At 38.9% G+C, this 119,492-nt stretch overlaps 1 long non-coding RNA gene and 6 gene segments (V, D, J or C); 6 read left to right on the top strand and 1 right to left on the bottom strand.

Moving 5' to 3' along the window:
• Nucleotides 1-263: 263 nt before the first annotated feature.
• LOC122993838 lies at nucleotides 264-10,450 on the top strand (the record flags this gene model as incomplete). The annotated part of the segment is given in 2 exon segments: nucleotides 264-389; nucleotides 10,122-10,450. Coding segments are annotated over 2 exon segments (384 nt in total), but the record flags the coding sequence as incomplete, so codon positions are not given.
• Nucleotides 10,451-14,558: 4,108 nt separating this feature from the next.
• LOC122993862 lies at nucleotides 14,559-23,027 on the top strand (the record flags this gene model as incomplete). The annotated part of the segment is given in 2 exon segments: nucleotides 14,559-14,613; nucleotides 22,729-23,027. Coding segments are annotated over 2 exon segments (354 nt in total), but the record flags the coding sequence as incomplete, so codon positions are not given.
• Nucleotides 23,028-32,093: 9,066 nt separating this feature from the next.
• On the top strand, nucleotides 32,094-36,759 carry LOC122994090. The segment is given in 2 exon segments: nucleotides 32,094-32,112; nucleotides 36,267-36,759. Coding segments are annotated over 2 exon segments (351 nt in total).
• A 6,862-nt stretch (nucleotides 36,760-43,621) lies between these two features.
• On the top strand, nucleotides 43,622-44,282 carry LOC122993856 (the record flags this gene model as incomplete). The annotated part of the segment is given in 2 exon segments: nucleotides 43,622-43,664; nucleotides 43,954-44,282. Coding segments are annotated over 2 exon segments (372 nt in total), but the record flags the coding sequence as incomplete, so codon positions are not given.
• Nucleotides 44,283-51,956: 7,674 nt separating this feature from the next.
• On the bottom strand, nucleotides 51,957-52,178 carry LOC122993865. The gene is made up of 2 exons (XR_006406445.1): nucleotides 52,134-52,178; nucleotides 51,957-52,018 (listed from the first exon to the last, which is right to left on the bottom strand). It is a non-coding gene; the product is annotated as an uncharacterized LOC122993865 (long non-coding RNA).
• A 204-nt stretch (nucleotides 52,179-52,382) lies between these two features.
• On the top strand, nucleotides 52,383-54,110 carry LOC122994089. The segment is given in 3 exon segments: nucleotides 52,383-52,404; nucleotides 52,681-52,758; nucleotides 53,610-54,110. Coding segments are annotated over 3 exon segments (432 nt in total).
• A 2,192-nt stretch (nucleotides 54,111-56,302) lies between these two features.
• LOC122993861 lies at nucleotides 56,303-61,306 on the top strand (the record flags this gene model as incomplete). The annotated part of the segment is given in 2 exon segments: nucleotides 56,303-56,357; nucleotides 61,002-61,306. Coding segments are annotated over 2 exon segments (360 nt in total), but the record flags the coding sequence as incomplete, so codon positions are not given.
• Between the last annotated feature and the right edge of the window lie 58,186 nt (nucleotides 61,307-119,492).

The raw sequence follows: 119,492 nt of genomic DNA, 5'->3' as shown, positions 1-119,492 counted from the left end.
ATGAATTAAAGAAGTAAATATTTTAATGGAGCAGTATCTGCTGTAAAATAATGATCACATTAATGTCTGAAAACATGTAGATTGAAGCCAAAGTTTATTACGTTCACTGTTCTCACAAAGAAACATTTAAAAATTTAATGAACAAGCTACAAAGTCTGATAATTATCCTTTTATCACCTGATCGTAGTTATATAATATCCTGAAGAAGAAGACAGCAGCAGGAAGAAAAAACAGCTGAGAGCTGAGAGGAGAGAGGAGAAAACCTGAGACTGAAGAACAGAAAAGACACAAACTTTCACTGTGGACTTTAACACAAACACGGTTGGTTTTTAAGATGCTGTCAGTGCACTTTAGTCTGTTTCTGACTTTGTTTCTCGTCACACTGACAGGTAGGTGAGCAGATGAACTACTAAATAATATTTTCTACTATTGACTGTAAAGGAGTTTTACTGATAAACATGAAGTAAAACAGAGTTATCTCTTCCTTTAGGTGTCAGCTGTGAAGAACTCACTCCAGTCAACAATGAAGAGAACAGTTTAGAAGGCAGCACTGTTACTCTGTCCTGTACATATTCTAAAGGAGCTGCTGATTATTTCTTCTGGTATCGACAATATCCAGGAAAACCACCAGAGTTCCTCATCTCTCACACAGACACAGGGGCTTTACTATCAGATCCAGTATCTAGACTGTCTGTTAATGTGATTAAAGATAAAACCCAAATGGATCTGCAGATCTCCTCTGCTGCAGTGACAGACTCTGCTCTGTACTACTGTGCTGTGAGGCCCACAGTGACAGCAAACCCACAGTCTCTGTACAAAAACACAAGCTGACACACTGACAAGCTGCTGGAAGCCTTTTTTCCACACTGTTGTACTGAACTTTTTACCTCCACTAGAGGGCCACATTATCAAGTAGGCGGTGCACTACTTCTGCACTGTGTTCAACCATTCGGTCAATAATAACTGCTGCTGTGAAGAGAACAATTCTCAGACTGAATGTTGAACATCAGATAGTTTCTCCTGTTGATTTAAACCTTGTTGTAGAGATGGAACATTGGCTGTGGATTATTTTTGCTGCTCTTTTCTTTGGTAAGATAGAAAACACATCATGTTTTTATTTATCTTTTTATTTTGAATATTCAGAACATAAATCTCTGTTTTGATCAGTTTGTGTCCACAGAGTAACACTGTACAGTTGACATTTTCCACTGTCTTCTCCTCTCAGCCTCATGAACAATGTTAGTCTAATGGCTTCATTTTCTCTACTTTTTCCAGGACTAATAGCTGGAGACACAATCTCTCCTGAACAAGATGAAGTCAGTGGAAGAGAAGGAGAATCTGTCACACTCAGATGTACCTATCAGACAAGTTATACTGATGTTTGGCTTTTCTGGTACAGACATCATTCTGACGTTCAGGCACCTCAGTTTATACTCTGGAAAGGAGCAAAATCACAGAGTGATGAAGAATATATTCCTGATAAACGATATAAATCCCAAACATCAGCTACATCAACTGAGCTGACCATACATAATCTAACCCTGGCAGACACAGCTCTCTACTACTGTGCTCTAGACACACAGTGATAGAAAGTGTAGAAGAGGCTGTACAAAAACCTGAACACAGATATCTGACTACTCTTCAAAGAGGAGGGAAGTGGTATTCAAACCACAGCTTCATATCAGATGGATTCTGCTAATTCCTGTTTTATCAGAGTCACTGTGGTTACAGCTGCTAATGAAACACTGTGGGAGGATTCACATGAGCAGCAAATCCACATCAATGACAAACCAGCTGGATGATGCTTCAAACACAAGACACCATCAAACATAAAGTGACATAAAACTGTGTGTTGAACAAAAACCTGAAGTTACTGGTCGGGTTAAAAAGTGAATGTAATGAAAATATGAGAATGTTTGTTTCATACTGTCAGTTTTTATCATGAGCTGTTTCCATTAGACAGGCTGCGATACTTTTACTCACAGAATCAACTCTGTGAGGGAAATATTTAATGTGAGAATACAGATAAAATCTAAAAATAAAAACAATTTACCCTGGTTTAATGAAAGTTTGTGGAAACTAATGAAATCTAGAGATGCTGCACTAAGGACGGCAATTAAAACTAGAAGAGACACCGACATGCTGATTTATAAAGGTTTAAGGAACAAAGTTATCCAAGAGCTAAGAGAAGCTAAATCTTGTTTTTATCTCAATATTTTGAATGAGGCAAAAGGCAACAGTAAATTGATCTGGAAAAACATTGATGATCTCACAAGGAGGGACACAAAATTTTAAACTCAACGTACAGGGAAAGTTAATTGAAGATCATCTTCAAGGAAACTGGATATTGTTCCTATAGATGCTACACGTCAGGTTTTCGAGCTGGTAGAAACTAATGAGTTACAGGTAAACAAAATCATCAGCTCCTTATAAAGCTTTAAATATAGAGATGCTTTCCAATTTGACACCACGTTTGTCAAATCACACAAAGGTATTTTAACTCCCCCTATTGCTCATTTAATTAACTTGTCTTTTAAACACAGCTCCTTTCCTGATGACTGGAAACGTGCCGTTGTCACGCCTGTTTTTAAATCTGGAGACCGCCTTGAAGCCAGTAACTACAGACCAATAAGTATACTACCAGTACTCTCAAAGGTTGCTGAGAAAGTTGTCATTAAACAACTGACAACATTTCTTAATACAAACAATTTTGGTCTACATTGTATGCAATTTTACTTTAGAGCAAATCATTCCACTGAAACTGCTACCTTGCACTTAATAGAGCAAATTAATTCAAGACTTGACAAAGGAGGAGTAGTTGCTGCTGTATTTTTAGATCTGCGTAAAGCATTCGACACAGTCAATCATGATGTTTTAATATCAAAACTCTCTAAATTTAACTTCTCATCTAGAGCACTGGCATGGATGTCTTCATATTTATCTAATAGGAGACAATGTGTTAAAGTTGGTGACACACTGTCCAGTAACATGAAGTGCACAATGGGTGTTCCACAAGGGTCAGTGTTAGATCCCCTATTATTTAGTCTATATATTAATGATCTCCCTCAACAGTGTCATGATGCAGAGCTACAAATGTATGCAGATGACACCGTTGTGTACACACATGCAAAAACAGCTGAGTTAGCTGCTGCTAAGCTAACAACTGCATTGGAAAGGATCACACATTGGCTTGATCAATCATGTCTGAGTCTAAATGTAAACAAGACAAAGGGTATGTTTTTCTCTAAGACTATGGTACAACCTCATAATGCTGATATTCTCATCAAAGGTGAAAAAATTGACATAGTTACTGATTTTAAATATCTTGGTATGACACTGGATCCAAATTTGAACTTTAAGAAACATGTTAAAAAAATGGTTTAAACCATAAAGTACATCTCAGCAAATTTTAGACACATTAGAAACTGTCTCTCTTTGGACGCTGCAGATATTTATGCAGCTATGATTCTTTCCCAGATGTCTTATTACATCACATGTTGGGGGCAGGCTGGAGAAACAGCCATAAAACCTCTTGAGTCCTTATACAAACAAACTCTAAAAACTGCCAATGCATTTCCATCACTGTAGGGTCCTGGAGAAATACATTTTACTGAGCTTTGAGAAGTTTATATTATTCTCAAATTTGTGCCTAGTTTATAAATGTTAAATGGTTTGGCCTCCTCCACTATGTGACTTTGTGTTCACTCGCTCAGTAAGTTCTATTAGATCCTCCAGAATATCCTCTATACAAGATTGTACCATTTAATCACATTGCATTTGGACAATCAGCTTTCTCTGTGAAAGCCACAACTCAGTGGAACGTCCTACCTGATGATATGAAGAACTGTAGTTCAAACAATACATTCAAGGCCAAATTAAAAAATCTACTAAAGACCAATCAGCTGTGTGACCATTGAGTCTAAACTCCATCTATGGTCTTCTCATTAGCGCAGGTAGTCTTGCTTTTAATTTGACAAGTTTACATTATTAATTTCTAATTGACATTGTGGGTGTATGTGATGTGCTGTGTGTGGCTTTGTTTTTTCTATTTGGTATGGTGTATTCTGTGTGTTTTGTTTTGTTTTTTTTTTGCTTTGTACTGTTTGTTGATGTGCTGTTGTATGTTTTTTGTCGGGACGAGGGATGCAAATTAGCTTCAAGCTAACTCTGGTGCATCTTCAATGTTTAAAACTGCACACTGTCCCAGTCAATAAATAAATCAATCATTATATGTTGAGGATCAAAGTGAGTCTGCACCAGATGTAAAACAGGAAACATTCAAACTCCAGTGATGACTACATACAAGACAAGCTATGCTAGGAAAGGAGAGAGGCACAAACATGTGTTTAGTGTAAAGTTGTCAGTAGGAGGAATAACACAGGGCTGTGAATGAGCTCTGTCACTGTGATCAGACTCCTCCTTTAAATCCACCAACATGATTTTTTGATATAAAATCATGCTAACAGTCTGTTAACTGTGAGCAGGAATCTTTGGGAAACTCACAATTTGGGTTGGACATCCGCCACAGGTGTCCTCTCTCTCTCTCTCTCTCTCTCTCTCTCTCTCTCCCTCTCTCTCTCTCTCTCTCTCTCTCTCTCTGCTGTTTATCCTTCAAACTGAAACTGGTTCACACAACCTGAAGGTTTTGGCCCAGAGGACAAATAAGACACATAATGATCACTGATTACTTTTATAAAAACATGAGGCAATTCTCTGCATGTTGACGGTGTTCCTCAGTGACGGCGTATAAATTCAATCTGTGTTTCACTTGTTGAAGCAAATGTGTGATGTGGACGCTACAGACAATAAAACTTTATCTCCAACAGGCAGAGTGACATTCAAGAGTTAACAGAATGATGCCATGATGGCTTCTTATCCATATTTTACACTTATTCTCATCATGCACAAAATATTAAATGGCTATACTCAAAGAAAACTAATATCATTTTTCCTCTGAGTGATTTATAATTTAATCAGGTTTCCTCATAATTACTAAAGAATTACTACCTCATACACCTATTTCCTTTATTTATTTAATCTCTAATGAAAACCGTCATTTAGTACAAGTCTCCTGACTGAACTGTTACTGAGGATGAAGTGATGATGTGAAAAATATATTTCTGTTATAAACTGAAATTATTTTAATGTAAAATCACTTTTTGTATCCAACATGAGTGAAACATGATTTATATGATGGTGACTGCAGCATCAGAGTTTCCAGAGTTGAAGGTAGAGGAAGAGTAACTGAGAGAAGTGAAAATACAGATCGAAGAGGAGACGGAGAGATTCAGGGAGGAGCTAAGCTGTTACTGAACTATAGAAGAGAGACGAACTTCCATATTCAGCAGAGTTCAATACACAAACCACAAACATTACCTTCATTCAACATGCTGGCATTGGACTATTATGTATTTTCTTTACTGTTTCTAGTCATTCTGACAGGTATGAAAGATTCTGCATGAAAAAAATTCAATTCCACTTTTGTCTGAATGTGATTCCTTGATCGTGACTTTAACATGTTATAACAGAGTTATCTCTTCCTTTAGGTGTCAGCTGTGAAGAACTCACTCCAGTCAACAATGAAGAGAACAGTTTAGAAGGCAGCACTGTTACTCTGTCCTACAAATACTCAATCATCAGCACTAGTTATACAAAAGTATAACTAGTGCTGATGATTTCTTCTGGTATCAACAATATCCAGGAAAACCACCAGATTTTCTCCTGTACATCTCAGGATTTAACAGTACAAGATCAGCAGACTCTCTAAACAAAAGGTTCTCTACTAAACTGTCTGGAGAAAAACATGTTGATCTGCAGATCTCCTCTGCTGCAGTGACAGACTCTGCTCTGTACTACTGTGCTGTGAGGCCCACAGTGACAGCAAACCCACAGTCTCTGTACAAAAACACAAGCTGACACACTGACAAGCTGCTGGAAGCCTTTTTTCCACACTGTTGTACTGAACTTTTTACCTCCACTAGAGGGCCACATTATCAAGTAGGCGGTACACTACTTCTGCACTGTGTTCAACCATTCTGTCAATAATAACTGCTGCTGTGAAGAGAACAATTCTCAGACTGAATGTTGAACATCAGATAGTTTCTCCTGTTGATTTAAACCTTGTTGTAGAGATGGAACATTGGCTGTGGATTATTCTTGCTGCTCTTTTCTTTGGTAAGACAGAAAACAGAATGTGTTTCCTTTCTCAACAGTTTTTAAGATACAACTGATCTATAAGTGCTTTTAATGTCCTTCATAAAGGAAACATTTATAACTTTTTTTAGAAAAAAAGATGTAGTTCAGTCTGACAGACAGCAGTCAGTAAAAAAACAGACTATTCTAGATGTCTCAGTGTCTGCTAGGTAACTCTTTAAAGCTGCTGATTGTTCTCCTTTAATCAATCATCTTTATTGATTCATCTCTTCCTCTGCATGTTCTGTTCTTCCCCAGAGTGTAAAGGACAAGACAGTGTGACCCAGCCAAGAGGAGATGTCATTGCTGCTGAAGGAGACACAGTTACACTTGGCTGTCAATATAAGAGCAGTGTAACTCCCTATTTGTTCTGGTACAAACAAGAAATAAATGATTTCCCAAAGTATGTTTTGCGACGATTCTCTGGAGGAGGAGAAAATGCTGCAGAGTTCCAGAAAGACAGATTTGATGCTACATTGAACAAAACATCAGTTCCTCTGAAGATCCAGAAGCTGCAGCTGTCTGACTCTGCTGTGTACTACTGTGCTCTGCGGCCCACAGTGACAGGAAACACCAAAACTCTGTACAAAAACCTTTGGAGCAAAGACAACAGAATACTCCACAACATCCACTAGAGGGAGTCACACACTGTTAAACTTCAGTGGTTTCTTATCAAACAGTCTAGATTCTTTTCCCTCATGAGACACAGTTGTGATGAAGAGTTTTACAAATGAATGTCATTTGACATATGAGTCTCCTCCTACTGACTGCAGAGGTGGCTGCATGGCAGAGAGCTGTTTGATTCCAGCTGTGAACATCAGACCAAACACAACTCACAAAACCACTCAACACTTATTCAAACTCAACATTCACTTACAGCATTTCACTTGTGTAACCATGGAAACACTGGCTGTCATTTCACTGTTTTCAGCTCTTGTAGGTACGTATGTTTTTGTCATTGTGTGATATTTTCCAAATGATGGATATTTGACTCTGGAACAGAACTTTAATACAACATGTTTCCTTCACTAGGTAACACCTTGGAAGATGATTTCTATAGAAATCAGTCAAATGAACAGTTGATCAGTTTGTGTCCACAGAGTAACACTGTACAGTTGACATTTTCCACTGTCTTCTCCTCTCAGCCTCATGCACAATGTTAGTCTAATGGCTTCATTTTCTCTACTTTTTCCAGGACTAATAGCTGGAGACACAATCTCTCCTGTAAAAGAACAAGTCAGTGGAAGAGAAGGAGAATCTGTCACACTCACATGTACCTATGAGACAAGCTATACTCCTTACCTTTACTGGTACAAACATCATTCTGACCTTCAGGCACCTCAGTTTATACTCTGGAAACTAGAAGGATATACAGATGAATATATTCCTGATAAACGATATAAATCCACAACATCATATACATCAACTGAGCTGACCATACAGAATCTAACCCTGGCAGACACAGCTCTCTACTACTGTGCTCTAGTTACACAGTGATAGAAAGTGTAGAAGAGGCTGTACAAAAACCTGAACACAGATATCTGACTACTCTTCAAAGAGGAGGGAAGTGGTATTCAAACCACAGCTTCATATCAGATGGATTCTGCTAATTCCTGTTTTATCAGAGTCACTGTGGTTACAGCTGCTAATGAAACACTGTGGGAGGATTCACATGAGCAGCAAATCCACATCAATGACAAACCAGCTGGATGATGCTTCAAACACAAGACACCATCAAACATAAACTGACATAAAACTGTGTGTTGAACAAAAACCTGAAGTTAAAAAGTGAATGTAATGAAAATATGAAAATGTTTGTTTCATACTGTCAGTTTTTATCATGAGCTGTTTCCATTAGACATTCAACAAGGGTGTCTGCTGCCTCCACTGTTTGAACTACGAGTGTGCTTTTCCGTTAATAGAGCTTCGCTAGCTTCTTGTGCTACATATCACTATCTATTAACATGGTACTACATTATGAATTTCTTGAAGAATTTCAGTACAAGTTACAGTACATTTCTCAAACAGGTTGTAGCCACTGCAGGTCTTTGGTTATTGGCCATGATTAATGCTTCTTAACTGTTTAAAGTTAACTAGTGTGCAGCTTCTGCTTAACAAACTTATCTGGATCCAACTGTATGCAATCATTTCAGGTCTAGCTCAAAATGACCTTTTATTTCAAAAAATATTTTGAGTTGTTGGATCTTAGCTCAGCTTTCGATACAGTGGATCATGGAGTCCTCAGTGACAGGATACAACGGTGGGTTGGCCCATCTGTTTCTGATTTAAGCTGGTTTATATCATATTTATCAAATAAACAATAATTTGTGATGGTTGCTAATGATATGTCTGATGCTGCTGTCTTGAGTTATGGAGTGCCTCAAGGGTCTGTTATTGGTCCTATCTTATTTTCTATTCATATACTACTGTTTTAACATATCTTTTCACTTTTATGCAGACGACAAACAGCTGTACATTTCCCTCAGATGTGGCAATTTCAGCAAACTGTCTGATTCAAAGGATTGCCTGGACTCTATGAGAAGCTGGATGTTTAAAAACTTCTTTAACTTTCTTATTCAGTGATGATACAACAGAGGTTTTGAGGCACTATTTAACTACATAACTAAATCTTTACTTCAAGATTCAAGATTTAGTTTATTGACATTTTCTTGTGTATTTGCATACACAAAAAACAAAATGCTGTTCCTCCCAGCTCACAGCAGTGCAACAACAACATAAAGGATAAAGATATACTGTGTATGCAAAAATTACATATAAAAAAATGATAAAAACACATAAATCCCAAGAGAAAAAAACAAAAAACGAACGAGCAGTTAGCAGCACAGTTTATTAAAGTGCATTTAGAGAGAAAAGTACATGTCTCAATTGGATGTAGACAGCTCTTGCATGTCAACGACTGACCAGCACTGATGGGGGAGTTATATAATCCATTATGCTGTCCAGAGAACATTTGGCAACATGATTGTTGTTGCATGACCGGTATGTATAGGTTAGCAGTTAGCCTAGCTTGCACTCATCTGCGCTTGCTTTGGGTCCACTGGGTGCAGCAGACCAAACGCCATCAGCTGATTTAGCTCCCAGCCAGTATTTCTCGAAGCAAGAGTCTTTGTTACAAATGTCCAAAAAAACTGATATAGACATACTATAGACATATTTCCCCTACACTCCACAGGATGACACAGATGTAGACGTAGACATGGACAACGATACTGCAAGTCGGATCTACGAGAGGCCGCTGCAAACGTTGGTTGTGCCACCATCACACCAGTTCATGGAGAGAGAGAATACCACCAACAAGGACCCCTTAATTTCTCTTCTTGTCTCTTTCTCTTCTTCACAAAATAACTCTTCTGTTAGCTTCCTCAGTGCAGTTTCTCCTTTGGAATGTAGGTAACAGTAGCAGGTAGCAGTTGACAGCTAGCGAGCTGTTTTGATTTAAAAATATATCTAAAGATGATATTTCCTCTACTGTTAATTAATTTTGTTACCTCTTCTGTAGAGTATCTTCTGAAGATAATTTGAAGGTTATTTTGCAAAATGTCCCACTTTGTAGGTCCAAGTTTGAGATGTATTCAGGAGCCCATCTCTGGTGCAGCCACTCTCTGAGCTGTGAGAGCAGGGAGGAGGAGATTAAGGGAGGAGCAAAACTGTCACTGAAGTACAGAAAGACACAAACTTTCACTGTGGTGTTTCATACTAAACAACACAGACAGTTTCTTCTTATCTTCAAGATGGTGTCAATGCAATTAAGTCTGTTTTCAACTTTGTTTCTGATCACACTAACAGGTAGGTGACACACTTCATATTTACTTCTATTGATGTTTGATTCAAAACTGAGCATGAAGTTGTATGTATTCATGTTATGAGTCTTTGACAACATGTTATAACAGAGTTATCTCTTCCTTTAGGTGTCAGCTGTCAAGAACTCACTCCAGTCAACAATGAAGAGAACAGTTTAGAAGGCAGCACTGTTACTCTGTCCTACAACTACTCCAAACAAGCTGATTATAATGATCATTTCTTCTGGTATCGACAATATCCAGGAAAACCACCAGAGTTCCTCATGTACATCTCAGGGCTAAATCAAACGAGACCAGCAGATTCTCTGAAGTCAGAAACAAGATTCTTTACTGATCTGTTTGAAGAAAAGCGTGGAGTCAAACTGCAGATCTCCTCTGCTGCAGTGTCTGACTCTGCTGTGTACTACTGTGCTCTGCAGCCCACAGTGACAGGAAACACCAAAACTCTGTACAAAAACCTTTGGAGCAAAGACAACAGAATACTCCACAACATCCACTAGAGGGAGTCACACACTGTTAAACTTCAGTGGTTTCTTATCAAACAGTCTCGATTCTTTTCCCTCATGAGACACAGTTGTGATGAAGAGTTTTACAAATGAATGTCATTTGACATATGAGTCTCCTCCTACTGACTGCAGAGGTGGCTGCATGGCAGAGAGCTGTTTGATTCCAGCTGTGAACATCAGACCAAACACAACTCACAAAACCACTCAACACTTATTCAAACTCAACATTCACTTACAGCACATTTCACTTGTGTAACCATGGAAACACTGGCTGTCATTTCACTGTTTTCAGCTCTTGTAGGTACGTATGTTTTTGTCATTGTGTGATATTTTCCAAATGATGGATATTTGACTCTGGAACAGAACTTTAATACAACATGTTTCCTTCACTAGGTAACACCTTGGAAGATGATTTCTATAGAAATCAGTCAAATGAACAGTTGATCAGTTTGTGTCCACAGAGTAACACTGTACAGTTGACATTTTCCACTGTCTTCTCCTCTCAGCCTCATGAACAATGTTAGTCTAATGGCTTCATTTTCTCTACTTTTTCCAGGACTAATAGCTGGAGACACAATCTCTCCTGTAAAAGATGAAGTCAGTGGAAGAGAAGGAGAATCTGTCACACTCACATGTACATATGAGACAAGTGCAGACGGTGCTAGGCTTTTCTGGTACAGACATCATTCTGACCTTCAGGCACCTCAGTTTATACTCTGGAAAGAAGGAAAGGGATATATAGGTGAATATATTCCTGATAAACGATATAAATCCAAAACATCATATACATCAACTGAGCTGACCATACAGAGTCTAACCCTGGCAGACACAGCTCTCTACTACTGTGCTGTAGACACACAGTGATAGAAAGTGTAGAAGAGGCTGTACAAAAACCTGAACACAGATATCTGACTATTCTTCAAAGAGGAGGGAAGTGGTATTCAAACCACAGCTTCATATCAGATGGATTCTGCTAATTCCTGTTTTATCAGAGTCACTGTGGTTACAGCTGCTAATGAAACACTGTGGGAGGATTCACATGAGCAGCAAATCCACATCAATGACAAACCAGCTGGATGATGCTTCAAACACAAGACACCATCAAACATAAAGTGACATAAAACTGTGTGTTGAACAAAAACCTGAAGTTACTCGTCGGGTTAAAAAGTGAATGTAATGAAAATATGAGAATGTTTGTTTCATACTGTCAGTTTTTATCATGAGCTGTTTCCATTAGACATTCAACAAGGGTGTCTGCTGCCTCCACTGTTTGAACTACGAGTGTGAATGAGATATGGTCACTGACTTCATGTTGTCTTCAGGTATTTATAAATGGACACTGACTGACTGACTTCATCCTCTTTGTTCCCTGTTGGCCATCAGGTCACAATCAGCTCCTTCCATTGTTCACTATCCTTGACAACATGTTGAGCTTCACCCCAAATACACACTGAAGCATTAAAACTCTGAAATCACTGCTCGTTTATATCTTCACACATGAAAAACTCAACAGAATCACTTTAACAGCTGAAGCTTTAGAATCAGCTGATTCATTAAAACTGAAGCTTCCACAACAACTCCACCATCTTTACATCTGACCTCTGACAGCTGCAGAGCACCAAAAGACACAAAATTATCAATTTATATTCAAGAGGAAATAAATTCTAAAAAGAAAACAAAAAATCAGTTTTTCAAATATTCATTCTCAGTTTATAATAGAAATATTAAAGGAGCAGCAGCAGGTTCACGAAAATGAACCTTTTCTATGTTCAGGAAGAAAGTGAGTCTGCAGCAGATGTAAAACATTCATTTATTCAAAGACAAATAAAGAGGCAGCAGCAGGTTTAAAAGAGTCAGAGTATTTTACCAACTAGTATTTTTTAAAACAAAGTACAACGTTTCCCTATCCAAGTTGTTTTAGTGCCCTAACCTAATCAAACCTTAACCATCGTGTGGTCACATCATAAAAAGGTTTGATTTTTGAAACAACAATTTTGTCCCTATAGTGACTTTAAAAAAATACTAACGTGTCATTCTGGAGGGCATGGACCTACGATGTATTCTGGTGTTTAATCTGGAAGACTTTTTGGAAATCCAACATGGTTTATTTGATATCTGATCAGGTTATTAATATTACATGTGTGTATTTATAAGTTTTGGGCAGTAAGACTGAGCATTCAGCAGCCATACCAACATGTACCCTGTTTCTGCTGAATGACTGAAGCTAAGCAGGCGTGGGTTTGGTTAGTACTTCAATGGGAGACCTCCTGGAAAAGCTAAGTTGTTGCTGGAAGTGGTGTTGGTGGGCCAGTAGGGGCCAGTCTTCTCTCTGGTTCTAATAAATCCTGCTACCCCAGTGCAGTAACGAGACGCTGTCCTTCAGATGAGACGTTAAACTGAAGTTCTGACTCACTGTGGTTGTTAAAGCTCCCATGTGACCCCAGTTTCCTGGTAAAATTCCCAACCTGACTCTCTCCATCTGGCCACCTGATCATCCCCCAGTGTAACTGGCTCAATGATTCCCTTCCTCTCTACCTCAAGATGACGTGTGGTGAGCGTTCTGGTGAAAATGGCTGCTGTGCATCACCCAGGTGGGTGCTACATATTTGTGGTTGTTGAGGTGAGTTTCATGTTTCATGTTATAGGAATGTGATGACTGTTTTTCACTACCTTGAAGTGTAAGGGATTACAACTTTACTCTCAGTAATTACATTACACTCACTAAGCTCAGTAACACTCTGTTACTTTGACTCTTTGGGAGTTCAACTTGTTTGCGTCTCACCTGCAGTTAGATGTAGAATAGATATCAGTTTTGTCTGTGTGTTCAGTGGAAGGACTGGTTCACAGTGTGTTACCATGGTGCAGGATATGCACGTTAGTTAAAATACTCTACATACAGTTCAATAGTCAGAATATATGTTTATTATATAAATGTACTATTTTTATATTAAAATGTAGTTCATATGTATACCAAGATTTATGTAAACATGAATATTAATTAAAGTGTCCCACAATGTCTCATGTGAGATTCCTAGTTTGCTTCGTGCATGATGAGTTTTGAGTTTCTAATTATTCAGCAGTTTAATACATTTAGTCTGGAGAACGATGACATAGTAACGGGTTTATCTTTGTGGGCTTCAAACAAACAAATAAACAGATACATACATATACAGAGAGACAGATGTAGAGGTCTTGTCTTGGTGCTTATAACATTGGCATGAGAGGAGGAATAGGTGGAGGGAGGGGCGACTCACAGAAGAAGAGAACAGAAGAAGACTCCCGTTGTCAGAGGCAGTCGATACCTGAACCACTAAACACAGATACTGTCTGTAAGATGTTGTCACTGCATTGTTGTGATATTTTGTTGTTTTTTGTGACCGTACTAAAAGGGAGGTGAAACAATACAGGAATAATAAATGTCTTTAACAATGTGAGAAACTTGTGGAGCAGATAATCTGATTTTAACTTTGTGTTTAACATCAAGTTATCTCTTCCTTTAGGTGTCAGCTGTGAAGAACTCACTCCACTAGAGGGAGTCACACACTGTTAAACTTCAGTGGTTTGTTACCAAACAGTCGAGATTCTTTTCACTGGTGAGAAAAATGAAAGAACAATGAAGGCAGAAAGATAGAAGAATGATGTAGACTGTCCTGATAGCTATGAAGTATGGTTCACATCAATGAGAGAGTATCACACAGTAACTCTTCTGACAACAACACTAACAGCTGAGAGGCTCCCACCAAGGGTCCACTTTCTCCTCACTGCTGTTTTATCCTAAAGGACTCAATCAATATACAACACAGTCATTAACTCCATGTGGTAAAACTGTCAGCTGTCAATCAGTGTAATGCTATTAGCTATGAGCTAATCAGTATAATGTGATATAAAGCACATTGAACACATTATTAGTCAGAGCTGTGAGAGCAGGGAGGAGGAGATTAAGGGAGGAGCAAAACTGTCACTGAAGTACAGAAAGACACAAACTTTCACTGTGGTGTTTCATACTAAACAACACAGACAGTTTCTTCTTATCTTCAAGATGGTGTCAATGCAATTAAGTCTGTTTTCAACTTTGTTCCTCGTCACACTAACAGGTAGGTGACACACTTAATATTTACTTCTATTGATGTTTGATTGAAAACTGAACATGAAGTTGTATGTATTCATGTTATGAGTCTTTGACAACATCTTATAACAAAGTTATCTCTTCCTTTAGGTGTCAGCTGTCAAGAACTCACTCCAGTCAACAATGAAGAGAACAGTTTAGAAGGCAGCACTGTTACTCTGTCCTACAAATACTCCAAACAAGCTGCTGACAATGATCATTTCCTCTGGTATCGACAATATCCAGGAAAACCACCAGAGTTCCTAATTTTCCATTTCGGTTCAGGAGATGCAATATCAGATCCAGTACCTAGACTGTCTTTTAAAGTGAGTGCAGATAAAACCCAAATGGATCTGCAGATCTCCTCTGCTGCAGTGTCTGACTCTGCTGTGTACTACTGTGCTCTGCAGCCCACAGTGACAGGAAACACCAAAACTCTGTACAAAAACCTTTGGAGCAAAGACAACAGAATACTCCACAACATCCACTAGAGGGAATCACACACTGTTAAACTTCAGTGGTTTCTTATCAAGCAGTCTAGATTCTTTTCCCTCATGAGACACAGTTGTGATGAAGAGTTTTACAAATGAATGTCATTTGACATATGAGTCTCCTCCTACTGACTGCAGAGGTGGCTGCATGGCAGAGAGCTGTTTGATTCCAGCTGTGAACATCAGACCAGACAAAGAACTTCAGCATTAATTCTGAGACTGACAGGTAACAATATTTGTAAATATTTTAAAATTGGAGTAATGTGGTGTCTCTGCCTGGTTTTCATCAGAACACCTGCTGCTGCGTTCTGTATGAGCTGTAACTGACCAACAGCTTTCTTAGACACACCAGACAGAAGAGCGTTACAATAGTCCAGCCTGTATTGTACAACCTGTATGTATTAACTTTTCTGTGTCTGACTCTGACACTATTCCTTAAATGATAGAAGGACACTTGAGTCACGTTTCTTATGTGACATTAAACATTTAGGTCCGTCGATAATAACACCAAGATTATTGACCTGCTCCTTGGTGTTTAGTGTGAATAATTTTAGGTGGTCATCAGGATCTCAGTTTTGTCTTGATTCAGCTGTAACAAGTTCTGAGTCAGATGCATGCAATCTTGTCACTGATAGAACTGTAATCATTTGAACTTACAGAGATACGTATATAGCAGGGTATCATCTGCGTAATTATGGAGACTGATGTTGCGATATCTAATAATATTGCCAAGCGGTAACATATACAGACTGAGAAGAATTGGTCCTAAGATAGAGCCCTGAGGGACACCACGTCAGGTCTATTTTATTGGGGGAGTGGTCGTCCATGGCCACAATGAATTGTCGACCAGTTAAGTAAGACCTGAACCATCAAAGAACTGTACCAGAGAGACAGACCCAGTGTTCAAGTCTGTCCAGCAGAATAATGTGATCTACAGGATCAAATGCAGCACTGAGATCTAACAGGACAAGCACAGAGAGATTCTTCTCATCAGTGTTCATCCTGAGGTCATTCACAACTTTGACTAGAACTGTTTCCATACTGTGATGGGTCCTGAAACCAGACTGGAACTTTTAAAATACAGTGTTGTCACAGAAGACCTCCTTCAACATTTTTTTCCTAAAATCTTACTCAGAAAAGGCAGGTTGGATATTGGTCTGTAGTTTGAGATGACAGAACAATCTATATTGTCTTTTTAAGCAGTGGTTTAATTAAAGTGGTTTTGAAAGCTGCAGGAAAGGTGCCTGTGAACAGTGAGTGATTAATTATTGTTAAAACTTCCTCTGCTAAAAAGTTAAAAAAACAGTTTTTAAAAAGTGGTGGGAATGAGATCAAGAGCACAGGTAGAGGATTTTAACTCACAGACAACTTTCTTGATTGTTTCCAAGTCCACTGATGTAAACTGATGTAACTGATGCTTGGTGCATTATAATATTCATTCATTGTCTGTAAAATAGGCAGAAAATTCATTGCATTTAGTGACGTTCAGGTGATCAGAGTAATAGTTCGGGGCCGGGCTCATGAGACTGTCAGCAGTTGAAAAGAGAAGCCTTGGATTGTTAGAATTTGTATTTATGAGTTGAGAGAAATACGATCGCCTGGTGTTTCTGATGGCTGCATTGTGTTCTGCTCAGAGTTCTTTAAAGACATCATGGTGGACCTGAAGTTTTGTCTTTCTCCATCTCCTTTCAGCTTTGTGACAGTTTAATTTGAGTTGGTTGATATCCTGTTTTCTCCATGATGGTTTCTGTTTTTGAGGATTTTTTTGTCCCTGACTGGGGCGATATGGTCAATAGCTGATTGTAGTTTTGTATTTAAATTGTCCGCTAGATCATCAACAGATAAAGGGAGAGTTGGCAAAGAGTACACAGTGATGGTCAGAGAGGTAATTCAGTTACTGAAACATTATCGATGTTTAACCCAGTTGCTATCACTGAGACTAGAGTATTACCATGCTGGTGAGTCGGACCAGTTATATGCTGAGTTAGTGCAAAACTGTCTAGTATATTTATGAGCTCTATAGTTTTAGAATCATTTCTTTTATTAAAATGGATATTCAGGTCTCCGTTTAGGATCACCTTATCATATCCAGTAACACAGAGTGAGATCAGCTCAGACCATCAGTTATCAGATCATTAACTAGAATAATGTTGTACAGTGATGTCTCATGTTTAGGGATATTTCTGTAACTTCCTGTATGTAAGAATCAATAAATAACACTTCCCACATCCAGCTGATACAAAAAGCTGCAACCAGTCTGTTAACCAGGAGGAAGAGTAACTGAGAGAAGTGAAAATACAGATCTAAGAGGAGACAGAGAGATTCAGGGAGGAGCTAAGCTGTTACTGAACTATAGAAGAGAGACGAACTTCCATATTCAGCAGAGTTCAATACACAAACCACAAACAGTAGTGACAGCAAACCCACAGTCTCTGTACAAAAACACAAGCTGACACACTGACAAGCTGCTGGAAGCTTTTTTTCCACACTGTTGTACTGAACTTTTTACCTCCACTAGAGGGCCACATTATGAAGTAGGCGGTGCACTACTTCTGCACTGTGTTCAACCATTCTGTCAATAATAACCGCTGCTGTGAAGAGAACAATTCTCAGACTGAATGTTGAACATCAGATAGTTTCTCCTGTTGATTTAAACCTTGTTGTAGAGATGGAACATTGGCTGTGGATTATTCTCGCTGCTCTTTTCTTTGGTAAGACAGAAAGCACATCATGTTTTTATTTATCTTTTCATTTTAAATGTTCAGAACATAAATCTCTGTTTTGATCAGTTTGTGTCCACAGAGTAACACTGTACAGTTGACATTTTCCACTGTCTTCTCCTCTCAGCCTCATGAACAATGTTAGTCTAATGGCTTCATTTTCTCTACTTTTTCCAGGACTAATAGCTGGAGACACAATCTCTCCTGAACAAGATGAAGTCAGTAGAAGAGAAGGAGAATCTGTCACACTCACATGTACCTATGAGGCCAGTGGAACTTGGAGTTACCTTCACTGGTACAAACATCATTCTGACCCTCAGGCACCTCAGTTTATACTCTGGAAAGGAGCAAAATCAGCGAGTGATGAAGAATATATTCCTAATAAACGATATGCATCCAAAACATCAGATACATCAACTGAGCTGACCATACAGAGTCTAACCCTGGCAGACTCTGCTCTCTACTACTGTGCTCTAGACACACAGTGATAGAAAGTGTAGAAGAGGCTGTACAAAAACCTGAACACAGATATCTGACTACTCTTCAAAGAGGAAGGAAGTGGTATTCAAACCACAGCTTCATATCAGATGGATTCTGCTAATTCCTGTTTTATCAGAGTCACTGTGGTTACAGCTGCTAATGAAACACTGTGGGAGGATTCACATGAGCAGCAAATCCACATCAATGACAAACCAGCTGGATGATGCTTCAAACTCAAAACCATTTCATGGAACAAAAGATTAAATGAAAAAAACTAATCAACAGATTATTCAAATTGAAAAAGTTTTGATATTTGCAGCCTTGTTCATTTTTCCTTGTTTTGGTTTGTATCAAGATTTCAAGTGTTTGTTGTCACTATTCAGCCATGATGTGTCAGTAGATGAACACAACACAGAACGCATCGTTCCCATCAGAAAAAGTGCTTTCAGTCAGTCAGTATTCTGTCATTGCAGCTAAACAGTGGAACTCGCTCCTCAAGCTCATCAAGGAAATTCATACATATCACACTTTCACAGACCAGCTGACGATGTGGCTCATTGAAAACCAGGTTTGCCGACATTAGTCTGTCGACAGCCCTCTCTGCTGCCATCTTGTGTTTTTAATGTGATACATGTAATTCTGTTTTATCATATGTCTTCAGTTATTATCGTATTCTGTTCATGCTGTTGTGTATATATGTGTATATAACAAAAATATCGTGAAAAACGATAAAATGTCTGTCAGCAACAGTTGCCAAACACTTAACATCAAATAACAGTAAAAAACCTTTAATTATTCTACAGAGATTTCTTTTAAAAATATGGATATTTACTTTGAACATTGTCTGCATTTTTACAGTCCAACCATTGTAAAATAAAAAGAAAATATCATTATAAAACATCACTAGAATGTTAAACAAATGTATTAATCTGCACAAAAAAATTTAAATGATTGCAGAAATATCTTAAAATTACCTAATTTAAATGAAGACTGTTGTTTTCATACAGTAATCTTTGTTAAATTCATAGGATTATCCAATCCATCCACAAGAACTCCCCATCAAAGTAAAGATTTCTGGATGTAAAACACAGAAAATTATGTAAAATTACATTTAAATTACCCTCCTATAACACCCATTAACTGTATCTTGAGAGCTTTAGGCTTTTATTTTATGTGATTATCCAGTCTATTTACAGTAAATTCCTGGTAAAATTGATTTTATACTGTACAAAAAAATAAGATCATGTGATAATAGTTTATAAAAACATAATTATGATAATAGTTACTTTATATAAACATTATTTGACAGTAAGAACAAGCAACTCTCCAATATATTTACAGGCTTTTCCCATTAATGTATGAGGTTTACTTTATATAAACATTATTTGATAGTATTTAAAAGCAACTATAAAATATATCTACTAGGGGTGTGCCCGAATACAAAGACGTTATTCGGCAAAGCACAAAAAACATGTTAAATACCAGCGTGCAGGTCGGTTACATCACTATCTCAGTGTCTCTCCTCTGCTCCGCTGTTACGTCTATCAGCAGGTCTCAACGAGGGGAGTCACATCCACCTGCTACATGACTCACATTTCCTTATTCGGACATCACTCCCGGAATACACTGAGAGCGTGGTGCTGATAACGCCAAGGTCACAGGTTCGATCTCTATACTGGCCAGGATCAGTTGTTGTAAAGGGAGAAGTTCTTGTGCCGCCTGCAGATGGAAAGAAAGTTGATGTAAACTTCCCTGTTTCTAACCCATGGAATGACCAACAGTGCCACATCATCTCACACGTGTATCCTGTGAAAGCTTCACGTCCAAAGTCCTGCTCCTTCTTACTCTTTGTCAGGAGACTACTACTGTAGCAGCATTGAAACGTACACTTCCCTTTCCACATGACCACGTGGCCTAAAGGACAAGGCGTCTGACTTCGGATCAGAAGATTGAGGGTTTGAATCCCTTCGTGGTTGGCTATCCCTGCTTGCATTGCATATGTGTCTGTTGAGTGAAGAAAACCCCAACGAGAGGCTGTGAACATGTACATCAACCTATGTGACATTGCTGATCATGGGTAAAATCTGCTCGTAGTCACAGAAATGCAGCAGATTAAACAAAGTGTTTGGCTTTAGGAACTTACAGGAAGTATGTGTTTTCTGTGATTAACATCTGTATCAGAGGGGGTACCTGTAAATATTCTGCACCATCGCTCTGCTTATTATGGGCACATTCAGCAGGAGTAACGCTTTGGAGGAATCCTGGTTAACGTCAGTTCCTTCAAATCAAGGCATTGTGTGTTTCCTGCCATGAAGATTTGTATGCAGAGCGTTGGCTTTTCAATGTTTGGAACCACAAGATTGTTGATTGTGATAAAAAACTACTCATGAGTGGAGTAATGCTTTGGAGGAACTGTGCTATAAATGTGTTTGGTGTGTACACCAGCATTATGCAGAGAAAACCTACTTCTGTCATGGAATAACTTTGAGATGGACAGCAGCAAAGTCACCAGCAATGTGGGGGGAAATTCAACCTTCTGGGGGTTACACAGTCCCAACTGTCAATAGGCTGCCTATACTGTAAGGCAGGTTCAGGAAGTGCTACCATCGTCCTCCCCCCATCGCTTCAATTGGATGCGTCCATCCATGTAATGTCACAGGTCAAGCAGGAAATAAATCAAGATGGAAAGAGTGGAGTTTGAATCTAAAATAACGCTAGCTGATACAAATGGATGAAGGTCCCAAAAAACAAAAAGGTGGAGCAGAAAAGGTCAGAGAGAAAAAGAAAAAGATCTTGAGGCTGATGCTGCAAAATGTTTTAAGTTAACACATTTATTCAAAATATCGATGCCACTGCCAACCAAAATCCTTCTAGCATTAGCATGGCTAGCTGCAGTGATAACATTAACAGTCCATGGCCAAATGAAGAGGAGGAGGAAGAGTCTGGACAGATGAGCAGCAGGCTGATTCCAGTGGAGAGCAGGAGCAAGAAGAGGAGGACGCTGCCGAGGACGAGTGAAAGCTGCATGATAACCTCCAGCAGGTGATACTGCTAACATTAGCTCATGTAGTGACAGTGTTAACAGCAGAGCTCTGAACCTGACGCTCTCTGTTACACAAGTAGCATGCAAGAGCAGCTTCATCAAGAATAGATTACGGAGCACTACATTTAGAAGCGTTCATGTTTATGGCTACAGAATAAAACTTTCTTATAGCTTTAGACACTGATGGAATGATGTAATCGACAGGATGGCAGAGAAGAGACGTCTTCTCACCGCCTAAGGTAGGACATGCTATTCTATTCTATTCTATTCTATTCTATTCTATTCTATTCTATTCTATTCTATTTGTTGCTTATGCTGTTTTTTAAATGATGTCAGCTGATTGGTCACACTGGGTCCACTCCATTAGGCTGCAGGCCTGCTGCTTGTCACAGCCTGACAATACCAGTGAGTGAATGTTTAAATAGTGTCGGTAGCATGAAATCCTGACTGTTCAGCCTGATGTGTGAATTGCATCAGATCAGCTGCAAACACAATGTTGGATGATTGACGATTAATAGTTCTCACAATTCCAGATCATCAATGAATTAAATCCTAAATACGCCTCTTGGGCTGCTGATTTGTCCTCTAAGCTATTTCTTGGCTATTTATTTATTAATAATAGTATTTTATGAAACCCTGTAAGTACACCTGTTGTTTGGGTTCTAACTTGATAACTATTGCTTAGCTTATATGTTATAAATACCCTGTTATTGCTTTATGCAACTCATAAGTGTGTTTGTTGGGGATGAATGGGGCCGGTCCAGATGAGAATTGCCATGGCAGAATTTTGTTCCCAGTCTGACTCTGCAGCCCACAGTGACAGAAAACACCAAAACTCAAAGTCAAACACAACCTGACAGATTTTTGATGCTTCTGTAGTTTCACATGACAACAGATCAGTCATGTAAAAGCTGCTCCAGGCAAAGTTTTTATGTTGACAATGAAGACATAAGAGAAGAGAAAGAGTCCTGCGATGGTGATATAACTGGTAGGATGTCAGTATACACATCCTCCTTACTGGGATCAGTGATGTCACAGTGATGTCATTAAGGGAGGAGGGGCTTCCTCTACAGATGGGAGAAGCCCAACTGTCCCCATCAGAAAGTAAGCAGACTTCAGTAAGTTAACTTTGAGGATTACTGAGCTGTTTATCTTTGAACATGTTGCTTTTAGTGCCAGCTCTGCTCCTCTGTATATTCACTGGTAAGTCACATTTTATTCATTTTATTAATTAGTTGAATTCAGTGGCAAGAACATTCATACCTGATAATGTAATTAAAGCAGCTACATAGTTACTGAAGCACAGAACAAGAAGCCCAAGAAAATGTAAATTTGTTCACTAACTTCTGGATTTAAATATTTTCATGTAGGTGTCAGCTGTGAAGAACTCACTGCAGTCAAGAATGAAGAGAACAGTTTGGAGGGCAGCACTGTTACTCTGTCCTATGAATACCCAAAACTTTCATCTAGTGATTATTTCTTCTGGTATCGACAATATCCAGGAAAACCACCAGAGTTCCTCATCCAGCACTCGGCTTCTGGAACAGTAGCAAATCCAAAACCTGGACTGGAGATTACAGTGATGGAAAAACAAATCCATCTGCAGATCTCCTCTGCTGCAGTGTCTGACTCTGCTGTGTACTACTGTGCTCTGCAGCCCACAGTGACAGGAAACACCAAAACTCTGTACAAAAACCTTTGGAGCAAAGACAACAGAATACTCCACAACATCCACTAGAGGGAGTCACACACTGTTAAACTTCAGTGGTTTCTTATCAAACAGTCTAGATTCTTTTCCCTCATGAGACACAGTTGTGATGAAGAGTTTTACAAATGAATGTCATTTGACATATGAGTCTCCTCCTACTGACTGCAGAGGTGGCTGCATGGCAGAGAGCTGTTTGATTCCAGCTGTGAACATCAGACCAAACACAACTCACAAAACCACTCAACACTTATTCAAACTCAACATTCACTTACAGCACATTTCACTTGTGTAACCATGGAAACACTGGCTGTCATTTCACTGTTTTCAGCTCTTGTAGGTACGTATGTTTTTGTCATTGTGTGATATTTTCCAAATGATGGATATTTGACTCTGGAACAGAACTTTAATACAACATGTTTCCTTCACTAGGTAACACCTTGGAAGACGATTTCTATAAAAATCAGTCAAATGAACAGTTGATCAGTTTGTGTCCACAGAGTAACACTGTACAGTTGACATTTTCCACTGTCTTCTCCTCTCAGCCTCATGAACAATGTTAGTCTAATGGCTTCATTTTCTCTACTTTTTCCAGGACTAATAGCTGGAGACACAATCTCTCCTGAACAAGATGAAGTCAGTGGAAGAGAAGGAGAATCTGTCACACTCACATGTACCTATGATACAACTGAAACTCGTGTTTACCTTTACTGGTACAAACATCATTCTGACCTTCAGGCACCTCAATTTATACTCAAGAAAGGATCACTGGGCAAAAATCAATATATTCCTGATGGAAGATATGATTCCCAAACATCAGCTACATCAACTGAGCTGACCATACAGAATCTAACCCTGGCAGACACAGCTCTCTACTACTGTGCTCTAGACACACAGTGATAGAAAGTGTAGAAGAGGCTGTACAAAAACCTGAACACAGATATCTGACTACTCTTCAAAGAGGAGGGAAGTGGTATTCAAACCACAGCTTCATATCAGATGGATTCTGCTAATTCTTGTTTTATCAGAGTCACTGTGGTTACAGCTGCTAATGAAACACTGTGGGAGGATTCACATGAGCAGCAAATCCACATCAATGACAAACCAGCTGGATGATGCTTCAAACACAAGACACCATCAAACATAAAGTCACATAAAACTGTGTGTTGAACAAAAACCTGAAGTTACTCGTCGGGTTAAAAAGTGAATGTAATGAAAATATGAGAATGTTTGTTTCATACTGTCAGTTTTTATCATGAGCTGTTTCCATTAGACATTCAACAAGGGTGTCTGCTGCCTCCACTGTTTGAACTACCAGTGTGAATGAGATATGGTCACTGACTTCATGTTGTCTTCAGGTATTTATAAATGGACACTGACTGACTGACTTCATCCTCTTTGTTCCCTGTTGGCCATCAGGCCACAATCAGCTCCTTCCATAGTTCACTATCTTTGACAACATGTTGAGCTTCACCCCAAATACACACTGAAGCATTAAAACTCTGAAATTACTGCTCATTTATATTTTCACACATCAAAAACTCATAGAGACTCACTCATAGCAGCAGAACAGCAACAGCAACAACAACAGTAGACACATGACTAGCAGCAACAAACAGCAACAGCTGGAGAAGGACAGAAGAAGGACGCCAACATGTCAGCATGGTCCGTGGGGTTTCCTGCGGATGAGAAAGCACAAAGAACTCTGGGGAAGAAGTCAATTTAGTAACATGCATTAATGGTAAAAGAATACATACAGATGGAGAAGAGGAGAGAGGAGCTCAGTGCATCATGGGAAGTCCCCCGGCAGTCTAGGCCTATAGCAGCATAACTAAGGGCTGATCCAAGGCGAGTCTGGTCGGCCCTAACTATAAGCTTTATCAAAAAGGAAAGTTTTAAGCATACTCTTAAACATAGAGAGGGTGTCTGCCCCCTGGACTGAATCTGGAAGATGGTTCCACAAGAGAGGAGTCTGATAGCTGAAGGCTCTGCCTCCCATTCTACATTCGACTGTAGGAACCACCAGTACCACTGATAATAATGAGTTGCAATAATCCAGCCTAGAGGTAACAAATGCATGGACTATTTTTTCTGCATCTTGTTGACAGGATGTGCCTGATTTTTGCAGTATTATGTAAGTGAAAAAAGGCAGTCCTTGAAATTTGTTTTATGTGGGAGTTAAAGGACTTATCAACAACTCCACCATCTTTGCATTTGACTTCTTTCAAGGGAGGCAAGACAATCAAGCCTTACAGAACAGTGACTCTGAAAGAGCCATGGTACAAACTCATTCTCAGGTCACTTGAAACTGTTCAGATTAACAATATTAAAGGAACAGCAGCAAGTCCTCAAAAATGAACCTTTTATATGTTCAGGAACAAAGTGAGTCTGCAGCAGATGTAAAACATTAATTTAGTCTCAGTTTACTTGCAGTTTTTATCACAAAAACAAATAAAGAGGCAGCAGCAGGTTTAAAAGATTCAGGGTCTGATCTTACACCTGACGCAAAGCGGTGCCAAGCGTGACGCAAGTGTCTTTGTTAGTATAAGACCGACGCAGTTGTTATTTTCCCATCCAGCGCCCACATTGTTTAAATAGCAAATGCACTTGTTCTCATCTGTCTGAGCAGCCATGTTGGCCTTAAAATGAGGTTTTGTCATTGTTGGCTCATTGGTATCTTAAGGAAGTGGAAAGTGAATGCGTGATTGACCAACAAAAACCTGGTCTGAAGTCAATGGCGCAGTGTTTCACTGTCATTTTAAGGTTGCATTATCAAGATAGTAATATGTGCCTACATAGGCGGCAACACAAGGAACGTACAATCTGCTTTTTACACACATAAGATTATAAATAAAAGAATTACAATGTGAAATGATGGAAGAAATTATTTGACCAAAAAGTATTTAAACAGACCCATCAGGTTGAGGGTTTCTGTCAAGACCCAGAAAACAGATTTCAACAAGGGATCAGACATGGATTGACTTTCCTGATACATCAGTACATGAGGACATGAGGGACACATGAGGAAATAAATGAGGTGAAAATAAAGATTAAACTAAGGAGGGAAAGAACTCAAGACAGCTTCTAGCTGCTGCCAGCAGCAGGATCAGCACCTTGGACAGCTGATCGAGCAAGCTTTCTTTTTGGAAATTCAACATGGTTCATTAGATATCTAATCAGTTTGCTAATATTATGTGTGTGTGTTTTTAAGTTTTGGGCAGTAAGACTGAGTGACATGTGACAGGAATGTGATTACTTTATTTCACTACCTTAAAGTGTAAGGGTTTCCAATGTTACACTCAGTAATTACATTACACTCACTAAGCTCAGTAACACTCTGTTACTTTGACTCTTTGGGAGTTCAACTTGTTTGCGTCTCACCTGCAGTTAGATGTAGAATAGATATCAGTTTTGTCTGAGTGTTCAGTGGAAGGACTGGTTCACAGTGTGTTACCATGGTGCAGGATATGCACGTTAGTTAAAATACTATACATACAGTTCAATAGTCAGAATATATATTTAGAGATACAGCAAACGCTCCCTCAGCTTTTGTTTTTTAGAGAATATGTATGTATGTAAACATGAATATTAAGAAAAGTGCCCCACAATGTGTTATACGAGATTCCTTGTTTGCTTCATGCAAAGATTAGAGACTCTAATTATTCACCAGTTTAATATATTTTGGAGATGTATGGAGAACAATGACTTATTAACTGGGGTTTATCTGTGTGGGCTTCAAACATTTAAACAGATACATAAATATACACTCACCGGCACACCTTGCTAGTACTGGTTTGGACCCCCTTTTGCCTCCAGAACTGTCTAAATACTGTGTGGTGTAAATTCAACAAGGTGCTGGACACATTCCTCCGAGATTTTGGTCCATATTTACATGATAGCGTCACACAGTTGCTGCAGATTTGTTGGCTGCACATCCATGATGCCAATCTCCTGTTCCACCACATCCCAAAGGTGCTCAAATGAGATCTGACTGAGACTGAGATCTGGTGACTGTGGAGGCCATCTGAGTACAGTGAACTCATTGTCATGTTGAAGAAACCAGTTTGAGATGATTTGAGCTTTGTGACATTGGCTGCTGGAAGTATAGCCATTAGAAGATGGTATACTGTGGTCATAAAGGGATGGACACAGTCAGCAGCAATACTCAGGTAGACTGTGGCCTTTAAATGATGCTCAAAGGGGCCCAAAGTGTGCCAAGAAAATATCCCCCACACCATTACACCACCACTAGCAGCCTGAATACAATATAGTATAATACAAGGCAGGATGGATCCATACTTTCATATTGTTTACGCCAAATTCTGAATGTTGCAGCAGGAATGGAGACTCGTCAGACCAGGCAACATTTTTCTCTCTTCTCATCCTCTGTTCTCCAATTTTGGTGAGCCTGTGTTAATTGTAGGCTCAGTTTCCTGTTCTTACAGCAGGGACAGCCAGTGTGGTCTTCTGCTGCTGTAGCCCATCTGCTTCAAGGTTCAACATGTTGTGTGTTCAGAGATGCTCTTCTGCATACCTCGGTTGTAAAGAGTGGTTATTTGAGTTAATGTTGCCTTTCTATCAGCTCCAAGCAGTCTGGCCATTTTCTTCTCTGCCATCAACAAGGCATTTTCATGCAGAGAACTGCTGCTCACTTGATATTTCCTCTTTTTCGAACCTTCCTCTGTAAACTCTAGAGATGGTTGTGTGTGAAAATCCCAGTAGATCACCAGTTCCTGAGTTACTCAGACCAGCCTGTCTGGCACCAACAATCATGCTACATTCAAAGTCATTTGAATCACCTTTCTTCCCCATTCTGATGCTTGATTTGAACTTCAGCAGATCATCTTGACCATGTCTACAAGCCTAAATGCACTGAGTTGCTGACACGTGATTGGCTGACTAAACATTTGTGTTAACCAGCAGTTGAACAGGTTTACCTAATAAAGTGGCCGGTGAATGTATATAGAGACAGATGTAGAGGTCTTGTCTTGGTGCTTATAACATTGGCATGAGAGGAGGAATAGGTGGAGGGAGGGGCGACTCACAGAAGAAGAGAACAGAAGAAGACTCCCGTTGTCAGAGGCAGTCGATACCTGAACCACTAAACACAGATACTGTCTGTCAGATGTTGTCACTGCATTGTTGTGATATTTTGTTGGTTTTTGTGACCGTACTAAAAGGGAGGTGAAACAATACAGGAATAATAAATGTCTTTAACAATGTGAGAAACTTGTGGAGCAGATAATCTGATTTTAACTTTGTGTTTAACATCAAGTTATCTCTTCCTTTAGGTGTCAGCTGTGAAGAACTCACTCCACTAGAGGGAGTCACACACTGTTAAACTTCAGTGGTTTGTTACCAAACAGTCGAGATTCTTTTCACTGGTGAGAAAAATGAAAGAACAATGAAGGCAGAAAGATAGAAGAATGTAGACTGTCCTGATAGCTATGAAGTATGGTTCACATCAATGAGAGAGTATCACACAGTAACTCTTCTGACAACAACACTAACAGCTGAGAGGCTCCCACCAAGGGTCCACTTTCTCCTCACTGCTGTTTTATCCTAAAGGACTCAATCAATATACAACACAGTCATTAACTCCATGTGGTGAAATTGTCAGCTGTCAATCAGTGTAATTCTATTAGCTATGAGCTAATCAGTATAATGTGATATGAAAAGCACATTGAACACATTATTAGTCAGAGCTGTGAGAGCAGGGAGGAGGAGATTAAGGGAGGAGCAAAACTGTCACTGAAGTACAGAAAGACACAAACTTTCACTGTGGTGTTTCATACTAAACAACACAGACAGTTTCTTCTTATCTTCAAGATGGTGTCAATGGAATTAAGTCTGCTTTCAACTTTGTTTCTCGTCACACTAACAGGTAGGTGACACACTTAATATTTACTTCTATTGATGTTTGATTGAAAACTGAACATGAAGTTGTATGTATTCATGTTATGAGTCTTTGACAACATGTTATAACAGAGTTATCTCTTCCTTTAGGTGTCAGCTGTGAAGAACTCACTCCAGTCAACAATGAAGAGAACAGTTTAGAAGGCAGCACTGTTACTCTGTCCTACAACTACTCCAAACAAGCTGCTGACAATGATCATTTCTTATGGTATCGACAATATCCAGGAAAACCACCAGAGTTCCTCATTTTCCATTTCGGTTCAGGAGATGCAATATCAGATCCAGTACCTAGACTGTCTTTTAAAGTGAGTGCAGATAAAACCCAAATGGATCTGCAGATCTCCTCTGCTGCAGTGTCTGACTCTGCTGTGTACTACTGTGCTCTGCGGCCCACAGTGACAGGAAACACCAAAACTCTGTACAAAAACCTTTGGAGCAAAGACAACAGAATACTCCACAACATCCACTAGAGGGAGTCACACACTGTTAAACTTCAGTGGTTTCTTATCAAACAGTCTAGATTCTTTTCCCTCATGAGACACAGTTGTGATGAAGAGTTTTACAAATGAATGTCATTTGACATATGAGTCTCCTCCTACTGACTGCAGAGGTGGCTGCATGGCAGAGAGCTGTTTGATTCCAGCTGTGAACATCAGACCAAACACAACTCACAAAACCACTCAACACTTATTCAAACTCAACATTCACTTACAGCATTTCACTTGTGTAACCATGGAAACACTGGCTGTCATTTCACTGTTTTCAGCTCTTGTAGGTACGTATGTTTTTGTCATTGTGTGATATTTTCCAAATGATGGATATTTGACTCTGGAACAGAACTTTAATACAACATGTTTCCTTCACTAGGTAACACCTTGGAAGATGATTTCTATAGAAATCAGTCAAATGAACAGTTGATCAGTTTGTGTCCACAGAGTAACACTGTACAGTTGACATTTTCCACTGTCTTCTCCTCTCAGCCTCATGAACAATGTTAGTCTAATGGCTTCATTTTCTCTACTTTTTCCAGGACTAATAGCTGGAGACACAATCTCTCCTGAACAAGATGAAGTCAGTAGAAGAGAAGGAGAATCTGTCACACTCACATGTACCTATCAGATAAGTTATAGCTATCCTTACCTTTACTGGTACAGACATAATTCTGACCTTCAGGCACCTCAGTTTATACTCTGGAAAGGAGCAGGATCAGTGAGTGATGAACAATATATTCCTGATAAACGATATAAATCCCAAACATCAGCTTCAACAACTGAGCTGACCATACAGAGTCTAACCCTGGCAGACACAGCTCTCTACTACTGTGCTGTAGACACACAGTGATAGAAAGTGTAGAAGAGGTTGTACAAAAACCTGAACACAGATATCTGACTACTCTTCAAAGAGGAGGGAAGTGGTATTCAAACCACAGCTTCATATCAGATGGATTCTGCTAATTCCTGTTTTATCAGAGTCACTGTGGTTACAGCTGCTAATGAAACACTGTGGGAGGATTCACATGAGCAGCAAATCCACATCAATGACAAACCAGCTGGATGATGCTTCAAACACAAGACACCATCAAACATAAAGTCACATAAAACTGTGTGTTGAACAAAAACCTGAAGTTACTCGTCGGGTTAAAAAGTGAATGTAATGAAAATATGAGAATGTTTGTTTCATACTGTCAGTTTTTATCATGAGCTGTTTCCATTAGACATTCGACAAGGGTGTCTGCTGCCTCCACTGTTTGAACTACAAGTGTGAAAAAGATATGGTCACTGACTACTGAGCATGTGCAGGAATGCTATTCTGTTAACAGAGCTTCGCTAGCTTGTTGTGCTACATATCACTATCTATTAACATGGTACTACATTATGAATTTCTTGAAGAATTTCAGTACAAGTTACAGTACATTTCTCAAACAGGTTGTAGCCACTGTAGGTCTTTGGTTATTGGCCATGATTAATGCTTCTTAACTGTTTAAAGTTAACTAGTGTCCAGTGTCTGCTTAACAAACCTGATCTGGATCCAACTGTATGCAATCATTTCAGGTCTAGCTCAAAATGACCTTTTATGTCAAAAAATATTTTGAGTTGTTGGATCTTAGCTCAGATTTCGATACAGTGGATCACGGAGTCCTCAGTGACAGGCTACAACGGTGGGTTGGCCCATCTGTTTCTGATTTAAGCTGGTTTATATCATATTTATCAAATAAACAATTATTTGTGATGGTTGCTAATGATATGTCTGATGCTGCTGTCTTGAGTTATGGAGTGCCTCAAGGGTCTGTTATTGGTCCTATCTTATTTTCTATTCATATACTACTGTTGTAACATATCTTTTCACTTTTATGCAGACGACAAACAGCTATACATTTCCCTCAGATGTGGCAATTTCAGCAAACTGTCTGATTTAAAGGATTGCCTGGACTCTATGAGAAGCTGGATGTTTAAAAACTTCTTTAACTTTCTTATTCAGTGATGATACAACAGAGGTTTTGAGGCACTATTTAACTACATAACTAAATATTTACTTCAAGATTCAAGATTTAGTTTATTGACATTTTCTTGTGTATTTGCATACACAAAAACAAAATGCTGTTCCTCCCAGCTCACAGCAGTGCAACAACAACAGAGAGGATAAAGATATACTGTGTATGCAAAAATTCTATTTAAAAAAATGATAAAAACACATAAATCCCAAGAGAAAAAAACAAAAAACGAACGAGCAGTTAGCAGCACAGTGTATTAAAGTGCATTTAGAGAGAAAAGTACATGTCTCAATTGGATGTAGACAGCTCTTGCATGTCAACGACTGACCAGCACTGATGGGGGAGTTATATAATCCATTATGCTGTCCAGAGAACATTTGGCAACATGATTGTTGTTGCATGACCGGTATGTATAGGTTAGCAGTTAGCCTAGCTTGCACTCATCTGCGCTTGCTTTGGGTCCACTGGGTGCAGCAGACCAAACGCCATCAGCTGATTTAACTCCCAGCCAGTATTTCTCGAAGCAAAAGTCTTTGTTACAAATGTCCAAAAAAACTGATATAGACATATTATAGACATATTTCCCCTACACTCCACAGGATGTCACAGATGTAGACGTAGACATGGACAACGATACTGCAAGTCGGAACTACGAGAGGCCACTGCAAACGTTGGTTGTGCCACCATCACACCAGTTCATGGAGAGAGAGAATACCACCAACAAGGACCCCTTAATTTCTCTTCTTGTCTCTTTCTCTTCTTCACAAAATAACTCTTCTGTTAGCTTCCTCAGTGCAGTTTCTCCTTTGGAATGTAGGTAACAGTAGCAGGTAGCAGTTGACAGCTAGCTAGCTGTTTTGATTTAAAAAATATATCTAAAGATGATATTTCCTCTTCTGTTAATTAATTTTGTTACCTCTTCTGTAGAGTATCTTCTGAAGAGTATTTGAAGGTTATTTTGCAAAATGTCCCACTTTGTAGGTCCAAGTTTGAGATGTATTCAGGAGCCCATCTCTGATGCAGCCACTCTCTGAGCTGTGAGAGCAGGGAGGAGGAGATTAAGGGAGGAGCAAAACTGTCACTGAAGTACAGAAAGACACAAACTTTCACTGTGGTGTTTCATACTAAACAACACAGACAGTTTCTTCTTATCTTCAAGATGGTGTCAATGCAATTAAGTCTGTTTTCAACTTTGTTTCTGATCACACTAACAGGTAGGTGACACATTTCATATTTACTTCTATTGATGTTTGATTGAAAACTGAGCATGAAGTTGTATGTATTCATGTTATGAGTCTTTGACAACATGTTATAACAGAGTTATCTCTTCCTTTAGGTGTCAGCTGTCAAGAACTCACTCCAGTCAACAATGAAGAGAACAGTTTAGAAGGCAGCACTGTTACTCTGTCCTACAAATACTCCAAACAAGCTGATGGCAATGATCATTTCTTCTGGTATCGACAATATCCAGGAAAACCACCAGAGTTCCTCATGTACATCTCAGGTGGTGGTTTCACAAGACCAGCAGATTCTCTGAAGTCAGAAACAAGATTCTTCAGTGAACTGTTTGAAGACAAGCGTGGAGTCAAACTGCAGATCTCCTCTGCTGCAGTGTCTGACTCTGCTGTGTACTACTGTGCTGTGAGGCCCACAGTGACAGGAAACACCAAAACTCTGTACAAAAACCTTTGGAGCAAAGACAACAGAATACTCCACAACATCCACTAGAGGGAGTCACACACTGTTAAACTTCAGTGGTTTCTTATCAAACAGTCTAGATTCTTTTCCCTCATGAGACACAGTTGTGATGAAGAGTTTTACAAATGAATGTCATTTGACATATGAGTCTCCTCCTACTGACTGCAGAGGTGGCTGCATGGCAGAGAGCTGTTTGATTCCAGCTGTGAACATCAGACCAAACACAACTCACAAAACCACTCAACACTTATTCAAACTCAACATTCACTTACAGCATTTCACTTGTGTAACCATGGAAACACTGGCTGTCATTTTACTGTTTTCAGCTCTTGTAGGTACGTATGTTTTTGTCATTGTGTGATATTTTCCAAATGATGGATATTTGACTCTGGAACAGAACTTTAATACAACATGTTTCCTTCACTAGGTAACACCTTGGAAGATGATTTCTATAGAAATCAGTCAAATGAACAGTTGATCAGTTTGTGTCCACAGAGTAACACTGTACAGTTGACATTTTCCACTGTCTTCTCCTCTCAGCCACATGAACAATGTTAGTCTAATGGCTTCATTTTCTCTACTTTTTCCAGGACTAATAGCTGGAGACACAATCTCTCCTGTAAAAGATGAAGTCAGTGGAAGAGAAGGAGAATCTGTCACACTCACATGTACCTATCAGACAAGTTATACTGTTTGGCTTTACTGGTACAAACATCATTCTGACCTTCAGGCACCTCAGTTTATACTCTGGAAAGGAGCAGGATCAGTGAGCTGTACAAAAACCTGAACACAGATATCTGACTACTCTTCAAAGAGGAGGGAAGTGGTATTCAAACCACAGCTTCATATCAGATGGATTCTGCTATTTCCTGTTTTATCAGAGTCACTGTGGTTACAGCTGCTAATGAAACACTGTGGGAGGATTCACATGAGCAGCAAATCCACATCAATGACAAACCAGCTGGATGATGCTTCAAACACAAGACACCATCAAACATAAAGTGACATAAAACTGTGTGTTGAACAAAAACCTGAAGATACTCGTCGGGTTAAAAAGTGAATGTAATGAAAATATAAGAATGTTTGTTTCATACTGTCAGTTTTTATCATGAGCTGTTTCCATTAGACATTCAACAAGGGTGTCTGCTGCCTCCACTGTTTGAACTACGAGTGTGAATGAGATATGGTCACTGACTTCATGTTGTCTTCAGGTATTTACATTTGTTGACATAAGAACTGTCAGTTGTCAGTGTTTTACTATTATCTACCTGATAAAAGTTGTAAGTTATGTAAACCAGGACAGAAAAGACACAAACTTTCACTGTTTCCAGGTTTTCAAGCCTCTCATGAGCTGTTCTGGATAAGAACGTCAGCAGAAAAGACTGTTACAAGGATGTTTAATATAGAAAAACAGGGAATTCATCTTCATCTTTACCCAAAGTTGTGGGATATTAAATATGTAGATGAAGTATTTCTTACCTTTCTGTCCACTGTTTTATCCTTCGGGAGTGTAGCAGCTGTGAAATATAGGTGATCCCTCTGGAAACTAAAAATAAACTAAACAAGACACATAAATAAATGACCAAAAAACCTCTTCCATGGACGACCTGAACAAGTTCTGCTGTAAAATTATCATTTGACTTTAAAGTCTAGACCTGCTCCATGTGAAAGTGCTCTGAGATGACTTTTGTTGTGATTTGGCGCTATATAAATAAAATTGAATTGCATTGAAAAAAAAAACTCAAATGTGAACAGCTTGAAATGAAGAAAAGATAAAAGAAGAATACTTTAACTTTAAAATGTTAACCAAAATGTGTATTTAAATGTTCCTTTTAGTAATGAACTATTATGATGTTGAATTAAAATTAATGTCAACAATGTAGATCAATCAACTTATCAGAGTATTGATTAGGATGTGTCAGTGCTTATTTTTATGTGGTTTGGGCTTTTCTTCAGTATGTATTTTGTTATATTTCAATTTATCGCTAAAAGAATGAAACTCAATTTCATTTAAAATTACTATACTGTATAAATAAAATGACACATTTATTACATTTGTGGCACTTTGTTGTTGTTGTTTTTAAATGATCTTATAAATGTTACAAACAGACTAATTGTGTTGAGTTTGTTTGTGTCAAAGTCAGAGAGCCGTGTCTCTCCACACTGAGAGGTTTTTGTACGACGGCTCCATGAGTTTGTATCACTGTGGTACACGTTCGGTGGAGGAACCAGACTGGATGTTGACTGTAGGTACATTTTCTTTCTCCATGAACTTGATCAATCTCATTATATATATTTTAATGAATAAATGTAACATGTTCAGTATTTAACAATTTATATTTGAACGTTGTTGAAGTTATGAAGACGTCTTTTTCTTCCCTCCTTAAATCCATTCAAAGAGACTAAAAACTTTTATACAAAAAGGTTTTGACAGTTTGTAAATTCTCATTATTTAATTGGTTAAATTAAATAATGTCTGAGAAACATTCTGTAAAGTTTTAAACAACCAATTTATACATTTTACATGAAGAAATCTTCCAACCTGCTTAATGAGTAATTACAGTTTCTGTAAATGTTGTATTGGTTTTACTCAGTCTTACTTTCACACTAATGAATGATTAATTTCAGAATTGACAGTAAATATAATCCCACTGTAGGAGATGAATCATATTCTGGATTATTAGAATTAAACTGGATTTAAAAACACAATTAAAGTTGTTTAAAATGCTCATTTTTATATTTCCAGTAATGAAACCTTGTTATTCAGTAGAGATACCTGCTTACATGAGGACAGCAAACATGTGTATCTTGTGCAAACGTTAAGCTTCAGTGAAATCATTTTGATATAGTGAAACTAAAGTTTTACACTCTTGCTGACAGGCGATTTCTGAAATGATGAAGATGTAAACAATTAGTTTAGTTGTTGAAAATGATACATTGGAGTAAGACAGAGCACTTTCAACTTTTTATATTTAGTTCTGAAACCTGTCTGTTGTCATGGTTCAGCAGTGATGCCTCTCTGTTGCCATGGTTACTGAGCTCAAAGAGGGAAGTGAAACACTGTAGAGCAGAAATGTGATCAATCTCTCTCCCTGCAGTGGGTCGAGTCACCCCCACCCTGATGGTGCTGCCGCCCTCCAGCGAGGAGCTGCAGCAGGGGAAGGCCACGCTCATATGTCTGGCCAACAAGGGCTTCCGCTCAGACTGGAGTCTGGCCTGGAAGGTGGACGGCAGCAGCAGCAGCAGCAGCGGGGAGGAGAGCAGGAGCCCTGGGGTGCTGCAGAAGGACGGCCGCTACAGCTGGAGCAGCACCCTGAGGCTCCCTGCAGACCAGTGGAGGAAAGTGGGCTCTGTGACCTGTGAGGCCACCCAGGGCTCCCAGACTCCAGTCTCAGAGACACTGAGGAGAGACCAGTGTTCCCAGTCCTGACCTGACTCATTGGGACTCTGCTACTGGTTTTACTCTGCTACTGCTTTCAGTCTGCACTTTGTCTGTTTCTTTCTCTCGTTGCATGTTTCAACATTTAAGTGTTCTGGTTTGCTGTAATGTTGAATGTTTCAAAGTTTTAAAACAATAAAGTTTCATCAAAATGCAACTGTCAAGGTGTATTTTACAATAAGAGTGACATGTCGTTTGACCTTTTTTCTATTCCATATATAGAATCCATTAGGAGCATTAACTCAGTTAATATACACATCCACGATAGAAACAAGTCCGTCTTTTTCCCAGATCACCTTTTAATTCCATTGTGTACCATGGAATATGTTCTTCATGTAGCAGTATCATCTCTATTGATGCAAAGGTAATCCACCAATCTAGGGTATCTGTCACCACTAAATATCTAGTTAAAAACATGGATCTTCTTGAAGAGGGACATGTTTTTTTCATTTTCAACATTAGATAGAGAAATCAGGGTATCATCAGCATCATGTGATATAAAATGTCTCTGATCTGAGATTTAAACCAAGTCATAAGTAAGTTCCACTTCAGCGACAGACTGAGAGAAGAAGATAGCACAGTCTCTCTCTCTGTCAGCAGTCTTCACATTATCTTTTTTATTTCTTGCAGTAATATTGATGTGCTTTATATGTTAAAACTATGCAGATCTATACATCAAATCAGTTGTGTCCATATTATTAAAAATATAACTGCTGTTATACTGTATGTTACTATAACTACTGAAAACAGATATATTTCATCCACGCACACAGAATTTGGTTAAAGGTTAAGGTCACAAGGATTTCAGGTGATGATTTTACAAAGAAATAATGCTCCAGGCCTTGCCCGCCACTGGATTCTACTGTATTAGTTTGTTGAGATTACGTGTTGCGATTATTATTCTCCACAATGAATCACAATATGAACTACAAACACACTAAAAATGTTAAAAGTTACAAATATTACTATGCAGTTTAAGAGAGCATGAATCAGTTTGAGATAATAAAGCTTCTGACTTTTTTAAAAGTAGAACAAAGATGAAAAGAGAAGCTTTTACTTCTTTTAAATTTTACTCCCAAATGTATTAATTTATTGATTGTGTTCGGTTACTAACACTGTAATGTTTTGACAACTTGCATTATAAAAATTCCACAAAGAGTAACTTTAAATGTACATTGATGTAAAACATGAACAATATCATCATGCTGAAAGTTTAATGAGTTTTTAGTGTTGGTGTTCTACCATAAACTGTAATTTAATCAAACCTCTAGTGATTAAATCTCTGTGCAGCTTGAGTCAGACCAGTTCCTCTCCAGCTAAGGGAGGTTTTTGTATGATATTGTATCACTGTGTGAACAGAAAACTGTCACACTGCTGAATGTAGTAAAATCCTGAATTTCCTGTAATAAACTCCTGACAGTATTAAACTCCTGTATCTTCAGTCTGAACTCTACTGATGGTCAAAGTGTAGTCAGTCTCATATCCACTTCTACTAAAATGGTCTGAAACTCCAGACCGATGATTTGTAGCCTGATAAATCAGGAGTTTGGGTCATTCTCCATCTTTTTGAAGGTACCGGTTGAGGTAGGCACCAACACTTGAACTGGTTTTACATGTGAAATTTGTGAAACAAAAGCAGTGAACACTCCTGGTATTTAATTTCATATTATTTTCATTTAATTTAGCTTTAAAATTAAAGGAGGAAATTATTACTTCTAATTTTAAATGGTTTCTGAGTGTGTTTACTATTTCAGAGGTTAAAAGCTATATAGCCTTCATACTCTATACCACCTTATATTAGAGTGTAGTATTGTACTGTGTTAAAGGGTTAGTACACTCAATTGTTTGTTACACTGTGGTCTTACAATAAGGTATATTCAAGAGGTATAGGATTTCCAAAGTGACCCAAGCAAAAAACATTCAATTAATCACAGATAATATAACAAAGGAAATTAGGATAAAGAACTCAGGGCCCCATCTACATAATATAGAGGGTAGACGGGCTACACTCATATTAGAGTAGGTATAATAACAGGGAAATAGTCCTCCTTATTGGCCGCACAAGAAAGATCAATTAGAATTATGATTGTTATTAATATTAATTATGATTTTGCAAGAGTATAAGGTCTTTTAAGGTTAAGTGACTGACATGCAAGCACAAGACAACAGAAACAAGTTCACTTTAGTTACATTCACATTTATTACTAATAATAGTACTAAACACTACAACATTTTACAGACAAGACACAAGAGGGAAAGAGAAACTGGTACACAAGGCTATGGCTAGTGAATGATTGAAATGCATGATGCAGAGTTATCTATTGTGTAGTTGGTATGAGAGACCTGATAAACAGATGAGATGACTGTTACCTGAGAAGCAGTGAGTCAAATCAATGGTACCACAACTGAGTTCTGAATTGCCAATTGAAATGAGAAATCATGAAAGCACCAGGGTTTAAGCAAGTTGGTGAAGGTTTTGTATGAATACTTGCTTGCTCTCTGGGGTGGCTTCTTACGGAGAATCGAGTCTGATGTGCTGGGGTGAGGAGCTGGAGTCTGGATCTTGTAATGATGAGTAAATCGGCCAGTCCGAACTTGAAGGGTTCCCATTGGAAGAGAGCTCCTGGTTTATGCTCTCATGCTCTCCTTGGCTTGACCCTCAACTCATGATTCTATATTCCAATGGTGGGGGTCTTTTATCCAGATGGTACCATCAGTTCACACTGGGGTGTGAATTGGTCTCTCCATCTTGCTGGCTCTTGTAGCTTGAAGGATCAAAGATGGTTTGGGTCAGTGGTCTGGTTTGGTGACCATGCAGGAGATGGGGGTTCATTATCTGATCCTTTCTGTTTGCAGGAGGTGGTTTAGATGATCTGGTCAGTGAGGAGTTTGGGACTCTCACTTATATATTATTGGCCAGCATTCCTGGGGGGTTGAAGACTGAGTTGGTCTGTTGCTTGAGGATTGTGCTGTCAGCCTTCAAAACATGCAGGGACTTTACCCTACATCTTTAAGACTATGTTGACGTCTCCACATGTCCTGTTTGGTCTGATTAGCAGTCTGACAACCAAAGAAATCCAGTGTATGATCATGTATGACACAGAAAAGCTTCAGATCCTCACATTTAAGAAGCTGCAACCATCAAATATTTGGTACTTCTGTTGAAAAAATGGCTGAAATTATTATTTGATTATCAAAATACATGCTGATTAATTTCCTGTTGATTGACTGGTTGATTGATGGCTGCAGATCTATTCCAAACACTGAGGGAGTGTTTGCTGTATCGTATAACACTGAGGCCTCTAGTTTCATGGTGGGAAACTGTTTTAACAGAATCTCCCCTTTGTGCTGGTCCAGCACTGCTTTTTCCACACAGTCCTCCTGAACAACAGAACATCTCCTGCTGCTTCCATGACACAGAAATATAACAAACATAATCAGTAACAAGTTGTAGTTCAGGCAAGCTGTTCTTTTTCATGCACACAGAAAGACATTTTCTGACATTATAAATAGTTGGAGCGAGTGTTTGGCCTGAGATAACTGTCAGGAGCTCCAAGTAAATATGATGAGTTTGTCAGGAGGCTGATGGATCTCAGTGTTCAACTCAAACTTAACAGAACTGAAAGCCGTGTTAAACTGTGATGAAGTTCATGATGTCATTGATGGTTGAACAACCTATAGAGGTGATTTCCTGGTCCCGCCCACTGAGGTTCAACTCAACCAATGAGATTCTTTCTGTCTGCAGAGCAGAAATGTTTGAGGAAGTAAAATCCCAATCAGCTTGATGCTGAGGAGAAGGGCTGTGCAGCAGAGAGGCTGTTTAGTTTCTTCATTCTACTGCAGTGGAAGAACATTGATCATCTGCTGTCTGTTTGGTTTCAACAACTCCAAAGACATGTTGCTTTACCTCTTTATACTTTTATCTCACTTTATAGGTGAGTGTTAGAACAGAGATGAAAGTCTCATTTTACCTGATGTATTAACCAGATATCTGTTTTTCATAGCTGGATGATTTTGTGGAAGTAAATTCACAAACAAAGCTGCTGATTGTTCTCCTTTAATCAATCATCTTTATGGATTCATCTCTTCCTCTGCATGTTCTGTTCTTCCCCAGAGTGTAAAGGACAAGACAGCGTGACCCAGCCAACAGGAGATGTCATTGCTGCTGAAGGAGACACAGTTACACTTGCTTGTACATTTGAGACCAGTTACACAGGTTCTACTTTGTTCTGGTACAAACCCCAAATTCATCCTGAGCCGAGTTAAACTGGATGAAGGGAACACACCAGATGAGTTTAAGGAAAGATTTTCATCCACGTTGGATTCAACCTCAAAATCAGTTCCTCTGCAGATCTCCTCTGCTGCAGTGTCTGACTCTGCTGTGTACTACTGTGCTCTGCAGCCCACAGTGACAGAAAACACCAAAACTCTGTACAAAAACCTTTGGAGCAAAGACAACAGAATACTCCACAACATCCACTAGAGGGAGTCACACACTGTTAAACTTCAGTGGTTTGAATCTTCACATATTTGACTCAGCCCTACAAAAGACTCATCTGTATCCAACATGTGTGAAACCTGGATTATGATGGTGACTGCAGCATCAGTGTCATTTCCACAGTTGAATCAAAGAAGTGTAACAGAAGGGATGAATGGGTCCGACTCTTTCTCTCTTGATAAGGATTCCTGTCTCTCAGCTCAGAGTATCTGCTGATGCAGAGTACTGATCCCATAGCAGTGCTCTCTTTTTCCCACATTCAAATCTGTGCACCCCACTGCTTGAAACTCATTGGAACAACTTCAACATGAGGTCTCATGAGGTCATGGATTGCTGATGTGACTGAATGAATATAACTGGTAGTGAAAACACTGAAGTATTATAATGACATGGAAGAAGAGACTGTATTACATGTAGATTGGTCTCATCATGGCAGATACTTGATCTGATGAATCACCTGAGTATTACTGCAGATACTGATGTAGTGTGTCAGTGTTTGTCTGTTCAAGGCTCCATTCTGGGGCCTTTTCTGTTCAACATCTACATGCTGCCACTAGCTCAGGTTATGGAAAACAACTAAATATGTTACTAGTTATGCAGATGATACACAAATTTACATAACCATATCACCAGGGGACTATGGTCCAAATCAAGCACTGAGTAAGTGCACTGAACAAATCACTGATTGGATGTGCCAGAATTTTCTTCAATTAAACAAAGATAAAACTGAAGTAATTGTTTTTGGAGCAAAGGAAGAACGGTTAAAAGTCAGCACTCAGCTTCAGTCGATAATGTTAAAAACTACAAACCAAGCCAGAAATCTTGGTGTAGTCATGGACTCAGACCTGAATTTCAACAGCTACATTAAGACAATTACAAAGTCAGACTACTATCACCTGAAGAATATATCAAGAATTAAAGGAATTATGTCTCAGCAGGATTTGGAAAAACTTGTCCATGTATTTATCTTCAGTAGACTCGACTACTGTAATGCTGTCTTCACAGGTCTCCCTAAAAAACAATCAGACAGCTGCAGCTGATTCAGACGCTGCTGCTCGAGTCCTCACTAAGACCAAGAAAGTGGATCAAATCACTCCACTTCTTGGATCTTTACACTGGCTTCCTGTCTGTCAAACAACTGATGTCAAAATACTGCTGTATGTTTCTAAAGCACTGAATGGTTTAGGGCCAAAATACATTTCTGATCTGCTGCTTCATTATGAACCATCCAGACCTCTCAGGTCGTCTGGATCAGGTCTGCTTTCTGTCCCCAGAGTCAAAACTAAACATGGAGAAGCAGCGTTCAGTTTTTATGCTCCACATATCTGAACAAACTCCCAGAAAACTGTAGATCTGCTGCAACTCTCAGTTCTTTTAAATCACAGCTGAAGACTTTTCTGTTTGAGTTTTATTAAACCAAATTTAAGGGTCAATATTTTACACTGCACTGTAACTTTTATTCTCCTGTTTTATCTGTCTTATTCTTTTTTAGCTTCTTTTTATTTCCAAATTTAACACTTTTTATTGTATTTAAATGTCTTTTCACTTGTGTTGCCTTTATATTCTGTCTTGATGCCTTTTATGCTCTATGTAAAACACTTTGAATTGCCTTGTTGTTGAAATGCGCTACACAAATAAACTTGCCTTTCCTAACAGAGAGAACTATAAATACAGAACTACAAAGAGACGGAGACATTCAGGGAGGAGCTAAACTGTTACTGAACTATAGAAGAGAGACGAACTTCCATATTCAGCAGAGTTCAATACACAAACCACAAACATTACCTTCATTCAACATGCTGGCATTGCAATACTCCGTATTTTCTTCACTATTTCTGGCCATTTTTAGGGGTATGTTGGATTCTGTACTTTATAAAAGTTTAATATTAATAGTATCTGAATGTGATTAATTCATTGAGATTTTGACAACATGTTATAACAGAGTTATCTCTTCCTTTAGGTGTCAGCTGTCAAGAACTCACTCCAGTCAACAATGAAGAGAACAGTTTAGAAGGCAGCACTGTTACTCTGTCCTACAACTACTCCAAACAAGCTGATGGCACTGATAATTTCTTCTGGTATCGACAATATCCAGGAAAAACACCAGAATTCATCATCTATCATTTAGGAACTGGAAAGATATTAAATGCTCCAATCTCTGGACTGCAGATTTCAGTGGAGGGAAAACAAATCCATCTGCAGATCTCCTCTGCTGCAGTGACAGACTCTGCTCTGTACTACTGTGCTGTGAGGCCCACAGTGACAGCAAACCCACAGTCTCTGTACAAAAACACAAGCTGACACACTGACAAGCTGCTGGAAGCCTTTTTTCCACACTGTTGTACTGAACTTTTTACCTCCACTAGAGGGCCACATTATCAAGTAGGCGGTGCACTACTTCTGCACTGTGTTCAACCATTCTGTCAATAATAACTGCTGCTGTGAAGAGAACAATTCTCAGACTGAATGTTGAACATCAGGTAGTTTCTCCTGTTGATTTAAACCTTGTTGTAGAGATGGAACATTGGCTGTGGATTATTCTTGCTGCTCTTTTCTTTGGTAAGACAGAAAGCAGAATGTGTTTCCTTTCTCAACAGTTTTTAACACAGAACTGAGCTATAAGTGCTTTTAATGTCCATCATAAAGGAAACAGATAATTTCTGCTGCCATTTATAACTTTTTTTAAAAAAAGATGTAGTTCAGTCTGACAGACAGCAGTCAGTAGAAACAGACTATTCTAGATGTCTCAGTGTCTGCTAGGTAACTCTTTAAAGCTGCTGATTGTTCTCCTTTAATCAATCATCTTTATTGATTCATCTCTTCCTCTGCATGTTCTGTTCTTCCCCAGAGTGTAAAGGACAAGACAGCGTGACCCAGCCAACAGGAGATGTCATTGCTGCTGAAGGAGACACAGTTACACTTGCTTGTACATTTCAGACCAGAGACCCAAGTCCCACTTTGTTGTGGTACAAACAAGAAGTAAATGATTTTCCAAAGTATATGCTGCGGCGTTACAAGTCTGGTGGAGGAGATAATGCTGCAGAGTTCCAGAAAAACAGATTTGATGCTACAGTTAACGGGACATCAGTTCCTCTGAAGATCCAGAAGCTGCAGCTGTCTGACTCTGCTGTGTACTACTGTGCTCTGCAGCCCACAGTGACAGGAAACACCAAAACTCTGTACAAAAACCTTTGGAGCAAAGACAACAGAATACTCCACAACATCCACTAGAGGGAGTCACACACTGTTAAACTTCAGTGGTTTCTTATCAAACAGTCTAGATTCTTTTCCCTCATGAGACACAGTTGTGATGAAGAGTTTTACAAATGAATGTCATTTGACATATGAGTCTCCTCCTACTGACTGCAGAGGTGGCTGCATGGCAGAGAGCTGTTTGATTCCAGCTGTGAACATCAGACCAAACACAACTCACAAAACCACTCAACACTTATTCAAACTCAACATTCACTTACAGCACATTTCACTTGTGTAACCATGGAAACACTGGCTGTCATTTCACTGTTTTCAGTTCTTGTAGGTACGTATGTTTTTGTCATTGTGTGATATTTTCCAAATGATGGATATTTGACTCTGGAACAGAACTTTAATACAACATGTTTCCTTCACTAGGTAACACCTTGGAAGATGATTTCTATAGAAATCAGTCAAATAAACAGTTGATCAGTTTGTGTCCACAGAGTAACACTGTACAGTTGACATTTTCCACTGTCTTCTCCTCTCAGCCTCATGAACAATGTTAGTCTAATGGCTTCATTTTCTCTACTTTTTCCAGGACTAATAGCTGGAGACACAATCTCTCCTGTACGAGATGAAGTCAGTGGAAGAGAAGAAGAATCTGTCACACTCACATGTACCTATCAGACAAGTGAAGCTTGGAGTTACCTTTACTGGTACAAACATCATTCTGACCTTCAGGCACCTCAGTTTATACTCTGGAAACGAGAAGGGAGCACAGCTGAATATATTCCAGATGAACGATATAAATCCAAAACATCAGCTACAACAACTGAGCTGACCATACAGAGTCTAACCCTGGCAGACACAGCTCTCTACTACTGTGCTCTAGACACACAGTGATAGAAAGTGTAGAAGAGGCTGTACAAAAACCTGAACACAGATATCTGACTACTCTTCAAAGAGGAGGGAAGTGGTATTCAAACCACAGCTTCATATCAGATGGATTCTGCTAATTCCTGTTTTATCAGAGTCACTGTGGTTACAGCTGCTAATGAAACACTGTGGGAGGATTCACATGAGCAGCAAATCCACATCAATGACAAACCAGCTGGATGATGCTTCAAACACAAGACACCATCAAACATAAAGTGACATAAAACTGTGTGTTGAACAAAAACCTGAAGTTACTCGTCGGGTTAAAAAGTGAATGTAATGAAAATATGAGAATGTTTGTTTCATACTGTCAGTTTTTATCATGAGCTGTTTCCATTAGACAGGCTGTGATACTTTTACTCACAGAATCAACTCTGTGAGGGAAATATTCAATGTGAGGATACAGATAAAATCTAAAAATAAAAACAATTTACCCTGGTTTAATGAAAATATGTGGAAACTAATGAAATCTAGAGATGCTGCACTAAGGACGGCAATTAAAACTAGAAGAGACACCGACATGCTGATTTATAAAGGTTTAAGGAACAAAGTTATCCAAGAGCTAAGAGAAGCTAAATCTCGTTTTTATCTCAATATTTTGAATGAGGCAAAAGGCAACAGTAAATGATCTGGAAAAACATTGATGATCTCACAAGGAGGGACACAAAATTTTAAACTCAAAGTACAGGGAAAGTTAATTGAAGATCATCTTCAAGGAAACTGGATATTGTTCCTATAGATGCTACAGGTCAGGTTTTCGAGCTGGTAGAAACTAATGAGTTACAGGTAAACAAAATCATCAGCTCCTTATAAAGCTTTAAATATAGAGATGCTTTCCAATTTGACACCACGTTTGTCAAATCACACAAAGGTATTTTAACTCCCCCTATTGATAATTTAATTAACTTGTCTTTTAAACACAGCTCCTTTCCTGATGACTGGAAACGTGCCGTTGTCACGCCTGTTTTTAAATCTGGAGACCGCCTTGAAACCAGTAACTACAGACCAGTAAGTATACTGCCAGTACTCTCAAAGGTTGCTGAGAAAGTTGTCATTAAACAACTGACAACATTTCTTAATACAAACAATTTTGGTCTACATTGTTTGCAATTTGGCTTTGGAGCAAATCATTCCACTGAAACTGCTACCTTGCACCTAATAGAGCAAATTAAATCAAGACTTGACAAAGGAGGAGTAGTTGGTGCTGTATTTTTAGATCTGCGTAAAGCATTCGACACAGTCAATCATGATGTTTTAATATCGAAACTCTCTAAATTTAACTTCTAATCTAGAGCACTGGCATGGATGTCTTCATATTTATCTAATAGGAGACAATGTGTTAAAGTTGGTGACACACTGTCCAGTAACATGAAGTGCACAATGGGTGTTCCACAAGGGTCAGTGTTAGGTCCCCTATTATTTAGTCTATATATTAATGATCTCCCTCAACAGTGTCATGATGCAGAACTACAAATGTATGCAGATGACACCGTTGTGTACACACATGCAAAAACAGCTGAGTTAGCTGCTGCTAAGCTAACAACTGCATTGGAAAGGATCAGACATTGGCTTGATCAATCATGTCTGAGTCTAAATGTAAACAAGACAAAGGGTATGTTTTTCTCTAAGACTATGGTACAACCTCCTAACACTGATATTCTCATCAAAGGTGAAAAAATTGACATAGTTACTGATTTAAAATATCTTGGTGTGACACTGGATCCAAATTTGAACTTTGAGAAACATGTTAAAAACGGTTTAAACCATAAAGTACAACTTAGCAAATTTTAGACATATTAGAAACTGTCTCTCTTTGGACGCTGCAGATATTTATGCAGCTATGATTCTTTCCCAGATGTCTTATTGATCACATGTTGGGGGCAGGCTGGAGAAACAGCCATAAAACCTCTTGAGTCCTTTTACAAACAAACTCTAAAAACTCTGGACAAAAAGCCAATGCATTTCCATCACTGTAGGGTTCTGGAGAAATACAATTTACTGAGCCTTGAGAAGTTTAAATTATTCTCAAATTTGTGCCTAGTTTATAAATGTTAAATGGTTTGGCCTCCTCCACTATGTGACTTTGTGTTCACTCGCTCAGTAAGTTCTATTAGATCCTCCAGAATATCCTCTACACAAGATTGTACCATTTAATCACACTGCATTTGGACAATCAGCTTTCTCTGTGAAAGCCACAACTCAGTGGAACGTCCTACCTGATGATATGAAGAACTGTAGTTCAAACAATACATTCAAGGCCAAATTAAAAAATCTACTAAAGACCAATCAGCTGTGTGACCATTGAGTCTAAACTCCATCTATGGTCTTCTCATTAGCGCAGGTAGTCTTGCTTTTAATTTGACAAGTTTACATTATTAATTTCTGATTGACATTGTGGGTGTATGTGATGTGCTGTGTGTGGCTTTGTTTTTTCTATTTGGTATGGTGTATTCTGTGTGTTTTGTTATGTTGTTTTTTTTGCTTTGTACTGTTTGTTGATGTGCTGTTGTATGTTTTTTGTCAGGATGAGGGATGCAAATTAGCTTCAAGCTAACTCTGGTGCATCTTTAATGTTTAAAACTGCACACTGTCCCAGTCAATAAATAAATCAATCATTATATGTTGAGGATCAAAGTGAGTCTGCACCAGATGTAAAACAGGAAACATTCAATCTCCAGTGATGACTACATACAAGACATGCTATGCTAGGAAAGGAGAGAGGCACAAACATGTGTTTAGTGTAAAGTTGTCAGTAGGAGGAATAACACAGGGCTGTGAATGAGCTCTGTCACTGTGATCAGACTCCTCCTTTAAATCCACCAACTTAGTGTTGATGAAGACTAAACAGAGATCAGAGTCTTCTTTATACTCGCTGTAGCTCAGAGTTACTCAACACTGCAGATATGACGTCTCTGTTCATCTCAGTGTTGCTGGCTGCTATGTGCCTTGGTATGAACACAGCTCTGTTTCTGTCATATCAATCCAACATTGACATGATTCTTTAACAGCTCACTGATACTGTTTGTTGCTGTTTTACAGAATGCAGAGCACAAAAAGACAACGTGCTGCAACCAAAAAGAGATGTGACTGCTGCTGAAGGAGAGGCAGTAACACTTGACTGTCAATATAACAGCAGTAGTACAAGTTATTACCTCTTCTGGTACAAACAGGAAGGAAACAACAGCCCCAAATTCATCCTGAGCCGAGTTAAACTGGATGAAGGGAACACACCAGATGAGTTTAAGGAAAGATTTTCATCCACACTGGATTCCAACTTAAGATCAGTTCCTCTGAAGATCCAGAAGCTTCAGCTGTCTGACTCTGCTGTGTACTACTGTGCTCTGCAGCCCACAGTGACAGGAAACACCAAAACTCTGTACAAAAACCTTTGGAGCAAAGACAACAGAATACTCCACAACATCCACTAGAGGGAGTCACACACTGTTAAACTTCAGTGGTTTCTTATCAAACAGTCTAGATTCTTTTCCCTCATGAGACACAGTTGTGATGAAGAGTTTTACAAATGAATGTCATTTGACATATGAGTCTCCTCCTACTGACTGCAGAGGTGGCTGCATGGCAGAGAGCTGTTTGATTCCAGCTGTGAACATCAGACCAAACACAACTCACAAAACCACTCAACACTTATTCAAACTCAACATTCACTTACAGCATATTTCACTTGTGTAACCATGGAAACACTGGCTGTCATTTTACTGTTTTCAGCTCTTGTAGGTACGTATGTTTTTGTCATTGTGTGATATTTTCCAAATGATGGATATTTGACTCTGGAACAGAACTTTAATACAACATGTTTCCTTCACTAGGTAACACCTTGGAAGATGATATTACTGCCAGCAGTGCTGAAGTGTTTTCATCAGAGGGCCGTAGTGTTACTCTGTCCTGTAACTATTCAGTAAATGCTCATAGTCTTCAGTGGTATCGAAAAGATCCTGGATCAGCTCCTCAGTTCCTTCTCCTGATCTATAAATCAACATCTAATGTGGTGAATGCAAAACCTCCGCACCCTCGACTGACTGTTGAACTCAATTACCAGAGAAATCGAGTTGATCTGCAGATCTCCTCTGCTGCAGTGTCTGACTCTGCTGTGTACTACTGTGCTCTGCAGCCCACAGTGACAGGAAACACCAAAACTCTGTACAAAAACCTTTGGAGCAAAGACAACAGAATACTCCACAACATCCACTAGAGGGAGTCACACACTGTTAAACGTTAAGGATATCAAACAACAAATGTTTGAGAAACATGTGTCCTCTCTCTCTCTCTCTCTCTCTCTCTCTCTCTCTCTCTCTCTCTCTCTCTCAAATTCAAATTCAAAATAGCTTTATTGGCATGAACAAAAAAGTAAACATGTTGCCAAAGCAGTTTACAGAGGATTCATATATTACATATTTCATATAGACATTAAATATACAGGTGTCACATGCAGGTTCTATATTACACTGATGCAGTCCATTCTTTGATTGCAGTACAACACAGTTTTATAGAATTTGATGCAGTTACTTAATATCTTATAAATATAGATTTTCCAGTGATTGTGAGTCCCTCAGGCTGTGGCAGGCAGATACATATTTAGCTGCTAGAGGAGCTGCTGTCTCTTCACCAGGAGAACGGCCAGTTTCTCCTCTGGAGTTAACATCTGGAGGTTTGGTGTTTTCTTGGCTATTTCCTGGTAGTGGAAGTCTCTTACTGAAGAGAACTTCTCACAGTGGAGGAGGAAGTGCATCTCTGTCTCTACCTCCCCTGTCGAGCAGTGAGCACATACACGCTCCTCTCTGGGCGCCATGTCTGTCTGTAACTTCCTGTTTCTACTGCCAGCTGGTCACTGAGCCTGTGATTGGTCAGGATCCGTCTCTGCTTGGTATCTCTGACAGACTGGAGATACTCAGCCAGTTTATATTCTCTGTTTAGAGCCAAATAACAATTTAGTCTACTTTGGCTTTTTGTTTCATTTCTCCAATGTTCTAAATATTGATCTTTTGATTGATTCATAATTACTTTTATTCTGTTGTGTTGTTTTGAATCAGTGCTGATGGAACCTGGTTGGTTAGTTTCATCATCAGCTGACTGAGGGGGCTGTTTTCAGGGTTCAGCTCTTGGGTTTTTTAGTGATTTGAAAGGAAGTGTGTCTTTTGGGCTTGAATTTAGATGTTTCCAAAAAGTTATTGCCAGTTTTTGTTTATTTAGTAGTCTCTCTCTCTCTCTCTCTCTCTCTCTCTCCCTCTCTCTCTGCTGCTGTTTATCCTTCAAACTGAAACTGGTTCACACAACCTGAAGGTTTTGGTCGATTTTAATATAATGAAACTAAAGTTTTACACTCTTGCTAACGGGTGATTTTTGAAATGATGAAGATGTAAACTATTAGTCTGGTTGTTGAAAATGATACATTGGAGTAAGAGAGAGCGCTTTCAACTTTTTATCTTTAGTACTGAAACCTGTCTGTTGTCATGGTTCAGCAGTGATGCCTCTCTGTTGCCATGGTTACTGAGCTCAAAGAGGGAAGTGAAACACTGAAGAGCAGAAATGTGATCAGTCTCTCTCCCTGCAGTGGGTGGAGTCGCCCCCACCCTGACTTGTTGCCTAAACCCAACTACACACGGGACTCAGGATGCAAACCTGGGTCTCTGCTGCCAGAGTCCTGCATGTTGTACGCCTGCCATCCACTCCATCCTCCTCCTTCTGACTTCACAGCCATATATACCATACCATCATAAGCATGATACAGTTTAATACTAATGTATGTCAATGTTTAGTTGAGTTTTTTTGCTTCTCAAACACACTGCTGGTCGGCTCTTTCATGTGATATCTTTCCATGCAGATAGGTCTGTGAAAATGACTCCCGCTTCCTTTGTTGGGCTGACAAATCTCAGAGCTGTGTGTCTCAAAACCTGCACAAATAAAATATTTGATATGAAGATAACAGCTTAACCACCTTGATTTTTTCCCGCCCAAATACCTGACATGTTTCTGTTCCTTAATGATCTTGTTACAACATGTGAGCTGTTGTTACATATGTAATAACCACAGTATATCACCTGTTTTGATGGTTTTGGTTAAAGGTCATCAGCCATACTGAGCCATGGCTCACCAACAGTAGCAGACTGGTATATTCTCTCTTTTCAAAGAGGAAACACTGAGCTCATAATTAATGACAAACATGGGATCATTGTTGAGTTGATGCTAAGAAGCTGTGATGGTAAACTTCACTGATTTCAGAGGAATCTCCTTATAAATAAAACTGTTTGTGTGAGTCCTTTATTTCATTGTTTGAATATAGTTTTAGTTTTGACACACTTAATAAAGTGTGTGTGTGTGTGTGTGTGTCTGTGTGTGTGTGTGTGTGTGTGTGTGTTCAGTGAACTGTATCAGTCAGTTTCTGTTCAGTCTGACTGAGGGAGGTTTTTGTACGACGCTTTTTCACTGTGTGAACACATACTGACTGTTGATATAGTGGTGACTCTTACAGTAATAAACTGCTGCATCTTCAGCCTGAACTCCACTGATGGTCAGAGTGAAGTCAGAGTTTCTTCCACTGCCTGTAAAACGATCTGGAATCCCTGATGCTCGCTGATTAGCATCATAAATGAGCAGTTTAGGAGTTTCTCCATCTCTCTGTTGGTACCAGGCTAAGAAGCGGTAGGTGTCCCAACCAGAAGTCCAACTACGAACATCCTGACTGGTCCTACAGCTGATGGTTGCGGAGCCTCCCAGAGCAGATGTCACTGCTGCAGGCTGAGTCACTGTGATCTGGCCTCTGGACTCTGAGGATACAGAGACAAAACATAAAGCAGCGTCATGGTTTTGATGGTTTTGTGGGCTTCATTTCAGAGGGACGGATGTTCATAGAGGAGAGGAGTTTGATTCTCTGGACTTTACCTGTGAAGCAGCAGCAGAGGAGAGTCCAGATGAGGACGGAGATCAAAGTCATGTTGTTGATGAGGAGGATTTCTGTGGCTTCTGTTGTGATGAAGGACAGCTGTCAGTCATCCAGTGTTCAACTCTCAGGACTATAAACTCTCCCAGAGCACTGGAGCATGGTGCCGCTGATGCAAAGTGGCTCTCTATGGAAATGCTCTGACTGACTCCAACAGGGACTTGGATTACTCTGATGATGCTGTTTCATCAATGGATCAATCAACTTATCACAGTATTGATTAGGATGTGTCAGTGTTTATTTTTATGTGGTTTGGGCTTCATGTGTATTGACGACTGTTTTCTTTCAGAATATATTTTGTTACAGTTAAATGTATTACAACACAAATTTAACATTAATTCAAATTAATTTATATACGAAATAAAATCACATATTCATAAATTGGCGGCTCTGTGTTGTTGTAAGTTTTCGAGTTATTTCAGTAATTTTACTTCATTTTGGTGAGTTTGTTTGTGTCAAAGTCAGAGAGCCGTGTCTCTCTACACTGAGAGGTTTTTGTACGGCGGCTCAATGAGTTTGTATCACTGTGGTTGATTTTTGGTGGAGGAACCAGACTGGATATTGGAAGTAAGTTTCTGCTAAAATATTAAATACTGTATCATCAGTTAAGTTTATAATTTCTACGTCTGAACATTTGTAGTAGATATAAGTTTCCACTGTGCTGATCTAAAACACTTTAAAGTCTCAGTTTTATTGTTTGTTCCTCTTGTGTTTCCTTAAAGTTGAACTCAAAGCAGCTTTACTGAACTTTTTTTGAAATGTTCAAGTTAATTTGTTAAATGTGAACAGCTTGAACTGCAGGACAGAGTAAAAAACAACAATCCTACTTTAAAAATGATTTTAATTTCAGCCTTTAATTCTCTGTTTTAATTTAATAATTTAAATTCAAAGAAGATAAACAATGTGAAATGCTGTGAATCTCTGATCATTTAAAATGTCTCCAGTTGTCTTTTAACCTCAGTCTGAAATCATTTTGACAGATTTTTGAGAGTTTTTCATTTTTTGAATGTCTCAACATTTTCCGTATATTACGGTGGTCTGTTAGTTTTGACTGATGAATCTGATTAACTGTTGATCTTTTGATAGTTTTGAAAGTAAATATGTTGTTATAAATTCAAACTAAATCATAGATGTCTGAATTATATATTCAAACTTTATGTCCTTATTTATATATAGTGTATAGTGTAAAATAAAATACATTAAACAGTCATATAAAGGACTTAAAGGAGTTTCTGTCAGATGTTTTTTCTGCTCCACCAGTCACTCACTGACACACTGTTTCACTTCCCTCTGAGAAACCTCTCATGCATATCAGCACAGAAAGAGTCCTCATATGGCTCCACCCTCTCACAGTAAAGGTGTCCAAGTGTCTGGTGTTGGATTGACAGCTGTCCTCTGATCTGATTGGTGTCTCCTAGGTGATGTCCGTCCCACCCTGACGGTGCTGCCCCCCTCCAGCGAGGAGCTGCAGCAGGGGAAGGCCACGCTCATATGTCTGGCCAACAAGGGCTACCCCTCAGACTGGAGTCTGGCCTGGAAGGTGGACGGCAGCAGCAGCAGCAGCAGCAGCGGGGAGGAGAGCAGGAGCCCCGGGGTGCTGCAGAAGGACGGCCGCTACAGCTGGAGCAGCACCCTGAGGCTCCCTGCAGACCAGTGGAGGAAGGTGGGCTCTGTGACCTGTGAGGCCACCCAGGGCTCCCAGACTCCAGTCTCAGAGACACTGAGGAGAGAGCAGTGTTCCCAGTCCTGACCTGACTCACTGGGACTCTGCTACTGGTTTTACTCTGCTACTGCTCTCACTCTGATCTCTAATCAGAACAGTGTAACATTGTGTAACTTCAAACTGTAACAACTGCATTATTGTAGTACTGATGACTTAGATGCTTGAAACAATAAACATTTTCTCTCTTGAAATCAAATATTTTTCTGTGGATGTTTGACACCAACAATACATGCAGGATTATAACACTTTCTTGATCTTAATCTTGGGATTATATAAAGTATTGTTACATATCTATGAAGTCTTTGAGTCTCAACTGACAGTGTGTCTGTTTAGCAGTGGTATCATAAATCATTGTGTAAAACATGGTGTTAATGGAAGGATGAAAGGATGCCATAATTTTAAAATCCTTTCAAAATGTAGTTTACATTAATAGAGTTTTGAGGATTAGAAACAAAGTGCAGAGTATTGTCAGCAAAAGATGATATCACCTGGTTCTTCTTTTACACCAAAGGTTTCCATGTCAGTATGTTTGTTGCATGTTTCTTTAAGAATACCAAAAGAACACCTCTGATGTGTTTTTATTTATGTGCTGCATTAAAGTTCTTATTGAATTGTCCCTGGTTTTGAGATGTAAATTAAAATTTGTATTTGTAATGTTTTAAACAGATATAGGACTTTGTTTGCTCATATTTTAGTTTTCTAAACTGGTTTGATCATTTCATGGAAAATCACCCAGGTATCCTTTGACCTTGATGTAATTTATTATTATTTCAGTTTCATAAAGGGTAAATGTGCATTAAGCTGATATCCTGAATCCTGTCAATAAATTGACAAAAGTCTAAAGAATAAAAAATGAAGATCTGACATAGAATGCAGGACATAATCATAACAAATATGTAAAAATAACAAAACACGAGTGTGATCTCTAAAGTTACACTATGTACATATACAGTAGGTACAATCATTGTACAAATGTAGTGCATACGGCCTGCCTCCCCATGTTCCCCCCACACTAGACCTCTGACCTTTTCATGTGTGTCTGAAAGAAAAAAGGGAAAAAAAATGCTAATAACACAAAAATGACTGTCTAAGATAATTTTGTTTCCATTAGAGTTCTTCTTAAAAGCCCTCCTTAATTTCAGCTCCTGCCATGAAACCAAGAGATACCAACATTGTTTCCCTCTGAGATCTGATTATTATTATTACACCAGAAGGAATATAGGATTTTGTGAAATATAATAAAATGTCATCGGCATATAGATAGATTTTTCAATGGTGTGACTGAAACAACATCTGAAATTTTGTGATGTTTCTAATGTAATGATGACAAAATGTAGAGAGTGGTGCAGAAAGAGGAAGTCCACTGCTGTTTTAATCTTAAAGCTGAATCTGGTTCACTGACAGTTTGGCCCAGAGGATAAATAATAAGAAACATCTTCACTGATTACTTTTGTAGACACATAACGGACCGTATTTTAAGTGCAGCGTGGTAGATCCTGGATGTACGGACTGTGCAGGCGTCTCCAGGCACTCCTGTTATTCAGGTTCATGAATGTGCCGGAGCACAAAGTGCAAAAGGGCTGGATGAAGGTGAATATAGAAGGGAGGGTGGGCTGATTATTTGTCAAGTCAATTATTATCAAACAGTCTAGATTTCTTGTAGTGGTGATGAAAACAACAGAAATAGAAGCAATACAGATAAATAGATCATATCAACATTCTATAGAAAATATGACATCATAATTTCTCTTCATGAACCGGTTGACATCACAGACTCAGAGTTTGATTGGTTTATTCTTATTATAAAACAAGTTTCTCTGTAGTTCTCTTGGATTTCTTGTGGTGAACCACAGGGTTCAACCCTGGGTCCTCTTATTTTCAGTTTAGATGTTACTGTTGGATCAAAGAGTTAAGTGTTAGTGTTCCAGATCTTCCTACAATCAAGTGATTCTTAAACTGAGATATTTTAATTTGCCCCTAAAATTCTACCAAACAGGTGAAATCTGCTGAAACTGTCTGTTGATGTTAATCTTACTGCTCATAGTCTGTGTATAATATTTGATGCTGTGTTTTCCTTTAATCATCAGCTGGCTTAAATCGTACAGTGAAGAGGTAATGTTGTCTCCACTTTTGAAGCAAACCAATAGGTTCTTCTTGTGTTTGTAAAGCCTGAAAAGGTGATCAGCTACCTTTCTGCAACTCCAGTTATAAATGTAACCAGTCTGTTAACCAGGAGGAAGAGTAACTGAGAGAAGTGAAAATACAGATCTAAGAGGAGACGGAGAGATTCAGGGAGGAGCTAAGCTGTTACTGAACTATAGAAGAGAGACGAACTTCTATATTCAGCAGAGTTCAATACACAAACCACAAACATTACCTTCATTCAACATGCTGGCATTGGACTATTATGTATTTTCTTTACTGTTTCTAGTCATTCTAACAGGTATGTTACATTTCATTCTTGTATTTTGTAAATTCTGAATCATTCATTGAATCTTTGACAACATGTTATCTCTTCCTTTAGGTGTCAGCTGTCAAGAACTCACTTCAGTCAACAATGAAGAGAACAGTTTAGAAGGCAGCACTGTTACTCTGTCCTATAAATACTCAAAACAAGCTGCAGCTGATGATTATTTCTTCTGGTATCGACAATATCCAGGAAAACCACCAGAATTCCTCATCTCTCACACAGGAACAAGGGATCCAATATCAGATCCAGTACCTAGACTGTCTTTTAATGTGAGTGCAGATAAAACTCAAATGGATCTGCAGATCTCCTCTGCTGCAGTGACAGACTCTGCTCTGTACTACTGTGCTATGAGGCCCACAGTGACAGCAAACCCACAGTCTCTGTACAAAAACACAAGCTGACACACTGACAAGCTGCTGGAAGCCTTTTTTCCACACTGTTGTACTGAACTTTTTACCTCCACTAGAGGGCCACATTATCAAGTAGGCGGTGCACTACTTCTGCACTGTGTTCAACCATTCTGTCAATAATAACTGCTGCTGTGAAGAGAACAATTCTCAGACTGAATGTTGAACATCAGATAGTTTCTCCTGTTGATTTAAACCTTGTTGTAGAGATGGAACATTGGCTGTGGATTATTCTTGCTGCTCTTTTCTTTGGTAAGACAGAAAGCAGAATGTGTTTCCTTTCTCAACAGTTTTAACACACAACTGAGCTATAAGTGCTTTTAATGTCCATCATAGAGGGAACAGGTAATTCCTGCTGCCATTTATAACCTTTTTAGAGAACGAGGTGTAGTTCAGTCTGACAGACAGCAGTCAGTAGAAACAGACTATTCTAGATGTGTCAGTGTCTGCTAGGTAACTCTTTAAAGCTGCTGATTGTTCTCCTTTAATCAATCATCTTTATTGATTCATCTCTTCCTCTGCATGTTCTGTTCTTCCCCAGAGTGTAAAGGACAAGACAGCGTGACCCAGCCAACAGGAGATGTCATTGCTGCTGAAGGAGACACAGTTACACTTGCTTGTACATTTGAGACCAGTTACACAGGTCCCACTTTGTTCTGGTACAAACAAGAAGTAAATGATTTCCCAAAGTATATTTTGCAACGTAACTCTGGTGGAGGAGATAATGCTGCCGAGTTCCATGAAGAAAGATTTGACGCTGAGATTAAGGACAAATCAGTTCCTCTGCAGATCTCCTCTGCTGCAGTGTCTGACTCTGCTGTGTACTACTGTGCTCTGCAGCCCACAGTGACAGGAAACACCAAAACTCTGTACAAAAACCTTTGGAGCAAAGACAACAGAATACTCCACAACATCCACTAGAGGGAGTCACACACTGTTAAACTTCAGTGGTTTCTTATCAAACAGTCTAGATTCTTTTACCTCATGAGACACAGTTGTGATGAAGAGTTTTACAAATGAATGTCATTTGACATATGAGTCTCCTCCTACTGACTGCAGAGGTGGCTGCATGGCAGAGAGCTGTTTGATTCCAGCTGTGAACATCAGACCAAACACAACTCACAAAACCACTCAACACTTATTCAAACTCAACATTGACTTACAGCATTTCACTTGTGTAACCATGGAAACACTGGCTGTCATTTTACTGTTTTCAGCTCTTGTAGGTACGTATGTTTTTGTCATTGTGTGATATTTTCCAAATGATGGATATTTGACTCTGGAACAGAACTTTAATACAACATGTTTCCTTCACTAGGTAACACCTTGGAAGATGATTTCTATAGAAATCAGATAAATGAACAGTTGATCAGTTTGTGTCCACAGAGTAACACTGTAGAGTTGACATTTTCCACTGTCTTCTCCTCTCAGCCTCATGAACAGTGTTCGTCTAATGGCTTCATTTTCTCTACTTTTTCCAGGACTAATAGCTGGAGACACAATCTCTCCTGTAAAAGAACAAGTCAGTGGAAGAGAAGGAGGATCTGTCAAACTCACATGTACCTATCAGACAACCGATACTAATCCTTGGCTTTACTGGTACAAACATCATTCTGACCTTCAGGCACCTCAGTTTATAGGATATGGATCCAAAACATCAGCTACAACAACTGAGCTGACCATACAGAGTCTAACCCTGGCAGACACAGCTCTCTACTACTGTGCTCTAGACACACAGTGATAGAAAGTGTAGAAGAGGCTGTACAAAAACCTGAACACAGATATCTGACTACTCTTCAAAGAGGAGGGAAGTGGTATTCAAACCACAGCTTCATATCAGATGGATTCTGCTAATTCCTGTTTTATCAGAGTCACTGTGGTTACAGCTGCTAATGAAACACTGTGGGAGGATTCACATGAGCAGCAAATCCACATCAATGACGAACCAGCTGGATGATGCTTCAAACACAAGACACCATCAAACATAAAGTGACATAAAACTGCGTATTGAACAAAAACCTGAAGTTACTCGTCGGGTTAAAAAGTGAATGTAATGAAAATATGAGAATGTTTGTTTCATACTGTCAGTTTTTATCATGAGCTGTTTCCATTAGACATTCAACAAGGGTGTCTGCTGCCTCCACTGTTTGAACTACGAGTGTGAATGAGATATGGTCACTGACTACTGAGCATGTGCAGTAACGCTATTCTGTTAACAGAGCTTCGCTAGCTTCTTGTGCTACATATCACTATCTATTAACATGGCACTACATTATGAATTTCTTGAAGAATTTCAGTACAAGTTACAGTACATTTCTCAAACAGGTTGTAGCCACTGTAGGTCTTTGGTTATTGGCCATGATTAATGCTTCTTAACTGTTTAAAGTTAACTAGTGTGCAGTGTCTGCTTAACAAACCTGATATGGATCCAACTGTATGCAATCATTTCAGGTCTAGCTCAAAATGACCTTTTATTTCAAAAAATATTTTGAGTTGTTGGATGTTAGCTCAGATTTCGATACAGTGGATCATGGAGTCCTCAGTGACAGGCTACAACGGTGGGTTGGCCCATCTGTTTCTGATTTAAGCTGGTTTATATCATATTTATCAAATAAACAATTATTTGTGATGGTTGCTAATGATATGTCTGATGCTGCTGTCTTGAGTTATGGAGTGCCTCAAGGGTCTGTTATTGGCCCTATCTTATTTTCTATTCATATACTACTGTTTTAACATATCTTTTCACTTTTATGCAGACGACAAACAGCTGTACATTTCCCTCAGATGTGGCAATTTCAGCAAATTGTCTGATTTAAAGGATTGCCTGGACTCTATGAGAAGCTGGATGTTTAAAAACTTCTTATTCAGTGATGATACAACAGAGGTTTTGAGGCACTATTTAACTACATAACTAAATATTTACTTCAAGATTCAAGATTTAGTTTATTGACATTTTCGTGTGTATTTGCATATACAAAAAACAAAATGCTGTTCCTCCCAGCTCACAGCAATGTAACAACAACAGAGAGGATAAAGATATACTGTGTATGCAAAAATTCTATTTAAAAAAATGATAAAAACACATAAATCCCAAGAGAAAAAAAACAAAAAACAAACGAGCCGTTAGCAGCACAGTGTATTAAAGTGCCTTTAGACAGAAAAGTACATGTCTCAATTGGATGTAGACAGCTCTTGCATGTCAACGACTGACCAGCACTGATGGGGGAGTTATATAATCCATTATGCTGTCCAGAGAACATTTGGCAACATGATTGTTGTTGCATGACCGGTATGTATAGGTTAACAGTTAGCTTGCACTCATCTGTGCTTGCTTTGGGTCCACTGGGTACAGCAGACCAAATGCCATCAGCTGATTTAGCTCCCAGCCAGTATTTCTCGAAGCAAAAGTCTTTGTCACAAATGTCCAAAAAAACTGATATAGACATATTATAGACATATTTCCCCTACACTCCACAGGATGTCACAGATGTAGACGTAGACATGGACAACGATACTGCAAGTCAGAACTACGAGAGGCCGCTGCAAACGTTGGTTGTGCCACCATCACACCAGTTCATGGAGAGAGAGAATACCACCAACAAGGACCCCTTAATTTCTCTTCTTGTCTCTTTCTCTTCTTCACAAAATAACTCTTCTGTTAGCTTCCTCAGTGCAGTTTCTCCTTTGGAATGTAGGTAACAGTAGCAGGTAGCAGTTGACAGCTAGCTAGCTGTTTTGATTTGAAAATATATCTAAAGATGATATTTCCTCTACTGTTAATTAATTTTGTTACCTCTTCTGTAGAGTATCTTCTGAAGATTATTTGAGGGTTATTTTGCAAAATGTCCCACTTTGTAGGTCCAAGTTTGAGATGTATTCAGGAGCCCATCTCTGGTGCAGCCACTCTCTGAGCTGTGAGAGCAGGGAGGAGGAGATTAAGGGAGGAGCAAAACTGTCACTGAAGTACAGAAAGACACAAACTTTCACTGTGGTGTTTCATACTAAACAACACAGACAGTTTCTTCTTATCTTCAAGATGGTGTCAATGCAATTAAGTCTGTTTTCAACTTTGTTTCTGATCACACTAACAGGTAGGTGACACACTTCATATTTACTTCTATTGATGTTTGATTGAAAACTGAGCAAGTTGTATGTATTCATGTTATGAGTCTTTGACAACATGTTATAACAGAGTTATCTCTTCCTTTAGGTGTCAGCTGTCAAGAACTCACTCCAGTCAACAATGAAGAGAACAGTTTAGAAGGCAGCACTGTTACCCTGTCCTACAAATACCCAAAACTTTCATCTAGTGATCATTTCTTCTGGTATCGACAATATCCAGGAAAACCACCAGAGTTCCTCATGTACATCTCAGGACTGAACAAAACAAGACCAGCAGATTCTCTGAAGTCAGAAACAAGATTCTTCACTGGACTGTTTGAAGACAAGCGTGGAGTCAAACTGCAGATCTCCTCTGCTGCAGTGTCTGACTCTGCTGTGTACTACTGTGCTCTGCAGCCCACAGTGACAGGAAACACCAAAATTCTGTACAAAAACCTTTGGAGCAAATACAACAGAATACTCCACAACATCCACTAGAGGGAGTCACACACTGTTAAACTTCAGTGGTTTGATATGAAACAGTCTAGAGTTATTGTGGTGTACTACAGGGTTCATCCTGATCTATCCTGTACACACACATTTTTATACAAGGGTCTATACAACGAAAATATGAAATGATCCGACTGTGGAACCGTCTAATCAAAATGTCAGAGGACAGAATAAATAAAAAGTATTTATGTGGAGTAAATTCTACAGTTCTCCATGGGCAAAAGAGCTTCACTCAATTTTAGAGGAGGTGGATATGCTGTATATCTATAGGAATAATCTGTGTGTAACTCCATGAAAATTAAGCTTTTACTGAATTTTGAAGAAAAATGGTTTGAAAACGTTCTGTCAAAACCAAAACTAAGGACATGTATGCATATCAAACAGAATTTTGGCCCTGAATTATATGTAACATCTTGTTTATCTAGAAACCAAAGATCTTTGGCTGCACAGTTGAGAGCTGGTATTCCTCCTCTGGCCATTGAGGTTGGTCGATTCAAAAATATTCCAGAGGAAAACAGATTGTGTGAGAATTGTGATTAAGGTGAAGTGGAAAGTCAGTCCCATTTTCTATTGTACGGTACAAATTATGAAGACTTAAGAGTGCTACTGTTTCATGAAATTGCTCGACTAAACCCTGAAATATGTTGGTGTTCAGATGAGCAAAAACTGGAAAGGTTGATGTATTTAAGTTTGCTAACTTTGTCTCAAGAGCTTGGAAAAGAAGGCAAGATAGACTGTTTGATTAGTATTTACTTAGACATTTCAGTAATATATGGTAAGCTTCTGATAGTAAATTAGAATGTCTGTACTATCTAAAGATGGTCTCTAGGTTTGAAGGTGAAAGATTTTCTTTTTACAGTATATACGTTGTACTCTGGTCCTGTCTCGTAAGCCCATGCGGGCACAATAATAAATTGTAATTAATTAATTAATTCATTCATTCATTCATTCATATTTTTGTATATTTCTGTATAATTTTGTATATACTGTATTGTTGCATACTTTGTGTCTTTACTGTCTTCTCTGGTAGCGGTCTATTTACCTTACACTAGTGGATTCTTGTATTTATATCTGTGTATATTTATTATAAGTTGCACAGACAAGGTTTTTTTCTTGAGATTTACTGAGTGTTTGACTTCTGAACTTTTTGGATACAGGACTGTTTACTATGTGTTATAACACATCATTGAATCCTGAACTTTAGATATACAGAACTATGTACACTACCGGGAGGAAGTTTATACTTTTCTTCATACTTTTGTGTGTATTTTTGTATGTACATATTGTTACCCCTGGGATGTGTTTGGGTTATATCGGAGTTTACAGTCACATGACCACCTCATGTGACTTGTATTCATGTATATATCTAAGATGGCATCTTGCTGTTGTCACTTGAGTCTAATGAAGAGCAGGTTTGCTTGAAATGTCACCTTGGGGCAGTAAATTCCAGTGGACATTGGAGCCCTGCCGTGTTCGCGCTATTTCTTTGTTTTTTCACTGACTTCATGTTGTCTTCAGGTATTGTTTAATACTTAAAGGTCCAAAATATGATAATCAGCCCCACTAGATGTCGCACTAGAGCAGCAGCATCTAGACCAAAAGAACGAAGGTTGTTTACTCAGTTAAGTTGGAAAATACATTAAAAGAAAGCGACATTCGAACACATAGCTCACAAAACTCAGATCAAAGTGTCAAACTAGTCAGTGCTGATCAAATATGGATCAAGACTGTGTTACTGTATTGCCTATTTCTTGCCTCAAATGTTTTCAGAAACTGTTTGGCTGTAATATGATTAAGTTTGTGACACGGCCGCCATCTTGAAAATGGACGCAGGGAGTACAGAGAATGACTCACATGCACTAACATGCACGTGCAGCAGGACCAGCTACCATAACAAAGACCAGAGAGTCTCAGATTACAACACACACAGAGGGAGTGTGACTTCATCCACTGCTCAGGTAGCCATTACTCCACTATATCTTTACATAGCAAATAGTTGTTTACTGACATCTAGTAGGGCTGAATATCTTATTTTGCACCTTTAACTAGAATAACTGTGACCTTCTATCAGCAACACTCTCAGCAGACCACAGCAGGAGGACGAGCCGGAGAACATTAAAGCTTCATGAAGAAACACAAATGATGCTGCACATGAAAATCTGACATTCCAACAGGACCCAGTTATATTGTTGTGTGGTGATATGTCTGTTTAAACCCATGTGCAAAGGAGTGCAAAAAAGTAGTAAATCCTGAATATATTTCAATAAGCTGAATAAAATATTGGTTGTTTTGCTAAAATGAACATTCTCAGGAACAAGTGAATGAAAAGAAAAAAGACAAAACATGAGTTATGGAAAAAAAATTGGAGTCAAAACAAAAAACATCTTTGATTGTTTGCTGGATGTTTGTGTAGATCAACAGAGTTTCCAGAGTTGAAGGTAGAGAAAGAGTAACTGAGAGAAGTGAAAATACAGATCTAAGAGGAGACGGAGAGATTCAGGGAGGAGCTAAGCTGTTACTGAACTATAGAAGAGAGACGAACTTCCATATTCAGCAGAGTTCAATACACAAACCACAAACATTACCTTCATTCAACATGCTGGCATTGAATAGCTCTGTATTTGTATTGCTGTTTCTCTGCATTTTAGCAGGTATGTTTGATTTATCCATTAAATATTTTAATGTTTTCTAAATGTAATTCATTTATTGAGTCTTTGACAATGTTATAACAGAGTTATCTCTTCCTTTAGGGGTCAGCTGTCAAGAACTCACTCCAGTCAACAATGAAGAGAACAGTTTAGAAGGCAGCACTGTTACTCTGTCCTACAAATACTCCAAAGCTGCTGCAGCTGGTGATTATTTCTTCTGGTATCGACAATATCCAGAAAAACCACCAGAGTTCCTTATTTCTCATTATGGAACAGAACCAGAAAAGAATTTAACAAACTTGAGGTTATCTGTTAAAGTGACTGAGGGTCGAACCCAAATGAATCTGCAGATCTCCTCTGCTGCAGTGTCTGACTCTGCTGTGTACTACTGTGCTGTGCGGCCCACAGTGACAGGAAACACCAAAACTCTGTACAAAAACCTTTGGAGCAAAGACAACAGAATACTCCACAACATCCACTAGAGGGAGTCACACACTGTTAAACTTCAGTGGTTTCTTATCAAACAGTCTAGATTCTTTTCCCTCATGAGACACAGTTGTGATGAAGAGTTTTACAAATGAATGTCATTTGACATATGAGTCTCCTCCTACTGACTGCAGAGGTGGCTGCATGGCAGAGAGCTGTTTGATTCCAGCTGTGAACATCAGACCAAACACAACTCACAAAACCACTCAACACTTATTCAAACTCAACATTCACTTACAGCACATTTCACTTGTGTAACCATGGAAACACTGGCTGTCATTTCACTGTTTTCAGCTCTTGTAGGTACGTATGTTTTTGTCATTGTGTGATATTTTCCAAATGATGGATATTTGACTCTGGAACAGAACTTTAATACAACATGTTTCCTTCACTAGGTAACACCTTGGAAGATGATTTCTATAGAAATCAGTCAAATGAACAGTTGATCAGTTTGTGTCCACAGAGTAACACTGTACAGTTGACATTTTCCACTGTCTTCTCCTCTCAGCCTCATGAACAATGTTAGTCTAATGGCTTCATTTTCTCTACTTTTTCCAGGACTAATAGCTGGAGACACAATCTCTCTGGAGACACAAACATAATCAGTAACAAGTTTTAGTTCAGGTAAGCTGTTCTTTTTCATGCACACAGAAAGACATTTTCTGACATTTTAAATAGTTGGAGCGAGTGTTTGGCCTGAGATAACTGTCAGGAGCTCCAAGTAAATATGATGAGTTTGTCAGGAGGCTGATGGATCTCAGTGTTCAACTCAAACTTAACAGAACTGAAAGCCGTGTTAAACTGTGATGAAGTTCATGATGTCATTGATGGTTCAACAACCCATAGAGGTGATTTCCTGGCCCTGCCCACTGAGGTTCAACTCAACCAATGAGATTCTTTCTGTCTGCAGAGCAGAAATGTTTGAGGAAGTAAAATCCCAATCAGCTTGATGCTGAGGAGAAGGGCTGTGCAGCAGAGAGGCTTTTTAGTTTCTTCATTCTACTGCAGTGGAAGAACATTGATCATCTGCTGTCTGTTTGGTTTCAACAACTCCAAAGACATGTTGCTTTACCTCTTTATACTTTTATCTCACTTTATAGGTGAGTGTTAGAACAGAGATGAAAGTCTCATTTTACCTGATGTATTAACCAGATATCTGTTTTTCATAGCTGGATGATTTTGTGGAAGTAAATTCACAAACAGAAAGAACATGTTGGGTTTTTAATGCATTTTAAAATGATGAAAGATGACAGTAAAAGTCAAGAACCTCTGTTGAGTCTCTTTTAAAATCTCTTGCAGACTAACTGACACGAATGACTCATTTTGCAGCCATGGGTTCCATGAACAGCATAAAACCAGAAAATACTGAAGAACGTGTTGCAGAGGGAGGAAACATCAACCTGACCTGTAAATATGAGGGTTCTATCTACAATATCCAGTGGTACCGACAATACCAGAGATCCAGACCAGAGTTCCTGCTCTCCATCACAGAGGAGGGATTGATTCATCCAACTGTTTCTGATTTCTCAGCTCACATTAACAAAACAGAGAAAGAGAAACGTGTTGATCTGCAGATCTCCTCTGCTGCAGTGTCTGACTCTGCTGTGTACTACTGTGCTCTGCAGCCCACAGTGACAGGAAACACCAAAATTCTGTACAAAAACCTTTGGAGCAAAGACAACAGAATACTCCACAACATCCACTAGAGGGAGTCACACACTGTTAAACTTCAGTGGTTTCTTATCAAACAGTCTAGATTCTTTTCCCTCATGAGACACAGTTGTGATGAAGAGTTTTACAAATGAATGTCATTTGACATATGAGTCTCCTCCTACTGACTGCAGAGGTGGCTGCATGGCAGAGAGCTGTTTGATTCCAGCTGTGAACATCAGACCAAACACAACTCACAAAACCACTCAACACTTATTCAAACTCAACATTCACTTACAGCATTTCACTTGTGTAACCATGGAAACACTGGCTGTCATTTTACTGTTTTCAGCTCTTGTAGGTACGTATGTTTTTGTCATTGTGTGATATTTTCCAAATGATGGATATTTGACTCTGGAACAGAACTTTAATACAACATGTTTCCTTCACTAGGTAACACCTTGGAAGATGATTTCTACAGAAATCAGTCAAATGAACAGTTGATCGGTTTGTGTCCACAGAGTAACACTGTACAGTTGACATTTTCCACTGTCTTCTCCTCTCAGCCTCATGAACAATGTTAGTCTAATGGCTTCATTTTCTCTACTTTTTCCAGAACTAATAGCTGGAGACACAATCTCTCCTGTAAAAGAACAAGTCAGTGGAAGAGAAGGAGAATCTGTCACACTCACATGTACCTATGAGACAAATGGAACTTGGAGTTACCTTTACTGGTACAGACATCATTCTGACCTTCAGGCACCTCAGTTTATACTCTGGAAAGGAGCAGGATCAGTGAGTGATGAACAATGCATTCCTGATGAACGATATAAATCCCAAACATCAGCTACAACAACTGAGCTGACCATACAGAGTCTAACCCTGGCAGACACAGCTCTCTACTGCTGTGCTCTAGACACACAGTGATAGAAAGTGTAGAAGAGGCTGTACAAAAACCTGAACACAGATATCTGACTACTCTTCAAAGAGGAGGGAAGTGGTATTCAAACCACAGCTTCATATCAGATGGATTCTGCTAATTCCTGTTTTATCAGAGTCACTGTGGTTACAGCTGCTAATGAAACACTGTGGGAGGATTCACATGAGCAGCAAATCCACATCAATGACAAACCAGCTGGATGATGCTTCAAACACAAGAAACCATCAAACATAATAAATGGACACTGACTGACTGACTTCATTCTCTTTGTTCCCTGTGGGACATCAGGCCACAATCAGCTCCTTCCATTGTTCATTATCCTTGGCAACATGTTGAGCTTCACCCCAAATACACATTGAAGCATAAAAACTCTGACATTGCTGCTCATTTATTACATCAAATTAGCCTTTATTGTCTCCCTTGACAGAAATTTGTCTTGGGCATTTAAGAGAACATAGCAGCACTCAGCCTCACCATATACACACAATACATCTGTATTCATATACAGTCAAACTACAGTCAACATGCAGTATCACACACAGATCTGTATACACCAGAACATACCTACCAAGAATATTAAACAATGCACTACATGAGGACATTGCACATCCCCCCTTGTAAAAGCCATAACACCCCTCCTCCCCTCACTTAATCTCTTACTGATTAGTAGTTTGATTGATAGTGGAACTAAAGAGAATTTATACCTGTTAAACTTACAGTTTGGTAACCTGTAGCTTCTGCCAGAAGGCATCAGCTCGTACTCTCGGTGAAGGATGTGGTTTGGGTCACAGGTGATTTTAAGGCCCTGCCTCCACACTGTCTCCTCAAATATCTCCTGGAGAGAAGATGGGGGCAGCAAGCCACGTATTTCTCCAGTCCTTTTGATCAGGTTTTGGAGTTGTTATTTGAGTATAAGGGACAGGTTACCAAACCATGTTGTGATGTTGTAACGAATAATAGATCAATGGCTGCCCTGTAGAACAGTAACATAATGCTTTTATCCACTCCATGGACCCTGAGCCTCCACAGAAAATACAGACGCTGACTCATTTGTGAACAGACATACTCCACTTGATGAGCCCAATGTAACTGAAAATCAAATACTTGTATGTTGTTACCTGCTCAACTCTCCCCATTGATTCAAACTGGGCTGTGATCATCATCAGACCTGGGATCGAAGAGCATTTCTTTAGTTTTTTTAACGTTTAACATCAGGTTTTACCCCTCACATCACTGCACAACCTTTTCTATCTGTGACTTATACACAGCAATGTCTAAATCTTTTGTCAGTAAACTGAGTATGGCTGTATCATCAGAAAACTTCATCATGTAGTTGTTTGTGTACTGGTTTCTACAATCATTCATATATAATGTTAAAGAACAGGAGAGCTTACGCAGCCTTAAGGAGCTCCAGTACTTATAACCTGTATGTCAGAGAGAGTTGAGTTGACTTTCACCTGCTGTTGTCTTTCTATGAGAAATGCAAGGAACCATCTGATTATATAGGGGTTCAGCTCCATCTGTTCCAGCTTGTTTAACAGGGTCTGAGGGAGTATGATATTAAATAGTGAACTAAAGTCTATAAACATTAGTCTAACATAAGCTGTAGGATTTTCAAGGTGTTTTAAAATAAGTTGTCGTGTTTAGAGCATCATCAGTGCCTCCACCATCATTATAAGCAAATTGGTACCTCGCTTCATAGGTTCCCTACCATAATGCCTTCAATTGATGTCAATGCTACCAGTCTAAAATCACTGTTTTCCTATTTTCACACATCAAAAACTCAAAAGAATCAGTTGAACAGCTGAAGCTTTTACCAAGTTTAGAATCAGCTGATTCATAAGAACTGAAGTTTCTACAACAACTCCACCATCTTTACATTTGACCTCTGACGGCTGCAGAGGACCAAAAGACACTAAACTGTTCATTTATATTCAAGAGGAAATCAATTCTGAAAAGATCATAAAAAGTCAAACGTTTTTCAAATTATTTGCAGCTTTTAAGATGAAAATCATTAAAAGAGCAGCAGCAGGTTCAGGAATATTATCACCTTTTATATGTTGAGGATCAAAGTGAGTCTGCACCAGATGTAAAACAGGAAACATTAAATCTCCAGTGATGACTACATACAAGACAAGCTATGCTAGGAAAGGAGAGAGGCACAAACATGTGTTTAGTGTAAAGTTGTCAGTAGGAGGAATAACACAGGGCTGTGAATGAGCTCTGTCACTGTGATCAGACTCCTCCTTTAAATCCACCAACTTAGTGTTGATGAAGACTAAACAGAGATCAGAGTCTTCTTTATACTCGCTGTAGCTCAGAGTTACTCAACACTGCAGATATGACATCTCTGTTCATCTCAGTGTTGCTGGCTGCTATGTGCCTTGGTATGAACACAGCTCTGTTTCTGTCATATCAATCCAACATTGACATGATTCTTTAACAGCTCACTGATACTGTTTGTTGCTGTTTTACAGAATGCAGAGCATAAAAAGACAACGTGCTGCAACCAAAAGGAGATGTGACTGCTGCTGAAGGAGAGGCAGTAACACTTGACTGTCAATATAACAGCAGTTCATCAAATCATTACCTCTTCTGGTACAAACAGGATGGAAACAAAAGCCCCAAATTCATCCTGAGCCGAGTTAAACTGGATGAAGGGAACACACCAGATGAGTTTAAGGAAAGATTTTCATCCACACTGGATTCCAACTTAAGATCAGTTCCTCTGAAGATCCAGAAGCTGCAGCTGTCTGACTCTGCTGTGTACTACTGTGCTCTGCAGCCCACAGTGACAGGAAACACCAAAACTCTGTACAAAAACCTTTGGAGCAAAGACAACAGAATACTCCACAACATCCACTAGAGGGAGTCACACACTGTTTAACTTCAGTGGTCTAAGTGTTTGTTTTATAAAACTGAAACTCTGATGTTAATGAGCTGAACATGAATATCAGAGATATGATGCAACAACAAACAACCAGACAGTTATACACATATAATAACAGTATAATGATCACAAAGTAGTTTATTTGTGTTGACTGTTCAACTCAGTGATTTTTGAGATGTAAAAAATAACTTTCTGATATCAGTTAAACTCAAAGAGGAACAACAAGATCCTCCAGTGTGGACAAAAGTGACAACAGAACATCTCAGATACAGTTTGGGTCATTTCTCAGAGGCACATTTGTTATTAACACACAAAAATTGTGATTGTTGGAGTTGAACCTCACTGATCACAGAATGTCAACAGCTGGTTTCAGAGCCCCGTCCACTAAAGTTCAAGTTTGTTATGAAACAGTCTGGATTTGTTCAAATGATAAAATTCTCAGGAAAAGTGCAGAAATTAAGATGAAAGAATGATGGAGAGTGATAAACTTACTACTTAAATACCTTTTAATAATTCAAATTCAAAAGCCAGACATGAAATTTTATAAAGACCTCCAATCTAGCGACCCCCACTCCTACCAGTACAAAGCCCTTCAGTGCCAAGAGTTGAACAAAGATAAGAGTCCCCTCTGCCAGCTGGTCCTGAAGCTCTGCCCTCACACACCAGGGCTTCAGGACAGACACCAAACAATCTGGCCCAACTCAATCATCTCAAAACAACAAGAAGATGATATCAAATACTGGAACCAAACCACAGAATCACAAAGTAAATTAGAATTGTATTTGACCCTAAAGAGAGAGTACATGGTGGCAGAGTACCTGACCACCGTGACTGATAGAAAACTAAGGAAAACACTGACAGACTGAGTGGACACAGCCGGGCCATAGAAACAGGTCGTCACCGGCAGAACAGGCTCCCCAGGGAGGCCAGGCTGTGTTCACTTTGTCATAAAAGAGAGGTTGAGACAGCATCTCACTTCCTGTTATACTGTGAGAAATATAAGGATTTAAGAGAGAAAAAATAAATCATATATATCCTGAGTTGATCCATCTCCCCGACCCTCAGAACCTGCCTCTATGTGGGGAGAGAAGTCAGTGTGCAGTAATAGCTGCAAAATATTGTCATACTTTAAGAGAAACAAGCTCTGTACTACATGTTTCTGTGTGATTACATCTGTAAAAAAGCCTTTTATTATATTGTATTTGATATGATTGTTGATATTTGCATATTGTATATTTATTGCTAATCATCTGTCAATGTTAATAATTTTCTGTAGTGTTTTGGTAATATAGGTTTGTGATCTATCATGTCAATAAAGCTTATTTGAATATGAATTTGATATGTAGTTGTATGGTGCAACACTGATGACAATAAGGTTTTGGGATGTTAACTGTGTATGTGAGCTATTGTTGACATAAGTGAGAGTATCACACAGTAACTCTTCAGACAACTAATCTAACAACAGAGAGGAAACCACCAAGGATGTCCTTTCTCTCCACTGCTGTTTTATCCTTAAAGCTCAAACTGCTTCACACAACCTGACAGTTTGGTCCAGAGGATAAAAAACAAGACACATGATCAATAATTATTTTCATTGATCATCTAAAAGCAACAGATTTAGATTGAAGCTGATGTTTAACTGCTTAAATTCCAGCAGGTACAATGACATTCACCAAAGTAGAGAAGTTGTCCTGTAACACTCATTGAGACATTGTGTGTATTTGAAGTAAACTAACACTCAAGACTTTATATAATGTCAGAATTCAGAAGCTCAGTTTCTTTAAGTTTCCTCAGAGACACTTTGCTTTTCATCTCTCCCTGATCTCACTTTGGTTGGTTTGGAACAAGAATCATCAAAAATCATCAACTATTATGTAATTTCATCTCAACACTTTCATAATCAGAGAATACATGAGACTTTTTTATAGTTTGTATGTTGGTTTCATCTGTTTGACTCAATGATGATGAAGAAACAAACACTATTTATATCCAACATGAGTGAAACATGATTTATATGATGGTGACTGCAGCATCAGAGTTTCCAGAGTTGAAGGTAGAGGAAGAGTAACTGAGAGAAGTGAAAATACAGATCTAAGAGGAGACGGAGAGATTCAGGGAGGAGCTAAGCTGTTACTGAACTATAGAAGAGAGACGAACTTCCATATTCAGCAGAGTTCAATACACAAACCACAAACATTACCTTCATTCAACATGCTGGCATTGGAGTATTTTGTGCTGTTTTTGGTGGTTCTGTCCCTTCAAACAGGTATGTTAGATCCTGCATACAATACATCCAGTTCCAATATATGGAGACTATTGCATGTTATAACAGAGTTTTCTCTTCCTTTAGGTGTCAGCTGTGAAGAACTCACTCCAGTCAACAATGAAGAGAACAGTTTAGAAGGCAGCACTGTTACTCTGTCCTACACATACTACAAAAGTATAACTAGTGCTGATGATTTCTTCTGGTATCAACAATATCCAGGAAAACCACCAGAATTTCTCCTGTACATCTCAGGATTGAACAGTACAAGACCAGCAGACTCTCTAAACAAAAGGTTCTCTACTAAACTGTCTGGAGAAAAACATGTTGATCTGCAGATCTCCTCTGCTGCAGTGTCTGACTCTGCTGTGTACTACTGTGCTCTGCAGCCCACAGTGACAGGAAACACCAAAACTCTGTACAAAAACCTTTGGAGCAAAGACAACAGAATACTCCACAACATCCACTAGAGGGAGTCACACACTGTTAAACTTCAGTGGTTTCTTATCAAACAGTCTAGATTCTTTTCCCTCATGAGACACAGTTGTGATGAAGAGTTTTACAAATGAATGTCATTTGACATATGAGTCTCCTCCTACTGACTGCAGAGGTGGCTGCATGGCAGAGAGCTGTTTGATTCCAGCTGTGAACATCAGACCAAACACAACTCACAAAACCACTCAACACTTATTCAAACTCAACATTCACTTACAGCATTTCACTTGTGTAACCATGGAAACACTGGCTGTCATTTCACTGTTTTCAGCTCTTGTAGGTACGTATGTTTTTGTCATTGTGTGATATTTTCCAAATGATGGATATTTGACTCTGGAACAGAACTTTAATACAACATGTTTCCTTCACTAGGTAACACCTTGGAAGATGATTTCTATAGAAATCAGTCAAATGAACAGTTGATCAGTTTGTGTCCACAGAGTAACACTGTACAGTTGACATTTTCCACTGTCTTCTCCTCTCAGGCTCATGAACAATGTTAGTCTAATGGCTTCATTTTCTCTACTTTTTCCAGGACTAATAGCTGGAGACACAATCTCTCCTGTAAAAGAACAAGTCAGTGGAAGAGAAGGAGAATCTGTCATACTCACATGTACCTATGAGACAAGTGCAAGGGGTGTTTGGCTTTACTGGTACAAACATCATTCTGACCTTCAGGCACCTCAGTTTATACTCAGGAAAGGAGGAAAGGAATATACAAGTGAATATATTCCTGATAAACGATATGGATCCAAAACATCAGCTACATCAACTGAGCTGACCATACAGAGTCTAACCCTGGCAGACACAGCTCTCTACTACTGTGCTCTAGACACACAGTAATAGAAAGTGTAGAAGAGGCTGTACAAAAACCTGAACACAGATATCTGACTACTCTTCAAAGAGGAGGGAAGTGGTATTCAAACCACAGCTTCATATCAGATGGATTCTGCTAATTCCTGTTTTATCAGAGTCACTGTGGTTACAGCTGCTAATGAAACACTGTGGGAGGATTCACATGAGCAGCAAATCCACATCAATGACAAACCAGCTGGATGATGCTTCAAACACAAAACCATTTCATGGAACAAAAGATTAAATGAAAAAAACTAATCAACAGATTATTCACATTAAAGTTTTGATATTCGCAGCCTTGTTCATTTTTCCTTGTTTTGGTTTGTATCAAGATTTCAAGTGTTTGTTGTCACTATTCAGCCATGATGTGTCAGTAGATGAACACAACACAGAACGCATCGTTCCCATCAGAAAAAGTGCTTTCAGTCAGTCAGTATTCTGTCATTGCAGCTAAACAGTGGAACTCGCTCCTCAAGCTCATCAAGGAAATTCATACATATCACACTTTCACAGACCAGCTGATGATGTGGCTCATTGAAAACCAGGTTTGCCGACATTAGTCTGTCGACAGCCCTCTCTGCTGCCATCTTGTGTTTTTAATGTGATACATGTAATTCTGTTTTATCATATGTCTTCAGTTATTACCTTATTCTGTTCATGCTGTTGTGTATATATGTGTATATAACAAAAATATCGTAAAAACGGTAAAAAGTCTGTCAGCAAAAGTTGCCAAACACTTACCATCAAATAACAGTAAAAAACCTTTAATTATTCTACAGAGATTTTTTTTTATTTACAGTCTATTTACAGTAAATTCCTGGTAAAATTGATTTTATACTGTACAAAAATATAAGATCATGTGATAATAGTTTATAAAAACATAATTATGATAATCGTTACTTTATATAAACATTATTTGACAGTAAGAACAAGCAACTCTCCAATATATTTACAGGCTTTTCCCATTAATGTATGAGGTTTACTATATATAAACATTATTTGATAGTATTTAAAAGCAACTATAAAATATATCTACTAGGGGTGTGCCCGAATACAAAGACGTTATTCAGCAAAGCACAAAAAACATGTGAAATACCAGCGCGCAGGTCGGTTACATCACTATCTCAGTGTCTCTCTGCTCCGCTGTTACGTCTATCAGCAGGTCTCAATGAGGGGAGTCACATCCACCTGCTACATGACTCACATTTCCTTATTTGGACATCACTCCCGGAATACACTCAGAGCGTGGTGCTGATAACGCCAAGGTCACAGGTTCGATCTCTATACTGGCCAGGATCAGTTGTTGTAAAGGGAGAAGTTCTTGTGCCGCCTGCAGATGGAAAGAAAGTTGATGTAAACTTCCCTGTTTCTAACCCATGGAATGACCAACAGTACCACATCATCTCACACGTGTATCCTGTGAAAGCTTCACGTCCAAAGTCCTGCTCCTTCTTACTCGTTGTCAGGAGACTACTACTGTAGCCACATTGAAACGTACGCTTCCCTTTTCACATGACCACGTGGCCTAAAGGACAAGGCGTCTGACTTCGGATCAGAAGATTGAGGGTTTGAATCCCTTCGTGGTTGGCTATCCCTGCTTGCATTGTGTATATGTCTGTTGAGTGAAGAAAACCCCAACCAGAGGCTGTGAACATGTACATCAACCTATGTGACATTGCTGATCATGGGTAAAATCTGCTAGTAGTCACAGACATGCAGCAGATTAAACAAAGTGTTTGGCTTTAGGAACTTACAGGAAGTATGTGTTTCCTGTGATTAACATCTGTATCAGAGGGGGTACCTGTAAATATTCGGCACCCTCGCTCTGCTTATTATGGGCACATTCAGCAGGAGTAACGCTTTGGAGGAATCCTGGTTAACGTCAGTTCCTTCAAATCAAGGCATTGTGTGTTTCCTGCCATGAAGACTTGTATGCAGAACGTTGGCTTTTCAATGTTTGGAACCACAACATTGCTGATTGTGATGAAAAACTACTCATGAGTGGAGTAATGCTTTGGAGGAACTGTGCTATAAATGTGTTTGGTGTGTACACCAGCATTATGCAGAGAAAAGCTACTTCTGTCATGGAATAACTTTGAGATGGACAGCAGCAAAGTCACCAGCAATGTGGGGGGGAATTCAACCTTCTGGGGGTTACACAGTCCCAACTGTCAATAGGCTGCCTATACTGTAAGGCAGGTTCAGGAAGTGCTACCATCGTCCTCCCCCCATCGCTTCAATTGGATGCGTCCATCCATGTAATGTCAGAGGTCGAACGGGAAATAAATCAAGATGGAAAGAGTGGAGTTTGAATCTAAAATAACGCTAGCCGATACAAATGGATGAAGGTCCCAAAAAACAAAAAGGTGGAGCAGAAAAGGTCAGAGAGAAAAAGAAAAAGATCTTGAGGCTGATGCTGCAAAATGTTTTAAGTTAACACATTTATTCAAAATATCGATGCCACTGCCAACCAAAATCCTTCTAGCATTAGCATGGCTAGCTGCAGTGATAACATTAACAGTCCATCACCAGATGAAGAGGAGGAGGAAGAGTCTGGACAGATGAGCAGCAGGCTGATTCCAGTGGAGAGCAGGAGCAAGAAGAGGAGGACGCTGCTGAGGACGAGTGAAAGCTGCATGATAACCTCCTGCAGGTGATACTGCTAACGTTAGCTCATGTAGTGACAGTGTTAACAGCAGAGCTCTGAACCTGACGCTCTCTGTTACACAAGTAGCATGCAAGAGCAGCTTCATCAAGAATAGATTACGGAGCACTACATTTAGAAGCCTTCATGTTTATGGCTACAGAATAAAACTTTCTTATAGCTTTAGACACTGATGGAATGATGTAATCGACAGGATGGCAGAGAAGAGACGTCTTCTCACCACCTAAGGTAGGACATGCTATTCTATTCTATTCTATTCTATTCTGTTCTATTCTATTCTATTCTATTCTGTTCTATTCTATTCTATTCTATTCTATTCTATTCTATTCTATTCTATTCTATTCTATTCTGTTCTATTCTATTCTATTCTATTCTATTTGTTGCTTATGCTGTTTTTTAAATGATGTCAGCTGATTGGTCACACTGGGTCCACTCCATTAGGCTGCAGGCCTGCTGCTTGTCACAGCCTGACAATACCAGTGAGTGAATGTTTAAATAGTGTCGGTAGCATGAAATCCTGACTGTTAAGCCTGATGTGTGAATTGCATCAGATCAGCTGCAAACACAATGTTGGATGATTGACTATTAATAGTTCTCACAATTCCAGATCATCAATGAATTAAATCCTAAATACGCCTCTTGGGGTGCTGATTTGTCCTCTAAGCTATTTCTTGGCTATTTATTTATTTATTATATTATTTTATGAAACCCTGTAAGTACACCTGTTGTTTGGGTTCTAACTTGATATTTATTGCTTAGCTTATATGTTATAAATACCCTGTTATTGCTTTATGCAACTCATAAGTGTGTTTGTTGGGGATAAATGTTGCCGGTCCAGATGAGAATTGCCAGGGCAGAATTTTGTTCCCAGTCTGACTCTGCAGCCCACAGTGACAGAAAACACCAAAACTCAAAGTCAAACACAACCTGACAGATTTTTGATGCTTCTGTAGTTTCACATGACAACAGATCAGTCATGTAAAAGCTGCTCCAGGCAAAGTTTTTATGTTGACAATGAAGACATAAGAGAAGAGAAAGAGTCCTGCGATGGTGATATAACTGGTAGGATGTCAGTATACACATCCTCCTTACTGGGATCAGTGATGTCACAGTGATGTCATTAAGGGAGGAGGGGCTTCCTCTACAGATGGGAGAAGCCCAGCTGTCCCCATCAGAAAGTAAGCAGACTTCAGTAAGTTGACTTTGAGGATTACTGAGCTGTTTATCTTTGAACATGTTGCTTTTAGTGCCAGCTCTGCTCCTCTGTATATTCACTGGTAAGTCACGTTTTATTCATTTCATTAATTAGTTGAATTCAATGGCAAGAACATCCATATCTGATAATGTAATTAAAGCAGCTACATAGTTACTGAAGCACAGAACAAGAAGCCCAAGAAAATGTAAATTTGTTCACTAACTTCTGGATTTAAATATTTTCATGTAGGTGTCAGCTGTGAAGAACTCACTGCAGTCAAGAATGAAGAGAACAGTTTGGAGGGCAGCGCTGTTACTCTGTCCTATAAATACCCAAAACTTTCATCTGGTGATTATTTCTTCTGGTATCGACAATATCCAGGAAAACCACCAGAGTTCCTCATCTGGCACTCGGCTTCTGGAGCAGTAGCAAATCCAAAATCTGGACTGGAGATTACAGTGAAGGACAAACAAATCCATCTGCAGATCTCCTCTGCTGCAGTGTCTGACTCTGCTGTGTACTACTGTGCTCTGCAGCCCACAGTGACAGGAAACACCAAAACTCTGTACAAAAACCTTTGGAGCAAAGACAACAGAATACTCCACAACATCCACTAGAGGGAGTCACACACTGTTAAACGTCAGTGGTTTCTTATCAAACAGTCTAGATTCTTTTCCCTCATGAGACACAGTTGTGATGAAGAGTTTTACAAATGAATGTCATTTGACAAATGAGTCTCCTCCTACTGACTGCAGAGGTGGCTGCATGGCAGAGAGCTGTTTGATTCCAGCTGTGAACATCAGACCAAACACAACTCACAAAACCACTCAACACTTATTCAAACTCAACATTCACTTGCAGCACATTTCACTTGTGTAACCATGGAAACACTGGCTGTCATTTTACTGTTTTCAGCTCTTGTAGGTACGTATGTTTTTGTCATTGTGTGATATTTTCCAAATGATGGATATTTGACTCTGGAACAGAACTTTAATACAACATGTTTCCTTCACTAGGTAACACCTTGGAAGATGATTTCTATAGAAATCAGTCAAATGAACAGTTGATCAGTTTGTGTCCACAGAGTAACACTGTGCAGTTGACATTTTCCACTGTCTTCTCCTCTCAGCCTCATGAACAATGTTAGTCTAATGGCTTCATTTTCTCTACTTTTTCCAGGACTAATAGCTGGAGACACAATCTCTCCTGTAAAAGATGAAGTCAGTAGAAGAGAAGGAGAATCTGTCACACTCACATGTACCTATAGGACAAGTGAAAGTTATATTTCCCTTTACTGGTACAAACATCATTCTGACCTTCAGGCACCTCAGTTTATACTCTGGAAAGGAGCAAAGGAGAGAACAACTGAATATATTCCTAATAAACGTTATGCATCCAAAACATCATATACAACAACTGAGCTGACCATACAGAGTCTAACCCTGGCAGACTCTGCTCTCTACTACTGTGCTCTAGACACACAGTGATAGAAAGTGTAGAAGAGGCTGTACAAAAACCTGAACACAGATATCTGACTACTCTTCAAAGAGGAGGGAAGTGGTATTCAAACCACAGCTTCATATCAGATGGATTCTGCTAATTCCTGTTTTATCAGAGTCACTGTGGTTACAGCTGCTAATGAAACACTGTGGGAGGATTCACATGAGCAGCAAATCCACATCAATGACAAACCAGCTGGATGATGCTTCAAACACAAGACACCATCAAACATAAAGTCACATAAAACTGTGTGTTGAACAAAAACCTGAAGTTACTCGTCGGGTTAAAAAGTGAATGTAATGAAAATATGAGAATGTTTGTTTCATACTGTCAGTTTTTATCATGAGCTGTTTCCATTAGACATTCAACAAGGGTGTCTGCTGCTTCCACTGTTTGAACTACGAGTGTGAATGAGATATGGTCACTGACTTCATGTTGTCTTCAGGTATTTATAAATGGACACTGACTGACTGACTTCATCCTCTTTGTTCCCTGTTGGCCATCAGGCCACAATCAGCTCCTTCCATTGTTCACTATCCTTGACAACATGTTGAGCTTCACCCCAAATACACACTGAAGCATTAAAACTCTGAAATCGTTGCTCGTTTATATTTTCACACATGAAAAACTCAACAGAATCACTTTAACAGCTGAAGCTTTAGAATCAGCTGATTCATTAAAACTGAAGCTTCCACAACAACTCCACCATCTTTACATCTGACCTCTGACAGCTGCAGAGCACCAAAAGACACAAAATTGTCAATTTATATTCAAGAGGAAATAAATTCTAAAAAGAAAACAAAAAATCAGTTTTTCAAATATTCATTCTCAGTTTATAATAGAAATATTAAAGGAGCAGCAGCAGGTTCACAAAAATGAACCTTTTATATGTTCAGGAAGAAAGTGAGTCTGCAGCAGATGTAAAACATTAATTTATTCAAAGACAAATAAAGAGGCAGCAGCAGGTTTAAAAGAGTCAGAGTATTTTACCAACTAGTATTTTTTAAAACAAAGTACAACGTTTCCCTATCCAAGTTGTTTTAGTGCCCTAACCTAATCAAACCTTAACCATCGTGTGGTCACATCATAAAAAGGTTTGATTTTTGAAACAACAATTTTGTCCCTATAGTGACTTTAAAAAAATACTTACGTGTCATTCTGGAGGGCATGGACCTACGATGTATTCTGGTGTTTAATCTGGAAGACTTTTTGGAAATCCAACATGGTTTATTTGATATCTGATCAGATTATTAATATTACATGTGTGTATTTATAAGTTTTGGGCAGTAAGACTGAGCATTCAGCAGCCATACCAACATGTGCCCTGTTTCTGCTGAATGACTGAAGCTAAGCAGGTGTGGGTTTGGTTAGTACTTCAATGGGAGACCTCCTGGAAAAGCTAAGTTGCTGCTGGAAGTGGTGTTGGTGGGCCAGTAGGGGCCAGTCTTCCCTCTGGTTCTAATAAATCCTGCTACCCCAGTGCAGTAACGGGACACTGTGCTGTAGGAGACGCCGTCCTTCAGATGAGACGTTAAACTGAAGTCCTGACTCACTGTGGTCGTTAAAGCTCCCATGTGACCCCAGTTTCCTGGTAAAATTCCCAACCTGACTCTCTCCATCTGGCCACCTGATCATCCCCCAGTGTAACTGGCTCAATGATTCCCTTCCTCTCTACCTCAAGATGATGTGTGGTGAGCGTTCTGGTGAAAATGGCTGCTGTGCATCACCCAGGTGGGTTCTACATATTTGTGGTTCTTGAGGTGAGTTTCATGTTTCATGTTACAGGAATGTGATGACTGTTTTTCACTACCTTGAAGTGTAAGGGATTACAACTTTACTCTCACTAATTACATTACACTCACTAAGCTCAGTAACACTCTGTTACTTTGACTCTTTGGGAGTTCAACTTGTTTGCGTCTCACCTGCAGTTAGATGTAGAATAGATATCAGTTTTGTCTGTGTGTTCAGTGGAAGGACTGGTTCACAGTGTGTTACCATGGTGCAGGATATGCACGTTAGTTAAAATACTCTACATACAGTTCAATAGTCAGAATATATATTTATTATATAAATGTACTATTTTTATATTAAAATGTAGTTCATATGTATACCAAGATTTATGTAAACATGAATATTAATTAAAGTGTCCCACAATGTCTCATGTGAGATTCCTAGTTTGCTTCGTGCATGATGAGTTTTGAGTCTCTAATTATTCAGCAGTTTAATACATTTAGTCTGGAGAACGATGACATAGTAACGGTTTTATCTTTGTGGGCTTCAAACAAACAAATAAACAGATACATACATATACAGAGAGACAGATGTAGAGGTCTTGTCTTGGTGCTTATAACATTGGCATGAGAGGAGGAATAGGTGGAGGGAGGGGCGACTCACAGAAGAAGAGAACAGAAGAAGACTCCCGTTGTCAGAGGCAGTCGATACCTGAACCACTAAACACAGATACTGTCTGTCAGATGTTGTCACTGCATTGTTGTGATATTTTGTTGTTTTTTGTGACCGTACTAAAAGGGAGGTGAAACAATACAGGAATAATAAATGTCTTTAACAATGTGAGAAACTTGTGGAGCAGATAATCTGATTTTAACTTTGTGTTTAACATCAAGTTATCTCTTCCTTTAGGTGTCAGTGGTGAAGAACTCACTCCACTAGAGGGAGTCACACACTGTTAAACTTCAGTGGTTTGTTACCAAACAGTCGAGATTCTTTTCACTGGTGAGAAAAATGAAAGAACAATGAAGGCAGAAAGATAGAAGAATGATGTAGACTGTCCTGATAGCTATGAAGTATGGTTCACATCAATGAGAGAGTATCACACAGTAACTCTTCTGACAACAACACTAACAGCTGAGAGGCTCCCACCAAGGGTCCACTTTCTCCTCACTGCTGTTTTATCCTAAAGGACTCAATCAATATACAACACAGTCATTAACTCCATGTGGTAAAACTGTCAGCTGTCAATCAGTGTGATGCTATTAGCTATGAGCTAATCAGTATAATGTGATATGAAAAGCACATTGAACACATTATTAGTCAGAGCTGTGAGAGCAGGGAGGAGGAGATTAAGGGAGGAGCAAAACTGTCACTGAAGTACAGAAAGACACAAACTTTCACTGTGGTGTTTCATACTAAACAACACAGACAGTTTCTTCTTATCTTCAAGATGGTGTCAATGCAATTAAGTCTGTTTTCAACTTTGTTTCTGATCACACTAACAGGTAGGTGACACACTTAATATTTACTTCTATTGATGTTTGATTGAAAACTGAGCATGAAGTTGTATGTATTCATGTTATGAGTCTTTGACAACATGTTATAACAGAGTTATCTCTTCCTTTAGGTGTCAGCTGTCAAGAACTCACTCCAGTCAACAATGAAGAGAACAGTTTAGAAGGCAGCACTGTTACTCTGTCCTACAAATACTCCAAACAAGCTGCTGGCTTTGATAATTTCTTCTGGTACCGACAATATCCAGGAAAACCACCAGAGTTCCTCATGTACATCTCAGGGCTGAACAAAACAAGACCAGCAGATTCTCTGAAGTCAGAAACAAGATTCTCTACTGGACTGTTTGAAGACAAGCGTGGAGTCAAACTGCAGATCTCCTCTGCTGCAGTGTCTGACTCTGCTGTGTACTACTGTGCTCTGCAGCCCACAGTGACAGGAAACACCAAAACTCTGTACAAAAACCTTTGGAGCAAAGACAACAGAATACTCCACAACATCCACTAGAGGGAGTCACACACTGTTAAACTTCAGTGGTTTGATATCAAACAGTCTAGAGTTATTGTGGTGTACTACAGGGTTCATCCTGATCTATCCTGTGTACACACATTTTTGTACAAGGGTCTATACAATGAAAATACGAAATGATCCGACTGTGGAACCGTCTGATCAAAATGTCAGAGGACAGAATAAATAAAAAGTATTTATGTGGAGTAAATTCTACAGTTCTCCATGGGCAAAAGAGCTTCACTCAATTTTAGAGGAGGTGGATATGCTGTATATCTATAGGAATAATCTGTGTGTAATTCCCTGAAAATTAAGCTTTTACTGAATTTTGAAGAAAAATGGTTTGAAAATGTTCTGTCAAAACCAAAACTAAGGACATATATGCATATCAAACAGAATTTTGGCCCTGAATTATATGTAACATCTTGTTTATCTAGAAACCAAAGATCTTTGGCTGCACAGTTGAGAGCTGGTATTCCTCCTCTGGCCATTGAGGTTGGTCGATTCAAAAATATTCCAGAGGAAATCAGATTGTGTGAGAATTGTGATTAAGGTGAAGTGGAAAGTGAGTCCCATTTTCTATTGTACTGTACAAATTATGAAGACTTAAGAGAGCTACTGTTTCATGAAATTGCTCGACTAAACCCTGAAATATTTTGGTGTTCAGATGAGCAAAAACTGGAAAGGTTGATGTATTTAAGTTTGCTAACTTTCTCTCAAGAGCTTGGAAAAGAAGGCAAGATAGACTGTTTGATTAGTATTTACTTAGACATTTCAGTAATATATGGTAAGCTTCTGATAGTAAATTAGAATGTCTGTACTATCTAAAGATGGTCTCTAGGTTTGAAGGTGAAAGATTTTCTTTTTACAGTATATACGTTGTACTCTGGTCCTGTCTCGGAAGCCCATGCGGGCACAATAATAAAAATGTAATTAATTAATTAATTCATTCATATTTTTGTATATTTCTGTATAATTTTGTATATACTGTATTGTTGCATACTTTGTGTCTTTAGTGTCTTCTCTGGTAGCGGTCTATTTACCTTACACTAGTGGATTCTTGTATTTATATCTGTGTATATTTATTATAAGTTGCACAGACAAGGTTTTTTTCTTGAGATTTACTGAGTGTTTGATTTCTGAACTTTTTGGATACAGGTCTGTTTACTATGTGTTATAACACATCATTGAATCCTGAACTTTAGATATACAGAACTATGTACACTACCAGGATGAAGTTTATACTTTTCTTTGTACCTCTGTGTGTATTTTTGTATGTACATATTGTTACCCCTGGGATGTGTTTGGGTTATATCGGAGTTTACAGTCACATGACCACTTCATGTGACTTGTATTCATGTATATATCTAAGATGGTGTCTTGCTGTTGTCACTTGAGTCTAAAGAAGAGCAGGTTTGCTCAAGATGTCACCTTGGGGCAGTAAATTCCAGTGGACATTGGAGCCCTGCCGTGTTCGAGCTATTTCTTTGTTTCTTCACTGACTTCATGTTGTCTTCAGGTATTGTTTAATACTTAAAGGTCCAAAATATGATAATCAGCCCCACTAGATGTCGCACTAGAGCAGCAGCATCTAGACCAAAAGAACGAAGGTTGTTTACTCAGTTAAGTTGGAAAATACATTAAAAGAAAGCGACATTCGAACACATAGCTCACAAAACTCAGATCAAAGTGTCAAACTAGTCAGTGCTGATCAAATATGGATCAAGACTGTGTTACTGTATTGCCTATTTCTTGCCTCAAATGTTTTCAGAAACTGTTTGGCTGTAATATGATTAAGTTTGTGACACGGCCGCCATCTTGAAAATGGATGCAGGGAGTAAAGAGAATGACTCACATGCACTAACATGCATGTGCAGCTGGACCAGCTACCATAACAAAGACCAGAGAGTCTCAGATCACAACACACACAGACGGAGTGTGACTTCATCCACTGCTCAGGTAGCCATTACTCCACTATATCTTTACATAGCAAATAGTTGTTTACTGACATCTAGTAGGGCTGAATATCTTATTTTGCACCTTTAACTAGAATAACTGTGACCTTCTATCAGCAACACTCTCAGCAGACCACAGCAGGAGGACGAGCCGGAGAACATTAAAGCTTCATGAAGAAACACAAATGATGCTGCACATGAAAATCTGACATTCCAACAGGACCCAGTTATATTGTTGTGTTGTGATATGTCTGTTTAAACCCATGTGCAAAGGAGTGCAAAAAAGTAGAAAATCCTGAATATATTTTAATAAGCTGAATAAAATATTGGTTGTTTTGCTAAAATGAACATTCTCAGGAACAAGTGAATGAAAAGAAAAAAGACAAAACATGAGTTATGGAAAAAAATTGGAGTCAAAACAAAAAACATCTTTGATTGTTTGCTGGATGTTTGTGTGGATCATCAGAGTTTCCAGAGTTGAAGGTAGAGGAAGAGTAACTGAGAGAAGTGAAAATACAGATCTAAGAGGAGACGGAGAGATTCAGGGAGGAGCTAAGCTGTTACTGAACTATAGAAGAGAGACGAACTTCCATATTCAGCAGAGTTCAATACACAAACCACAAACATTACCTTCATTCAACATGCTGGCATTGAATAGCTCTGTATTTGTATTGCTGTTTCTCTGCATTTTAGAAGGTATGTTTGATTTATCCATAAATAAAAATATTAAATGTTTTTAATGTTTTCTAAATGTAATTCATTTATTGAATCTTTGACAACATGTTATAACAGAGTTATCTCCTTCCTTTAGGTGTCAGCTGTCAAGAACTCACTCCAGTCAACAATGAAGAGAACAGTTTGGAAGGCAGCACTGTTACTCTGTCCTACAACTACTCCAAAGCTGCTGCAGCTAATGAATATTTCTTCTGGTATCGACAATATCCAGGAAAACCACCAGAGTTCCTCATCTCTCATTTTGGAACACAACTAGAAAAGAATTTAACAAACTCAAGGTTATCTGTTAAAGTGACTGAGGGTCGAACCCAAATGAATCTGCAGATCTCCTCTGCTGCAGTGTCTGACTCTGCTGTGTACTACTGTGCTCTGCAGCCCACAGTGACAGGAAACACCAAAACTCTGTACAAAAACCTTTGGAGCAAAGACAACAGAATACTCCACAACATCCACTAGAGGGAGTCACACACTGTTAAACTTCAGTGGTTTCTTATCAAACAGTCTAGATTCTTTTCCCTCATGAGACACAGTTGTGATGAAGAGTTTTACAAATGAATGTCATTTGACATATGAGTCTCCTCCTACTGACTGCAGAGGTGGCTGCATGGCAGAGAGCTGTTTGATTCCAGCTGTGAACATCAGACCAAACACAACTCACAAAACCACTCAACACTTATTCAAACTCAACATTCACTTACAGCATTTCACTTGTGTAACCATGGAAACACTGGCTGTCATTTTACTGTTTTCAGCTCTTGTAGGTACGTATGTTTTTGTCATTGTGTGATATTTTCCAAATGATGGATATTTGACTCTGGAACAGAACTTTAATACAACATGTTTCCTTCACTAGGTAACACCTTGGAAGATGATTTCTATAGAAATCAGTCAAATGAACAGTTGATCAGTTTGTGTCCACAGAGTAACACTGTACAGTTGACATTTTCCACTGTCTTCTCCTCTCAGCCTCATGAACAATGTTAGTCTAATGGCTTCATTTTCTCTACTTTTTCCAGGACTAATAGCTGGAGACACAATCTCTCCTGTAAAAGAACAAGTCAGTGGAAGAGAAGGAGAATCTGTCACACTCAGATGTACCTATCAGACAACTGCATATGGTAATGTTTACCTTTACTGGTACAAACATCATTCTGACCTTCAGTCCCCTCAGTTTATACGACATGGATCCAAAACATCAGCTACAACAACTGAGCTGACCATACAGAGTCTAACCCTGGCAGACACAGCTCTCTACTACTGTGCTTTGAGGCCCACAGTGATAGAAAGTGTAGAAGAGGCTGTACAAAAACCTGAACACAGATATCTGACTACTCTTCAAAGAGGAGGGAAGTGGTATTCAAACCACAGCTTCATATCAGATGGATTCTGCTAATTCCTGTTTTATCAGAGTCACTGTGGTTACAGCTGCTAATGAAACACTGTGGGAGGATTCACATGAGCAGCAAATCCACATCAATGACCAACCAGCTGGATGATGCTTCAAACACAAGACACCATCAAACATAAAGTGACATAAAACTGTGTGTTGAACAAAAACCTGAAGTTACTCGTCGGGTTAAAAAGTGAATGTAATGAAAATATGAGAATGTTTGTTTCATACTGTCAGTTTTTATCATGAGCTGTTTCCATTAGACATTCAACAAGGGTGTCTGCTGCCTCCACTGTTTGAACTACGAGTGTGAATGAGATATGGTCACTGACTTCATGTTGTCTTCAAGTATTTACATTTGTTGACATAAGAACTGTCAGTTGTCAGTGTTTTACTATTATCTACCTGATAAAAGTTTTAAGTTATGTAAACCAGGACAGAAAAGACTCAAACTTTCACTGTTTCCAGGTTTTCAAGCCTCTCATGAGCTGTTCTGGATAAGAACGTCAGCAGAAAAGACTGTTACAAGGATGTTTAATATAGAAAAACAGGGAATTCATCTTCATCTTTACCCAAAGTTGTGGGATATTAAATATGTAGATGAAGTATTTCTTACCTTTCTGTCCACTGTTTTATCCTTCGGGAGTGTAGCAGCTGTGAAATATAGGTGACCCCTCTGGAAACTAAAAATAAACTAAACAAGACACATAAATAAATGACCAAAAAACCTCTTCCATGGACGACCTGAACAAGGTCATCCCAGTCCTTCCCTGTTATTAGCGGTGTTCCTCAGGGCTCTGTCTTGGGCCTCCTTCGTTTTATCATTTATCTCTCACCACTTGGCCATATTCTCAGAAAATTTGGAATACAGTTCCGCTGCTATGCGGATGACACCCAGCTCTACCTGTCTACCAAACCTACTTCCACTCTTGCATCCTCTTCCTCTTCCACTTGCCTGCTGGAAATCAAATCCTGGCTTTCACATAATTTCCTCAAACTTAACAGTGATAAAACAGAGATTCTCCTTGTGGGTACAAAATCTACTTTATCCAAACTCACCAGTTTTTCACTGACTATTGATTATTCCACAGTCACCCCTTCCCCCCAGGTTAAGAGTCTGGGCGTCATCCTTGACAGCACATTATCCTTTGAGCCACACATCAATAATATCACCCTGTCTGCTGACTTCCACTTACACAATATCTCTCATCTCTGTCTCTTACATCCAACAGTACCGCCATTCTCACTCATGCTCTGATTACATCCTGTATTGATAACTTCAACTCTATCCTTTCTGGTCTTCCTCACAAGTTCCTCCATAAACTTCAACTGGTTCAAGATTCTGCCGCCTGTATCATTACCAGAACCTCTTCCAAAGAACATTTCACCTCTGTTCTCCAGCAACTATACTGGCTTCCTGTTAAACACCGTATTGACTTTAAGATTCTACTTCTCACCTTCAAGGCCCTTCATGAGTTAGCACCTCTGTATCTCTCTGACCTCCTTCACACCTTCACACCCTCCTGTACTCTCAGATCATCCCCTGCCATTCTCCTCACTACACCTCCTGCCTGCTTGACAACCATGGGGTCCAGAGTCTTCAGCTGAGCTGCCCCTCACCTCTGGACCTCTGTCTCCCAGACATACGCAACACTGATTCTCTCCCAACCTTCAAATCCCGTCTCAAAATGCACCTTTTCAAAGTGGCTCATTCCCTCTGATTGCTTCATTCAAATCAAGTTTGCACTGATGATAATTTCATACTTCTATTTACTATTTTAACCCTATTTTATATGATGCTGCTTTTTTGGATTTATTGATGTTGTTTTCACTGCTGTGTGTTTGTAAGGTTTCCTTGTGGCAGTGACAGGAAACACCAAAACTCTGTACAAAAACCTTTGGAGCAAAGACAACAGAATACTCCACAACATCCACTAGAGGGAGTCACACACTGTTAAACTTCAGTGGTTTCTTATCAAACAGTCTAGATTCTTTTCCCTCATGAGACACAGTTGTGATGAAGAGTTTTACAAATGAATGTCATTTGACATATGAGTCTCCTCCTACTGACTGCAGAGGTGGCTGCATGGCAGAGAGCTGTTTGATTCCAGCTGTGAACATCAGACCAAACACAACTCACAAAACCACTCAACACTTATTCAAACTCAACATTCACTTACAGCACATTTCACTTGTGTAACCATGGAAACACTGGCTGTCATTTCACTGTTTTCAGCTCTTGTAGGTACGTATGTTTTTGTCATTGTGTGATATTTTCCAAATGATGGATATTTGACTCTGGAACAGAACTTTAATACAACATGTTTCCTTCACTAGGTAACACCTTGGAAGATGATTTCTATAGAAATCAGTCAAATGAACAGTTGATCAGTTTGTGTCCACAGAGTAACACTGTACAGTTGACATTTTCCACTGTCTTCTCCTCTCAGCCTCATGAACAATGTTAGTCTAATGGCTTCATTTTCTCTACTTTTTCCAGGACTAATAGCTGGAGACACAATCTCTCCTGAACAAGATGAAGTCAGTGGAAGAGAAGGAGAATCTGTCACACTCACATGTACCTATGATACAAGTGCAGAGGGTGTTTGGCTTTACTGGTACAAACATCATTCTGACCTTCAGGCACCTCAGTTTATACTCATGAAAGGAGCAAAATCATGGAGCAGTGATGAATATATTCCTGATAAACGATATAAATCCAAAACATCAGCTACATCAACTGAGCTGACCATACAGAGTCTAACCCTGGCAGACACAGCTCTCTACTACTGTGCTCTAGACACACAGTGATAGAAAGTGTAGAAGAGGCTGTACAAAAACCTGAACACAGATATCTGACTACTCTTCAAAGAGGAGGGAAGTGGTATTCAAACCACAGCTTCATATCAGATGGATTCTGCTAATTCCTGTTTTATCAGAGTCACTGTGGTTACAGCTGCTAATGAAACACTGTGGGAGGATTCACATGAGCAGCAAATCCACATCAATGACCAACCAGCTGGATGATGCTTCAAACACAAGACACCATCAAACATAAAGTGACATAAAACTGTGTGTTGAACAAAAACCTGAAGTTACTCGTCGGGTTAAAAAGTGAATGTAATGAAAATATGAGAATGTTTGTTTCATACTGTCAGTTTTTATCATGAGCTGTTTCCATTAGACAGGCTGTGATACTTTTACTCACAGAATCAACTCTGTGAGGGAAATATTTAATGTGAGGATACAGATAAAATCTAAAAATAAAAACAATTTACCCTGGTTTAATGAAAATTTGTGGAAACTAATGAAATCTAGAGATGCTGCACTAAGGACGGCAATTAAAACTAGAAGAGACACCGACATGCTGATTTATAAAGGTTTAAGGAACAAAGTTATCCAAGAGCTAAGAGAAGCTAAATCTCGTTTTTATCTCAATATTTTGAATGAGGCAAAAGGCAACAGTAAATTGATCTGGAAAAACGTCGATGATCTCACAAGGAGGGACACAAAATTTTAAACTCAAAGTACAGGGAAAGTTAATTGAAGATCATCTTCAAGGAAACTGGATATTGTTCCTATAGATGCTACAGGTCAGGTTTTCGAGCTGGTAGAAACTAATGAGTTACAGGTAAACAAAATCATCAGCTCCTTATAAAGCTTTAAATATAGAGATGCTTTCCAATTTGACACCACGTTTTTCAAATCACACAAAGGTATTTTAACTCCCCCTATTGCTCATTTAATTAACTTGTCTTTTAAACACAGCTCCTTTCCTGATGACTGGAAACGTGCCGTTGTCACGCCTGTTTTTAAATCTGGAGACCGCCTTGAAGCCAGTAACTACAGACCAATAAGTATACTGCCAGTACTCTCAAAGGTTGCTGAGAAAGTTGTCATTAAACAACTGACAACATTTCTTAATACAAACAATTTTGGTCTACATTGTATGCAATTTGGCTTTAGAGCAAATCATTCCACTGAAACTGCTACCTTGCACTTAATAGAGCAAATTAAATCAAGACTTGACAAAGGAGGAGTAGTTGCTGCTGTATTTTTAGATCTGCGTAAAGCATTCGACACAGTCAATCATGATGTTTTAATATCGAAACTCTCTAAATGTAACTTCTCATCTAGAGCACTGGCATGGATGTCTTCATATTTATCTAATAGGAGACAATGTGTTAAAGTTGGTGACACACTGTCCAGTAACATGAAGTGCACAATGGGTGTTCCACAAGGGTCAGTGTTAGGTCCCATATTATTTAGTCTATATATTAATGATCCCCCTCAACAGTGTCATGATGCAGAACTACAAATGTATGCAGATGACAGTGTTGTGTACACACATGCAAAAACAGCAGAGTTAGCTGCTGCTAAGCTAACAACTGTATTGGAAAGGATCACACACTGGCTTGATCAATCATGTCTGAGTCTAAATGTAAACAAGACGAAGGGTATGTTTTTCTCTAAGACTATGGTACAACCTCATAATGCTGATATTCTCATCAAAGGTGAAAAAATTGACATAGTTACTGATTTTAAATATCTTGGTGTGACACTGGATCCAAATTTGAACTTTGAGAAACATGTTAAAAAAACGGTTTAAACCATAAAGTTCAACTTAGCAAATTTTAGACATATTAGAAACTGTCTCTCTTTGGACGCTGCAGATATTTATGCAGCTGTGATTCTTTCCCAGATGTCTTATTGATCACATGTTGGGGGCAGGCTGGAGAAACAGCCATAAAACATCTTGAGTCCAAACAAACTCTAAAAACTCTGGACAAAAAGCCAATGCATTTCCATCAGTGTAGGGTTCTGGAGAAATACAATTTACTGAGCTTTGAGAAGTTTAAATTATTCTCAAATTTGTGCCTAGTTTATAAATGTTAAATGGTTTGGCCTCCTCCACTATGTGACTTTGTGTTCACTCGCTCAGTAAGTTCTATTAGATCCTCTAGAATATCCTCTATACAAGATTGTACCATTTAATCACACTGCATTTGGACAATCAGCTTTCTCTGTGAAAGCCACAACTCAGTGGAACGTCCTACTTGATGATATGAAGAACTGTAGTTCAATCAATACATTCAAGGCCAAATTAAAAAATCTACTAAAGACCAATCAGCTGTGTGACCACTGAGTCTAAACTCCATCTATGGTCTTCTCATTAGCGCAGGTAGTCTTGCTTTTAATTTGACAAGTTTACATTATTAATTTCTAATTGACATTGTAGGTGTATGTGATGTGCTGTGTGTGGCTTTGTATTTTCTATTTGGTATGGTGTATTCTGTGTGTTTTGTTATATTTTTTTTTGCTTTGTACTGTTTGTTGTTGTGCTGTTGTATGTTTTTTGTCGGGACGAGGGATGCAAATTAGCTTCGAGCTAACTCTGGTGCATCTTCAATGTTTAAAACTGCACACTGTCCCAGTCAATAAATAAATCAATCATTATATGTTGAGGATCAAAGTGAGTCTGCACCAGATGTAAAACAGGAAACATTCAATCTCCAGTGATGACTACATACAAGACAAGCTATGCTAGGAAAGGAGAGAGGCACAAACATGTGTTTAGTGTAAAGTTGTCAGCAGGAGGAATAACACAGGGCTGTGAATGAGCTCTGTCACTGTGATCAGACTCCTCCTTTAAATCCACCAACTTAGTGTTGATGAAGACTAAACAGAGATCAGAGTCTTCTTTATACGCGCTGTAGCTCAGAGTTACTCAACACTGCAGATATGACGTCTCTGTTCATCTCAGTGTTGCTGGCTGCTATGTGCCTTGGTATGAACACAGCTCTGTTTCTGTCATATCAATCCAACATTGACATGATTCTTTAACAGCTCACTGATACTGTTTGTTGCTGTTTTACAGAATGCAGAGCACAAAAAGACAACGTGCTGCAACCAAAAGGAGATGTGACTGCTGCTGAAGGAGAGGCAGTAACACTTGACTGTCAATATAACAGCAGTTATACAACTAATTACCTCTTCTGGTACAAACAGGATGGAAACAACAGCCCCAAATTCATCCTGAGCCGCTTTAAACTGGACGAAGGAAACACACCAGATGAGTTTAAGGAAAGATTTTCATCCACACTGGATTCCAACTTAAGATCAGGTCCTCTGCAGATCTCCTCTGCTGCAGTGTCTGACTCTGCTGTGTACTACTGTGCTCTGCAGCCCACAGTGACAGGAAACACCAAAACTCTGTACAAAAACCTTTGGAGCAAAGACAACAGAATACTCCACAACATCCACTAGAGGGAGTCGCACACTGTTAAACGTCAGTGGTTTCTTATCACACAGTCTAGATTCTTTTCCCTCATGAGACACAGTTGTGATGAAGAGTTTTACAAATGAATGTCATTTGACATATGAGTCTCCTCCTACTGACTGCAGAGGTGGCTGCATGGCAGAGAGCTGTTTGATTCCAGCTGTGAACATCAGACCAAACACAACTCACAAAACCACTCAACACTTATTCAAACTCAACATTCACTTACAGCATTTCACTTTTGTAACCATGGAAACACTGGCTGTCATTTTACTGTTTTCAGCTCTTGTAGGTACGTATGTTTTTGTCATTGTGTGATATTTTCCAAATGATGGATATTTGACTCTGGAACAGAACTTTAATACAACATGTTTCCTTCACTAGGTAACACCTTGGAAGATGATTTCTATAGAAATCAGTCAAATGAACAGTTGATCAGTTTGTGTCCACAGAGTAACACTGTACAGTTGACATTTTCCACTGTCTTCTCCTCTCAGCCTCATGAACAATGTTAGTCTAATGGCTTCATTTTCTCGACTTTTTCCAGGACTAATAGCTGGAGACACAATCTCTCCTGTAAAAGAAGAAGTCAGTGGAAGAGAAGGAGAATCTGTCACACTCACATGTACCTATGATACAACCGATACTACTCCCTTGCTTTACTGGTACAAACATAATTCTGACCTTCAGGCACCTCAGTTTATAGTCCTTAAAGGAGCAAAGTGGAACACAGCTGAATATATTCCTGATAAACGATATAAATCCAAAACATCAGATACATCAACTGAGCTGACCATACAGAGTCTAACCCTGGCAGACACAGCTCTCTACTACTGTGCTCTAGACACACAGTGATAGAAAGTGTAGAAGAGGCTGTACAAAAACCTGAACACAGATATCTGACTACTCTTCAAAGAGGAGGGAAGTGGTATTCAAACCACAGCTTCATATCAGATGGATTCTGCTAATTCCTGTTTTATCAGAGTCACTGTGGTTACAGCTGCTAATGAAACACTGTGGGAGGATTCACATGAGCAGCAAATCCACATCAATGACAAACCAGCTGGATGATGCTTCAAACACAAGACACCATCAAACATAAAGTGACATAAAACTGTGTGTTGAACAAAAACCTGAAGTTACTGGTCAGGTTAAAAAGTGAATGTAATGAAAATATGAGAATGTTTGTTTCATACTGTCAGTTTTTATCATGAGCTGTTTCCATTAGACATTCAACAAGGGTGTCTGCTGCCTCCACTGTTTGAACTACGAGTCAAGTCAAATTAAATAAACTGTTATGTATATAGCACATTTCACACAACAGGCATAAACTCATTGTGCTTAAAAACAAAAGCAAAACAAAACAAAAAAAGTAAAGATCATACATGACAAAAACCTATAACATTACATGAACATTACATATATAAAATATAAGATAAAACATAAAATAAGGAGATGTTACATATATAAAAACATATAAGACAACATATAAACTTAGAAGGTAAGAAGGTATTGCAATGAGAAAATAGGGTGAGAAGGTATTATTATTATCATTATTAAAAAGAAATAACAATAATAACACTGATTATAAAATGAAGGTTTTACCCTTTAAACTAACTAAAAGCTTGTGAAAAAAGATGTATTTAGTCTGTTTTTAAAGGAAGACACTGTTGTAACAGACCTGAGTTCATGTGGTAGAGAATTCCAGAGAGTAGGACCATAATGACTGAAGGCACCATGAGCTGATTAAGTAAGTAAAACTTTATTTATATAGCACCTTTTTAACACAGGTTACAAAGTGCTTTACAGTGACGTTGGGACACAAAGAAAATAGGACACAAAAACCATGAAAGACACATTCAAGAACACATACAGACATCTCACACATAGGAACACAGCAAGCATACAGTCATCACCCAGAGCACACACTTGAATTTATCAAATGTTATGAGAAAGCCATTTTAAAAAAAGGAGGTTTTTAGGTGTTTTTTTTGAAACAGTCAACAGATTCAGCTGATCTGATGGAAGTGGGGAGATTGTTCCAAAGTCTGGGTGCCAGGGCAGCAAAAGCACAGTCACCTTTGGTTTTTAGTTTGGCACGTGGTACGGCCAACAGGTTTTGGTTGGAAGACCTAACCGACCGCATGGTGGTATACGGGCTTAGTAGCTGGGATACATAGGCAGGAGCTAAACCGTGTAAGGCCTTGTAAGTGATGAAGAGAATCTTGAAATCAATCTTGAGCTTCACTGGCAGCCGATGCAGTGAGGCTAAAACAGGAGTGATGTGGGATCTGCGGCCAGTCCTAGTTAATAGCCTCGCTGCTGCATTTTGTACAAGCTGAAGACGTGACAGGTCAGCTTGAGAGTTTATTCTTGGTATAGTGAGGAGACCTTTACTTGATGATCTCAGGGGTCTGTCTGCTGTGTATTCAGAGAGCATGTCAATGACGTAGGAGGGAGCTAGACTGTTCATAGCTTTAAAAACAATAAGAAGTATTTTAAAATCAATTCTTTCTGTTCACAGCTTTTGGTTTTGGTTAATACTCTGGCTGCAGCATTCTGAATAAGCTGGAGTTTATTACACGCTTGCTTTGCCAGTCCAGCAAAGAGTCCATTACAATAATCTAGTTGACTGGAAATTAATGCATGAACCAACTTTTCAGAATCTGACTGTGAAAGGAAAGATCTAACTTTGGATATATTTCTAAGATGATAAAAAGCAGTCTTAGAGATATCGGATACGTGCTTCTGAAAGTTAAGATCAGCGTCCAAAATCACACCCAAGTTTTTGACATGCTCACAGGGTTTTACCAACAGGGGAGTTAACAAAGAGTGAATCTGGTGCCTCAAAGCCTTCAGACCTGCTAAAAGAATCTCTGTTTTGTCCTCATTTAGTTGTACAAGATTTTTGGCCATCCAATATTTGACATCAGTAAAGCTCTGGATGAGATCATTCACTGGGTTAAGGTGGTTGGCAGAAACAGATATGTATAACTGTGTGTCGTCAGCATAGGACTGATATGATATGTTGTATTGTTGAATGATGGACCCAAGTGGGAGCATATACAGATTAAACAGTAGAGGACCAGGAATTGACCCTTGAGGGACTCCATATGGAACGCTGACTTCATCTGATTCAAAGTTACCAACAGAAACAGAGAAAGATCTACCAGTAAGGTAAGAAGAAAACCAGTTAAGAACAGTGCCTCTAAGGCCTAAACAGTGTTCAAAGCTCTTAAGAAGAATTTCATGGTCAACTGTATCGAAGGCTGCGCTGAGGTGGAGAAGTACCAGAACATTTACACACTTCAACTCCTCCTTTTATTGAACAACAGCGCCATCAGGTGGACACTGACAACATGATTCACTGATCAAATGAAATCTTTATTTTTTTTTATCAAATCTTTTTTAAAATATTTCTTAACAAGAGTACAAACACTAATAATGTTCAGCCATTGAACATAATGTAACATCTCCTTTGAAGTAACAATGAAACATATCACCCCACAGCAGAGCTTCCCCCAACCCTGTCTGCCCCCACATAACAATAAATAAATAAACCCAGGACCAGTGGAACGGTTAGTGTGGACTCATTGGATGATCAAGGATGACCACAGTGAGTGTGGATCAATACACAGCAGGCAGCAGAAGATCATGACAGATACAGGAATCACAACAGGCCTTTCAATGTCTCAGCAGCTGAGAGCCTCATATTCAAATTCACCTCTTTATCCCCGTTTTATATCGTTTACATCATTATAACATCAAGAAAAGAGAGAACCCATTGTCTGATAGTCAGAGTGTTTGGGGGCCTCCAACATACTGCAATCATTTTCTCAGCAGCTGTTAGACCTGAAAGCACTATACACTTCTGATGTTTAGGTTGGTTAGGTTAATTAACAGGTTGAATCTCCTCATGATGAGCTGCTCTGGATAAGAGCGTCAGCTAAACAGCTGAAATGTAAATGTGGTGTAAATGTTGAGAGTTCCTCAACAGATGATAAAGAGGAAGGGCCAATGATGTGAAGGCCCAGATCCATCAGAGTATCAATGTTCTTCCTCTCTCTCCTCCCCTCTCACTGCAGACATGAAACACTGGCTGAGAAACATCCTGATTCTGACTCTCTGGCTAGGTAACTCTTTAAAGCTGCTGATTGTTCTCCTTTAATCAATCATCTTTATTGATTCATCTCTTCCTCTGCATGTTCTGTTCTTCCCCAGAGTGTAAAGGACAAGACAGCGTGACCCAGCCAACAGGAGATGTCATTGCTGCTGAAGGAGACACAGTTACACTTGCTTGTACATTTGAGACTAGTTACTCAGGTTCTACTTTGTTCTGGTACAAACAAGAAGTAAATGATTTCCCAAAGTTTATGCTGAGAGGTTTAATGTCTGGAACAGCAGCTAATACTGCAGCTGAAGAACGGATTGATGCTAAAATCAATGGGACATCAGTTCCTCTGAAGATCCAGAAGTTGCAGCTATCTGACTCTGCTGTGTACTACTGTGCTCTGCAGCCCACAGTGACAGGAAACACCAAAACTCTGTACAAAAACCTTTGGAGCAAAGACAACAGAATACTCCACAACATCCACTAGAGGGAGTCACACACTGTTAAACTTCAGTGGTTTCTTATCAAAGTCTAGATTTCTTGTAGTGGTGATAAAAACATCAGAAAATGAAACACTACAGATAAAACATGTATTATTTATATAAACAATAACATCATAACTGAGTGTTACAGCAAATCCTCTGATATCTAATAGAGCTCACATTAAACTCTGTGAACCAACTATTTTTATGAGGCACTCTTCATAACTGCCCAAATACAAAACTGTTTTAATAATATGAACAATATATTTGAGTAAAATATTCAGTATATGAATAACATGGTTATCATATTGTTACATAATATACAAGCTGCAGTGGAATATGTGTGGAAAGTGGTGTAAGTAAGTAAAGTAAATCCTGCTGAAACTGTCTCTTGATGTTAATCTTACTGCTCATAGTCTGGGTATAATATTTGATGCTGTGTTTTATTTTCATCATCAGCTGAGTTAAGTTGAATAGTGATGAAATAATGTCTCCACGTTTGAAGCAAACAATCAGGTCCTTCTTGTGTTTGTAAAGCCTGAAAAGGTGATCAGCTACCTTTCTGCAACTCCAGTTATAAATGTAACCAGTCTGTTAACCAGGAGGAAGAGTAACTGAGAGAAGTGAAAATACAGATCTAAGAGGAGACAGAGAGATTCAGGGAGGAGCTAAGCTGTTACTGAACTATAGAAGAGAGACGAACTTCCATATTCAGCAGAGTTCAATACACAAACCACAAACATTACCTTCATTCAACATGCTGGCATTGGACTATTATGTATTTCCTGTGTTTTTTCTTGTAATTCTAACAGGTATGTTATATTTCATTCCTGTATTTTTTAAATTCTGAATCATTCATTGAAACTTTTACAACATGTTATAACAGAGTTATCTCTTCCTTTAGATGTCAGCTGTCAAGTACTCACTCCAGTCAACAATGAAGAGAACAGTTTAGAAGGCAGCACTGTTACTCTGTCCTACACATACTACACAGAAGCTGATAACTATGATTATTTCTATTGGTATCGACAATATCCAGGAAAACCACCAAAATTCCTCATCTCTCACACAGGAATTGGGAGTCCAATATCAGATCCAGTACCTAGACTGTCTTTTAAAGTGAGTGCAGATAAAACCCAAATGGATCTGCAGATCTCCTCTGCTGCAGTGTCAGACACAGCTCTCTACTACTGTGCTTTGAGACACACAGTGATAGAAAGTGTAGAAGAGGCTGTACAAAAACCTGAACACAGATATCTGACTACTCTTCAAAGAGGAGGGAAGTGGTATTCAAACCACAGCTTCATATCAGATGGATTCTGCTAATTCCTGTTTTATCAGAGTCACTGTGGTTACAGCTGCTAATGAAACACTGTGGGAGGATTCACATGAGCAGCAAATCCACATCAATGACAAAAATAACAGCAAACTTTCAGTAAACCACACAAATAATAACCTTTCAATGTTCGAAAAGGGTGTAGGATGAAGTAGAGAACTTTTCTAGTACTACCTCTTTTTTATTTCATTTTATTTTTTATTTTTTAATTGACTTTATTGATCAAGTCAAAGCCAAAAAAAACCATTCAGAACAACACAAGAAAATAAATATAACTTGCATGGAAACAATAACAACAAATAAAAACAACACAAGTCAAAAAGACATTCTGTACCAAATCATATTGTTCCACCTCTTTGTTCATTCATTCTATATCTGTTCAATAAGTTATTTATAAAGATTTGTTTAAACTTACTTAATGTTGCACATGTTGTCATTTCTTCACTACAGTTGCTCTATAGATTAACTCTCTTTGTTGTGATACAGTGAAGTTTTGCATTTGTCTTCACTAATTGTTTTTTGAACATACATCTTCCTCTGAAGTCATATTTACTTTCCCTCATTTGAAACAGCCTTTGGATAATGTTTGTTTGGTAACTGCTGATATTTTTTACTCTGTACATGATTTGAATAGTTTTGAAATCAACCAGGTCCTTAAATATCAGTGCATTTAGTTTGATGAAGAGTTTGTTGGTTTGTTGGTTCTCTGTTAGTGGTTTTATTTACATTCTTATGGCTCTTTATTGGAGGATGATAATTGGATCCGTGTTTGTTTTGTATGTGTTCCCCCACACGTCCACACAGTAGGTAATGTATGAGAGTATGAAGGAACAGTACAAGGTGTATAGTGATGGTTGATTTAGGAGATCTTTGACTTTGTATAATATTTCAGCTGACTTTGATATTTTTGCTTTAATATAATTTATTTGTGGCTTCCATAATAATTTATTGTCTATTTTTACTCCAAGAAATTGATTTGTACATCATTTATCATGAGTTTCTTGCATGAGTTAGTTGAATGATTCCCAAATATTATAAATTTTGCTTTGCTTAAATTTAGTGTTATTTTATTTGAATCAAACCATCTCTTCAGTTTCTTCAGTTCATTTCCTACTGTATCCAAAAGTTGTTCCAAGTTATCCCCACAGCAGAGTAAGTTTGTATCATCTACAAATAAAAGTGTTCTGGAAACCTCACATATATTATTAATGTACAAAATAAACAGCAATGGTCCCAACACTGAGCCTTGGGGAACCCCACACTTAACCTTCAGTGGTTGTGATTTAACACGATTAATTTGGAAATATTGACTCCTATTCTCTAGGTAACTGGTTAGCCAAGAAAGTGCTACTCCTCTGATTCCATATTTTTGAAGTTTCATTAATAATAAGTCATGATCAACTGTGCGAAATGCTTTTTTCAGATCTAGGAATACTCCTACAGGCATATTCTTTATTTTCTATAGCAGTTGTTATGTCCTCCACAATGTCCATGAGTGCATATGAAGTAGTCCTATTGTTTCTAAATCCATATTATTGATCACACAGTATATTGTGTTTTGTGATCAAGTCATCTAATCTCGAATAAAATATTTTTTCCAATATTTTAGATAATTGTAAAAGCAAAGAAACAGGTCTGTAATATGAGAGTATGTGTCTATCTCCAGCCTTATATATGGGTATGACTTTAGCTGTTTTCATTTTACTCTGAAAAACACCATCAAACATAAAGTGACATAAAACTGTGTGTTGAACAAAAACCTGAAGTTACTCGTCGGGTTAAAAAGTGAATGTAATGAAAATATGAGAATGTTTGTTTCATACTGTCAGTTTTTATCATGAGCTGTTTCCATTAGACATTCAACAAGGGTGTCTGCTGCCTCCACTGTTTGAACTACGAGTGTGAATGAGATATGGTCACTGACTTCATGTTGTCTTCAGGTATTGTTTAATACTTAACTAGAATAACTGTGACCTTCTATCAGCAACACTCTCAGCAGACCACAGCAGGAGGACGAGCCGGAGAACATTAAAGCTTCATGAAGAAACACAAATGATGCTGCACATGAAAATCTGACATTCCAACAGGACCCAGTTATATTGTTGTGTTGTCATATTTCTATATGAACCCAGGCGCAAAAGAGTGCAAAACCCTCTTTATTTTGAGGCTTGTGTAGGCAAAAAACAAAACTGTCCGAGCTTAACAGAATACAAGACACGACTGGAATAGAAGAGACTCAACAATACAGAACAAACAAAGGATCCAACAAAGATTGAACAGACAACCAGGACTTAAAAACTAACTGAACTAACGAGGAGACGAGGTGCAGGTGGGGAGATGGGTGGAGAAGCTCAGGAGAGGGGAGTGAGGTGACAAAACAGGAGAACAAACAGGGAGCTGATTGGCTGGAGAAACACAGAGCAGGGCAGGTGAGAGGAGGAACACACAAGGGAAACACAGAGCAAACCAAAACCAGAACACACAACACTCAAACCACAACCCAGCATAAACCAAACCGTCTCAGAACACATAAACCCAGGTCCACAACACCACAATCCAACCAAGAATGCAAGAAAGTCTTTCAACAAGCTAAACCAAATGACCCAAAGGACCAGGCAACATCAGTGTAACACAGTAAAACACAAAGAACACAAAGAGTCCCAAACCGTGAGTCCATGACAGAAAATCCTGAATATATTTTAATAAACACAGTAAAATATTGGTTGTTTTGCTAAAATGAAAATTCTTAAGAATAAATGAATCAAAAGAAAAGAGAGAAAACAAGAGATAAAAACAGTCAAAACATGTGTTTGATTGTTTGCTGGATGTTTGTGTGGATCATCAGAGTTTCCAGAGTTGAAGGTAGAGGAAGTGTAACTGAGAATAGAAATATCAGTTAGACTTTCTGTACAGTTTGCAGTTTGGACTTTTTGACTTGTCAGAAAGTTGTTTCTCTACAGATTGATTGTGGTGAATTTTCTGCAGATTCCTCCTTCAGTCTGACCTTCTTGGATAATGATGACTGCAGCATCACTGTCATTTCTAAAGCTTCCATCAGCCTGAATGTAAACAGACCACAGCAAGAGGAGGAGCTACACAACTGAATATGAAAGGCTTCATTTGGAACTGAAGAGATACTGTGTTCTTTCTATTGTTCATTCACTACAAGTCAAATAATGTTACTTCATTTCATTTGGATGATGATGCTCACTTTTCATACTGGTAAGTACTCAGGACACCAATCAGCATGTAACAAGAGATGATAGACATCATTCAATAAACTACTGTCAATTTTTTAAAGAATTTATTTATTCTTTTTTTTACTCAGTTTAAATATATTTTATCATTTTAAAAATACAAATTTCATGGTGAAATATATATTTGTTGTTTTCAGGATCCTCTGAGGATTTACTGAAACCATTTAAAGATGTAATGCTGGCTTTGGAAGGAGACAATGTGACTCTCTCCTGCAGCTATTCTGGTTCTGTTAACATGCTCTACTGGTACCAACAGAAGTTCAGTTCGTCTCCACAGCTGCTCATCATGGAACATTCAAAGAAAGAAGGGTTGTCTTTGAAACATGACAAAGAAACAAAGACATTTCATCTGCAGATCTCCTCTGCTGCAGTGTCTGACTCTGCTGTGTACTACTGTGCTCTGCGGCCCACAGTGACAGGAAACACCAAAACTCTGTACAAAAACCTTTGGAGCAAAGACAACAGAATACTCCACAACATCCACTAGAGGGAGTCACACACTGTTAAACTTCAGTGGTTTCTTATCAAACAGTCTAGATTCTTTTCCCTCATGAGACACAGTTGTGATGAAGAGTTTTACAAATGAATGTCATTTGACATATGAGTCTCCTCCTACTGACTGCAGAGGTGGCTGCATGGCAGAGAGCTGTTTGATTCCAGCTGTGAACATCAGACCAAACACAACTCACAAAACCACTCAACACTTATTCAAACTCAACATTCACTTACAGCACATTTCACTTGTGTAACCATGGAAACACTGGCTGTCATTTTACTGTTTTCAGCTCTTGTAGGTACGTATGTTTTTATCATTGTGTGATATTTTCCAAATGATGGATATTTGACTCTGGAACAGAACTTTAATACAACATGTTTCCTTCACTAGGTAACACCTTGGAAGATGATTTCTATAGAAATCAGTCAAATGAACAGTTGATCAGTTTGTGTCCACAGAGTAACACTGTACAGTTGACATTTTCCACTGTCTTCACCTCTCAGCCTCATGAACAATGTTAGTCTAATGGCTTAATTTTCTCTACTTTTTCCAGGACTAATAGCTGGAGACACAATCTCTCCTGTACGAGATGAAGTCAGTGGAAGAGAAGGAGAATCTGTCACACTCACATGTACCTATGAGACACGTTATAGGAGTATTGCCCTTTTGTGGTACAGACATCATTCTGACCTTCAGGCACCTCAGTTTATACTCTGGAAAGGAGCAAAGGGGGACACAGATCAATATATTCCTGATGAACGATATAAATCCACAACATCGGATACAACAACTGAGCTGACCATACAGAGTCTAACCCTGGCAGACACAGCTCTCTACTACTGTGCTCTAGACACACAGTGATAGAAAGTGTAGAAGAGGCTGTACAAAAACCTGAACACAGATATCTGACTACTCTTCAAAGAGGAGGGAAGTGGTATTCAAACCACAGCTTCATATCAGATGGATTCTGCTAATTCCTGTTTTATCAGAGTCACTGTGGTTACAGCTGCTAATGAAACACTGTGGGAGGATTCACATGAGCAGCAAATCCACATCAATGACAAACCAGCTGGATGATGCTTCAGACACAAGACACCATCAAACATAAAGTGACATAAAACTGTGTGTTGAACAAAAACCTGAAGTTACTCGTCGGGTTAAAAAGTGAATGTAATGAAAATATGAGAATGTTTGTTTCATACTGTCAGTTTTTATCATGAGCTGTTTCCATTAGACATTCAACAAGGGTGTCTGCTGCCTCCACTGTTTGAACTACGAGTCAAGTCAAATTAAATAAACTGTTATGTATATAGCACATTTCACACAACAGGCATAAACTCATTGTGCTTAAAAACAAAAGCAAAACAAAACAAAAAAAGTAAAGATCATACATGACAAAAACCTATAACATTACATGAACATTACATATATAAAATATAAGATAAAACATAAAATAAGGAGATGTTACATATATAAAAACATATGAGACAACATATAAACTTAGAAGGTAAGAAGGTATTACAATAAGAGAATAGGGTGAGAAGTTATTATTATTATCATTATTAAAAAGAAATAACAATAATAACACTGATTATAAAATGAAGGTTTTACCCTTTAAACTAACTAAAAGCTTGTGAAAAAAGATGTTTTTAGTCTGCTTTTAAAGGAAGACACTGTTGTAACAGACCTGAGTTCATGTGGTAGAGAATTCCAGAGAGTAGGACCATAATGACTGAAGGCACCATGAGCTGATTAAGTAAGTAAGTAAAACTTTATTTATATAGCACCTTTTTAACACAGGTTACAAAGTGCTTTACAGTGACGTTGGGACACAAAGAAAATAGGACACAAAAACCATGAAAGACACATTCAAGAACACATACAGACATCTCACACATAGGAACACAGCAAGCATACAGTCATCACCCAGAGCACACACTTGAATTTATCAAATGTTATGAGAAAGCCATTTAAAAAAAGGAGGTTTTTAGGTGTTTTTTTTGAAACAGTCAATAGATTCAGCTGATCTGATGGAAGTGGGGAGATTGTTCCAAAGTCTGGGTGCCAGGGCAGCAAAAGCACAGTCACCTTTGGTTTTTAGTTTGGCACGTGGTACGGCCAACAGGTTTTGGTTGGAAGACCTAACTGACGGCATGGTGGTATACGGGCTTAGTAGCTCAGATACATAGGCAGGAGCTAAACCGTGTAAGGCCTTGTAAGTGATGAAGAGAATCTTGAAATCAATCCTGAGCTTCACTGGCAGCCGATGCAGTGAGGCTAAAACAGGAGTGATGTGGGATCTGCGGCCGGTCCTAGTTAATAGCCTCGCTGCTGCATTTTGTACAAGCTGAAGACGTGACAGGTGAGCTTGAGAGTTTATTCTTGGTATAGTGAGGAGACCTTTACTTGATGATCTCAGGGGTCTGTCTGCTGTGTATTCAGAGAGCATGTCAATGACGTAGGAGGGAGCTAGACTGTTCATAGCTTTAAAAACAATAAGAAGTATTTTAAAATCAGTTCTTTCTGTTCACAGCTTTTGGTTTTGGTTAATACTCTGGCTGCAGCATTCTGAATAAGCTGGAGTTTATTACACGCTTGCTTTGCCAGTCCAGCAAAGAGTCCATTACAATAATCTAGTTGACTGGAAATTAATGCATGAACCAACTTTTCAGAATCTGACTGTGATAGGAAAGATCTAACTTTGGATATATTTCTAAGATGATAAAAAGCAGTCTTAGAGATATCGGATACGTGCTTCTGAAAGTTAAGATCAGCGTCCAAAATCACACCCAAGTTTTTGACATGCTCACAGGGTTTTACCAACAGGGGAGTTAACAAAGAGTGAATCTGGTGCCTCAAAACCTTCAGACCTGCTCAAAGAATCTCTGTTTTGTCCTCATTTAGTTGTACAAGATTTTTGGCCATCCAATATTTGACATCAGTAAAGCACTGGATGAGATCATTCACTGGGTTAAGGTGGTTGGTAGAAACAGATATGTATAACTGTGTGTCGTCAGCATAGGACCGATATGATATGTTGTATTGTTGAATGATGGACCCAAGTGGGAGCATATACAGATTAAACAGTAGAGGACCAGGAACTGACCCTTGAGGGACTCCATATGGAACGCTGACTTCATCTGATTCAAAGTTACCAACAGAAACAGAGAAAGATCTACCAGTAAGGTAAGAAGAAAACCAGTTAAGAACAGTGCCTCTAAGGCCTAAACAGTGTTCAAAGCTCTTAAGAAGAATTTCATGGTCAACTGTATCGAAGGCTGCGCTGAGGTGGAGAAGTAACAGAACAGAAACTTTATGGTTGTCAGAATTAATTTTAAGATCATTCACAACTCTGACCAGGGCAGTTTCTGTACTGTGGTTAACTCTAAAACCAGACTGGTAAACCTCAAATAAATTGTTATATGACAGATATATGTGTAATTGTTGATATACAACCTTTTCAAGAAACAATTGTGAATGAGATATGGTCACTGACTTCATGTTGTCTTCAGGTATTGTTTAATACTTAACTAGAATAACTGTGACCTTCTATCAGCAACACTCTCAGCAGACCACAGCAGGAGGACGAGCCGGAGAACATTAAAGCTTCATGAAGAAACACAAATGATGCTGCACATGAAAATCTGACATTCCAACAGGACCCAGTTATATTGTTGTGTTGTCATATGTCTGTTTAAACCCATGTGCAGAGGAGTGCAAAAAAGTAGTAAATCCTGAATACATTTTAATAAGCTGAATAAAATATTGGTTGTTTTGCTAAAATGAACATTCTCAGGAACAAGTGAATGAAAAGAAAAAAAACAAAACATGAGTTATGGAAAACAATTGGAGCCAAAACAAAAAACATCTTTGATTGTTTGCTGGATGTTTATGTGGATCATCAGAGTTTCCAGAGTTGAAGGTAGAGGAAGAGTAACTGTGAGAAGTGAAAATACAGATCTAAGAGGAGACGGAGAGATTCAGGGAGGAGCTAAGCTGTTACTGAACTATAGAAGAGAGACGAACTTCCATATTCAGCAGAGTTCAATACACAAACCACAAACATTACCTTCATTCAACATGCTGGCATTGGACTATTATGTATTTTCTTTACTGTTTCTAGTCATTCTGACAGGTATGTTACAGTTCATTCCTGTATTTTAAATTCTGAATCATTCATTGAATCTTTGACAACATGTTATAACAGAGTTATCTCTTCCTTTAGGTGTCAGCTGTCAAGAACTCACTCAAGTCAACAATGAAGAGAACAGTTTAGAAGGCAGCACTGTTACTCTGTCCTACAAATACTCCAAACAAGCTGATTATACTGATCATTTCTTCTGGTATCGACAATATCCAGGAAAACCACCAGAATTCCTCATCTCTCACACAGGAACAGAAAGTCTGATATCAGATCCAGTACCTAGACTGTCTTTTAATGTGAGTGAGGATAAAACTCAAATCCATCTGCAGATCTCTTCTGCTGCAGTGACAGACTCTGCTCTGTACTACTGTGCTGTGAGGCCCACAGTGACAGCAAACCCACAGTCTCTGTACAAAAACACAAGCTGACACACTGACAAGCTGCTGGAGGCCTTTTTTCCACACTGTTGTACTGAACTTTTTACCTCCACTAGAGGGCCACATTATCAAGTAGGCGGTGCACTACTTCTGCACTGTGTTCAACCATTCTGTCAATAATAACTGCTGCTGTGAAGAGAACAATTCTCAGACTGAATGTTGAACATCAGATAGTTTCTCCTGTTGATTTAAACCTTGTTGTAAAGATGGAACATTGGCTGTGGATTATTCTTGCTGCTCTTTTCTTTGGTAACATAGAAAACACATTATGTTTTTATTTATATTTTCATTTCAGATGTTCAGAACATAAATCTCTGATTTGATCAGTTTGTGTCCACAGAGTAACACTGTACAGTTGACATTTTCCACTGTCTTCTCCTCTCAGCCTCATGAACAATGTTAGTCTAATGGCTTCATTTTCTCGACTTTTTCCAGGACTAATAGCTGGAGACACAATCTCTCCTGTAAAAGAACAAGTCAGTGGAAGAGAAGGAGAATCTGTCACACTCAGATGTACCTATGAGAAAACCGATACTACTCGTGTTGACCTTTACTGGTACAAACATCATTCTGACCTTCAGGCACCTCAGTTTATACTCTGGAAAGGAGGAAAGAGGAGCACAGGTGAATATATTCCTGATAAACCATATGGATCCAAAACATCATGGACATCAACTGAGCTGACCATACAGAGTCTAACCCTGGCAGACACAGCTCTCTACTACTGTGCTTTGAGGCCCACAGTGATAGAAAGTGTAGAAGAGGCTGTACAAAAACCTGAACACAGATATCTGACTACTCTTCAAAGAGGAGGGAAGTGGTATTCAAACCACAGCTTCATATCAGATGGATTCTGCTAATTCCTGTTTTATCAGAGTCACTGTGGTTACAGCTGCTAATGAAACACTGTGGGAGGATTCACATGGGCAGCAAATCCACATCAATGAGACACCATCAAACATAAAGTGACATAAAACTGTGTTGAACAAAAACCTGAAGTTACTTGTTGGATTAAAAAGTGGATGTAATGAAAATATGAGAATTGGGACACATTTTAATATAAGCTGAAATGTCTCTTTTCAACCGAGGCCAGTAAATGTAATGAACAATCTTGTCATATGTCTTTTTGACCCCCAAATGCCCAGCCACCATGTCGTGAGCAGTTTTCAAAATTCCAGCCCTAAGATTAGTTGGAACTACAATCTGGAAAATGGCATCACCCACAAACTTGTCACCTAGTGGCAACCATTTTCTCACCAACATGCCCTCCTCAAGAAAGTATCCGTGCACAACACTTTCCATCTCTTCCACCAGACGCACCTGCTGAAACAGCTCTGTTAGAGTAGAGTCCTCCTGCTGCTCCTGTATCAAATCAGTGCGAGACACAGAGAAAGGAAAAGCAGGCAAGGGAAGCACAACATTTAGAGCAGGTTTTTTCACCCTTTTATCTTCCACCTGATTTTTGTCTGAAGAAGCCTGAGCTCTAGTGACAGCACATGCTGGAAAAACCTGTGGATGGTCTTTGTCCTCAACCTCAGCCTTATCCACCGAAGGATAACAGGTGACCACTGGAGAAGGGGGAGAATCTGCCCCAACACAGCCATGAACTAACTAGCTCCCCAGAATTACTTGCACGCCATCAACTGGTAGAGCAGGCCGCACTCCCAAAGCCACCTCTCCTTTAACCAAATCTGAAGATAAGACCTTATGCAAGGGAACAGTTAACACAGTCATGCCCATACCTCTAGCCAACACACAGTCTCCAGTGTCAATGTCAGCTGAGAATGGCAACACTGAGGCCAAGATAAATGAATCCAAAGCGCCACTATCTTTTAAGATCTCAACAGGAATTTTTTTATCACTCCCTCCTAAAGACACAAACCCACTGGTGACATAGGGCTTATAACCTGGATGGACTTCTTTGGCTTCATCAGCCTGGGATGACTCTCCATGGGAGAACATAGGAGATTCCTCAGGAGAGGGCACAGGCTCTGATGGCAAAGAAACATGAGCAGCTGCTGCATTTGACTTTGTGAGCTGTTTAACTGCAGCAATAGCCTCAGCCTTCTCACTCAATCGTGCTGGAGCAGAAAGGGCCACTGGTTTTACAGGATGATTACCTAATTGTGACCCGTGTTTTGATTTCAGCATTGGACACTCAGCTTTCCAGTGACTTTTCACCCGGGCAATAGTTACAAGTCCGGGTTGCATCCACTTTGCCACCCCTATTTCCTACCTTGAAAGAAGGAAGCTCAGATCCAGAACCTTTCAGGTGACCACCAGCACTATCTCGGCATCCATAATCAACCCGTACTTTATGTGTCAAGGGATAGTCATCAGCTATGAAAGCTGCTTCAGTCAAACTTGTAGCATTTCTCTCACTCAAGTAGGTAGCTATGAGCTCAGAAAGAGTTTCTTTAAACTGCTCCACCAAAACTAGCTCACACAACTCTTCAAAAGTGTGAACCTCAGAGGCCAGCCGCCATTGGCCAAAAAGAGTAGACAGCTCCCGTGCAAACTCTACATAGGTCTGTTTCTCATATTTCTTTGCACCCCTGAATTTCTGCCGGTAAGCCTCAGGTACAAGTTCATAAGCCTTTAGAATGGCTGTTTTTATCTTGAGATAGTTTTCACTATCTATTATAGGCAAGGCAGAATAAGCTTCCTGAGCCTTCCCAGTCAACACACACTGTAGCAGCAGTGTCTGCTCAGAATCACTCCACTTCCTGTTTTTAGCCAGCCTCTCAAACAACAAGAAGAATGTATCTGGACCCTTTTCTAAAAATTTTGGAACCAAATGCAAGCAACCAGAAACATCAAAACTTGAACTAGCCCCAACAGAGTCCAGCTCTTTACCTGGTGAGGGATCAAGAATCTTACCCTCTTTGATCAAATCCAGCTTATAACACTTTAGAAGCTGACGTTCTTGCTCCTGCTGTAGCTCAGCCTCTCGTAGCCACAGATTATATTTGAGTCTTTCTATTTCAACAGCTTGTTCCTGAGCACGAATGGCTTGTTCTTGTTTCAGAGCCTTTTCCTCACGTTCCAATTCATGTTTATGTTGCAAAGTTAACAGCTCCTTTTGCTGCTCAAAAGTCAGGCCAGCCCCAACCCCAGCTACAGGCTGCACAAATTTCACAGACTGCTCCGGAGGACTGATCTGAGGAGTCCCTACACTCTGAGGGTCAGTGCACTTTACCCCAGCAGACAAAACCCCCAACTGAACCAAGCTCTCCTTTACTACACCCAAGATATGGTCTTTATGCCCCTGACTAGGGATTTCAATTTCAAAATGTTCTTCACTTTTAACAACCGATCCTTAGTACAGGCATCCAAGAACCCTCACTTCACAGCAGACTTGATCCCACGAATACCAGTAGCTCAAACCACACTGACCGGTAACAGCAATACTCAAAGTACCACACCCAAAAAATTACCTGCCAGGACAACACAAGGCTACACTGCCAGCAACTGGCCAACCTGCCCAACTGAGACACTGCTTACAAAAGTTTAGACCCCAAACCTAGCATGACAGCCAGCCTGTAGAACATCCTCTCCCCTGGCTATCTGGCTATCTACCTACCCCGGCAAACTACCTGACTGACTCATTCCTAGTCTTCATGCAATAGTTGCGGTGGGTGATTTAAACACAGAGCCCAATGACTCGGCCAGGCAACCAGCATGCTTGTGACCCACCTAGACAGTCACGGATGTGTACCCTCAGCCCAAATTGCTCTGGCCACACTAATGCACAAAAATAACAAACTAAAAAAAACAATCAACGAGTCCACGAATGGACATCATTCTAATACCTATTGGGAAAGTCGTATCACTAACTGGCTGTCTCCAAATCACACCAGCTCAGAGGTAATAAACTTTTAACAAAGCAGTTTCTCAGGTCAGGTAGCCCCAAACCTACTGGTATGGCCAAAGCTAGGAGCCTGAACCTAAATCCACACTAAACTGAAACCACCTACATCCTTTAACTATGTGTGGGACTCTCCCCAATACTACTGCTTGCTTTAGGCCACAGCTGCCAATATACACAACCAAATACCCACAGTCACTCTACTCACCATAGTAGAAGATCCCTAAAGATTTCCATGAACCTCTAGCTGTATACCAAGCACTGGCAACCATCAAATACTATACCAGAGATCTTTTGATCCCGGACGAGCCCCCATTTGTTACAAACCTGGCTCAGGCTTGTAACAAAGGAGAGAGTCCACACCGAATAAAGGTGCAAAAAGGATATTTATTTAACTAAACATAACTCATACTTAAATATGGGACTTGTTGTATCAGTGGTGTAAGGTAGGTGTATGGATGCATGAAATGTTCAGTGCAAAAGTCAAGAAACAAGTTCAAAACAACTTAATCTAATGTGCAAGCCATGTGGATGGGGTACTGGTGTTCAGCAGAAAAAGAGAGAGAGAGAGAGACGCCTGGGCCGGCAGCCTTTTATATCCTTTGAGCCACTCCCTCCTCAGGTGCAGCCGATCAACTGACAGACCTCTTACCCTCCCACTCCTGGAAGAAAAAACAAGAGTAACTAGAGAGAACTAAAGTGCAAATAAAGAAAGAGGGAAAGAGAGAAAGAAAGCAAGAGAGGGAGACAAGAGAGGGCTGTCACAGAATGTTTTTTTCATACTGTCAGTTTTTATCATGAGCTGTTTCCATTAGACATTCAACAAGGGTGTCTGCTGCCTCCACTGTTTGAACTACGAGTGTGAATGAGATATGGTCACTGACTTCATGTTGTCTTCAGGTATTTACATTTGTTGACATAAGAACTGTCAGTTGTCAGTGTTTTACTATTATCTACCTGATAAAAGTTGTAAGTTATGTAAACCAGGACAGAAAAGTCACAAACTTTCACTGTTTCCAGGTTTTCAAGCCTCTCATGAGCTGTTCTGGATAAGAACGTCAGCAGAAAAGACTGTTACAAGGATGTTTAATATAGAAAAACAGGGAATTCATCTTCATCTTTACCCAAAGTTGTGGGATATTAAATATGTAGATGAAGTATTTCTTACCTTTCTGTCCACTGTTTTATCCTTCGGGAGTGTAGCAGCTGTGAAATATAGGTGATCCCTCTGGAAACTAAAAATAAACTAAACAAGACACATAAATAAATGACCAAAAAACCTCTTCCATGGACGACCTGAACAAGTTCTGCTGTAAAATTATAATTCGACTTTAAAGTCAATCTTTGTCCTTTTAGGTAAAATATAATGTTCAGGTTTTCTTTCATGCAGCTGGTCTTTTAACAGGAACACTAGTGAGAGCAGCTTTCCCCCGTACTGGCCTCCCTCCACTTTTTCAGGATTGATTTGAAGATTTTATTGTTTATCTAGAAATCATTAAATGGGCTAGCTCCAATCTGTCTCTCTGATCTTTTACAACCACATGTCCCATCAAGGTCACTCAGGTCTGCTGACCAGTTGCTTCTGGTTGTTCCAAGATCCAGCTTGAAGCACAGGGGAGATGGTGCCTTTGCAGTTGTAGCCCCCAAACTCTGGAACCAGTTGCCTCTGCATGTTAGACTGGTTCCCACACTGCCTGTTTTTAAATCCCGTCTTAAAACACATTTTTATTCCTTGACGTTTAACTCAGTATGAGAGTTGCATTGCGTTGTCTTTTTGTCTGTTAAACTGGACTTTGTGTCTTTATTGTGTTGTTTATGGCTTTTGTTATCTTGATTGTTCAGCACTTTGGTCAACTTGTTGTTTTTAAATGTGCTTTATCAATAAATAAAGTTTTATGTGTTTATTAGTCCTGACATGTAACACAAATACAACATTACTGATATTTGTGTTTGACTAAAATGTTCAATATTATATTTTAATTGATTATAAACAGTATTTTCTTATTGATTGATATTATATCAATATGTTAATCATTATCAATAGATTGTTATTGTGTTTACTGTTGAAAAACAACATTATATAACACAGTCATTAACTCCATGTGGTAAAACTGTCAGCTGTCAATCAGTGTAATGCTATTAGCTATGAGCTAATCAGTATAATGTGATATAAAGCACATTGAACACATTATTAGTCAGAGCTGTGAGAGCAGGGAGGAGGAGATTAAGGGAGGAGCAAAACTGTCACTGAAGTACAGAAAGACACAAACTTTCACTGTGGTGTTTCATACTAAACAACACAGACAGTTTCTTCTTATCTTCAAGATGGTGTCAATGCAATTAAGTCTGTTTTCAACTTTGTTTCTGATCACACTAACAGGTAGGTGAAACACTTCATATTTACTTCTATTGATGTTTGATTGAAAACTGAGCATGAAGTTGTATGTATTCATGTTATGAGTCTTTGACAACATGTTATAACAGAGTTATCTCTTCCTTTAGGTGTCAGCTGTCAAGAACTCACTCCAGTCAACAATGAAGAGAACAGTTTAGAAGGCAGCACTGTTACTCTGTCCTACAACTACTCCAAACAAGCTGATTATGAGAATTTCTTCTGGTATCGACAATATCCAGGAAAACCACCAGAGTTCCTCATGTACATCTCAGGACTGAACAAAACAAGACCAGCAGACTCTCTGAAGTCAGAAACAAGATTCTTTACTGGACTGTTTGAAGACAAGCGTGGAGTCAAACTGCAGATCTCCTCTGCTGCAGTGTCTGACTCTGCTGTGTACTACTGTGCTCTGCGGCCCACAGTGACAGGAAACACCAAAACTCTGTACAAAAACCTTTCGAGCAAAGACAACAGAATACTCCACAACATCCACTAGAGGGAGTCACACACTGTTAAACTTCAGTGGTTTGAATCTTCACATATTTGACTCAGCCCTACAAAAGTCTCATCTGTATCCAACATGTGTGAAACCTGGATTATGATGGTGACTGCAGCATCACTGTCATTTCCACAGTTGAATCACAGAAGTGTAACAGAAGGGATGAATGGGTCCGACTCTTTCTCTCTTGATAAGGATTCCTGTCTCTCAGCTCAGAGTATCTGCTGATGCAGAGTACTGATCCCATAGCAGTGCTCTCTTTTTCCCACATTCAAATCTGTGCACCCCACTGCTTGAAACTCATTGGAACAACTTCAACATGAGGTCACATGAGGTCATGGATTGCTGACGTGACTGAATGAATATAACTGGTAGTGAAAACACTGAAGTATTATAATGACATGGAAGAAGAGACTGTATTACATGTAGATTGGTCTCATCATGGCAGATACTTGATCTGATGAATCACCTGAGTATTACTGCAGATACTGATGTAGTGTGTCAGTGTTTGTCTAACAGAGAGAACTATAAATACAGAACTACAAAGAGACGGAGACATTCAGGGAGGAGCTAAGCTGTCAGTTAACAGCCACATTTAGAGCAGCAGCACCTGAAAACAAAGAGACTCACCTCAGTTTGCATCACAAACATGTCCAAGTTACCACGTGGCTAGTTCAATCCTGTCTTCAGCCCAACACTACAAAAACAGTCAGCATGTTCTTCACAAAAAGATCAACCTCAACACCGGATCCAGATATCATAGCCTCTGGAAAAAAAACTACAGACTGAGTCTGAGTTTAAATACCTTGATATCACTGTTGACTCTAATCTGTCTTTCACATCACATGTTGCAAGGAATGTTAGATTCAATCTAGCCAATTTCATATTTACAAGGAGCTGCATGACCATTAATGCAGCTAAAATGTTCATGAACACAATGATTTTTCCACACATCACGTACTGTCTGACAAGTTGGGGACATGTCAATAAAACCAAGCAGAAGCCAATAGAATCTGTACAAACAAATAATAAAAACTCGAGACATGAAGCCACAAGGATACCATCATTGCAATATTTTGATAAAGCACAACTTATTAAGCTGGTTAAATACAGTAGACTGTGTCTTGTTTTCAATGTATTACACAATATGGCTCCTCCACCACTCTGTACATACATCACATTAAAAACAAGCTGAACTACCAGAGCAACAACTAGAGGAGATTGTCTTATTCCAAGAAGACAAAGTAGTTTTGGCCAATCTGCTTTTTCTGTCAGAGCATCGCAAGATTGGAACAATTTACCACAACACATAAGAAACTGTGTCAACTATCATTCATTGACCACAACATTAAGAGCCTGGTTCATTAGAAATCAAACTTGTGAACACTAGAACAGTCTTACTTGTCATTATTATGCTTAGTGTAAGAGCTGCTCTCGTTTATCATCGGCTTTGTATGTAACATCCACATTTTACCAGTCCTGACATTGTGCTGTCAACCTATTTGTTGATTTGTTGATTGTTGTCATGCTATTGTTGATTTTGTGTTTGGACTTTTTGACTTGTCAGAAAGTTGTTTCTCTACAGATTGATTGTGGTGAATTTTCTGCAGATTCCTCCTTCAGTCTGACCTTCTTGGATGATGATGACTGCAGCATCACTGTCATTTCTAAAGCTTCCATCAGCCTGAATGTAAACAGACCACAGCAAGAGGAGGAGCTACACAACTGAATATGAAAGGCTTCATTTGGAACTGAAGAGATACTGTGTTCTTTCTATTGTTCATTCACTACAAGTCAAATAATGTTACTTCATTTCATTTGGATGATGATGCTCACTTTTCATACTGGTAAGTACTCAGGACACCAATCAACATGTAACAAGAGATGCTAGACATCATTCAATAAACTACTGTTCATTTTTCAAAATTTATTAACTTCTCTTTACAACTAAACTCTTTTTAAAGATATTTTCTCATTTTAAAATTTCAAATTTCATGGTGAAATATGTATTTGTTGTTTTCAGGATCCTCTGAGGATTTACTGAAACAATTTAAAGATGTAATGCTGGCTTTGGAAGGAGACAATGTGACTCTCTCTTGCAAATATAAAGTCTCTGTTTACTACCTCTACTGGTATCAGCAGAAGTCCAGTTCATCTCCACAGCTGCTCATCATGGAACATTCAGAGAAAGAAGGGTTGTCTTTGAAACATGACAAAGAAAATGAGACATTTCATCTGCAGATCTCCTCTGCTGCAGTGTTTGACTCTGCTGTGTACTACTGTGCTCTGCGGCCCACAGTGACAGGAAACACCAAAACTCTGTACAAAAACCTTTGGAGCAAAGACAACAGAATACTCCACAACATCCACTAGAGGGAGTCACACACTGTTAAACTTCAGTGGTTTCTTATCAAACAGTCTAGATTCTTTTCCCTCATGAGACACAGTTGTGATGAAGAGTTTTACAAATGAATGTCATTTGACATATGAGTCTCCTCCTACTGACTGCAGAGGTGGCTGCATGGCAGAGAGCTGTTTGATTCCAGCTGTGAACATCAGACCAAACACAACTCACAAAACCACTCAACACTTATTCAAACTCAACATTCACTTACAGCACATTTCACTTGTGTAACCATGGAAACACTGGCTGTCATTTTACTGTTTTCAGCTCTTGTAGGTACGTATGTTTTTGTTATTGTGTGATATTTTCCAAATGATGGATATTTGACTCTGGAACAGAACTTTAATACAACATGTTTCCTTCACTAGGTAACACCTTGGAAGATGATTTCTATAGAAATCAGTCAAATGAACAGTTGATCAGTTTGTGTCCACAGAGTAACACTGTACAGTTGACATTTTCCACTGTCTTCTCCTCTCAGCCTCATGAACAATGTTAGTCTAATGGCTTCATTTTCTCTACTTTTTCCAGGACTAATAGCTGGAAACACAATCTCTCCTGTAAAAGAACAAGTCAGTGGAAGAGAAGGAGAATCTGTCACACTCACATGTACCTATCAGACGAGTTATGCAGGTGATTACCTTCACTGGTACAAACATCATTCTGACCTTCAGGCACCTCAGTTTATACTCTGGAAAGGAGCAAAATCAGCGAGTGATGAACAATATATTCCTGATAAACGATATGGATCCAAAACATCAGATACATCAACTGAGCTGACCATACAGAGTCTAACCCTGGCAGACACAGCTCTCTACTACTGTGCTCTAGACACACAGTGATAGAAAGTGTAGAAGAGGCTGTACAAAAACCTGAACACAGATATCTGACTACTCTTCAAAGAGGAGGGAAGTGGTATTCAAACCACAGCTTCATATCAGATGGATTCTGCTAATTCCTGTTTTATCAGAGTCACTGTGGTTACAGCTGCTAATGAAACACTGTGGGAGGATTCACATGAGCAGCAAATCCACATCAATGACAAACCAGCTGGATGATGCTTCAAACACAAGACACCATCAAACATAAAGTGACATAAAACTGTGTGTTGAACAAAAGTTACTGGTCGGGTTAAAAAGTGAATGTAATGAAAATATGAGAATGTTTGTTTCATACTGTCAGTTTTTATCATGAGCTGTTTCCACTAGACATTCAACAAGGGCGTCTGCTGCCTCCACTGTTTGAACTACGAGTGTGAATGAGATATGGTCACTGACTTCATGTTGTCTTCACGTATTTACATTTGTTGACATAAGAACTGTCAGTTGTCAGTGTTTTACTATTATCTACCAGATAAAAGTTTTAAGTTATGTAAACCAGGACAGAAAAGACACAAACTTTCACTGTTTCCAGGTTTTCAAGCCTCTCATGAGCTGTTCTGGATAAGAACGTCAGCAGAAAAGACTGTTTCAAGGATGTTTAATATAGAAAAACAAGGAATTCATCTTCATCTTTACCCAAAGTTGTGGGATATTAAATATGTAGATGAAGTATTTCTTACCTTTCTGTCCACTGTTTTATCCTTCAGGAGTGTAGCAGCTGTTAAATATAGGTGATCCCTCTGGAAACTGAAAATAAACTAAACAAGACACATAAATAAATGACCAAAAAACCTCTTCCATGGACGACCTGAACAAGTTCTTCTGTAAAATTATAATTTGACTTTAAAGTCAATCTTTGTCCTTTTAGGTAAAATATAATGTTCAGGTTTTCTTTCATGCAGCTGGTCTTTTAACAGGAACACTAGTGAGAGCAGCCTTCCCCCGTACTGGCCTCCCTCCACTTTTTCAGGATTGATTTGAAGATTTTATTGTTTGTCTAGAAATCATTAAATGGGCTAGCTCCAATCTGTCTCTCTGATCTTTTACAACCACATGTCCCATCAAGGTCACTCAGGTCTGCTGACCAGTTGCTTCTGGTTGTTCCAAGATCCAGCTTGAAGCACAGGGGAGATGGTGCCTTTGCAGTTGTAGCCCCCAAACTCTGGAACCAGTTGCCTCTGCATGTTAGACTGGTTCCCACACTGCCTGTTTTTAAATCCCGTCTTAAAACACATTTTTATTCCTTCACTTTTAACTCAGTATGAGAGTTGCATTGCGTTGTCTTTTTGTCTGTTAATCTGGTCTTTGTGTCTTTATTGTGTTGTTTATGGCTTTTGTTATCTTGATTGTTCAGCACTTTGGTCAACTTGTTGTTTTTAAATGTGCTTTATCAATAAATTTGAGTTTTATGTGTTTATTAGTCCTGACATGTAACACAAATACAACATTACTGATATTTGTGTTTGACTAAAATGTTCAATATTATATTTTAATTAATTATAAATAGTATTTTCTTATTGATTGATATTATAGCAATATGTTAATCATTATCAATAGATTGTTATTGTGTTTACTGTTTAAAAACAACATTATATAACACAGTCATTAACTCCATCTGGTAAAACTGTCAGCTGTCAATCAGTGTAATGCTATTAGCTATGAGCTAATCAGTATAATGTGATATGAAAAGCACATTGAACACATTATTAGTCAGAGCTGTGAGAGCAGGGAGGAGGAGATTAAGGGAGGAGCAAAACTGTCACTGAAGTACAGAAAGACACAAACTTTCACTGTGGTGTTTCATACTAAACAACACAGACAGTTTCTTCTTATCTTCAAGATGGTGTCAATGCAATTAAGTCTGTTTTCAACTTTGTTTCTGATCACACTAACAGGTAGGTGAAACACTTCATATTTACTTCTATTGATGTTTGATTGAAAACTGAGCATGAAGTTGTATGTATTCATGTTATGAGTCTTTGACAACATGTTATAACAGAGTTATCTCTTCCTTTAGGTGTCAGCTGTCAAGAACTCACTCCAGTCAACAATGAAGAGAACAGTTTAGAAGGCAGCACTGTTA

This window comes from Thunnus albacares, chromosome 12 (assembly GCF_914725855.1).
Source record: "Thunnus albacares chromosome 12, fThuAlb1.1, whole genome shotgun sequence".
Lineage (NCBI taxonomy): Eukaryota > Metazoa > Chordata > Actinopteri > Scombriformes > Scombridae > Thunnus > Thunnus albacares.
The sequence above is the reverse complement of the archived record's forward strand: the minus strand, read 5'-3'. Positions and strand labels throughout refer to the sequence as shown.